The sequence below is a fragment of the Tachyglossus aculeatus genome, chromosome 19 (assembly GCF_015852505.1).
Source record: "Tachyglossus aculeatus isolate mTacAcu1 chromosome 19, mTacAcu1.pri, whole genome shotgun sequence".
Classification (NCBI taxonomy): Eukaryota; Metazoa; Chordata; class Mammalia; order Monotremata; family Tachyglossidae; genus Tachyglossus; species Tachyglossus aculeatus.
The window spans coordinates 15436926-15579245 of record NC_052084.1 but is presented as its reverse complement, the minus strand read 5'-3'; the positions used below and the strand labels follow the sequence as shown (position 1 = coordinate 15579245).

General features: G+C 50.8%; 4 protein-coding genes and 1 non-coding gene across 8 annotated transcripts; 2 read left to right on the top strand and 3 right to left on the bottom strand.

Annotated features, from left to right (window-relative positions):
* Positions 1-73878: 73878 nt before the first annotated feature.
* MRPS18A (mitochondrial ribosomal protein S18A) lies at positions 73879-92452 on the top strand. 3 transcript variants are annotated; one of them, XM_038761364.1, is made up of 7 exons: positions 73898-73977; positions 77856-77979; positions 85376-85407; positions 86006-86113; positions 88821-88944; positions 89146-89215; positions 92109-92452. In XM_038761364.1, coding segments are annotated over exons 2-7 (480 nt in total). In that variant the 5' UTR covers positions 73898-73977; positions 77856-77978; the 3' UTR covers positions 92254-92452. The 3 variants fall into 3 exon arrangements, with proteins under 3 accessions (XP_038617291.1, XP_038617292.1, XP_038617293.1); XM_038761365.1 differs by having other exon boundaries at positions 77856-77983; XM_038761363.1 differs by lacking the exon at positions 77856-77979 and having other exon boundaries at positions 73879-73977.
* Positions 92453-94161: 1709 nt separating this feature from the next.
* On the bottom strand, positions 94162-110340 carry RSPH9 (radial spoke head component 9). 2 transcript variants are annotated; one of them, XM_038761157.1, is made up of 5 exons: positions 110093-110340; positions 103296-103461; positions 101154-101283; positions 97947-98093; positions 94162-94391 (listed from the first exon to the last, which is right to left on the bottom strand). In XM_038761157.1, exons 1-5 carry the CDS (start codon positions 110317-110319, stop codon positions 94231-94233), a joined length of 831 nt encoding a protein of 276 aa, XP_038617085.1. In that variant the 5' UTR covers positions 110320-110340; the 3' UTR covers positions 94162-94230. The 2 variants fall into 2 exon arrangements, with proteins under 2 accessions (XP_038617085.1, XP_038617084.1); XM_038761156.1 differs by having other exon boundaries at positions 97947-98043.
* Positions 110341-117823: 7483 nt separating this feature from the next.
* On the bottom strand, positions 117824-129402 carry LOC119940641 (MAD2L1 binding protein). The gene is made up of 7 exons (XM_038760860.1): positions 129338-129402; positions 129101-129191; positions 127889-127901; positions 126904-127068; positions 123388-123587; positions 120206-120466; positions 117824-118702 (listed from the first exon to the last, which is right to left on the bottom strand). Exons 1-7 carry the CDS (start codon positions 129400-129402, stop codon positions 118190-118192), a joined length of 1308 nt encoding a protein of 435 aa, XP_038616788.1. The 3' UTR covers positions 117824-118189.
* TRNAY-GUA lies at positions 118998-119086 on the bottom strand. Its single transcript is given in 2 exon segments — positions 118998-119033; positions 119050-119086. It is a non-coding gene; the product is annotated as a tRNA-Tyr (tRNA).
* A 3531-nt stretch (positions 129403-132933) lies between the features above and the next one.
* On the top strand, positions 132934-142061 carry GTPBP2 (GTP binding protein 2). The gene is made up of 12 exons (XM_038760785.1): positions 132934-133004; positions 137362-137388; positions 137739-137923; positions 138142-138250; positions 138413-138610; positions 138874-139048; positions 139171-139390; positions 139643-139778; positions 139877-139935; positions 140260-140431; positions 140517-140681; positions 141185-142061. The coding sequence occupies exons 3-12, from the start codon at positions 137790-137792 to the stop codon at positions 141359-141361; spliced, it is 1545 nt and encodes a 514-aa protein (XP_038616713.1). The 5' UTR covers positions 132934-133004; positions 137362-137388; positions 137739-137789; the 3' UTR covers positions 141362-142061.
* The last annotated feature ends 259 nt before the right edge of the window (positions 142062-142320 follow it).

The following is a 142320-nucleotide window of genomic DNA, read 5'->3' as shown; positions in this document are numbered from 1 at the left end:
ACAAAGTTAAGCACTATACAAATACATTTATTATTATTATTACCCTTAGCACTATTATTATAATTATTTATGGCATCGGTTAAGCATCTAAGCATTGGGATAATCATGTCAGACATAGTCCCTGTCCCACCTGGGGCTCACAGCCTAAGTAGGAGGGAGAACAGACATTGAATCCCCATTTTACAGATGAGGAAATTGAGGCACAGATAAGTAACTTGCCAGGCCCGTGCTTTTTCCACTACACCATGCTGCCTCTCGGCCTCCGCCTCACCCGCTTCGTGCTCCAGTGAGACTCTCTGGTCCCCAACAAACCCGCCCCCCAATTTTCTTGCTTCCCGACACCCACCGAGCTCCGGTCTTTCCGGTTTACACCCCGGAGCCCCTACTTTTTCCTTTCCTTCCATGCCGGTCAAAGTCACCTTTTCAGGTGTCCACGGACACATTTCGGGTGGCTCTCAGATGCCACCTCCGGCCCAAGGTCCCAAGGAGGAAGGAGAAATGGGGATCCCAAGCCCTCTTACAGGTGAGGGAACTGAGCAACTTCTAGACTGTGAGCCCACTGTTGGGTAGGGACCGTCTCTATCTATTGCCGACTTGGACTTCCCAAGTGCTCAGTAAGCGCTCAATAAATACTACTGAATGAATGAATGAACCCAGAGAAGATAAGTAACTTGCCAAAGGTTACCCCGAGGGTGAGCGGCGGAGCTGGGATTAGACTGTGAGGCCACTGTTGGGTAGGGACTGTCTCTATGTGTTGCCAATTTGTACTTCCCAAGCTCTTAGTACAGTGCTCTGCACATAGTAAGCGCTCAATAAATACGATTGATTGATTGATTGATTGATTGATTAGAACCCAGGTCCCCTCGCTTCCAGGCCGGGGCTCTTTCCACTAGGCCACACCGTCTCAATCCTAGAGCCTTCTAGACTGTTGGGTAGGGACCGTCTCTATATGTTGCCAACTTGTGCTTCCCAAGCGCTTAGTACAGTGCTCTGCACACAGTAAGCGCTCAATAAATACGATTGAGTGATTGATTGATTGATTGATTGATTGATTAGAGCCCCTCGCCCCCTCCAAATCTTCACTGGGAGGATGGATCTCAAGGAAGGCAGCGTCACTGGGAACCGGGCCAGTTGGATGGAGGCTGGTTCTGTTCCCAGTATGGCACCACCGCGTAACCTCTTGCCCCTCCCTGAGCAGATCCGGACCTCCGGAGATTGTTCTCCGACCGCCCCTGGATTCTCTCCCTTTATCATCCTCATCAATCGTATTTCTTGAGCGCTTACTGTGTGCAGAGCACTGTGCTAAGCGCTTGGGAAGTCCAAGTTGGCAACATCTAGAGACAGTCCCTACCCAACAGTGGGCTCACAGTCTAAAAGGGGGAGACAGAGAACAAAACCAAACATACTAACAAAATAAAATAAATTGAATAGATGTGTACAAGTAAAATAAATAAATAAATGAGTAACAAATATCATCATCATCATCAATCGTATTTATTGAGTGCTTACTGTGTGCAGAGCACTGTACTAAGCGCTTGGGAAGTACAAGTTGGCAACATACAGAGACAGTCCCTACCCAACAGTGGGCTCACAGTCTGAAAGGGGGAGACAGAGAACAAAACCAAACATACTAACAAAATAAAATAAATAGAATAGATATGTACAAGTAAAATAAATAAATAAATAGAGTAACAAATATGTACAAACATATATACATATATACAGGTGCAGTGGGGAAGGGAAGGAGGTAAGACGGCGGGGATGGAGAGGGGGACGAGGGGGAGAGGAAGGAAGGGGCTCAGTCTGGGAAGTCCTCCTGGAGGAGGTGAGCTCTCAGTAGGGCCTTGAAGGGAGGAAGGGAGCTAGCTTGGCGGATGGGCAGAGGGAGGGGATTCCAGGCCCGGGGGATGACGTGGGCCGGGGGTCGATGGCGGGACAGGCGAGAATGAGGTACGGTGAGGATATTAGCGGCAGAGGAGCGGAGGGTACGGGCTGGGCTGGAGAAGGAGAGAAGGGACGTGAGGTAGGAGGGGGCGAGGGGATGGACAGCCTTGAAGCCCAGGGTGAGGAGTTTCTGCCTGATGCGCAGATTGATTGGTAGCCACCGGAGATTTTTGAGGAATCTCCAGCCTTTATCCAGCCTCTCTGGACCCACAACCCCTACCCGGGTCCAGGAGTGAGAACGTAAGGCACGATCGAGTCGGTGGCCCGCGGCCCACCCAACGCAGCCTTCCGTCTCTGCGAGTGGCAACAGGATGCTTGGAAGAACCATACGAGGGGGTGGCCCTTCCCTGCCTTGGCCATAGCGGCAAACGGACCACCCAACACCCCAAACTGGCCCCTCCGCTCCCCAAATTTCCTCTTCAGCAACTGATTACGGGACCGGATGCCGGACCACGAATTTACCCCTGCCTTTCTCGGGCCTGCCGAGCCCATCACCCCCATCGTTGAGCCATAATTGTCTGATGCTCCCCTCGGGATGTGACCTTGCCCTCTCCCGGGACACCCACATCAGGTGGGGCCAATTACAGAGGTCATGGGTTTTGATCCAGGCTCCGCCACGTGTCTGCGGAGTGACCTTGGATGAGTCACTTCATTTCTCTTTCTAGACTGTGAGCCCGCTGTTGGGTAGGGACCGTCTCTATATGTTGCCAACTTGGACTTCCCAAGCGCTTGGTACAGTGCTCTGAACACAGTAAGCGCTCAATAAATGCGATTGATTGATTGATTCTCTGAGCCTCAGTGACCTCATCTGTAAAATGGGGATTAGGAGTGTGAGCCCGATGTGGGACAGGGGACTGTGTCCAACCCAATGATTTTGTACCTACCCCAGTGCTTAGAACAGTGCTTGGCATATAGCAAGTGCTCAACAAGTACCAAAATGATTATTATTATTTAGTGTTCCCGTCCCCAGCACTCCCCCTCACTGGGGTCCCACTTCCAGCTGGGATTCATTCATTCAATCGGATTTACTGAGCGCTTACTGTGTGCAGAGTACTTCCCAAGCGCTTAGTCCAGTGCTCTGCACACAGTAAGCACTCAATAAATACGATTGATTGATTGATTGATTGCAGAGCACCGGACTAAGCGCTTGGGACAGCCAAGTTGGCAACATACAGAGAAGGTCCCTACCCAACGGCGGGCTCACGGTCTAGAAGACTTCACTTCTCTGCGCCTCAGTGACCTCATCTGTAGAATGGGGATGAAGACTGTGAGCCCCTAGTGGGACCACTTGATCACCTTGTAACCTCCCCAGCGCTTAGAGCAGTGCTTTGCATGTAGTAAGCGCTTAATAATGCCATTATTATTATTTTTATTATTATTTTGCCCTCTTCCCACCCCTCCCTGCTCTCAGCTCGTCTTCCCCCGTCTCCGTCTCTCTGCTTCTTTCCCTCTTTCTGGCTCTTGACCGTAGCCGATCCTCTCTTCTCCGTCTCCTCCTATCCCCCTTCCTTTTAGACCGTGAGCCCACTGTTGGGTAGGGACTGTCTCTATATGTTGCCAACTTGGACTTCCCAAGCGCTTAGTACAGTGCTCTGCACACAGTAAGCGCTCAATAAATTTGATTGATTGATTGATTCCTTGACTTTCTGCCTCTCCTCTATGTGACCCCTGCCCCTACTCTCCCCTCCGGCCCCCAATTCCCTTTCCTTTCCCGGAATATTTGCCTGAGACATTCCTGGCTCTTTCCATCCATCTCCGCTTTAGGCCAATCCCACTTATTGAGCGCCCCCCTGTGCCTGGCCCTGGACTTGGAATTCCTACAATAGGAATACGATTCGTTCACTGGTATTTATTGAGCGCCCACCGGGAGCGCTTACCATTTTGCTGGGAACTGGTTTGGCCCTTACCCGCCAGGATGGATGGGTTATATTCAGCTCAGCGTGGGCAGGGAACGTATCCACCGTTCATTCCTCCTTTCAGGCATATTTATTGAGCGCTTACTGTGTGCAGAGCACTGTACTAAGCGCTGGGGAAGTCCAAGTTGGCAACAGATAGGGACGGTCCCTACCCAACAACGGGCTCACGGTCTAGATATGTGCGTGTGTTGCTGTGTGTGTGTACCCGTGTGCGTGAGGACTTGGGCTCCCAGGAAGCTGGGGGCCACGCCTAGTGACCCTGTATATATGTTTGTACATATTTATTACTCTATTTATTTTACTTGTACATATTTATTCTATTTATTTTACTTTGTCAATGTGTTTTGCTTTGTTGTCCGTCTCCCCCTTCTAGACTGTGAGCCCGCTGTTGGCTAGGGACCGTCTCTGTATGTTGCCGACTTGTACTTCCCCAGCGCTTAGTACAGCGCTCTGCACACAGTAAGCGCTCAATAAATACGATTGAATGAATGAATGAAAGTGAGCGCGCCCGTCACTTACGGAGTTAGGCTCGGACAGCTTGTTTTCAGTCACCCAAATTCTTGGACATAATAATAATAATAATGGCATTTATTAAGCGCTTTCTATGAGCGAAGCACTGTGCTAAGTGCTGGGGAGGTTACAAGGCGATCAAGTTGTCCCACGGGGGGCTCACGGTCTTAATCCCCATTTTACAGATGAGGTAACTGAGGTACAGAGAAGTGAAGCGACTTGCCCAAAGTCACACAGCTGACAGCGGGGTTCGAACCCGTGACCTCTGACTCCAAAGCCCGGGCTCTTTTCCACTGAGCCACGCTGCTTCTCTCGTCAGCCGGGGGACTTGGGGCAAGCCACTTCGCTTCTCTGGGCCTCCGTGACCTCATCTGTCAAATGGGGATTAAGACGGTGAGCCCCCCGTGGGACAACCTTATCTTGTATCTACCCCAGCGCTTAGAACAGTGCTTGGCACATAGTAAGTGCTTAATAGATGCCATCCTTATTATTCCAGGCTCTAGAATGGGGCCTAGTGACCTGAGGGAAGAGTGTTGAATGCCTTTTAGACTGTGAGCCCACTGTTGGGTAGGGACTGTCTCTATATGTTGCCAACTTGTACTTCCCAAGCGCTTAGTACAGTGCTCTGCACACAGTAAGCGCTCAATAAATACGATTGATGATGATGATGAGAGCATCTGTGGGCACTGCCTGTAGATTGGGGGATGTACCTTGAAATACCCAACCCCGGAAGCCCCTACCTCTACCCCTTTCTCTTCCTCCGTTTCCTCCGTTTCCCTTCTTAATAATAATAATAATAATAATAATAATAATAATGGCATTTGTTAAGCGCTTACTATGTGCAAAGCACTCGTGGGTGCTGAGAGCTCATGTGAGGGACAAGAATGTTTGATTTGGGAGATACCAAATTCAAAGGCTGCAGGTCCGGATCTCAGTCATACCCAGCTGGCTCACTTCCACCCATTTCCGGGGTCCAGTTGGGCCGAAATTGCAACGGAGAGGAATCAGATTAGATACTGGAGAGCACTTTTGGACGGAAACTGTGGGAGCCTCCTCTTTGGGGAGGGAACCGCGGGGAAGCCCACTTGGCAGGGAAGGGTTTCAGGGCAATCCTGCCTGGAGGCAGAAAGTTGGATGAGATGGCTTCCATCATCATCATCATCAATCGTATTTATTGAGCGCTTACTATGTGCAGAGCACTGTACTAAGCGCATGGGAAGTACAAATTGGCAACATATAGAGACAGTCCCTACCCAGCAGTGGGCTCACAGTCTAAAAGGGGGAGACAGAGAACAAAACCAAACATACTAACAAAATAAAATAAATAAAATAGATGTGTACAGGTAAAATAAATAGAGTAATAAATAAGTACAAACATATATCCATATATACAGGTGCTGTGGGGAAGGGAAGGAGGTAAGATGCGGGGGATGGAGAGGGGGATGAGGGGGAGAGGAAGGAAGGGGCTCAGTCTGGGAAGGCCTCCTGGAGGAGGTGAGCTCTCAGCAGGGCCTTGAAGGGAGGAAGAGAGCTACAGGGAACGGATAGCCATTCCTATGGGATGTCCCCAGGTCACCGTGGGAGGGTCTCGGGAGCCTGGCTCTGAAGAGAGGGAAGGAATTTGGTGTGTTGGTTCGGAGGGCAGGGCCGGAGGAGCGAAGGCGCTGGGAGCCGAAAGGAACGAGAAAGCCGTCGAGTGCTCAGCAAGTGTTTGAGGAACACGAAGACAGACATTCCCCGGGAAGGGAATGGGACAGGGTGGGGGAAAGGGGAGGGACTGGAGAATCAGGCCACTGGCTGGGCCCAGGGCAGGGCGGCCCAAGCATCCCGGGCCCGCTTCACGGAGGAACGGGCCCCAGATTTCTCAGGCTCTGGCGCCAGGGTTGGTTTCGTCGGCTGCTTCCAGCGGGAGCCGGGAGGCATTGTTTGGGAAACCGCGTTGGCCACCCATGAAGAAAGTTTTCCGGTCCACCCTCCCCTGCAATCTCCAGGCGGTGGCCGGGAACCCATCCCTCTGGCCTTTTCACCCCTGGCCACCAGCCGCCTCACCCGGCTTGCCCGGTGCTTTTTCTAGGGTGAGTTGCCCTGAGTAGCCAGAGAAGCAGCGTGGCTCAGTGGAAAGAGCCCGGGCTTTGGAGTCAGAGGTCATGAGTTCAAACCCCGGCTCCGCCAATTGTCAGCTGTGTGACTTTGGGCAAGTCACTTCACTGCCCCAGTTACGTCAACCCATTGCCCACCCTTAGCACTTGTGCATTTTATTCCAACCCTCGGCTCTTACGTTCAGTCGTATGTTTGTTCAAATGTTCAGTTGTTCATTCAGCTATTTCACCCTGATTCATTCATTCACTCATCCAGCGGTATTTATTGAGCGCTTACTGTGTGCTGATGTATTTGTCCTCGTTCTTCCTCCCCTGGTAAGTGATTTTTGTCAGTCTGGCCCCTCCGTTAGAGTGTAAAGTCCTCGAGGTCAGGGAACGGATGTCTGGTCAGTCTAATCCGACGCTCAGTTCAGTGCCGGACTCGTAGTAAGTGCTTAACAAATACCAGAACTTTTATCGTGAATGTTCCCAAAGGTTAGTTAAGTGCTCTGCTGTCCGTAAATGCTCAATCGATTGACGGCATTCCCGTCCTTCCATCCACCCTCGCTCTCCCAGAGTCTTTTACGGGTCCAGCCAAGTTGCGTTGCCTTGGCAGGGCTCAACGCCGGTAGCTAGAGGCAGATGAGAGTGGAAGAGTAGTCTCCCGGCAACTTCCAACTTCCAAACCCCTCCTGTTCCCCACCCCTTTCCCGGTTTTCTGGGCCCGGGAAATGTTCCGAAAGCAACGTCAGCTTGGGGAGCGAGGAGCCCAAGTGGGTGTGGTCCGATAATGTTCCGCTGCAGACACCTGGAGGGACTCAGTCATCATCATCATCATCAATCGTATTTATTGAGCGCTTCCTGTGTGCAGAGCACTGTACTAAGCGCTTGGGAAGTCCAAGTTGGCAACATATAGAGACAGTCCCTACCCAACAGTGGGCTCACAGTCTAAAAGGGGGAGACAGAGAACAAAACCAAACATACTAACAAAATAAAATAAATAGAATAGATATGTACAAGTAAAATAAATAAATAAATAAATAGAGTAATAAATAAATAGAGTCCCTCTAAATAAATAATAGAGTCCCTCCAACCCAGGTGCCCGATTCTCCGACCCCAGGGCATCTGGACCAGCTCCGGACCGTCAGTGGGGATCCGGTCCCATTCCAGTCAACCCAGCCAAGGTCAAAGGTCCGAGTCCAGTCCTTCTGGACTGGAAGCTCGTTGTGGGCAGGGAACGCGGGTCACAGCCGGGTGGCCGGGAACGCGCCGACGGGTAGAGTACCCAAAAATGCTTAGCTGTTGACGACTTCCAAGACAATTGCAAATCTAAAATGTCCATTTTACTTCTCGAGGTGCCCGGGCAGTGAATGGCCCAGTCCAGAGGTGCAGGGGCTGAGGCCTGGGAAAGTTGAGTTCAGCCTTCCCTTCCCCCAAAAGGTTCCCATCTTTTCCCGCCACCGTCCCATCCCCGGCAGAAGGGCCTCTCAGCTCCTCCAGGGAAATTTAACCACATTCTTTGGGCTGCTGTCCCAGAAGGGCTTTGAACTCGGTCTGTTTGATATGGGAAATCAGCTAATCCATTGGCCCTTGTGACTCCCCTGTGAAATTGAACCAAAGAGGGATAGAAAGGCTTCTTCCCTGAATGCAACTCTCTCCCTCTGCCCAGATGCAGGGAAACAAGCCGAGAGGTTCCAGGAAGCCAACTGGGGCTCCTGGAGGTCATTTTGACCAGGCCCCTGCCTTTAAAACTCCCAAGCGCTTAGTACAGTGCTCTGCACACAGTAAGCGCTCACTAAATACGATTGATTGATTGATTGATTGGCAGTGATCCATCCAGTTAGGAAGTCCCCCCCCCCTTAAGTCTAACATGAGGTGTAGCAATAATAATAATAATAATGGCATTTATTAAGCGCTTACTGTGTGCAAAGCTCTGTTCTAAACCCTGGGGAGGTTACAAGGTGATCAGGTTGTCCCACGGGGGGCTCGCAGTCTTCATCCCTGTTTTTACAGATGCGGGAACTGAGGCCCAGAGAAGTGAAGTGACTTGCCCAAAGACACACAGCTGACAAGTGGCAGAGCCGGGATTTGAACCCGTGACCTCTGACTCCAAAGCCCGGACTCTTTCCACTGAGCCATGCTGCTTCTCTGCCACGTTCTGCCCCTCCTTCTGGGCCCAGCCACCCCTGACCTAAAGAACAGAAAGGGACAGTAGTGTGGCCTAGTGGATAGAGCATGGACCTGGGTTCTAATCCCCACTCTGCCACTTAATAATAATTATAATGATGGCATTTATTAAGCGCTTACTATGTGCAAAGCACTGTTCTAAGCACTGGGGAGTTTACAAGGTGATCAGGTTGTCCCACGTGGGGCTCACAGTCTTAATCCCCATTTTACAGATGAGGGAACGGAGGCACAGAGAGGTGAAGTGACTTGCCTAAAGTCACACAGCTGACAATTGGAGGAGCCGGGATTTGAACCCCTGACCTCCGACTCCAAAGCCCGGGCTCTTTCCACTGAGCCACACTGCTTCCCCTTGTCTGCTGTGTGACCTCAGGTAAGTCACTTAACGTCTCCGGGCCTCAGCGGCTTCACCTGCAAAGCGGGAATTAAGATTGTGAGCCCAAGGTGGGACTTGGACTGTGTCCAACATCATCATCATCATCATCATCAATCATATTTATTGAGCGCTTACTGTGTGCAGAGCACTGTACTAAGCGCTTGGGAAGTACAAGTTGGCAACATCTAGAGACAGTCCCTACCCAACGGTGGGCTCACAGTCTAAAAGGGGGAGACAGAGAACAAAACCAAACATAGTAACTAAATAAAATAAATAGAATAGATATGTACAAGTAAAATAAATAGAGTAATAAATATGTACAAACATACATACATATATACGGTGCTGTGGGGAAGGGAAGGAGGTAAGATGGGGGCATGGAGATCATCATCATCATCAATTGTATTTATTGAGCGCTTACTGTGTGCAAAGCACTGTACTAAGCGCTTGGGAAGTCCAAGTTGGCAACATATAGAGACGGTCCCTACCCAACAGTGGGCTCACAGTCTAAAAAGGGGAGACAGAGAACAAAACCAAACATACTAACAAAATAAAATAAATAGAATAGATATGTACAAGTCAAATAAATAGAGTAATAAATATGTACAAACATACATACATATATACAGGTGCTGTGGGGAAGGGAAGGAGGTAAGATGGGGGGATGGAGATGATGTGATGAGCCTGTGTCTCCCCCAGCGCTTAGTACAGCGACTGGCACCTAGTGAGCGCTTGAAAAAAGGAGGGAAACGCCGTCCTTAATCCTCTTCTTTAATGCAAAACCTGCAGCCACTGGGATATCGCCAGTCCGGAGCATTAGCCGGCGGTCTAAGGTTCCCAGGAAGGAGGAATCCAAGCCTGTGGGTGAGGGAGAGAGTGAGGAAACTTTCATCCCTCTGACAGCCCACCTCGCCGACTGATAACCTCCAGGAGAGCGAGCGGCTCCTTTACTCTTTGCAAACACAACCCTGCGGCCTATAAAAACATAAAGATACGGAGGGCCAGAGGAAGCCCCCTGGACCGCCCTTTCCCCTCTGTGGGAGGGGGAGACGACTGGGGCTTAGGGTCCGAGGCAGAAGCCACAAAAAAGCAACCCCTGGGATGGGCAGTGCCACGAATCGGCGCTTCGAAAATGCTCTGCACACAGTAAGCGCTGAATAAATACCATTACCAAAAAAAAAAATTAGCCCAAACGCGGGGCTGAAGCGATCAGTCAGCAGGCTGAGAGGAAGTTAGGCCCGCTGTTGGGCAGGGACCGTCTCTAGATGTTGCCAACTTGGACTTCCCAAGCGCTTAGTCCAGTGCTCCGCACGCGGTTAGCGCTCAATAAATACGATTGAATGACCGAAAACGAAATGGTACCAACGGGGATTTTGTGGGTCTGTGGATTTTGCCATTCTCCCCTTCCAGGACTTTATGCGTTTGGCCATCCCGCACTACCCGGGACTCTGTATGTTGCCAACTTGTACTCCCCAAGCGCTTAGTACAGTGCTCTGCACACAGGAAGCGCTCAATAAATACGATTGATTGATTGATTGTATGTTTGTGTGTTTTGCCATTCGGCCCTTTCCAGGACTTTGTGTAACTGCGTGTTTTGCCTTAATGGCATCATCCAGGACTCGGCGTGTTTGCGTATTTGGCCCAGCGGCGCCGTCCGGGGCTTGGAGTTTACTTGTGAATCCGCAGCGTGGTAGCATTTAATACAGGAAAATAAGAACGAGTAGCCGGAGTGTGGCACGTTCTGCTAGGGAAGGACGGAACGCTAATAGAGGGATTTGTTTGAAAAAATATGTCGGTTGTGGTGTCGTACCATGTGACGTCTAGACTATGAGCCCGCTGTTGGGTAGGGACCATCTCTATATGTTGCCAGCTTGGACTTCCCAAGCGCTTAGTACAGTGCTCTGCACACAGTAAGCGCTCAATAAATACGATTGAATGAATGTGACAAACCATTAATTCCCTAACTCACCCACAGATTCCCCTTGAATCAAGGGTGACTCGACAGCCATTTTCCCCTAACACAAAGTTCTTCAGGAGCGTCACAACCCTGAGAATAACAATAATAATAATAATAATAATGGCATTTATTAGGCGCTTACTATGTGCAAAGCCCTGTTCTAAGCACTGGGGAGGCTCCAAGGTGATCAGGTTGTCCCACAGGGGGTTCACGGTTTTAATCCCCATTTTACAGGTAAGGTAACTGAGGCACAGAGAAGTGACGGCAGAATTGATGGACTAGGAAGCAGGCAGGGGAATAGCCATTTAGCTTCACTTCACTTTAGTCCAGTGCTCTGCACACAGTAAGCGCTCAATAAATATGATTGATTGATTGATTGATTGATTGATTTTCCCCCAAGCCCAATGGGTTTGGGTTGTCTCCTCCAGAAGAGCCAGAGTTGAGGTCACACCAACCTGGACTGGGTTTCTTTGAAGAGACCCTCTGGGGTCCCTCCGGAGGCATGATCTTGTACTTCCCAAGCGCTTAGTACAGTGCTCCGCACACAGTAAGCGCTCAACAAATACGATTGAATGAATGAATGAATGAATGAATGAATGAATGAGCTGATCCCAAGGGATCCTGGTGATTGAGAACCAAACCTTCCCGTGAGACACGGACCCCCGGGGGGGCGGGAGAGACCTTGGTCCTGATGGTATTCCCAAACCTTCCACCCCCACCCTCAGTTTTCTCATCTGGAAAATGGGGATTAAAGCTGGGAGCTCCATGTGGGACATGAACTGTGTCCAACCTGATTAACTTGTATCTACCTCAGTGCTTAGTACAGTGCCTGGCTAGACTGTGAGCCCACTGTTGGGTAGGGACAGTCTGTATATGTTGCCAACTTGTACTTCCCAAGCGCTTAGTACAGTGCTCTGCACACAGTAAGCGCTCAATAAATACGATTGATTGATTGATTGGCACATAGTAAGTGCTTAACAGATACTATGGAGAAGCAGCATGGCTCAGTGAGAAGAGCCCGGGCTTGGGAGTCAGAGGTCACGGGTTCTAATCCTGGCTCTGCCACTTGTCAACTGCGTGACTTTGGACCAGTCACTTCACTTCTCTGGGCCTCAGTTCCCTCATCTGGAAAATGGGGATTAAAGCTGGGATCTCCCTGTGGGACATGAACTCTGTCCAATCTGATTAGCTTGTATCTACCTCAGTGCTTAGTACAGTGCCTGGCACATAGTAAGTGCTTAACAGATACTATGGAGAAGCAGCGTGGCTCAGTGAGAAGAGCCCGGGCTTGGGAGTCAGTGGTCACGGGTTCTAATCCCGGCTCCGCCACTTGTCAACTGTGTGACTTTGGGCAAGTCACTTCACTTCTCTGGGCCTCAGCTCCCTCATCTGGAAAATGGGGATTAAAGCTGGGAGCTCCGTGTGGGACATGAACTCTGTCCAACCTGATTAGCTTGTATCTACCTCAGTGCTTAGTACAGTGCCTGGCACATAGTAAGTGCTCAACAGATACTATGGAGAAGCAGCGTGGCTCAGTGAGAAGAGCCCGGGCTTGGGAGCCAGAGGTCACGGGTTCTAATCCCGGCTCCGCCACTTGTCAACTGTGTGACTTTGGGCAAGTCACTTCACTTCTCTGGGCCTCAGTTCCCTCATCTGTAAAATGGGGATTAAAAGTGTGAGCCCCATGTGGGACAACCTGACTACCTTCTACCACCCCCCCCAGCGCTTAGAACAGTGCTTGGCACATAGTAAGCGCTTAACAAATGACATCACTATTATTATTATAGAGAAAAAAAGGATCCCAGAATCCTTTTCAGCTGCCGCCACGTGTCCCCCAGGGGTGGAAGGAGGGGCGGGGGTGGTCTAGTTGCCGTTCCATAGGCCTTGGGGACCTCCTTCCCTCTGTCACCGAAGAACGGGGGTCTTCTGGGACTGATTCATTCATTCAATCGTATTTATTGAGCGCTTCCTGTGTGCAGAGCACTGTACTAAGCGCTTGGGAAGCCCAAGTCGGCAACAGATAGAGACGGTCCCTACCCAACAACGGGCTCACAGTCTAGAAGGGGGAGACAGACAACGAAACAAGACATGGAGACGGGTGTTAAAATCGTCAGAACAAATGGAATTAAAGCTCTATGCACATCATTGACAAAATAAATAGAATAGTAAATATGTACAAGTAAAATAAATAGAGTAATAAATCTGTAGAAATATATATAGAGGTTCTGTGGGGAGGGGAAGGAGGTAGGGCCGGGGGGACGGGGAGGAGGAGAGGAAAAGGGGGGCTCAGTGTGGGAAGGCCTCCTGGAGGAGGTGAGCTCTCAGTAGGGCTTTGAAGGGAGGAAGAGAGCTAGCTTGGCGGATGTGCGGAGGGAGGGCATTGCCAACTTGTACTTCCCAAGCGCTTAGTACAGTGCTCTGCACACAGTAAGCACTCAATAAATACGATTGATTAAGATTAAGATTCCGGGCCAGTGGAAGGACGTGGGCTGGGAGTCAACGGATTCAGATGATGATGGTGGTATCTGTTAAGCGCTTACTCTTTGCAAAGCACTGTTCTAAGCGCTGGGGGGATACAAGGTGATCCGGTTGTCCCACATGGGGCTCACAGTCTTAACCCCCGTTTTCCAGATGAGGGAACTGAGGCCCAGAGAAGTGAAGCGACTTGCCCAAAGTCACCCAGCTGACAGTCGGCGGAGCCGGGATTTGAGCCCCTGACCTCGGACTCCAAAGCCCGGGCTCTTCCCACTGAGCCACGCCGCTTCTCAGGTCCCAAGGGAGCGCCCCCGGCCCGCCCCCCATCACAAGAACTCTTAGCCAAGACTAGTAGTCCATTCCCACAGAATCAGTCCGAGGGCTTGGGGAGCTCGTCAACTCCTGCCCTCCTCCCATCCCCCAGCACACCTAAGCCTCACTCCAATGAGCTGGTCTACATTCCTTCATTAGCTAATGACCTCTGAGTCCTCTCCAGTCCCCTTTCTTTATCCGCAGCCTAAGAGCTCTGGCCCCTGGACTTTGTGCTTCTCATTAAAGACCCATTGGAGAGCCCCGGCCCCGGCAAATGACCATTAATTTGATTAATTGCCAATGGTCCCTCTCCCGGCCCCATGTGGGAGTGGACAGTTCAGCCTCTCCTTTTCACCCAGAAAGCTTTTTTCTCTCCGCCTTAATCCCCTCAAAGCTGCTGACGGTGCTCACGTGGTCCCGGGCCCGGGGACCGAGGGCCGATGGGGGCGAAGGGGAAGGGGGAGAACCCCCTTACCACCCCCGTCCCCCTAACTTCTGCCGCGGCCTCCCCCTCCCACAAACACTCAAGGCTTTCACCAGCTCAGGAGAGGCCGGGGCGGCGGGCGGGCGGGCGGGAAGTGCTTCTTAGCCATTGAAATTGGTCCCTTGGACCGTGGGTGAGGGGCTTCCCACCTCTCCAGAAGGATTCCCGGCCCTTTCCCGCCCCCTCAAGCCGGCTCCTCTGTCTTGGCTCCGCTGCGGGCTGGAAGGGGGGAATGCAGGAAGGAAGGGGAAGGCCTGGTCCTCGACTCTGAGGAGCTGACAATCTGACGAGAGAGACAGAACAGACACCCCCCGAGTCCCCACAGGCAAGCAGACCCAAAGTGTCGGGGACGGAGGCAGAGAGCGTGACAGGCACAAACTCCTACAACCAAGGGAAACACAAACACACAATTATGCAGAGATAGGGGGCCGGGAGCGACTGGAGTCAGGTGGGATTAGTTAGGGAAGCCTTCCTGGATGAAGGAGACTTTCAGTGCCACGTTGCGGGCATATACTGCTTATTATGTGCCAGACACTGTACTAAACTCTGGGGTAGATGCAAGCTCATCAGGTTAGACACAGTCCGTGCCCCACATGGGGCTCACGGGCTTCCCCCGTTTTACAAATGAGGTAACCGAGGCACATAGAAGTTAAGTGACTTGCCCGAAGTCACACAGCCGACAGTTGGCTCCGACTCCAAAGCCTGCGCTCTATCAGCTGGACCGTGCTACTTCTAAGAAGGATGCCCTTTCCTGCCCTCCCCTCCAGCTTCCTTTCCGATGTTTGTCTCCCTGCCTCGGGTCCGAAGGCCTTTCCCAACCCTCCGAGATGGGTACAGAGGAGTTTGGGGGGAGAAATACAGATTCCTCCAGCCAGCAGACGAGGTCTCCTCCTGGGCCGGAAAGCCCAGGAAAGCCCCCACCAAGAGAGGTCACCCAAATCGGTCTTCATCCTTGTCAAAAAAGTTCTTCCTTGGGTCTTCAGTGCCCTACTGAACTCACATCTCCTCCTCCGGGAAGACGTCCCTGACTAAATTCTCATCACCGTGAGCCCACTGTTGGGTAGGGAGCGTCTCTGTATGTTGCCAACTTGGACTTCCCAAGCGCTTAGTACAGTGCTCTGCACACAGTAAGCGCTCAATAAATACGACTGAATGAATCCCCCCACCTGGGTCCCCCCTCTACTGTATCACTCCAACATCTGAGTCTTCAAATGAAGTCAGAGGACGCGGTTTCTAACCCCGGCTCCGGCCCAGGTCTGCTGCGGCACCTTTACTTCACTTCTCCGTGGGCAGAGAAGCAGCGTGGCTCAGTGGAAAGAGCGTGGGCTTTGGAGTCGGAGGTCATGGGTTCGAATTCCGGCTCCGCCACTTGTCAGCTGTGTGACTTTGGGCAAGTCACTTCACTCCTCTGGGCCTCGGTTACCTCATCTGTAAAATGGGGATTACGACTGTGAGCCCCCCGTGGGACAACCTGATTACCTTGTATCCCCCCCAGCGCTTAGAACAGTGCTTGGCACGTAGTAAGCGCTTAATAAATGCCATCATTATTATTATTATTATTACTCACTCACCCCACCCCTCTCTCCCCATGGCACTTCTGAACGGATCTTTCTCCTCTGATGCTTCCCCTCCCTGTAACTTTAATATTTGTCACTCCTGCTAGACTGAAGCTCCTCGAGGATAGGGATCACATCTACTTTATTGTTCTGTCCCACGTGGGCACAGTGCTCCGTACAGAGTGAGCCCTCAGTTAATAATCATTGATTGATTGATTGGGTGTGCTGAAATCCGCCTCGCTGCCAAGGTGGTCACTGATGCGGTGTTAGGCTGGACAGTCCAGTTCTGTCTCTCTCTCTCTCTCTCCTCAGCCTGTCATCAGTTCAGGTCTCAGGACAGACTAGGGGTGGACCCGACTGGCCCGGGTGGCTCGGCCCAGGAAGTTTCTCCCAGGGTCAGGGGCGGGTCTGACTGATTTTTGCCTCAGGGACCCAGAAAAGGCACTTTCCCGTGGGGCTTCGCTCTCCTTGGCAGCCGTCACACTTTCATTCTGGGTGGAGTCGCCTCATCTGCTCTCCCTCCACTCAAGCCAAAAGCAAAGATGAGAGAGTTCAGGGCTGATCCAGGGCTCTGACCTTCCTATTCCCTGGCTCCTTCTTCCTCAATCCATCAACCAACTAATCAATCAGTGGTATTTATTGAGCGTCGGCCTCCTGTCCCGCCTGCCCCTCCCGTTGACTCTTTCCCTTTGATTTTATTGGCTGAACAGAGCCGGAGAGGAGCCAACCTAGAGCTCCTCCAAATCTTCCCTGTGTCTCAGAGACTGTCTCAGAGTCTCTGATCCTGGGTCTCTGCATCCTCTTTGAGTCTCTGAATCTCTGTATCTCTAACTCTCCGTGTCTGTCTCTGGGTCTGTGAAACTCTGACTTTGTCTCTGAGCCTCTGTGTCTTTGACTCTGTGTACGTTGGTCTCTGATCCTCTGTGTGTTTGACTCTGTGTCTCTGAGTCTCTAAGTCTCTGAATCTCTGACTCTCTGAGTCTCTGTATCTTTAACTATGTGTATGTTGACTCTGTGTGCATTGGTCTCTGATCCTCTGTGTGTGTCTCTGAGTCTCTAAGTCTCTGAATCTCTGACTCTCTGAGTCTCTGTATCTTTAACTATGTGTACGTTGACTCTGTGTGCGTTGGTCTCTGATCCTCTGTGTGTTTGACTCTGGGTCTCTGGGTCTCTAAGTCTCTGAATCTCCGACTCTCTTAGTCTCTGTATCGTTAACTATGTGTACGTTGATTCTGTGTGCATTGGTCTCTGATCCTCTGTGTGTGTTGCTGGGTCTCTACGTCTCTGAATCTCTGACTCTCTGAGTCTCTGTATCTTTAACTACGTGTATGTTGACTCCGTGTCCGATCCCGGACCCCAAAACTCATGCGACTCTTCGTGTGTTGCGCTGGACACGAAGCAGTGTAATGGCGACGTGCACCGCGTCGTGCAGACGTCCGTCCGAACCCGTCCGAAGCCGCGGCATCTCTTTGGGGGATCCGTGGGCCAGGACGGGGAGGGTTCCGATGTCCGGGGGCCGGCTGGCCGGAGAGCCGTCATCTCGGATCTTTTCAGACCTGAGCGTTTCCATCATCATCATCATCATCAATCGTATTTATTGAACGCTTACTGTGTGCAGTTTCCAGAGAGCTGGGACGAGCGAGGCCCGAAGTCCGGCCTCAGACGGCCGCGGGGGCCATCCCCACCCATCAGTATGCTCACCATACTGACCCGAGCCCACTTCCTTCACGTCAGAAGGGGTTTATGGATGTAAACTGTGAACTTCTGTGGCGTCGAAGCAGGGCCGTTTGCTCCGGAGGACTCACTAAGGACATGTGGACTCACTCTTGACCGCTGGACGGGGACTGGTTCGGATGACCTCCACTCAGAGGGCTGGGCAAACCTCCATGAGGCAAGGTGGGGCTGCCCCAGGGGGAGACTTGGGGTTGGGGCTCCTAGAGATTGGCGCCGGCTTCTGTGATGTCACTGTCGAGGGGAGGTGGTTTCCAACCACTCTGGACCCCTTCAGCAAAGTGGAGTCACCCTGCAAAATAAAATAGAGTAAATATGTGCAAACAAAATAAATAAAGAGTAATAAATACGTACAAACATATATACATGCATATGGCTGCCCACAATGAACCCACAGTCTAGAAGGGGGGGACATTAATATAAATAGGTAGATAAATGAGTAAGTCAAGAAGGGGGAGACAGACAACAAGACAAACATACTAACAAAATAAAATAAATAGAATAAATCTGTACAAACAAAATAAATAAAGAGTAATAAATACGTACAAACATATGTACATGCATATGGCTGCCCACAATGAACTCACAGTCTAGAAGGGGGGGACATTAATATAAATAGGTAGATAAATGAGTAAGTCAAGAAGGGGGAGACAGACAAGACAAAACATACTAACAAAATAAAATAAATAGAATAAATCTGTACAAACAAAATAAATAAAGAGTTAATAAATACGTACAAACATATATACATATATACATGCATATGGCTGCCCACAATGAACTCACAGTCTAGAAGGGGGGGACATTAATATAAATAGGTAGATAGATGAGTAAGTCAAGAAGGGGGAGACAGATAACAAGACAAAACATACTAACAAAATAAAATAAATAGAATAAATCTGTACAAACAAAATAAATAAAGAGTAATAAATACGTACAAACATATATACATGCATATGGCTGCCCACAATGAACTCACAGTCTAGAAGGGGGGGACATTAATATAAATAGGTAGATAAATGAGTAAGTCAAGAAGGGGGAGACAGACAACAAGACAAAACATACAAAATAAAATAAATAGAATAAATCTGTACAAACAAAATAAATAAAGAGTAATAAATACGTACAAACATATATACATGCATATGGCTGCCCACAATGAACTCACAGTCTAGAAGGGGGGGACATTAATATAAATAGGTAGATAAATGAGTAAGTCAAGAAGGGGGAGACAGACAACAAGACAAAACATACTACCAAAATAAAATAAATAGAATAAATCTGTACAAACAAAATAAATAAAGAGTAATAAATACGTACAAACATATATACATATAGTACAGTGCTCTGCACATAGTAAGTGCTCAATAAATACGATTGATGATGATGATGATGATGATATACATGCATATGGCTGCCCACAATGAACTCACAGTCTAGAAGGGGGGACATTAATGTAAATAGGTAGATAAATGAGTAAGTCAAGAAGGGGGAGACAGACAACAAGACAAAACATACTAACAAGATAAAATAAATAGAATAAATCTATACAAACAAAATAAATAAAGAGTAATAAATACGTACAAACATATATACATGCATATGGCTGCCCACAATGAACTCACAGTCTAGAAGGGGGGACATTAATATAAATAGGTAGATAAATGAGTAAGTCAAGAAGGTGGAGACAGACAACAAGACAAAACATACTAACAAAATAAAATAGAATAAATCTGTACAAACAAAATAAATAAAGAGTAATAAATATGTACAAACATATATATACATGCATATGGCTGCCCACAATGAACTCACAGTCTAGAAGGGGGGACATTAAGATAAATAGGTAGGTAAATGTCAATTACAAATATACATATCCGTGCTGTGGGGATGGGAGGAAGGATGAAGGAGGAAATCAGAGTGACGCAGAAGGGAGTGGGAGAAGAGGAAAGGAGGGCTTAGTCGGGGAAGACTTCCTGGAGATGTGACAGTTATTACCAAAGTTATTATAAATATGATTATTATTTTTAGGGGAGGGGGGAGCTGAGACCGGTGGTGTTCCCAGATCCAGGCCTGCCCCCGCCACACTGCCTGGTCGCCTTCGTCGGCTGGGCCGCATCCCTCCGGTCGGCCCCCTTCCCGGCCCCCGGTCCCGGCCCGGCCACCGCTGCCAAGGGCTAAATGAGAAACACCAGGCCAAAGGGCCCGGGGCAGGCCTGGCCTGGGTGGTTCCCGGTCCCACCCGCCAGCTGGACAGCACGTGCTTGGGGCCGGGGCCAGCGCAGCGATGGGGACTCAAGGGGCCGGGAGGGACTCGGTGGTACCTCACTCCCTGCCCGCTGCCTTTCTCTGGTCTCGGCCCCCAAACGGCCTCGGAGCATCCCAGGAGGGTCTTGGCCCCTGCTCGTGAGGGAGTCAGGGCTGCTCACGGCTACCTGCCGGGAGTGTGGGACGGGGGGCTTGCCTTTGAATGAGTGCGTGAGTATAATAATAATAATAATAATGACGGCATTTCTTCATTCATTCATTCATTCATTCAATCGTATTTAGTGAGCGCTTCCTGTGTGTGGAGCACCGGACTAAGCTCTTGGGAAATACGGCAACATCTGGAGACGGTCCCCTACCCAACAGCGGGTTCACAGTCTGGAAGGGGGAGACAGACAACAAAACGTATTAACAAAAGCAAATGAATAGAATAAACAGGTACAAATAAAATAAGTAAATAAAGAGTAATATAAATAAATAAATAGGGTAATACACATGGTAAGAGCCCGCTGCGGGACAAGGCCTGCGTCCAACCCGATCTCCTTGGGAGCCACCCTGGCGTTCATTCATTCATTCAATCGTATTTATGGAGCGCTTACAACGGGCAAAGCATTCATTCAGTTCAGTCGAGCGGATGGATTGAGCGCTTACTGTGGGCAGAGCACTGTAAGAAGTGCTTGGGAAGTCCACGTTGGCAACATAAATAGGCGGTCCCTACCCAACAGCGGGCTCACAGTCTAGTGGCTTCCCACTGTGACCATCGCCAGCCCCACCCAAAGCTCCCCACCCCCAACATGCTCTGTACATGCAAGGCTACAGGGATTTAAACAACAGCAGTGCAAATCTTTGAGACATTTTGCGGGTTCCGGATGTGACGGGGGCTCCCGATGCACCCTGAAGCCCCTATGGGCCTCTCACCGCCATACGCAGAGAAGCAGCGTGGCTCAGAGGAAAAGAGCGCGGGCTTTGGAGTCAGAGGTCATGGATTCAAATCCCGGCTCCGCCAATTGTCAGCTGTGTGACTTTGGGCAGGTCACTTCACTTCTCTGGGCCTCAGTTACCTTATCTGTAAAATGGGGGTGAAGACTGTGAGCCCCCCGTGGGACAACCTGATTACCTTGTAACCTCCCCAGCGCTTAGAACAGTGCTTTGCACACAGTAAGCGCTTAATAAATGCCATTATTATTATTATCCTTGTAACCTCCCCAGCGCTTAGAACAGTGCTTTGCATACAGTAAGCGCTTAATAAATGCCATCATTATTATACTTGTTGGACTCTGTACTTTTACACTGTCTTACATTTCATCTTTCCTACTGCCTACCACCAAACCATTCCCCACCTGACATTTAGAAAGCACTGTTCTAAGCGCCGGGGAGGTTACAAGGTGATCAGGTTGTCCCACGGGGGGCTCGCAGTCTTCATCCCCATTTTACAGATGAGGGAACTGAGGCCCAGAGAAGTGAAGACTGTGAGCCCACTGTTGGGTAGGGACCGTCTCTATATGTTGCCCACTTGGACTTCCCAAGCGCTTAGTCCGGTGCTCTGCACAGTAAGCGCTCAATAAATACGATTGATTGATTGAAGTGACTTGCCCAAAGTCACCCAGCTGACAAGTGGTGGAGCCGGGATTTGAACCCCTGACCTCTGACTCCAAAGCCCGGGCTCTTTGATGTTTGTGTACCCACCTTGCCTCCCTCTCCATCCACCACCTGTGCCGTCGCCACCCACCCGCTCCCAGTCGCCATCCCCCCCGAAACAGCAGCCACAACGAACACAATCCCTGGCTTTGGCAACCGGGCACAGCAGTATTCCCGTTAGCATTTATTGTGCCCGTCGACGTTGGCTGGGATTACGGGTCTGTCGTTTGCACTGTACGGTGAGCGGGCTTCCCTCCCGCTTCTGCGAAGGTCCCAGAGCCGAGGCTGGGACCCTCCTGGTGATTCCCCCTCCCCTCTCCCTGAGGGGACCTTCCCCGCAGCAGGTGGGAGAGGAGCCCCCTCGGATCTTGCAGGGGTGATAAGTCTGCATTCCCGGGAGCTAATTGGCTTTGTCGCTCTGCTGGGCAACTCCGGCCTGGATCTGCTTCCCCCGAAACCCCCTCTCCACAGCCCCCCACCTCCGTGGCCCGAACCTGGGCAGCCACTGATTGGAGGCCTTCCCCGAAACGTCCTCTCCAAAGCCCCCCACCACCAAGGCAGGACACGATCCAAAAGAGGATCCCACCCTGTGGACCCCGAGGATCACAATCACGGGCTGGTCACCACCCCCAGCCAACCTGTCTCCTCCATCCTTAAAGCAAAGCTTGGAAGTTGTTCCTGGATCTAACCTAAATCCCTTCTACTGCAGCGGGAATCTGTTTCCTCCCGTCCCATGTTCCGCAGTGACTGGAAAACAGCTGGTCCCCTCTGCCAACCTGGGGCAAATCGCTTCACTCCTCTGTTTCCTCCCCTGTAATATCATCATCATCATCAATCGTATTTATTGAGCGCTTACTGTGTGCAGAGCACTGTACTAAGTGCTTGGGAAGTCCAAGTTGGCAACATATAGAGACAGTCCCTACCCAACAGTGGGCTCACAGTCTAAAAGGGGGAGACAGAGAACAAAACCAAACATACTAACAAAATAATATGGGGATGAAATCACTGTTCTCCCTCCCCCTTGGATTGTGAGCGCTGTGTGGGACAAGGATCAGGTCTGACCTGATTGTGTTGTATCTACCCCAGCGCTTAGTACAGTTCTGGATCAGTAGTAAGTGCTTAATAGATGCCACAATTAATTAGCGAATGTATACTGCCGTAGAAAGGAGGAAGAGGGAATGGGGATGAAAGTTGGAGCAAAGGTAAGGAACGTGATTGTGAAATGAAGGAGAACAGGGAAAACTGACTCGGGTGGGAGGCAAATGGGGTGGATTCTCGGGAGGGAAAGATGAGCCCATATCATGTGGCCCTTACATTCCCAGTGGCCAAGCCCATAATAATTATGGTACTTATTAAGCGCTTACTATGTTCTAAGCGCCGGGATAGATACAAATGAATCAGGTTGGACACAGTCCCTGTCCCACACGGGGCTCACACTCTTATCCCTCATTTTACAGTTGAGGTAACTAAGGCCCAAAGAAGTGAAGCGGTCTGCCCAAGGTCACACAGCAGACAGGTGGCGGAGGCAGGATTAGAACCCAGGTCCTTCTCAGTCCTAGGCCCACGCTCTATTCGCTAAGCCACGCTGTCCACGGCAACGTCCTTCCCTCTCCTTCCCCAGGACTGAAGTTTCCTCCCCCCCCGGCTCCCGCGCCATCCTGCTGCTGGGCACCCTTCCCCTTGCCCCGGACTCAGAGGAGGGTGTTGGGCTCCCACTTCTCGTAGCCGGGGGCCCGGGTCAAAGGCTGGGCCCCACAAGAGTTCTCTGAGGCAGCCAAGGCCTAGATAGGTCAGGGGAGAGATCGGCGGCCCATTCCTCCCATCCCATCAGAGAAGCAGCGTGGCTCAGTGGAAAGAGCCCGGGCTTTGGAGTCAGAGGTCATGGGTTCAAATCCCGGCTCCGCCAACTGTCAGCTGTATGACTTTGGGCGAGTCACTTAACTTCTCTGGGCCTCAGTTACCTCATCTGGAAAATGGGGATGAAGACTGTGAGCCCCCCGTGGGACAACCTGATCACCTTGTATCCTCCCCAGCGCTTAGAACAGTGCTTTGCACATAGTAAGGGCTTAATAAATGCCATTATTATTATTATTATTATCCCTCCGGGCTCCTCAGGGACATTCGCGGGTGGGGGCAGGATGCTGAGCCTGGTGTCCTGCGGCCAGGTAGCCTCCACATCAGCCTCAGCTCAGCTCCTCCCATCCCCTCATCGCCCCTCGGCGAGAGGGGCTGCCGCCTTCACCATCCTCCTGCTTCCCCCTCCTCTAGCTTCCTCGGGCACCCTTCACCAGCCTGCCATCCTCCTCCTCCTCACACCCATCCAGCCTCTAGCTGCATCATCATCATCATCAATTGTATTTATTGAGCGCTTACTGTGTGCAGAGCACTGTACTAAGCACTTGGGAAGTACAACTTGGCAATGTATAGAGACAGTCCCTACCCAACAGTGGGCTCACAGTCTAGAAGAGATGGGAAAGGAGGAGGGAAGGAGATGGGGAAGGAGGAGGGAAGGAGAAGGGAAGGAGAAGGGAAGGAGAAGGGAAAGGAGGAGGGAAGGAGATGGGAAGGAGATGGGGAAGGAGGGAAGGAGATGGGAAAGGAGGGAGGAAGGAAGGATAAAGTAAAGCAAGCAGGAGTCCGGAGCGGCCCGTCTCCAGTCCGGAGCGGCCCGTCTCCAGGCTGCATCCCTCGCCCTTTTCCTCCTCCTCCTCACACCCGTCCAGCCAGAGGCTGCATCCCTCTCCCTTTTCCTCCTCCTCCTCTTCCCCTTCCTGCCCCTCACACCCTTCCTCCCAGGGGCTGCCAGCCCTCCCCACTTCTCATAATTGGTGTCAGCTGCCCCTAGAGCTGCCTCGTAAATCCCGCCGGCATTCCGGGGGAGTCTCCGGCCCCGTTAATTGCCTGAGTTCTCTAGCTGTCATTCCCAACAGAAAATTAAAAAAGCAGCGTGACCCCTGTCCGGGCCAGGCAACCCGCCCAGCTCCTCGCCTCCCGGCCTTGCTCTCTCATCACGTCGCTCCCGGGGCCTAGGCCGGGGCAGAGGGTGATGGGGGGTAGGAAGGGTGGCCTTCCTCTCGGTGCCAGCCTCATCCTCGGAGCAAATCTGATCCCACCTCGAGGGCTTGGCCCCATCGGCCCCATCCAAAGCAGCCTGGTTCCGGGCCTGGCAGCTAAGGGAGATGGCCAAACCGGTGAGGAGAAGCAAAGACTTAACCCCCATCTTGGAGCGGTGGGGTTCGGACACCTGGTCCAAGTCATTCCCATGGCGGGACGGGGCCAGAGAAAAGGGGCTGGCATTCCAGCACGAGGGATCCGACTGGAATTCTGGAAAGCGCTCCCAGCCGGTTGTACTGTGCCTCCTTCTCTGAGGAACTGAGAGAGGAGCAATTATAATTAATAATAATAATTATGGTGTTTGATGATAATGAGGGCATCTGTTAAGCTCTTACTATGTGCTAACAGCTTTGGGGGGGAGATGCAAGGTGATCAGGTTGTCCCACGGGGGGGCTCGCAATCTTAATCCCCATATTCCAGATGAGGGAACTAAGGCCCAGAGAAGTGAACCCACTGTTGGGTAGGGACTGTCTCTATATGTTGCCAACTTGTACTTCCCAAGCGCTTAGTACAGTGCTCTGCACACAGTGAATAATAATAATAATGGCATTTGTTAAGCGCTTATTAGCACTGTTCTAAGCGTGGATGAGTGAAGGGTGGAATCCCTGGACTCCTGCCCTTCCCAGATTCCCCGTTTGGGACTCAGTCCTTTCACCTTCAGCCGGAGCAGTGAGCAGCTGGGATGCAGGCCCTAAAGGCGACCATCCTGAAACCCTTGGTCGTGCCGGGGGGCGGAAAGGGAGAGGGAAGGGGCAGCGTTCAGGCTTCCTCCAAGCCAAAGCAATCTCCCAAAGGTCCCCTTCCCTCCCTCGCGGCCCCACTTCCCCAGTTCCTCCTTGGGACCGACTCCTCACAAAGCTGAGATTAAGCCCTAATCGCTGGCCTTTCTTCTGGCCACTTACAATGTGCCATTCAACCTTCCCCGTCGCTTAGCTTAGCAGGTCACCACACGGCCCCCTCCTTGCTTTTTCCCCCAAGAAACCGCCTGAAATCCCGAATGGAAAATAAACAAGGCAACGAGGTCTCCTCCTGGCCATCCCGCCACCCCAGAGGACCCAGGGGGCCCGGGTGGAGAAGAGGGAAGGGGGAGGCCCACAGTGTCACCCCCTCCTTGCTGCCTCGATCCCGCAACAGATGTCAGAGGGTGAAAGACCGCCGAATTAGGGTGGAGAAGCAGGCCACGGCTCTCTGGGCATTCTGCTCACTTGTGGGTATAATAATGATAACAATAATAGTATTTGTTGAGCATCTGAGCCCTTGGGAGAGCACAATATAGCAATAAACAGACGTTCCCTGCCCACAGTGAGCTTACAGACTTAATCCTCAGTTTACAATTGAGGAAACCGAGACACAGAGAAGTGACTTGCCCAAAGTCACTCGTTGGGATCCAAGTCTAAGGTCTGGGCTATGCTCCTCTGCTAGACTGTTAGTGCCTCACGGGAAGGGATCATGCCTGCCAGCTGCGCTTTGCACTGAGAACAATGCTCTGCACGCAGTAAGTGCTCAATAATCAGTGTTCTAGACTGTGAGCCCACTGTTGGGTAGGGACCGTCTCTAGATGTTGCCAACTTGGACTTCCCAAGCGCTTAGTACAGTGCTCTGCACACAGTAAGCGCTCAATAAATGCGATTGAGTGAAAGAAAGAATGAACGACTACAGCCCTGGGAGTTTCTGAAGGCCTATGTCTTCGGACAGCCAACAGCGGAGGTGGTTTGTACGTGATGTTGGGAGGCCGAGGATTTTATCTCCAAATACCCAGCAAGCCCCAGGCCTCCAGCCCTTGTCCTCGTCCCCCAACTCCCCAAGTCCCTGCTGCCGCTGCCCCCTCATTCTTTTTTTATGGTATTCGTTAAGCGCTTACTATGTGCCCGGCACTGTACTATGCGCTGAGGTAGATACAAGCGAATTAGGTTGTCCCTCATGGGGCTCACGGTCTTAATCCCCACAGGTCACAGGTGTGGAGAAGTGACGTGACTTGCCCAGGTTCTTGCGGTAGGTAAGTGGCGGAGACGGGGTGAGGGGGTAGGTCCTTCTGACTCCCACTCCCAGGCTCTATCCGGGAAGCAGTGAAAAGAGCCCGGGCTTAGGAGTCTGAGGTCATGGGTTCAAATGCCGGCTCCACCAATTGTCAGCTGGGTGACTTTGGGCAAGTCGCTTCACTTCTCTGGGCTTCAGTGACCTCATCTGTAAAACGGGGATGAAGACCGCGAGCCCCACGTGGGACAACCTGATCACCTTGTAACCTCCCCAGCTCATAGAGCAGTGCTTTGCACATAGTAAGCGCTTAATAAATGCCGTCATTATTATTATTATTATTATCCACTAGGCCGTGCTGCTTCTCATTACCCCCGGCTCCTGCTACTGCCCAGTGGACTGGTCCAGCGTGGGGAACAGCTGGTTGGGCTTTGCCACGGGCTACCGGGCCAGCCTCAATCCCAGGCCTTCTCCTCCTCCTCCTTCTTCAGCCTCCCCGCCAGTTGGCCCCACCAATTGTCAGCTGGGTGACTTTGGGCAAGTCGCTTCACTTCTCTGGGCTTCAGTGACCTCATCTGTAAAACGGGGATGAAGACCGCGAGCCCCACGTGGGACAACCTGATCACCTTGTAACCTCCCCAGCTCATAGAGCAGTGCTTTGCACATAGTAAGCGCTTAATAAATGCCGTCATTATTATTATTATTATTATCCACTAGGCCGTGCTGCTTCTCATTACCCCCGGCTCCTGCTACTGCCCAGTGGACTGGTCCAGCGTGGGAACAGCTGGTTGGGCTTTGCCACGGGCTACCGGGCCAGCCTCAATCCCAGGCCTTCTCCTCCTCCTCCTTCTTCAGCCTCCCCGCCAGTTGGCCCCACCAATTGTCAGCTGGGTGACTTTGGGCAAGTCGCTTCACTTCTCTGGGCTTCAGTGACCTCATCTGTAAAACGGGGATGAAGACCGCGAGCCCCACGTGGGACAACCTGATCACCTTGTAACCTCCCCAGCTCATAGAGCAGTGCTTTGCACATAGTAAGCGCTTAATAAATGCCGTCATTATTATTATTATTATTATCCACTAGGCCGTGCTGCTTCTCATTACCCCCGGCTCCTGCTACTGCCCAGTGGACTGGTCCAGCGTGGGAACAGCTGGTTGGGCTTTGCCACGGGCTACCGGGCCAGCCTCAATCCCAGGCCTTCTCCTCCTCCTCCTTCTTCAGCCTCCCCGCCAGTTGGCCCGGGACCCCGGGGACAGGCTGAGAGGGACTGAGCCACATCTGTTTGGTGTCAGCTGTCTGTCCTGCCTAAACACCCTGTCCCAGGAACACCAGGGAGAGGCCGGGGCGGGGGCCGGTTGCTGAGTCGGAATATTCTTCAGGTGGCCTCCCTTCTGCCCTCTAACCCCTCGCCACGTGCCTGGAGGAGCCCCCGGATCACTGACTGTTTTGGAAACCCGCTGGCCTCCCCCCCACACATATGGCCGCTTGAGTCCGGCAGGAAACGGGCCTCCCCGTCTTTCCTCCAGGCCTGCCCCTTTCCCGCTCCAGGACAGCTCCCGCTCCCCTCCCCTGCGCACCTTCCCCCAGCACCGGCTCCCGGCCTGCATCCAAACCCGGAATTGACCACAGGGCACTCGGACTCCCAGGTCAAGCGGGGAGCGAGTTTCCACGGGACGAGGGAGGGAATGAGGCTCCCGGGGAGTTTGGCGTCTGACTCGACCTCCCCAAAGGGCCGTGGATCGCAGGCATCCGGCAGCCTCTGCTCTGGATTCTGACCATGGGAATCCTGCCGGGCGACTTTGGACAACTCGCCTCACGTCTCTGCCTCTCGGCAGCAAAACGGACACTCGTCGCTTGTTCTCTCTCCCCCTTAGACTGTATCTGGCCCAATTATCTCAGACCTATCCCAGCACTTAGTCCAGTGCTTGGTACACAGTAAGCACTTATCAAGTACCGCAATTATTAGTAGTATTATTTCCTCAACGCAAATCCCTCTTGAGTGCGCCGGGACCCTTGGACATCTCCAACCCAAGTTGGGAGCGGGAATGACGGGCAGGAAGGAGCAGACTCTGGAGCCTGGGAGAGGGAAGAGCAAGGGGGTGGCTGTCAATATTTGAACCCCAACTGTGTGGGCCCCACCCCATATGCTGGGGAGTGTGGAGAGAGAGGGTCAATGGAAGGAGGACACAGCCCCCACTACCCCCCCACCAGTTACTGACAGTCTTCCAGCCTTTCAGCTACCCACCCCGAGGCGCTGCCCACCGTATTAGCCCCTCCACAAACCCTGCTACTGATGGAAGTTGGGAAGCAACATAGTCCAGTAGGTGCAGCCTGAGGGACTGGTGGAAGCCATCCTCCTTGGTGGAGCTGAGGGCCTCCGGCCGAGGGTGGCTGGAAAGGAGCAATGTGGCCTTGGGTAACTCACTTCACTTCTTTGGGCCCCGGTACCCTCATCTGTAAAATGGGGATTTAGACCGTGAGTGTGGGACAAGGACTGTGTCCAATCTGACACGCTTAGAACAGTGCTGGACACATAGTAAGTGCTTAAAGTTATGAAGGAGGAGGAGGTGGAGAGCCAGGAGAAGGCACCGTCAGGGAGGGATGCACAGGGGGGTGACTTGCGGCTTCTGAGCAGGGCAATGTCATCAGATATACGGTGCGGGGGGACACTCATTCCTGCGTCCGTGGCCGGGACCCTGCTGAGCCAAGCTCCCCCGGCCTCCGTGTGACGTCCGTCCGGGGTCAGCTGGGGCCTGAAGCCACTTCCAGAGGCATGCAGTAAGCGCTCAATAAATACGATTGAATGAATGTGGTCTCCCCTCCCTCCACCGTCCACCCCCACCAATCCTCGGTTTGCGGTTCTTCTCTGCCGCCCCCCGTCCCGTCCAGGGCTCTCCCTCGCCCACCACCAATCCCGTAGATGAGTTCCAGCCGCTAACTCTTCACCGAAGGCATATAATAATAATAATAATGACATTTATTAAGCGCTTGCTATGTGCAAAGCACTGTTCTAAGCGCTGGGGAGGTTACAAGGTGATCAGGTTGTCCCACGCGGGGGCTCACAGTCAATCCCCGTTTTACAGATGAGGTAACTGAGGCGCAGAGAAGTTAACTGACTTGCCCAAAGTCGCACAGCTGACGGTTGGCGGAGCCGGGATTTGAACCCATGACCACCGACTCCAAAGCCCGGGCTCTTTCCACTGAGCCACGCTGCTTCTCAGATCTAAAAGTCGCTACAGTCAATCAGTCACTCGTATTTATCGACCACTTACTGTGTACGGAGCACGGTACTAAGCGCTTGGGAGAGTACAGTGTAACAGTAAACAGGCACATTCCCCACCCACAACGGGCTTATAGTCTAGAGGGGGAGACGGATATTAATATAAATCAGTCAATCAATCGTATTTATTGAGCGCTGACTGTGTGCAGAGCACTGTACTAAGCGCTTGGGAAGTCCAAGTTGGCAACATATAGAGACAGTCCCTACCCAACAGTGGGCTCACAGTCTAGAAGGGGGAGACAGAGAACAAAACCAAACATATTAACAAAATAAAATAAATAGAATAGATATGTACAAGTAAAATAAATAAATAGAGTAATAAATCTGTACAAACATATATACATATATACAGGTGCTGTGGGGAAGGGAAGGAGGTAAGACGGGGGAGATGGAGAGGGGAATGACAGATATGGATGTGTGTTGTGGGGCTGGGAGGGGGGATCAATCAATCAATCAATCAGTCGTATTTATTGAGCGCTTACTGTGTGTAGAGCACTGTACTAAGCGCTTGGGAAGTACAAGTTGGCAGCATATGGAGACAGTCCCTACCCAACAGTGGGCTCACAGTCTAAAAGGATGAATGATGAATAAAGGGAGCAAATCAGGGTGACCCAGAAGGGAGTGGCTCAGTGGAAAGAGCCCGGGCTTTGGAGTCAGAGGTCATGGGTTCAAATCCCGGCTCTCCCCCTTGCCAGCTGGGTGACTTTGGGCGAGTCACTTCGCTTCTCTGGGCCTCGGTGACCTCATCTGTAAAATGAGGATTAAGACTGTGAGCCCCCCGTGGGACAACCTGATCACCTTGTAACCTCCCCAGTGCTTAGAACAGTGCTTTGCACGTAGTAAGCGCTTAATAAATGCCATCATCAGCATCAAGGGAGTGGGAGAAGAGGAAAGGAGGGCTTAGTCAGGGAAGGCCTCTTGGGGGAGATGGGCCCTCAATAAGGCCGGGAAGGTGGGGAGAGCGTAATTTTCCGGAGGATATGAGGAGGGGGAGAGGGTTCCAGGGCAGAGGCGGGACGTGGGCGAGAGGTGGACGGCGGGATAGACGAAATTAAGGTATAGTGAGCAGGCTGGCACTAGAGAAGCGAGGTGTGCGGCCTGCCTTCTCGTAGAGGAGTACGTCGTCACTTCTCTCTACCCTACACTACTGCCAACTCTAAAATAAATAAATAAATAGAGTAATAAATACGTACAAACATATATACATATATATATACAGGTGCTGTGGGGAAGGGAAGGAGGTAAGGCGGGGGGGATGGAGAGGGGTTTAGTTTTGTTGTCTGTCTCCCCCTTCTAGACTGTGAGGCTGCTGTTGGGTAGGGACTGTCTCTAGATGTTGCCAACTTGGACTTCCCAAGCGCTTAGTACAGTGCTCTGCACACAGTAAGTGCTCAATAAATGTGATTGATGATGATGATGGGCCCTGAGGACAGGCGAGGGGCTCTTTGCAAGGTTACTTATGTTCCCCCTCCTCCCCATCTCCACCCCCCCACCCACCTTACCTCCTTCCCTTCCCCACAGCACCTGTATATATGTTTGTACGGATTTATTACTCTATTTATTTATGTATTTTACTTGTACACATCTCTTCTATTTATTTTATTTTGTTAATATGTTTGGTTTTGTTGTCTGTCTCCCCCTTCTAGACCGTGAGCCCGCTGTTGGGTACGGACCGTCTCTATACGTTGCCAACTTGCACTTCCTAAGCGCTTAATACAGTGCTCTGCACATGGTAAGCGCTCAATAAATACGATTGATTGATTGAGTGATTGATTGATTGATTCTCTTCCTCTGTATCTTGCTCCCGATCACAACTAATGATAATAATTTCTAGACTGTGAGCCCACTGTTGGGTAGGGACCGTCTCTATAACGTTAGCAACTTGCACTTCCCAAGCGCTTAGCACAGTGCTCTGCACACGGTAAGCGCTCAATAAATATGATTGATTGATTGATTGATTGATTCTCTTCCTCTGTATCTTGCTCCCGATCACAACTAATGATAATAATTTCTAGACTGTGAGCCTGCTGTTGAGTAGGGACCATCTCTATATGTTGCCAACTTGGACTTCCCAAGCGCTTAGTACAATGCTCTGCACATGGTAAGTGCTCAATAAATACGATTGATTGATTGATTGATTGATTGATTCTCTTCCTCTGTATCTTGCTCCCGATCACAACTAATGATAAAAATTTCTAGACTGTGAGCCCGCTGTTGGGTAGGGACCGTCTCTATACGTTGCCAACTTGCACTTCCCAAGCGCTTAGTACAGTGCTCTGCACACAGTAAGCACTCAATAAATATGATTGAATGAATGAATAACAATATGCTGAGAAGCAACGTGACCTAATGCTGGGACTCAGAGGATCTGGATTCTAATCCCCACTCTGCCAGCTGCTTCCCGTGTGACGCTGGGCAAGCCATTTAACTCTTCTGGGTCTCTGTTGCCTCATCTGTAAAATGGAGATTTTACAGATGAAATCATCCTCCCTCCAATTTAGACTGTGAGCCTCATGTCCAACCCGATAAACTTAACCTCTCTGGGCCTCAGTTTCCTCAACTGCAGAATTCATTCATTCATTCATTCAATCGTATTGATTGAGCGCTTACTGTGTGCAGAGCACTGTACTAAGCGCTTGGGAAGTCCAAGTTGGCAACATATGGAGACGGTCCCTACCCAACAGTGGGCTCACGGTCTAGAAGGGGGATTCAGCACCTGTTCTTCCTCCTACTTAGACGGTGAGCCCCTGATGGGACAGGGACTACGTCCGATCTGATTGATTTGTATCTCCCCCGGCCCTTCGAGCAGTCCCTGGCACGTAATAAGCACTTAACAAATACCATGAAAATAATAATGATGATAATAATAATGATAGTATTTGTAAAGAGCCAAGCCCTAGGGTAGATAAAAGATAATCAGGTGGGAAACAGTCCCTGGACCACAGGGGACTCCAAGACCCACGGTCTTTCCACTAGACACGCTCTTTCCCTTAGCAATTTAATGTGCGACGGTGTACGCGTATGTGCCCAAGTAATAATAATCATCATCAATCATCATCATCAATCGTATTTATTGAGCGCTTACTGTGTGCAGAGCACTGTACTAAGCGCTTGGGAAGTCCAAGTTGGCAACATATAGAGACGGTCCCTACCCAACAGTGGGCTCACAGTCTAAAAGGGGGAGTAATAATAATCATCATCAATCATCATCATCAATCATATTTATTGAGCGCTTACTGTGTGCAGAGCACTGTACTAAGCGCTTGGGAAGTCCAAGTTGGCAACATCTAGAGACAGTCCCTACCCAACAGTGGGCTCACAGTCTAGAGGGGGGAGACAAGAGAACAAAACGAAACATACTAACAAAATAAAATAAATAGAATAGATATGTACAAGTAAAATAAATAAATAGAATAACAAATATGTACAAACGTATATACATATATACAGGTGCAGTGGGGAAGGGAAGGAGGTAAGATGGGGGGATGGAAGGGGCTCAGTCTGGGAAGGCCTAATGATTCATTCATTCATTCAGTCGTATTTACTGAGCGCTTACTGTGTGCAGATACCGAGTGCTTGGGAGGGACAAGTCGGCAACAGAATGAGGGTACTTGTTAAGCGCTTACTATACCAGTGCTCTGCACTCAGTAAGCGCTCAATAAATACGATTGATTGATTGATTGATTGATTGATTGATACGCCAAGCCGTAAAGTGCTAAGGAACATGGTCCCTGGGGACTGGCCAGAGGTCATCGAGTCCAGCCCCCTGCCTCTTGGCAGAACGGTCACTAACCCCGACTGACCATCAAGGGTCTTTCCTGTTCTTTCCCGTCCTAGAAAGTATTCCAGACTCCCAATATCTCCCCCGCCCCCGGCCCTCAGGAGGCCCAGGCCATCGCTTAACCTCCCTCACTCTTGCCGCGGCTTCAATCCATTCCTCTTGTCTCGGCGATGGAAAACAGCTGGGCTGCGGACACTCGGAGCGTGCTATTGGATCAGCGTTCCTCAGTGTAGGGACACTGGGAAAAATGAACAGGGGCTGGGGGATTTCTGCGCATTTCGCGATTGTGCAAACGACAGCCGTGACCCGGTCAGTGATCCGCCCGTGTTGTTTGATTATGAAGAATACGGAAATCTTAGGCAAATGAGGGCCTGCTACAGGAGTCAACAGCCCCGGACACTTTTAGAGAGAGCCTGGACTGCCTCAGTTTCCCCGTCAGGGGTGAGCTCAGTGCCCCGCGTGCCCCCTCAGAGACCTTGGCCCTTCCTTCCCAGCAGAGCGCTTTCTGCTCCACTCTTCTCCCGGGAAAGATGGCTGGACTCCAGGCCTGGAGGGAAATTTCTAATTCCAGGGACTTTCTCCTTCTGCCCAGAAATCCATCCTCCTCCTCTTCTTCCTCTTTCCGGATCTAAGCTCCCTCCTCCCTCTTCCCGCCAGCTCGCCCATCTTCCCTCCAGTGTCTTCCAGCGCCGGCCTCTTGTCTGCTTTCTGGAGGTTTTTTCCATCGCTCCTCAGAAGATGTCCCGGAGCCAGGCTGGCTGGGGAAGGGGAAGCAACGTGGCTCAGTGGAAAGAGCCCGGGCTTGGGAGCCAGAGATCATGGGTTCTAATCCCGGCTCCGCCACTTGTCGGCTGTGTGACTTCAGGCAAGTCACTTAACATCTCTGAGTCTCAGTGACCTCGTCTGCAAAATGGGGATGAAGACTGTGAGCCCCCCGTGGGACAACCTGATCACCCTGTATCCCCCCCGAGCGCTTAGAGCAGTGCTTCGCACATAGTAAGTGCTTAATTAACATCTCTGAGCCTCAGTGACCTCGTCTGTAAAATGGGGATGAAGACTGTGAGCCCCCCGTGGGACAACCTGATCACCCTGTATCCCCCCCCAGCGCTTAGAGCAGTGCTTCGCACATAGTAAGTGCTTAATTAACATCTCTGAGCCTCAGTGACCTCGTCTGTAAAATGGGGATGAAGACTGTGAGCCCCCCGTGGGACAACCTGATCACTCTGTATCCCCCCCAGTGCTTAGAGCAGTGCTTCGCTCATAGTAAGTTTTTAATTAACATCTCTGAGCCTCAGTGACCTCGTCTGCAAAATGGGGATGAAGACTGTGAGCCCCCCGTGGGACAACCTGATCACCCTGTATCCCCCCCAGCGCTTAGAGCAGTGCTTCGCACATAGTAAGTGCTTAATTAACATCTCTGAGCCTCAGTGACCTCGTCTGTAAAATGGGGATGAAGACTGTGAGCCCCCCGTGGGACAACCTGATCACCCTGTATCCCCCCCAGCGCTTAGAGCAGTGCTTCGCACATAGTAAGTGCTTAATTAACATCTCTGAGCCTCAGTGACCTCGTCTGTAAAATGGGGATGAAGACTGTGAGCCGCCCGTGGGACAACCTGATCACCCTGTATCCCAGCGCTTAGAACAGTGCTTTGCACATAGTAAGTGCTTAACAAACGCCATTATCATTAGTTTGCTCCAAATAGTTCCCTGGTCTTGGAGTCATTCTCATCACACCAGTCCTGTCATTTATTATTATTATTATTACTATTATTATTATCTTAATAGTATTGTTAAGGGCTTACTCTGTGTCAAGCACAGTTCTAAACGCTGGAGTAGATACGACAATCATTTTGGACACAGTCCCTGTCCACTAGGCTCACTGTCTACATCGGAGGGAGGACGATTCGATCCCCTTTTTAAAGATAATTAATTGAATTCGTTGAGCAGCTACTATATGTCAAAAGCACTGTTTTAAAACACTGGGGTAGATACAACTTAATCAGGCTGGACACAGTCTCTGTCCCCCATGAGGCTTGGAAGCGTCCCTAGTGATAAAAGCTGCCTGCTAGAAAATAGTACTTAGAGACACCCAATCTTTCATAAAAGAAACAATGGAGAAGAGGAATTGCCTAGTGGAAATATAGGATTGGGAGTCAAGAGACTGTTTTTCATCCCAGGTCTGCCATTTACCTGCTGTGTGACTTCGGAAAAGCCACTTACTTTCCAGAGAGTGATAGCATTTATTGAGCATCCACTGGGTACAGTGCACTCCGCTGAAGAAAACTACCAACCCGGGCCTCAAGGTCCTTATATTCAAATGGGAAAGATAATAAATAGAACAGTGCATTGCACATAGTAAGCGCTTAATAAATGCCATCATTAGAATAAATCAATGGCATTTATTGAGTGCTTACCATGTGCAGAGCACTGTGCTAAGCCCATGGGAGAGTATCGCGCATCGGAGTCGGTAGACACTTTTCCTGCCTATATCACACTTACAGTCTAGAAGGGGAGACAGGCACGAATATAAATCAATTAATCACAGATAAGTGTAGTGGGGCTGGGGGCAGGGTGATTACCAAGTGTCCAAAGGGTACAGATCCAGAGATAGACGTGAAAATATTTACACAGATATATATATCTATATATATCTATATATAGATATATATATATATTTAGACTGTGAGCCCACTGTTGGGTATGGACTGTCTCTATATGTTGCCAATTTGTACTTCCCAAGCGCTTAGTACAGTGCTCTGCACATAGTAAGCACTCAATAAATACGATTGATGATGAGATATATATATATATATATATAGATAGATAGATAGATAGATAGATAGATAGATAGATAGATAGATACACCATTCATACGTAACCATATATACGGAAGTGCTGAGGACGGAAATTAGCACACAGAGCTAGAGAAAGCTGATGGTTTTACGAAGCTTAAGGTGCTGGGAATTAATCGGGGAAGGGTGTTGATTCGAATACGGGGAGAGCTGGGTGTCTGTCGGATCTGGGGAAGGAAGGAATTCCAAGCCCGGGGAACGACGGGAGCGAAGGGACAGAAACAGGAGCGTGAAGACAGAGGTACAGGCCGAAGGCTGGCTGGGGAGGAGCGGAGAGAGCCGGTTGGGAAGTGGAGAACTAGGAGAGCAGATGTGTAAGATTGGGGGAGTTGGTGGAGAGCCTCAAAACCAATTACAGGGGGCTTTATTCCAAGCATGGGCACCCGTACTATTTAAAGCTAAGGAGGAACTTTATTTTTAAAAGGAATCATGTGGCAATTTTGGAACCGCGCATATGTTTGGCGCTTGGGTGAATTTAAAAATTAAATAACTTCCAGGGGAAGGTAGGGTAAATGTTGATGAGAGTGCTCAAGAGACGTGAGAAGGCCCGGGGAAGTTGACCACAGGCTACAAAGTTGAATTTAAGGAAGATGACATTTGGGAAACGCATGCTCAGAGGAATACGCTGATAGCTTTACAGGGAAAAGTTAACAGAGGAGCACAACAAACGAAAAGGACAAAAATAATCCTCCGAAGTAACCCCGCTCCTCTCGATGCCTCCAGCCCATTCTTCTCCACCAGTGATGCTGCCCCTACCCCTTCTCCATCCTCTGTGCCCCCAGCTTCCTTCCCACTCCACCCCCACTCCAGGCCTCATCCCCAGTTATCCTTCAAGGAAAAATCCAAAACAGCCCAACCGGTCAATTAGGGTCAGGCGATTAGCCCACCTTTTTATCTCCTGAAAGGAGGAATTAGGGACTCTAATAACCTCTAAAAGCACTTAAGAGTTTAGAGGGGTACCTAGCCAGAGTCCTCATTGAAGGAACTGAAGGAGTTTAGCGGTCTGTAAGACCAAGAAGCAGCGTGGCTCAGTGGAAAGAGCCTGGGCTTTGGAGTCAAAGGCCATGGGTTCAAGTCCCGGCTCCGCCAACTGTCAGCTGGGTGACTTTGGGCGGGTCACTTAGCTTCTCTGGGCCTCAGTTACCTCATCTGGAAAAAAGGGGATTAAGACTGTGAGCCCCCCGTGGGACAACCTGATCACCTTGGAACCTCCCCAGCGCTTAGAACAGCGCTTTGCACACAGTAAGCGCTTAAGAAATGCCATTATTGTGATTACCAAGGAGATTTGTCCTTGGAAGAGAAGTTCCCTTTCCAGGCTCCTGGGAGATCCGGTTCGTACAACGTGTGTGCCTCCTCCGGCCCCCTGTCCGTGCTTTTATCTGCGTGGTCAGCGGGCAAACCACGGGAAGCAGCATTCATTCATTCAGTTTTATTTACTGAGCGTTTACTGTGTGCAGAACACTGTACTAAGCGCTTGGGAAGTCCAAGTTGGCAACATCTAGAGACGGTCCCTACCCAACAGCGGGCTCACAGTCTAGAAGGGGGAGACAGACAACAAAACAAAACAAAAAACAAATGGCCTAGTGGATAGAACACAGGCCTGGGAGAGAGGAGGACCCGTGTTCTAATCCCGGCTCCGCCACTTGTCTGCTGTGTGACCTTGGACAAGTCACTTCACTTCTCCGCGCCTCGCTTCCCTCATCTGTAGAAAGGGGATAAAGACCGCGAGCCCCTCCTTTATGAGGGGCTCATAAGGGGCTCCTTTTAGACTGTGAGCCCACTGTTGGGTAGGGACTGTCTCTATATGTTGCCAATTTGTACTTCCCAACCGCTTAGTACAGTGCTGTGCACATAGTAAGCGCTCAATGAATACGATTGATGATGATGATGATGAGGGACGTGGACTGTGTCCAATCCGATTAGCTTGTAACCACCCCAGCGTTTTGAACAGTGCCTAACAAATACCATATTTTTTAAAAAAATGGGCTTAGGTGACAGTCTGGATACGGGGGGAGCAGAGAGAAAGAGAGAGAGGAGTCACAGATGGCTTCAAGTTGTGAGCGCCGGGAACGGGGAAGATGGAGAGATGGAGTGGGTGGGAAAAGAAGGGCTAAGTGACATATTTAGGTTTACGTGACAGAAGACATCCAGGTGGAGTTGTCTTGGAGATAACGAGAAGCACAGATCGGGGAGCGAGGAAGAGATGGCCTAATTGCGTATGATTTCCATGCAATTTGCATGCGCCCACCACGCCTGAGATAAGGCAGCAAAATCGGGTTTCAGATGAACCTGGTAATCTTGCCCCCGGTTCCTTCTAGACTGTGAGCCCGTTGGTGGGTAGGGACCGTCTCTGTACGTTGCCAGTTTGTACTTCCCGAGCGCTTAGTCCAGTGCTGTGCACACAGTAAGCGCTCCCTCTGCCCATCCGCCAAGCTAGCTCTCTTCCTCCCTTCAAGGCCCTACTGAGAGCTCACCTCCTCCAGGAGGCCTTCCCTGACTGAGCCCCTTCCTTCCTCTCCCCCTCGTCCCCCTCTCCATCCCCCCATCTTACCTCCTTCCCTTCCCCACAGCACCTGTATAGATGTATCTATGTTTGTACATATTTATTACTCTATTTATTTATCTTATTTGTACATATCTATTCTATTTATTTTATTTTGTTAGTATGTTTGGTTTTGTTCTCTGTCTCCCTCTTCTAGACTGTGAGCCCACTGTTGGGTAGGGACTGTCTCTATATGTTGCCAGCTTGTACTTCCCAAGCGCTTAGTCCAGTGCTCTGCACACAGTAAGCGCTCAATAAATACGATTGATTGATTGATTGATTATTTGTTCATATTTATTCTATTTATTTTATTTTGTTAATATGTTTTGTCCTGCTGTCTGTCTCCCCCTTCTAGACTGTGAATATGTTTGTACGTATTTATTACTCTATTTATTTATTTATCTTGTACATATCTATTCTATTTATTTTATTTTGTTAGTATGTTTGGTTTTGTTCTCTGTCTCCCCCTTCCAGACTGTGAGCCCACTGTTGGGTAGGGACTGTCTCTATGTGTTGCCGACTTGGACTTCCCAAGCGCTTAGTACAGTGCTCTGCACACAGTAAGCGCTCAATAAATATGATTGATTGATTGATAAATATGATTGAATGAATGAATGAGGTTTCCTTTCTGCAGTGCTAGCTCCCTCGGCCCCCTCTCCCACTACTCAGAGGGAGACGGGAAGACCCAAGGAGCCGGGGAAAAGGGGAAAGCGGACAGTCGGCTCCACCACCTGTCCGCTGTGTGACTTTGGGCAAGTCACTTAACTTCTCTGTGCCTCAGTAACCTCATCTGGAAAATGGGGATTAAGACTGTGAGCCCCCTGTGGAACAACCTGATCACCTTGTAACCTCTCCAGCGCTTAGTAAGCACTTAATAAATGCCATTATTATTATTATTATTATTATTAATAGAGTAACATCTTCTAGACTGTAAGCCCACTTTTGGGTAGGGACCGTCTCTATACATTGCCAACTTGTACTTCCCAAGCGCTTAGTCCAGTGCTCTGCACACAGTAAGCGCTCAATAAGTACGATTGAATGAATGAATGTTCTTCCTTTCCCGGATTAAACCCTCTTTTCCCCGGCTCCCTCTCCCTTCCGGGTCGTCTGTCCCCTTGGATCTGTGGCCTTTGGGCGTTTGGTAGTCGCCTCAACCCCACAGCACAAATTGGGTCTTATAAATTATTCATTTATATGAGTGTCTGTCTCCCAATCTAGACTGTAAGCTCATGGTGGGTAGGGAAAAAGTGACAGCTAACTCTGTTGTGTTGTAACTTCCCGAGCGCTTAGTACAGTGCTGTGTGCATAGTAGGTGCTCAATGGATGCCATTGATTGATTGGTTGGGGTAGGGACCCCACGGTTGGGTAGGGACCGTCCCTATATGTTGCCAACTTGTACTTCCCAAGCGCTTAGTACAGTGCTCTGCACACAGTAAGCGCTCAATAAATACGGTTGATTGATTGATTGATTGGAGACCAGGATTTTGGTCCCCTTTGATTCATTCAATCGTATTTATTGAGCGCTTACTGTGTGCAGAGCTCTGTACTAAGCTCTTGGGAAGTACAAGTTGGCCACATATAGAGACGGTCCCTACCCAACAACGGGCTCAAGAAAGACAATACATCAGTGTTTATTTATTGAGTGTTTATTTATTGAGTGTTTATTTATTGAGTGTTTATTTATTGAGTGTTTAAGCGCTTTGGAGCTAAGAGGTCCTACCCCACAGGGCCGACAAGAGCTAGGGGCATCGGAGGGGAGAGACGGTGGCTCGGAGCCTCCAGGTTCCCATTCCCACCGCTCGGCAGCGTGCGGACGTTCGGGAGAAAATTCCTGAAGGGATTTAGGAGCTGGAATTTCCAGGCGTCGGTGCGGAAGCTGAGAACGGGTCAGGTGAGCGGGTTTAGTCAGGGGGCGGGCATGGTGGCCGGCCTCTGGTGAAGTGGAAAAGTTTATCCCGTTGTTTCCTCCGAGCCCGGGGCAGCTGCTGACTCCGATCAATCAATCAATCAATCAATCGTATTTATTGAGCGCTTCCTGTGTGCAGAGCACCGGACTAAGCGCTTGGGAAGTCCAAGTTGGCAACATCTAGAGACGGTCCCTATCCAACAGCGGGCTCACAGTCTAGAAGGGGGAGACAGAGGACAAAACCAAACATATTAACAAAATAAAATCAATAGAATAGACATGTACAAGCTGCTGACTCCAATCAATCAATCAATCAATCAATCGTATTTATTGAGCGCTTACTGTGTGCAGAGCACCGGACTAAGCGCTTGGGAAGTCCAAGTTGGCAACATCTAGAGACGGTCCCTACCCAGCAGCGGGCTCACAGTCTAGAAGGGGGAGACAGACGATAAAACCAAACGTATTAACAGAATAAAATAAATAGAATAGATATGTACAAGTAAAATAAATAAAGAGTAATAAATATGTACAATCATATATACATCTATACAGGTGCTGTGGGGAAGGGAAGGAGGCAAGACGGGGGGGATGGAGAGGGCTCAGTCTGGGAAGGCCTCCAATGTGACTGCTGTTGTCATCATCATCAATCATCAATCGTATTTATTGAGCGCTTACTGTGTGCAGAGCACTGTACTAAGCGCTTGGGAAGTCCAAGTTGGCAACATCTAGAGACAGTCCCTACCCAACAGTGGGCTCACAGTCTAAAAGGGGGAGACAGAGAACAAAACCAAACATACTAACAAAATAAAATAAATAGAATAGATATGTACAAGTAAAATAAATAAATAAATAGAGTAATAAATATGTACAAACATATATACATCTATACAGGTGCTGTGGGGAAGGGAAGGAGGTAAGATGGGGGGATGGAAAGGGGGACGAGGGGGAGAGAGATGCTGCTGTTGTTGACTGCCGCCGTTGTCGATCCCGACTGCTGTTGGTGTTGAGCCGCCCCGCCATGTCATCATCATCATCAATCGTATTTATTGAGCGCTTACTGTGTGCAGAGCACTGTACTAAGTGCTTGGGAAGTACAAGTTGGCAACATATAGAGACGGTCCCTACCCAACAAAGGGTAGAAAGTCCTGGCATTTCCTCTTCTGGCCCTCCCGAGTCTCGGCTGGCTGAGGAACAGGAATCTCCCACAGATGCCCGGGGCCGGGAAAGTCGGAGGCCCCCAGGCCCGGTCAGGAAGACTTGGAATGGTGGGTGGGAAATGGCAACGGGAAGACACAGTCACCTCTTTCTAGCTTCCAGTGGGACCTGGAAACGTGGTGCTGAGCAATATCAGTCGTATTTTATCGAGCGCTTACTTGGTGCAGGGCACTGTACGAAGCACCTGGGCCAGTAGAACGGTGTTTTGCACATAGTAGGTGCTTAATCAATCAATCAATCGTATTTATTGAGCGCTTACTGTGTGCAGAGCACTGGACTAAGCGCTTGGGAAGTCCAAGTTGGCAACATATACAGTCAATCAATCAATCGATCGTATTTATTGAGCGCTTACTGTGTGCAGAGCACTGGACTAAGCGCTTGGGAAGTCCAAGTTGGCAACGTATAGAGACAGTCCCTACCCAACAGTGGGCTCGCAGTCTAAAAGGGGGAGACGGAGAACAAAACCAAACATACTAACAAAATAAAATAAATAGAATAGATATGTACAAGTAAAATAAATAAATAAATAAATAGAGTAATAAATATGTACAAACATATATACATACAGTCGTATTTATCGAGCGCTTACTTGGTGCAGGGCACTGTACTAAGCACCTGGGACAGTAGAACGGTGTTGTTCACATAGTAAGCGCTTAATCAATCAATCAATCGTATTTATTGAGCGCTTACTGTGTGCAGAGCACTGGACTAAGCACTTGGGAAGTCCAAGTTGGCAACCTACAGAGACGGTCCCTACCCAACAGTGGGCTCGCGGTCTAAAAGGGGGAGACGGAGAACAAAACCAAACATACTAACAAAATAAAATAAATAGAATAGATATGTACAAGTAAAATAAATAAATAAATAGAGTAATAAATATGTACAAACATATATACATATATACAGGACAAATACCTGTATATACAATAACAAATACCATCATCATTCATTCAGTCTCTATCTCTATTACTGTATTACTCAGCGTTAGAACAGTGCTGTGCACACAGTAAGCGCTTAATAAATGCTATCATTATTACTCTATTATTCATTACTCCATTTATTTATTTTACTTGTGCATATCTATTCTATTTATTTTATTTTGTTAATATGTTTGGTTTTGTTCCCTTGTCTCCCCCTTCTAGACTGGGAGCCCGCTGTTGGGTGGGTACCGTCTCTGTATGTTGCCGATTTGTACTTCCCAAGCGCTTAGTCCAGTGCTCTGCACTCAGTAAGTGCTCAATAAATACGACATTGATTGATTGATTCAGTCATATTTATTGAGCGCTTACTGTGTGCAGAGCACTGTACTAAGTGCGTGAGAAGTCCAAGTTGGCAACATATAGAGACGGTCCCTACCCAAAGACGGGCTCACTGCAAAATAACAGAGTTGGTACTGTAGTCCAGTGCTCTGCACACAGTAAGCGCTCAAGAAATACGATTGAATGAATGAATGAATGAATGAATGACCAAACATTTACCGGCCCCTAAAGTTTTCTGTCTAGCCCCAGGAGGAAAGCCCAATAATCCCTTGATTTTCGCTCACGCGGCTTCATTTCCCTGTATGCTCTAGCATCCGTGATCTCATTCATTCTTGCATCCGTGAGCGGTGAAGAGGAAAAGGGGTGGGTGGCCGAAGTGATTTAAAGGCTCCCTAAAGAACATCCCAAACAAGGAAGCAAAGGAGGAGGACACTTGGGAGGAAATAGGGATAATGGAATGACCTTGGGTGCGGCAGGCTGATAGAAATAAATTCATCTTGCGGAACAGTAATAGTAGTAGCCGTAGTAATACTAGACTATGAGCCCATTGTGGGGTAGGGACCGTCTCTATATGTTGCCAACTTGGACTTCCCAAGCGCTTAGTACAGTGCTCTGCATGCAGTAAGCGCTCAATAAATGCGATTGAATAATAGTAGGAGCCGTAGTTGTAACATTAGAAGTAGTAGCAATAGCAGCAGTAGCCGCGTGGCTCAGTGGAAAGAGCCCGGGCTTTGGAGCCAGAGGTCGTGGGTTCTAATCCCGGCTCCGGAACTTGTCAGCTGGGTGACTTTGAGCAGGTCACTTCACTTCTCTGGGCCTCAGTTCCCTCATCTGTAAACTGGGGATTAATAATAATAATAATGGCATTTAATAAGCACCTGCTATGTGCCAAGCCCTGTTCTAAGCACTGGGGAGGTTACAAGGTGATCAGGTTGTCCCACGGGGGGCTCAATCAATCAATCAATCAATCGTATTTATTGAGCGCTTACTGTGTGCAGAGCACTGTACTAAGCGGTTGGGAAGTACAAGTGTTGTTCTGCTTAGGTGGCCTTAGTCCTGGGGAAGGGCTGGTAGTGGCTCAAATGAAGTTGGCCCTCTGACAGCCAGGCCGCTGCCACCCCCTGAGACTGTGAGCCCCACATGGGACGGGGACTGCGTTCCAACCCAATTTGCTTCTACCCACCCCAGTGCTTAGTACAGTGCCTAACGCATAGGAAGCGCTTAATAAATTACCACAAGTGGCAGCTACTAAATCACCTCAGCTGGACGGGGCATTCGGGCCGGATGTGAATGGAAGCCCCTGGCACGGTTGGAAATTCGTCGTTCCGGGAGGGCCGAAACTTCCCTTCGCGAACGGCACCGGGCCACCGGTGTCATGGAAGGGTGTTGCTGCCACTGAGGGAGGAGGAGGAGGAAGAGAGGGAGGAGAAGAGGAAGGAGGAGGAAAAAGAAAACATCCACCCAGCTGCCATCCTGCTGCATCATCACCGCAGTTTCGTGGTCCCTTCCATCGCCTCATCGAAAAAAATGTGATTTCAGTAAGGTCCGTCGCCTGCTCTTCGGTTGGTGAGAAAATTGGGGTGAGCGGCCCGCCTAATTCCCGACTTCGGGTCACCGTGGGCAAGGAGGACAGGGGCATGGTGGTTTCAACCTTTAGAGAGAGAGAGAAGGTGTCGAGAAACAGGTGTGGCGCTCCGGGCTTCCCAGGAGACTGGGAATCTGGACGCCTGGCTTGGGAGCTCAACCCCTCCCTAGGTGGCTGTTTCATCTAGGACGCAGGCCCTGCCCCGCCACCTCTTCTCCTGAAAAGGGTGTGTTAGAAAAGCAGCGGGGCTCAGTGGAAAGAGCCGGGGCCTTCGGATTCAGAGGTCATGGGTTCAAATCCCGCCTCCGCCACTTGTCAGCTGGGGGACTGCGGGCGAGCCACTTCATTCATTCAATCGTATTTATTGAGCGCTCACTGGGTGTAGGGCCACTTAACTAAGCACTTCACTTCTCTGGGCCTCCGTGACACTTCACTTCTCTGGGCCTCAGTGACCTCATCTGTCAAATGGGGATGAAGACTGTGAGCCCCCCACCCCCGGGGACAACCTGATCACCTTGTAACCTCCCCAGCGCTTAGAACAGCCGGCGCTTTGCACATAGTAAGCGCTTAATACATGCCATCTTTATTCCAGCGCTTAGAACAGTGCTTTGCACATAGTAAGTGCTTAACAAATGCCATTATTATTGCTTTGCACATAGTAAGCGCTTAATACATGCCATCATTATTCCAGCGCTTAGAACGGTGCTTTGCACATAGTAAGCACTTAATAAATGCCATTATTATTGCTTTGCACATAGTAAGCGCTTAATACATGCCATCATTATTCCAGCGCTTAGAGCAGTGCTTTGCACATAGTAAGCGCTTAATACATGCCATCATTATTCCAGCGCTTAGAACAGTGCTTTGCACATAGTAAGTGCTTAACAAATGCCATTATTATTATTATTATTATTATTATTATTATTATTATTATTAATGGCCAGGCTGAGCTTGGAGCCTCCAAGAAGACAGGAAGTGGGGCTCTGCCCAGGCCCCGGGGCACAGTAACACAGTTTGGATCTGGGCTGCCTAGGGATAATAATAATAATTGTGGTATTTGTTAAGCGCTTACTATGTGCCAAGCGTTGTTCTAAGTCCTGGGGTAGATACAAGATAATCGGGCTGGATTCAGTCCCTGTCCCTCGCGGGGCTTACAGTCTTAATCCTCATGATGAGGTAACTGAAGCACAGAGAAGTGAAGTGACTTGCTCAAGGTCACACAACAGACATTTGCCGTCCGTCTCCCCCTTCTAGCCTGTGAGCCCGTTGTTGGGTAGGGACCGTCTCTACTTGCTACCGGCTTGTACTTCCCAAGCGCTTAGTCCAGTGCTGTGCACACAGTAAGCGCCCAATAAATACGATTGAATGAATATGGCAGAGGCGGGATTAGAACCCAGATCCTCTGACTCCCAGATAATGTGCCGCCGTGTTGCTCCTCTGTCCCCGGGCCATTTATTAAGTAAGCGCTTAATAAATGCCATCATTATTATTATTATTATTATGTGCAATGCACTGTTCTTAGCACTGGGGAGATTACAAGGTGATCAGGTTGTCCCACGGGGGGCTCACAGTCTTAATCCCCATTTTACAGATGAGGTAACTGAGGCCCAGAGAATAATGATAATAATAATGATGATGGCATTTGTTAAGCGCTTACTATGTGCAAAGCACTGTTCTAAGCGCTGGGGAGGATACAAGGTGATCAGGTTGTCCCACGGGGGGCTCACAGTCTTCATCCCCATGTTACAGATGAGGTAACTGAGGCCCAGAGAATAATGATAATGATAATGATGATGGCATTTGTTAAGCGCTTACTATGTGCAAAGCACTGTTCTAAGCGCTGGGGAGGATACAAGGTGATCAGGTTGTCCCACGGGGGGCTCACAGTCTTCATCCCCATGTTACAGATGAGGTAACTGAGGCCCAGAGAATAATGATAATGATAATGATGATGGCATTTGTTAAGCGCTTACTATGTGCAAAGCACTGTTCTAAGCGCTGGGGAGGATACAAGGTGATCAGGTTGTCCCACGGGGGGCTCACAGTCTTCATCCCCATGTTACAGATGAGGTAACTGAGGCCCAGAGAATAATGATAATAATAATGATGATGGCATTTGTTAAGCGCTTACTATGTGCAAAGTACTGTTCTAAGCGCTGGGGAGGATACAAGGTGATCAGGTTGTCCCACGGGGGGCTCACAGTCTTCATCCCCATGTTACAGATGAGGTAACTGAGGCCCAGAGAATAATGATAATAATAATGATGATGGCATTTGTTAAGCGCTTACTATGTGCAAAGTACTGTTCTAAGCGCTGGGGAGGATACAAGGTGATCAGGTTGTCCCACGGGGGGCTCACAGTCTTCATCCCCATGTTACAGATGAGGTAACTGAGGCCCAGAGAAGCTAAGTGACTTGGCCAAAGTCACACAGCTGACAATTGGCGGAGCGGGATTTGAACCCCTGACCTCTGACTCCAAAGCCGCCACGCTGCAACCTCCTCGCCGGCCTCCCTGCCTCCAGCCTCGCCCCTCTCCAATCCAAAGGGCAGGAATCACGCTACTGTACTTTCCCAAGCGTTAAATACAGTGCTCGGCCCACAACAAGCATTCAGTAAACATTATTGATTGATTGGAGCCCAAACAGTGTCACCTCTCTTGTGTAATCTGTGTTTAAAATGCTCTTTGGCCCTTCTCCTGCCCCCGAGTTGGCCGGTGTCCCCCTCTCCATACTTAGCAGCTTCATCCAACCCGGAATCTTTCCCCTTTCCCTCTCTTTCCCAACACTCGGCCTCTCCATTCTTTCCCCTAGAACATTCTTCTAGCCGAGAGAGTTGGGGAAGTTAGTTGTGGAATGTACTAAGCGCTCACTACGTACCGAGCCCCGTGCAAAGGGATGGGGCAGATGCGAAATCATCAGGTGGGACCCAAATACGATTGAAGGAATGAATTTATTTTCTTTGGACATCCATCAATCGATCAGTCGTATTGATTGAGTGCTTACCGTGTGCAGAGCACTGTACTAAGCGCTTGGGAAGTCCAAGTCGGCAACGTATAGAGACAGTCCCTACCCAACAGCGGGCTCACAGTCCAGAAATATTTATTCTATTTATTTTATTTTGTTAATGTGTTCTGTTTTGTCATCTGTCTCCCCCTTCTAGACTGTGAGCCCGCTGTCGGGGAGGGACCGTCTCTAGATGTTGCCGACTTGGACTTCCCAAGCGCTTAGAACAGTGCTTTGCACATAGTAAGCGCTTAATACATGCCATCATTATTATTATTATTATTATATAGTAACACACAACCCCCCAAATCTAAAACAAAACAAGACCTCTGGGGGGGCTCAGTCTACTCACCTAGGACATGGAGAGAATATATCTGCTTCTTCTACCTCTGCAACTATAAACCACGTGTGGGAAAGGGATTCATTCATTCATTCAGTCGTATTTATTGAGCGCTTACTGTGTGCAGAGCACTGTACTAAGCACTTGGGAAGTCCAAGTTGGCAACATATAGAGATGGTCCCTATGAAACAGTCTAGAAATATTTATTCTATTCATTTTATTTTGTTAATATGTTCTGTTTTGTCATCTGTCTCCCCCTTCTAGACTGCGAGCCCGCTGTCGGGGAGGGACCGTCTCTATGTCCCACGGGGGGGGCTCACAGTTTTAATCCCCACTTTACAGAGGAGGTAACTGAGGCTCAGGGAAGTTAAGTGACTTGCACATCACACAGCTGACAATCGGCGGAGTTGGGATTTGAACCCATGACCTCTGCCTCCAAAGCCCGGGCTCTTTCCACTGAGCCACGCCGCTTTCCTCCCCGAAGCCCCAGGGCGGGGGTTAAACCTCGGGGCCCTCGTATCATGTATCATATGTATCATATTTATTTCTCTTTCTCTCTTTATCTCTCTCCATATGTATTTATATGTATCCTATTTATCTCTCTTTATCTCTCTCCATATATATATGTCATCTTTCTTATTCTATATAATATTTCTCTCTATATATTACATTTCTTTCACTCCCTCCCTCTCTCTTTCATCTACTGTTCTAAGTTCAGGACTTTTCCCCTCCTCTCCATTGGCCGTGGCTGGTCGTCACCCAGTCTCAGGGTGGGACTCGACTTATTACTCCATTTGTTTCCGTAGCATCCCCGAAAGCAGGCAAAGGCATCCTGTCCATCATATAGAGGGGGAAACTGAGGTCTAATAATCATAATAACTATGGTGTTTTAAGCGCGTACCACGTTCCGAGCCCCGTACTAAGCTCCGGATACAAGACTAATCAGGTGGGACACAGTCCCTGTCATTCCTTCATTCATTCAGTTGTATTTGTTGAGCGCTTACTGTGTGCAGAGCAATCAATCAATCAATCAATCAATCGTATTTATTGAGCGCTTACTGTGTGCAGAGCACTGTACTAAGCTCTTGGGAAGTCCAAGTTGGCAACATATAGAGGCAGTCCCTACCCAACAGTGGGCTCACAGTCTAGAAGGGGGAGACAGAGAACAAAACCAAACATACTAACAAAATAAAATAAATAGAATAGATATGTACAAGTAAAATAAATAAATAGAGTAATAAATATGTACAAACATATATACATGTATACAGGTACAGTATATACAGTACAGTACAGTACATGAAGACTGTGAGCCCACTGTGGGACAACCTGGTCACCTTGTAACCTCCCCAGCGCTTAGAACAGTGCTTTGCACATAGTAAGCGCTTAATAAATGCCATTATTATTATTATTATTTGGAGTCAGAGGTCATGGGTACTGTACTAAGCACTTAGGAAGCGCTAGAGAAGCAGCGTGGCTCAGTAGGAAAGAGCCCGGGTTTTGGAGTCAGAGGTCAGGGGTTCAAATCCCAGCTCCGCCAGCTGTCAGCTGGGTGACTTTGGGCAAGTCACTTCACTTCTCTGGGCCTCAGTGACCTCCTCTGTAAAATGGGGATTAAGACTGCGAGCCCCCCGAGGGACAACCTGATCACCTTGTAACCTCCCCAGCGCTTAGGACACTGCTTTGCACGTAGTAAGCGCTTAATAAATGCCATCATTATTATTATTATTGGGAAGTAGCAGCGTGGCTCAGTGGAAAGAGCCCGGGCTTTGGAGTCAGAGGTCATGGGTTCGAATCCCGGCTCCGCCAACGTGTCTGCTGTGTGACCTGGGGCAAGTCACTTTAACTTCTCGGAGCCTCAGTTCCCTCATCTGTAAAATGGGGACGATGACTGTGAGCCTCACGCGGAACAACCTGTTCACCTTGTATCCCCCCAGTGCTTAGAACAGTGCTTTGCACATAGTAAGCTCTTAATAAATGCCATCATTATTATTATTATTGGGAAGTAGCAGCATCGCTCAGTGGAAAGAGCCCGGGCTTTGGAGTCAGAGGTCATGGGTTCAAATCCCGGCTCCGCCAACGTGTCTGCTGTGTGACCTGGGGCAAGTCACTTTAACTTCTCGGAGCCTCAGTTCCCTCATCTGTAAAATGGGGATGATGACTGTGAGCCTCACGCGGGACAACCTGATCACCTTGTATCCCCCCAGCGCTTAGAACAGCGCTTTGCACATAGTAAGCGCTTAACAAATGCCATTATTATTATTATTAAGTACAAGTCGGCAACATGTGTCCCATAGGGCTCTCACAATCCAAGTAGGAGGGAGTACAGGAATCGAACCCCCATTTGACAGGTGAGGAGACAGAGGTACAGAGACGTTAAGTGACTTGCCAAGGTCACACAGCGGGCAAGAGCCGGGGGGATCAGAACCTCTGCTTAGGTGGGTTGGCTCAGGGCGTCCAGCAAGTCGTCAGCCGAGCCGATACTGGAACCAAGTGGCCAGGGCCCCTGTCGCCGGGCTCTGTCAGAAGAACTGGCCTTGAGGGGCCTCTCAGCGGGACCTCCAGAGCCGCAAATAAGGGTGCTCCACAGAGGTTGGCTATGACCGAGGCCCTCTTGAGCATTCTTTGGCCGCCTCCACGTCTACATTCCTCAGCTCGCCTGGCTGGGCGAGTCAACACCCGTCTCCCCCATCCCAGATTGAATTATCTCCGAAAAGACACGACGAGGGCCCTGAGGCCGCCCTGGGGCTTCGGGGCGGAAAGCGGCGTGGCTCAGTGGAAAGAGCCCGGGCTTTGGAGGCAGAGGTCATGGGTTCAAATCCCAACTCCACTGATTGTCAGCTGTGTGATGTGTGACTTTGGGCAAGTCACTTAGAGCTCACCTCCTCCAGGAGGCCTTCCCAGACTGAGCCCCTTCTTTCCTCTCCCCCTCGTCCCCCTCTCCATCCCCCCATCTTACCTCCTTCCCTTCCCCACAGCACCTGTATATATGGTTGTACATATTTATTACTCTATTTATTTATTTATTTATTTATTTATTTTACTTGTACATTTCTATCCTATTTATTTTATTTTGTTGGTATGTTTGGTTCTGTTCTCTGTCTCCCCCTTTTAGACTGTGAGCCCACTGTTGGGTAGGGACTGTCTCTATGTGTTGCCAATTTGTACTTCCCAAGCGCTTAGTACAGTGCTCTGCACATAGTAAGCGCTCAATAAATACGATTGATTGATTGATTGATTGATTAACTTCCCTGAGCCTCAGTTACCTCATCTGTAAAGTGGGGATTAAAACTGTGAGCTCCCCCCCATGGGACAACCTGATCACCTTCTAACCTCCCCGGCGCTTAGAACAGCGCTCTGCACGTAGTAAGTGCTTAACAAATACCATTATTATTATTAAAAATAATAGAGGAGCAGCGTGGCTCAGTGGGAAGAGCCCGGGCTTTGCAGAGGGCATGGGTTCAAATCCCAACTCCGCCGATTGTCAGCTGTGTGATGTGCAAGTCACTTAACTTCCCTGAGCCTCAGTTACCTCATCTGTAAAGTGGGGATTAAAACTGTGAGCCCCCACCGTGGGACAACCTGATCACCTTGTAACCTCCCCGGCGCTTAGAACAGTGCTTTGCACATAGTAAGTGCTTAACAAATACCATTATTATTATTAAAAATAATAGAGGAGCAGCGTGGCTCAGTGGGAAGAGCCCGGGCTTTGGAGTCAGAGGTCGTGAGTCCAAATCCCGCCTCCACCACTTGTCAGCCGTGTGACCTTGGGCAAGTCACTTAACTTCTCCGGGCCTCAGTTACCTCATCTGTAAAATGGGGAATGACTGTGAGCCCTCCATGGGACAACCTGATCACCTTGTATCCCCCAGTGCTTAGAACAGTGCTTTGCATATAATAAGCGCGTACTAAATGCCATCATCATTATTAAAGGAGGGAGGAAAGGGGGCAGGGGAAGAGGCTGAAGCAGTGCTTAGTACAGTGCTTTGCACATAGTAAGCGCTTAATAAATGCCATCATTATTATTATTATTATTATTATTATTATTATTATTATTATTATTATTATTATCATCCATTCGTCCCCCGGAGCCCAGCCCTGCCTGGCTTCGATCCTCTGAAGCTGAGGAGTCAGAAGGGGGCATTCCCTGCCCCAGACCCCCCGGGCCAAACCCACCTACCGCCATTCCCACCCTCAGAGCCTTCTCCCTCTTCCCGTTGTTCAATCAATCAGTCAATCAATCAATCGTATTTATTGAGCGCTTACTATGTGCAGAGCACTGTACTAAGCGCTTGGGAAGTACAAGTCGGCAACACACAGAGACAGTCCCTGCCCAACAGCGGGCTCACAGTCTAGAAAGGGGAGACAGAGGACAAAACCGAACATACTAACAAAATAAAATAAATAGAATAGATACATACAAGTAAAATAAATAAATAAATAGAGTAATAAATATGTACAAACATATATGCATATATCCAGGTGCTGTGGGGAAGGGAAGGAGGTAAGATGGGGGGGATGGACAGGGGGATGAGGGAGAGAGGAAGGAAGGGGCTCAGTCTGGGAAGGCCTCCTGGAGGAGGTGAGCTCTCAGTAGGGCCAGGAGGGTGGGGAGAGGGGAAGATTGTCCCCTTCTCCAGCGGCTTCGACCCCCATTCCCCTTCCAGCCCTTATTGCAGTCCCTGCCCCAGACCCCCCGGGCCAAACCCACCTAACCACCATTCCCACCCTCAGAGCCTTCTCCCTCTCCCTGTTGTTCAATCAATCAATCAATCAATCAATCGTATTTATTGAGCACTGTACTAAGCGCTTGGGAAGTACAAGTCGGCAACACACAGAGACAGTCCCTGCCCAACAGCGGGCTCACAGTCTAGAAGGGGGAGACAGAGGACAAAACCAAACATCCTAACAAAATAAAATAAATAGAATAGATATGTACAAGTAAGATAAATAGAGTAATAAATATGTACAAACATGTATACATATATACAGGTGATGTGGGGAAGGGAAGGATGGAGAGGGGGATGAGGGGGAGAGGAAGGAAGGGGCTCAGTCTGGGAAGGCCTCCTGGAGGAGGTGAGCTCTCAGTAGGGCCAGGAGGGTGGGGAGAGGGAAGATTGTCCCTTTCTCCAGCGGCTTTGACCCCCATTCCCCTTCCAGCCCTTATTGCTTAAAGTCCAGAGCCTTTACTAAGAACCACTTGATTCTGCTTACTTTCCCTCCTCTTCCCCGGCCCTCAGCTTGCCCAACGCAGATACCTTGTGTGCGAGGCCCCTCTGCTGGTAAGGGCCGGGCGAAGTGAGGGTCCCTCAGTGATGGGGAGAAGGTCTCCAATCAATCAATCAATCAATCAATCGTATTTATTGAGCGCTTACTATGTGCAGAGCACTGGACTAAGCGCTTGAGAAGTCCAAATTGGCAACATCTAGAGACAGTCCCTACCCAACAGTGGGCTCACAGTCTAAAAGGGGGAGACAGAGAACAAGACCAAACATACTAACAAAATAAAATAAATAGAATAGATATGTACAAATTAAATAGAGTAATAAATATGTACAACCATATATACATCTATACAGGTGCTGTGGGGAAGGGAAGGAGGTAAGATGGGGGGGATGGAGAGGGGGACGAGGGGGAGAGGAAGGAAGGGGCTCAGTCTGGGAAGGCCTCCTGGAGGAGGTGAGCTCTCAGCAGGGACTTGAAGGGAGGAAGAGAGCTAGCTCCAACCCCCCATCCTCAGGCCACCCTGCTAACGGACTCACCCAAAGCCCGGGCTCTTGGGTTGCTCACCCGTCTTTGGCGAAGCAGGATTCTCCAAGCCCTGCTATACCCTACCCCGCTGAAATGGAGAGCAGAGGAAGGGGAGGGCAGCTCATCTCTCTCCTCATTTCCTGCCATCAGTCGGCTGCATCACCTCCCTCCCTCACAGTCAGCACCCCCTGACTCGAACCCACCCCCAGAAGGTCCCCTTCTTTTTTTTTTTTAATGGTATCTGTTAAGCAGCGTACGCTGTAGGTGCAAGATAATCAGGTTGGACCTGTGTCCAACCCACACGTGGCTCACGGTCTTCATCCCCTTTTTACAGATGAGGCAACTGAGGCGCAGGGAAGAGAAGTGACTTGCCCAAGGATGGAGTCCAGATTAGAATCCAGGTCCTTCTGATTCCCAGGCCCCTGCTCTATCCACTAGTCCACGCTGCTTCCTTCTCACCTTCCCCCTTCTAGTCTGTGAGCCCACTGTTGGGTAGGGACCGGCTCTATATGTTGCCAACTCGTACTTCCCAAGCGCCTAGTACAGGGCTCGTGACCCCGTGGAAAGAGCCCGGGCTTTGGAGTCGGAGGTCGTGGGTTCGAATCCCGGCTCCACCGCAAGTCTGCCGTGTGACCTTGGGCAAGTCACTTCACTTCTCGGAGCCTCAGCGACCTCATCTGTAAAAATGGGGATGAAGACTGTGAGCCCCACGTGGGACAACTTGATCGCATTGTAGAACAGTGCTTTGCACATAGTAAGCGCTTAACAAATGCCATCATCATCATCATCATCACACAGTAAGCACTCCATAAATACGATTGATTGATTGATTGATTGATTGATTGATTGATTGATTTACGCCACCAAAACCCAGGCCTGGATCAGTTCCTCCCGACTCTCCAGTCGACTTCCTCCGCTCCTGCTCTCGCGCTGCCGAGGCGTGTCGGTAGAAAGCCGGAGTCCAGTCCGACTTCTCGCTCTTCAAATCCCCCTGCTCTGCCTTCATTCAGCTTCCCCCTCAGGCCCGGCAAAGCCGCCGTCATTTCAGCCGTGAACAGGTCCTGCGTGAAGGAAAAAAAAAAACAACCCTCTCTTTGCAAGCTTATTGCGGTCAGGGAATGGTCTGTTATATTGTTATATTGTCCGCTCAATAAATACCATTCCTACCTACTTGCTTTTTATACTCAGTGCCACGTGGTAGGCGGGGATGAGAGAAAGCGAGTGCCACTGGGCAATCGCTAGCTCTGTTAGCCCATATCAATCAATCAGTGATATTTATTGAGCTCTCACTGTGTGCAGTGCACTGTACTAAACATTTATATATATCCTGTATATATGTATATATGCACATATTTATTACTCTATTTATTTATTTATTTTACTTGTACATATCTATTCTATTTATTTTGTTTTGTTATTATGTTTGGTTTTGTTCCAATAAATACCATGCCTACCTACTTGCTTTTTATACTCAGTGCTACCTGGTAGGCGGGGATGAGAGAAAGCGAGTGCCACTGTGCAATCGCTAGCTCTGTTAGCCCATATCAATCAATCAGTGATATTTATTGAGCGCTCACTGTGTGCAGTGCACTGTACTAAACATTTATATATATGTATATCCTGTATATATGTACATATGTTTGTACATATTTATTACTCTATTTATTTATTTATTTTACTTGTACATATCTATTCTATTTATTTTGTTTTGTTAGTATGTTCGCTCACTGTGTGCAGTGCACTGTACTAAACATTTATATATATATATATATCCTGTATATATGTATATATGTTTGTACATATTTATTACTCTATTTATTTATTTATTTTACTTGTACATATCTATTCTATTCATTTTGTTTTGTTAGTATGTTTGGTTTTGTTCTGTGTCTCCCCCTTTTAGACTGTGAGCCCACTGTTGGGTGGGGACTGTCTCTATATGTTGCCAACTTGTACTTCCCAAGCGCTTAGTACAGCGCTCTGCACACAGTAAGTGCTCAATAAATACGATTGATTGATTGATTGATTGATTGATCGATTGATTTGGGAGAATCCAATACCACAGAGTTGGTAGACACAGTCTCCCATCCACAAAGAGTCTAGCTGGGGAAACAAACATTGAAATATTAATAATAATAATCAGTCAGTCAATCGTATTTATTGAGTGCTTACTGTGTGCAGAGCACTGTACTAAGCGCTTGGGAAGTACAAGTGGGCAACATAGAGAGACAGTCCCTACCCAACAGTGGGCTCACAGTATCTGTTAGGTCTTTCCTGTGTGCAAAGAACTTAATCAAAAATGCTGGGGTACATATAAGTGAGCCCGTTGTTGGGTAGGGACCGTCTCCATATGTTGCCAACTTGTACTTCCCAAGCGCTTAGTACAGTGCCCTGCATACAGTAAGCACTCAATAAATACGATTGAATGAATGAATGAATAAGATGAATTGCGGGTATGTACTTAACGGCTGTAGGGCTCAAGGTGGGTGGATATCAATAATAATAATGATGGCATTTGTTAATAATAATAATAATAATGATGGCATTTATTAAGCACTTTCTATGTGCAAAGCACTGTTCTAAGCGCTGGTGGCGATACAAGGTGCTCACGTTGTCCCACGTGGGGCTCACAGTCTTAATCCCCATTTTAAAGATGAGGGAACTGAGGCTCAGGGAAGTGAAGTGACTTGCCCAAGATCACACAGCAGACACGTGGGGGAGCCGGGATTGGAACCCATGACCTCTGATTCCCAAGCCCGGGCTCTTTCCACTGAGCCAGGCGGCTTCTCTTATCAATATCAAGTGCTTAAAGGGCAGAGGCGATGCAGAACCACAGGCGTAGGCGATACAGAAGGGAGAGGGAGTAGGGGAGATGAACGCTTAGTCAGGAAAGGGGGAGGGAATTCCAGGCCAGAGGGAAGAAATCTCAGGATCCACAGTGCTCAGCGCTTAGAACAGTGCTTTGCACATAGTAAGCGCTTAATAAATGCCATCATCATTATTATTATTATTATTATTAAGCACTTACTATGTATGGAGCACCATACTAAGCACTTGGGAGAGCGCAGTATAACAGAGTTGGTAGAAACATTCCCTCCCCACGTGAACTTATGAGAGGAGGAGACAGAGGTTAATAGAAATAATTAAATTACAGATATGTACATAAGTGCCCGGGGCTGAAGGAGGGGTGTATAAGGGGTACAAATCATAGGGGTGATGCAGAAGGGAGTGGGAGAAGAGGAAATAAAGCCGTAGTCAGGGAAGACCTCTTGGAGGAGATGGGCCCTCGGTAAGGCTTTGAAGGTTGGGGAGAGTGATCCTCTTTTGGAGGGAGGGAAGGAGGGAATTCCAGGCCAGAGGCAGGTGGCGAAATAGATAATAATAATGATGATGGTATTTACTAAGCGCTTACTATGTGCAAAGCACTGTTGTAAGCGCTGGATTCGGCTGTCCCACGGGGGGCTCACAGTCTTAATCCCCATTTTCCAGATGAGGGAACTGAGGCCCATTCATTCATTCAATTTATTGAGCACTTACTGTGTGCAGAGCACTGTACTAAGCGCTTGGGAAGTACAAGTTGGCAACATCCCTACCCAACAGTGGGCTCACAACTAGATGTATCCACTTTGGTGTGATGAAGGACTATTACCCAGCTCTACTGGAAATATAGAGAGGAAAAAAACAACTATGAAAAGACAGTACATGAGTTTATGTTTGTTAATGGCGAGACCACCAATGCCTATTTTAAATGAAGGATACCTCTAAAATAGTTTCAATGGAAAAATGATTCTTTAAAATGCTGAGGTCTGCTTTTCACCTGTCTGTTGTGTGACCTTGGGCAAGTCACTACACTTCTCTGAGCCTCAATCAATCAATCCATCGTATTTATTGAGACGGTCCCTACCCAACAACGGGCTCACAGTCTAGGAGTTGTTATGTGCTTACTATGTGCCAAGCCCTGTTCTAAGCGCAGGGGTAGATCATCATCATCATCATCATCAATCGTATTTATTGAGCGCTTACTGTGTGCAGAGCACTGTACTAAGCGCTTGGGAAGTACAAGTTGGCAACATATAGAGACAGTCCCTACCCAACAGTGGGCTCACAGTCTAAAAGGGGGAGACAGAGAACAAAACCAAACATACTAACAAAATAAAATAAATAGAATAGATATGTACAAGCAAAATAAATAAATAGAGTAACAAATATGTACAAACATATATACATATATACAGGTGCTGTGGGGAGGGAAGGAGGTAAGATGGGGGCGGGGGTAGATGCAACCTAATCAGGTTGGACACAGCCCCTGTCCCAAATAGGGCTCACAATCCCAATCCCCATTTTACGGATGAGGTAACTGAGGCCTCTCCTTTCTACGAGGTCATTTGTTTATCCTCAAATGCTGAAAGAAAACGCTGTCAGGTAACGACCCAGTTGTTATAGCACAAAAAGACTTCATCCTTTGGCAGGGAATGCAGGGAAAGGACAAGTTGTTTTCAAGCAGAGTTGTTTGTTTGTCCCAATCTCCGGATCCCTCTGTCCTGGAATCCTTTCCCTTCCCTTCTCTTCCCCGATCTTGGCCTCCAGCTGATTCTTTCTTCCCTCGTGCCGCTGTTCTCCCTCCTCCCGGCTCCCGCCTTCAGCTCTTCCTTCTCCCACTTTGAACTAGTGAAAAGCTAATATGTTCAAGGTGCCTTGTTTTTCTTCTTTTCGCGATATCTTTTAAGCATTTCGTAAGAGCCGGGCGCTATACTAAGTGCCGGAGTAGATGCGAGCTAGTCAGGTTAGACGTAGTCCCTGTCCCGCATGGGGCTCCCAGTCTTGGGCCCCATTTTACAGATGAGGTCAGAGGGAAATTAAGTGACTTGCCCAAGGTCACACAGCAGACGAGGAGTGGAGCCGGGGGGTCCTTCTGACTCCCAATCCCGTAATCTATCCGTTAGGCCGCTCCGCTTCGTGGTTCAGTGACTCCTCTTCTAGACCGTGAGCCCGCTGTCGGGTAGGGACCGTCTCTAGATGTTGCCAACTTGGACTTCCCAAGCGCTTAGTACAGTGCTCTGCACACAGGAAGCGCCGAATCAATCAATCAATCAATCAATCGTATTTATTGAGCGCTTCCTGTGTGCAGAGCACTGGACTAAGCGCTTGGAAAGTACAAGCTGGCAACATATAATCAATCAATCAATCGCATTTATTGAGCGCTTACTGTGTGCAGACGGACAACAAAACAAGACATATTAACGAAATAAAATAAATAGAATAAATATGTGCAAATAAAGCAGAGACCATCCCTAAGCACGCTGAGTATCGCTGTGGGCCCGGCGGGGCGTCAATCAATCAATCAATCCTATTTGTGGAGCGCTTCCTGTGTGCAGATCACTGGACTAAGCGCTTGGGAAGTACAAGCTGGCAACATATAATCAATCAGTCAATCGCATTTATTGAGCGCTTACTGTGTGCAGACGGACAACAAACAAGACATATTAACAAAATAAAATAAATAGAATAAATACATGCAAATAAAACAGAGACCAGCCCTAAGCACGCTGGGTAATGCTGTGGGCCCGGCGGGGCATCAATCAATCAATCAATCGTATTTATGGAGCGCTTCCTGTGTGCAGAGCACTGGACTAAGCGCCTGGGAAGTACAAGCTGGCAACATATAATCAATCAATCAATCGCATTTATTGAGCACTTACTGTGTGCAGACGGACAATAAAACAAGACATATTAACAAAATAAAATAAATAGAATAAATATGTGCAAATAAAACAGAGACGATCCCTAAGCACGCTGGGTATCGCTGTGGGCCCGGCAGGGCGTCAATCAATCAATGGTATTTATTGAGCGCTTCCTGTGTGCAGAGCACTGGACTAAGCGCTTGGGAAGTACAAGCTGGCAACATATAATCAATCAATCGCATTTATCGAGCGCTTACTGTGTGCGGACGGACAACAAAACAAGACATATTAACGAAATAAAATAAATAGAATAAATATGTGCAAATAAAACAGAGACCATCCCTAAGCACGCTGGGTAACGCTGTGGGCCCGGCGGGGCGTCAATCAATCATTCAATCGTATTTATTGAGCGCTTACTGTGTGCAGAGCACTGTACTAAGCGCTTGGGAAGTACAAATTGGCAACATATAGAGACAGTCCCTACCCAACAGTGGGCTCACAGTCTAAAAGGGGGAGACAGAGAACAAAACCGAACATACTAACAAAATAGAATAGAATAGAACATATTCATTCATTCAGTTGTATTTATTGAGCGCTTATGTACACTGTACTGAGAGCTTGGGAGGGTGCAATGCAACAATAAACAGAAACATTCCCCGCCCACAACGAACTGGACTCTTCCAAATGCTTAGTTCAGTGCTCTGCACACAGTAAGCATTCAATAAATACCATTGATGATGATAAGGATACAATGCTCTGCACCCAGTTAGGCATTCAATAAATACGATTGATTTCGTGATTATCCCGGCGACAGCATAACAGAACGATGGGAAATTCCTTCAACCTTTCCCGGAGAAAGGCTTGACAATCAACAGGAAAATGTCTTCTGCTGTTCCACCTGCCCCAGTCAACTCGTCCATCCCCCTGCTTCCAGGCAGGACTTCTTATGTACACTTATGTACACTGTACTGAGAGCTTGGGAGGGTGCAATACAACAATAAACAGAAACATTCCCTGCCGACAACGAGCTGGACTCTTCCAGGTGCTTAGTTCAGTGCTCTGCACACAGTAAGCATTCAATAAATACCATTGATGATGATAAGGATACACTGCTCTGCACCCAGTAAGCATTCAATAAATACGATTGATTTATTATCCCGCCGACAGCATAACAGAACGATGGGAAATTCCTTCAACCTTTCCCGGAGAAAGGCTTGACAATCAACAGGAAAATTTCTTCTGATGTTCCACCTGCCCCAGTCAACTCGTCCATCCCCCTGCTTCCAGGCAGGACTTCTTATGTACACTTATGTGCACTGTACTAAGAGCTTGGGAGAGTGCAATACAACAATAAACAGAAACATTCCCCGCCCACAACGAGCTGGACTCTTCCAAGTGCTTAGTTCAGTGCTCTGCACACAGTAAGCATTCAATAAATACCATTGATGATGATAATGATACAATGCTCTGCACCCAGTTAGGCATTCAATAAATACGATTGATTTAGTGATTATCCCGGCGACAGCATAACAGAACGATGGGAAATTCCTTCAACCTTTCCCGGAGAAAGGCTTGATAATCAACAGGAAAATTTCTTCCGATGTTCCACCTGCCCCAGTCAACTCGTCCATCCCCCTGCTTCCAGGCAGGACTTCTTATGTACACTTATGTGCACTGTACTAAGAGCTTGGGAGAGTGCAATACAACAATAAACAGAAACATTCCCCGCCCACAACGAGCTGGACTCTTCCAAGTGCTTAGTTCAGTGCTCTGCACACAGTAAGCATTCAATAAATACCATTGATGATGATAATGATACAATGCTCTGCACACAGGCATTCAATAAATACGATTGATTTATTGATTATCCCGCCGACAGCATAACAGAACGATGGGGAATTCCTTCAACCTTTCCCGGAGAAAGGCTTGACAATCAACAGGAAAATTTCTTCTGCTGTTCCACCTGCCCCAGTCAACTCGTCCATCCCCCTGCTTCCAGGCAGGACTTCTTATAAGGCATATCCAAAATAAATGGGAGTCCATCCCGTTTATAATGACCTTTAGCTAAGAAAGGAAAAGCAATCTGCCCTCTCTCCCTGCTTACGTTTCCTACCGATGACTCTGTGAGGGGTTAGCCGGGAGAAATTCACCTCCCTTCCTCCCCTCTGCTAAAATTCCAGCCAAGTTTATTTCTCTGCTTCTGGGATCAAGGGTACCCTGAGGAATAAACTGATTTGTGCAGCCCCGCTGCGGGGGGTCAGAGTAAACCGGGAGGAAAAGACGAATGGGCTTTGCGTTTCCAAATTCAGAGCTCTCCCGGAGCAGGCGCGCACATCCCGACCTGGCGCTCACAACATGTTGCATTCCTCGGTATTAATATCCTTGGAAATCAATCATTTTAGCCGGTCGGAACTGGGCTTCGCCAAGGGACCGCAGCGAGCAACATCGGAGCCGCCCGGAGGAGAGAAGTGTTGGGAAAATGCTCAGCTTGTTGGTTTCACGCTTAGTACAGTGCTCTGCACACAGTAAGTGCTCAATACATACAATTGATTGATTGATTGATTGATTGATTGATTGATTTCAGGGGCCACACATTCCACACATGGGAAGCCGCGTGGCTCAGTGGAAAGAGCCCGGGCTTTGGAGTCAGAGGTCATGGGTTCAAATCCCAGCTCCGCCATACGTCTGCTGTGTGACCTTGGGCAAGTCACTTAACTTCTCTGAGCCTCAGTTACCTTATCTGTAAAATGGGGATTAAGAATGTGAGCCCCACATGGGACATTACTCTATTTATTTATTTTACTTGTACATATCTATTCTATTTTATTTTGTTAGTATGTTTGGTTTTGTTCTCTGTCTCCCCATTTTAGACTGTGAGCCCACTGTTGGGTAGGGACCGTCCCTATATGTTGCCAACTTGTACGTCCCAAGCGCTTAGTACAGTGCTCTGCACACAGTAAGCACTCAATAAATACGATTGATGATGATGACAACCTGATCACCTTGTATCCCCACAGTGCTTAGAACAGTGCTTTGCACATAGTAAGCACTTAACAAATACCATTATTATTATTATTATTATTATTATTATTATTATTATTATTATTCCTGAGCCTAGCGAGGAGGTCTTTCAATTTGGCAGAGTGGGATCAAGTGACTATTGAGGTAGTGCGGTCTAGTGGGCAGAGCAACGAGCCTGAGAGTCGTAAGGACCTGGGTTCTAATCCCGGCTCCTCCATTTGTCTGCTGTGTGACCTTGGGCAACTCATTTCCTTCCTCTGTAAAGTGGAAATTAAGATCGTGACCCCGCGTGGGACAGGGACTGTGTGCAACCTGATAAGCTTGTATCTAGTACAAGCTTGTATCTATTAAGCGCTTAGTCCAGTGCTCTGCACACAGTAAGCGCTCAATAAATACGATTGACTGATTGAGAGTACGGTGCCTGACACGTTTTAATCCCGGCTGGGTCGTGGGTTCTACTCCCGGCTCCGCCACTTGTCTGCTGTGTGACTTTGGGCAAGCCACTTCACTTCTCTGTGCCTCAGTTACCTCATCTGTAAAATGGGGATGAAGACTGGGAGCCCCACGTGGGACAAACCGATCTCCTTGTGTCTATCCCGGCACTTAGAACGGCGCTTGGCACATAGTAAGTGCTTAACGAATACCATCATTATTATCACCGTGGTACAGAGGTATTATCTGGTTCTGTTGGATTCTTAACACCTGGCTGACACAACCTGATCAATTATATCTACCCCAGTGCTTATAACAGTGCTTGGCACATAGTTAACACTCAACAACTACCATTATTATTATTATTATTATGCCCGGAGATGATGATGGAGGAGCAGAGGAATTCTTTTATATCACCCTCACCTCTCCACTCCCAACCTTTTTTCGCTCCTTTTCCCCTGACTGGCTCTATATGTTGCCAAGCGCTTAGTCCAATGCGCTGCACACAGTAAGTGCTCAATCAATACGATTGATTGACTGATTGATTTTTTTCTATCCATCCCCTTTCCCGAAGCCTCACCCGTCTCCCAACTTTTGTCCACCCAGCTGTCCCGTGCAGTTCCCAAGCACGTTTTGAAGAAGAAGGTAAACCCAAGAAGACGATTTCTCCCCCCAAACCCCCCGTAGAAGCTGCAGACGAGCCCGGGTCTCCCGGCGGCTCTTTACGCTCCACGGACCAGGGTGCCGAGAATGGAAGCAGCCACGAGGAACTGCTGGTGATCACATTCAGTCGTATTTATTGAGCGCTTACTGTGTGCGGAGCGCTTTGGAAGTCCAAGTTGGCAACCTAAAGAGACGGTCCCTACCCAACATCATCATCATCATCATCCTCAATCGTATTTATTGAGCGCTTACTATGTGCAGAGCACTGTACTAAGCGCTTGGGAAATTGGCAACATATAGAGACAATCCCTACCCAACAGCGGGCTCACAGTCCAGAAGAGGAGACGGGAGGCGACACGGGCTTCCAGATGTGCTGGGCTGCCCTTTCCCTGTGCCCCCATTCCCGTCGGCCTCCCTCGGGAAGCTGAGGCTCCGCGTTACTGCCAAGGGCCACGCAGAGGGGAGGGCCCTGGATAAGGCGAGGCAGAGGTCAGGGAAGGGGGGAGGTCAGTGAAGGGTGAGGTGGGGCAAGAGAGGGCCCGTGGCAGGGCACTGGAAGTCTTGGCCGATCCAATGACCCCGGAATATTTGCTTTCCTGTTGTTCTCGCCACTTCCCCCCAACTCCTGCCTCCCAGCTGGCTGACCCCAGCAGTCACACTTCTAACGGCCTCCCCAGTTCGGGAACTAAGAGCGCTAAACAGGCGTTAATGATACTGTGCAGTCTTCCCCTCCAGGTCTGGTTTCATTTTACACATATACACACACACCTCCTATTTTTCTGGATGGGAAATCGAAGTCCAGCCAGAGGGAAAGGCTGGCCTGAGGTTGCAAACGCAGTGAATGAGACTCAACCGGGAGCCAGGAAAGCAGGAGGCCGTCGGTGTCCCGTTCCCATGACCGCATCTGCCTTTGCTCCCCTCTGAGTTCTCCTTTAGTTTCCCAGAACCTTCTGCTCTGAAGGTGTTGCCCCAAGGTGATGATGGGTTCAGATCCCGGCTCCGCCCATTGTCAGCTGTGTGACTTTGGGCAAGTCACTTAACTTCTCTGGAATGCCCTCCCTCTGCCCATCCGCCAAGCTAGCTCTCTTCCTCCCTTCAAGGCCCTACTGAGAGCTCACCTCCTCCAGGAGGCCTTCCCACACTCAGCCCCTTCCTTCCTCTCCCCCTCGTCCCGCTCTCCATCCCCCATCTTACCTCCTTCCCTTCCCCACAGCACCTGTATACATGTATATATGTTTGTACATATTTATTACTCTATTTATTTATTTATTTATTTTACTTGTACATATCTATTCTATTTATTTTATTTTGTTGGTATGTTTGGTTTTGTTCTCTGTCTCCCCCTTCTAGACTGTGAGCCCACTGTTGGGTAGGGACTGTCTCTAGATGTTGCCAACTTGTACTTCCCAAGCGCTTAGTACAGTGCTCTGCACACAGTAAGTGCTCAATAAATATGATTGATTGATTCTCTATACCTCAGTTACCGCATCTGTAAAATGGGGGTAAAGACTGTAAGCCCTCTGCGGGACAACCTGATCACCCTTGTAATCTCCCCAGCGCTTGGAACAGAGCTTTGCACATAGTAAGTGCTTAACAAATGATAATAATAATAGTGGTATTTATTAAGCGCTTACTACATGCAAAGCACATCATAATGGCATTTGTTAAGTGCTTACTATGTGCAAAGCACTGTTCTAAGCGCTGGGGAGGATACAAAGTAATCAGATTGTCCCACGTGGGGCTGATCCCCATTTTACAGAAGAGGTAACTGAGGCACAGAGAAGTGAAGTGACTTGCCCAAAGTCACACAGCTGACAAGTGGCGAAGCTGGGATTTGAACCCACAACCTCTGACTCCAAAGCCCAGACCGTTTCCACTGGGCCACGAAGGTGTTGCTCTTTCTGCACTGGAAGGAGGGACGAGTGAGTCAGTAACTACTCAATCAGTGAATCGATGGTATTTATTGAGTGTTGCGTGCAGAGCACTGCGCTAAGCGCTTGGGAGAACAGAATACAATAGAGTTGGTAATAATAATAATAATAAGGATGGCATTTATTAAGCGCTTACTATGTGCAGAGCACTGCTCTAAGCGCTGGGGAGGTTACAAGGTGATCAGGTTGTCCCACAGAGGGCTCACAGTCTTTATCTCCATTTTACAGATGAGGTAACTGAGGCACAGAGAAACTAAGTGACTTGCTCAAAGTCACACAGCTGACAGTTGGCGAAGCCGGTATTTGAACCCACGACCTCTGACTCCAAAGCCCGGGCTCTTTCCGCTGGGCCACGACGGTGTTGCTCTTTGTGCACTGGAAGGAGGAACGAGTGAGTCAGTAACTACTCAATCAGTGAATCGATGGTATTTATTGAGTGTTGCGTTCAGAGCACTGCGCTAAGCGCTTGGGAAAACAGAATACAATAGAGTTGGTAGTCACGTTCCTGGCCTGCAAGGAGCTTACGGTCTAGAGTTGCAATCTACAACCTCCTCAGCCCTGCAGTTTTATGTCATCCTCCCCACGGCCCAGTTAGACTGTAAGCTCTTCAAGAACTGCCAAAACATCTTGTTCTTCTTGGAATCCTTCAGCGCTTCTTGTACCGGGCTTTGCCAATGACTGTCAAAGAGGCAGAGAGGGGGACGGAAGAGAGGAAATGGTGGAGAAAGACGGGAAAAAGCTGCAACAATCAATCAATCAATCAATCAATCGTATTTATTGAGCGCTTACTGTGTGCAGAGCACTGTACTAAGCGCTTGGGAAGTCCAAGTTGGCAACATATAGAGACAGTCCCTACCCAACAGTGGGCTCGCAGTCTAAAAGGAAGGGGGATAGGAGGAGACAGAGAAGAGAGGATCGGCTACGGTCAAGAGCCAGAAAGAGGGAAAGAAGCAGAGAGACGGAGACGGGGGAAGATGAGCTGAGAGCAGGGAGGGGTGGGAAGAGGACAAAATAATAATAATAATAATGGCATTTATTAAGCCCTTACTACATGCAAAGCACTGTTCTAAGAGTCGAGCGAACTACAGTTCAGCCACAGCATCGGACGAAAACCCCCAGAGCAATAAGGCTGGATTTGGGGGGAAAGACCTTAAATTACACAATCATCTCTGAAACATTCAGTCAATGGGAAACAGAGGGTTACATTCTCGACGTTCCCAAGTTTTCCGGATTTTTTGGCAAGCGCTCCAGCGAGGTAATTTAAATAGACGCGGGGAAGGATGGCAGCAGGAGTCTGCCTCCGACTCCAAGGTCACCATCCTGCTGGTCCGTGTGGCGTAGAGCGGACACTAGCCTGTGGCCTCTTTGGCCCTAAATGGGTTTGTTATCGATAGTTCTTGCCTGCATTTCTCCTGCCCCGGCAACCCCTTGTTTGTTTCACCCCCTTCCCCAGCGGAAAGAGTCGAGGGACTGTGCGTTTCTCTCCATAAACCACTAACGCCGCAATCTACTCCTTCCCCCAGTTTCCGGAAGTCTTCGTCACTCCTTTTTTTTTTTAATGGTCTTTGTTAATCAATCAATCAATCACTCGTATTTATTGAGCGCTTACTGTGTGCAGAGCACTGGACTAAGCGCTTGGGAAGTCCAAGTTGGCAACATCTAGAGGCGGTCCCTACCCAACAGTGGGCTCACAGTCTAGAAGGGGGGAGACAGAGAACAAAACCAAACAGATTAACAAAATAAAATAAATAGAATAGATATGTACGAGTAAAATAAATAAATAAATAAATAGAGTAATAAATATGTACAAACATATATACATATATAGAGGTGCTGTGGGGAAGGGAAGGAGGTAAGACGGGGGGATGGAGAGCGGGACAAGGGGGAGAGGAGACAGTTAAGCGCTTACTATGTGCCAGGCACTGTACTGTTAAGCGCTGGAGTAGATGCAAGATAATCAGGTCAGACCCAATCCCTGTCCCATACAGGGCCTACAGGCTATAATCCCCATTTTACAGATGAAGTCATTCATTCATTCATTCAATCGTATTTATTGAGCACTTACTGTGTGCAGAGCACTGGACTAAGTGCTTGGGAAGTACAAGTTGGCAACATATAGAGACGGTCCCTACCCAACATTCATTCACACTGAGGCCCAGAGAAGTGATTTGCCCAAGGTCACATAGCAAAAAAGTGGTGAAGCTGGGATTAGAACCCGCTTTTGACTTCTGGTAACGTATTCTTTGGTTTCTTTAGCTTCTGCTACTGTTACTCACAGCTTCCTCCTTCTCCATTTATTTGAGAATGGGCTGACTTGGACTCCCCCATTAGCCTTTAAGCTCCTTGATAGCCAAGATTGTATTTCTTACTAAATTGTACTCTCCCTAGAGTTTGTCCCAAGTGATTTGCCCACGTTCACACAGCAGAAAAGTGGCGAAGCTGGGATTAGAACCCGCTTTTGACTTCTGGTAACATATTCTTTGGGTTCTTTAGCTTCTGCTACTGTTACTCACAGCTTCCTCCTTCTCCAATTATTTGAGAATGGGCTGACTTGGACTCCCCCATTAGACTTTAAGCTCCTTGATAGCCAGGATTGTATTTCTTACTAAATTGTACTCTCCCTAGAGTTTGTCCCAAGTGATTTGCCCAAGTTCACATAGCAAAAAAGTGGCGAAACTGAGATTAGAACCTGCTTTTGACTTCTGGTAACATATTCTTTGGGTTCTTTAGCTTCTGCTACTGTTACTCACAGCTTCCTCCTTCTCCATTTATTTGAGAATGGGCTGACTTGGACTCCCCCATTGGACTTTAAACTCCTTGACAGCCAGGATTGTATTTCTTACTAAATTGTACTCTCCCTAGAGTTTGTCCCAAGTGATTTGCCCACGTTCACATAGCAAAAACGTGGCGAACTGAGATTAGAACCTGCTTTTGACTTCTGGTGACATATTCTTTGGGTTCTTTGGCTTCTGCTACTGTTACTCACAGCTTCCTCCTTCTCCAATTATTTGAGAATGGGCTGACTTGGACTCCCCCATTAGACTTTAAGCTCTTTGATAGCCAGGATTGTATTTCTTACTAAATTGTACTCTCCCTAGAGTTTGTCCCAAGTGATTTGCCCAAGTTTACATAGCAAAAAAGTGGCGAGGCTGAGATTAGAACCCGCTTTTGACTTCTGGTAACATATTCTTTGGGTTCTTTAGCTTCTGCTAGTTACTCACAGCCTCCTCCTTCTCCAATTATTTGAGAATGGGCTGACTTGGACTCTACTAGAGTCTACCAGTACCTAATAGGTGCTCCATAAAATACTACCGACGGTTGGATGGGGACCAAGAGGAAAACCGTCGAGATAGTAAGCGGTACCACCAGAACGCCAATCCGCTATTGTCATTTTAAACTTCCAGCGTTCGCAGGGAACTTGGAAGGCGAACATGATGGCCCTGGAGCGAGTTGGCGGTTGCCACGGCAACGTGCTGTAGGTTCTGCAGGTTTCTGCGAAAAACTTTTTTTGCATTTCCTTGTGACGCTGCCGTGGTTATGTAACTTATGCTACGTAATGTACCCTGTTGCTTCCGGGTCAGCGAAGGAGTGTCCAGTGGTCTCCGGGGCCGACAGTAGCCACCCTAGTCAACGGTCCCGAGGCTGGGCAAGTGGGAGAAAAAGACGGGAGTGGCAATAAAATGTCAGAAAGGGCCAGATAACAGAGTGATGAAGAGAGAGAAACATCCTCCGAGATCCGGGCTAAGGCTCCCCCATGCTTGACTCAAGTCTTAAGCGCTTAGTCCAGTGCTCTGCACACAGTAAGCGCTCAATAAATGCGACTGAATGAATGAATGAAGTCTAGGGTGGTCACTGACAACGTGTGAGTATAATAATGATAATAACGGTATTTGTTAAGCGCTTACTATATGCAAAGCACTGTTCTAAGCGCTGGGGGGATACAAGGTGATCAGGTTGTCCCACATAGGGCTCACAGTTTTCACCCCCATTTTCCAGATGAGGGAACTGAGGCCAGAGAAGTGAAGCGGCTTGCCCAAAGTCACCCAGCTGACAATTGGCGGAGCCGGGATTTGAACCCATGACCTCTGACTCCAAAGCCCGGGCTTTTTCCACTGAACCACGCTGCTTCACAGATGCCCCGCGACAACCAGCGTGGCGAATGCAGCATGGCCTACTTGATAGACCACACTGAGAGTCAGGAGGACTCCCAGTAAGTTCTAAACCCAGCTCCACCTCTTGTCTGTTGTGGGACCTTGGGCAAATCACTTCACTTCTCTGGGCCTCAGTTCCCTCATCTGTAAAATAGGGATTAAGACTGTGAGCCCCCCCATGGAACAACCTGATTACCTTGTATCCCCCCCCCCCCCAATGCTTAGAACAGTGATTGGCACTCAGTAAGCACTTAACAAATACTAACATTATTATTATTATTATTGTTATTATTTTATAATGTGTGCCTCAGTTCCCTCATCTGTAAAATGGGGATGAAAACTGTGAGCCCACCGTGGGACAACCTGATCACCTTGAATTCCCCCACCAGTGCTTAGAACAGTGATTGGCACACAGTAAGTGCTTAACAAATACTAACATTATTATTATTATTATTATTTTATAAGGTGTGCCTCAGTTCCCTCATCTGTAAAATGGGGATGAAGACTGTGAGCCCCCCGTGGGACAACCTGATCACCTTGTATTCCCCCCCCCGCCCAACCCTAGCTCTTAGAACAGTGATTGGCACACAGTAAGTGCTTAACAAATACTAGCATCTTTATTATTATTATTATTATTATTATTATTATTATTATTATTATTATTGTTGTTGTTGTACAAGGTGTGCCTCAGTTCCCTCATCTGTAAAATGGGGATGAAGACTGAACCCCCCATGGGACAACCCGATGACCTTGTACTAACATTATTGTTAGTATTTTATATTAATAATATTTATGTTATTATATAAATATATATTATATATAATATATATATATTTATATTAATAATAGTATTATTGTTTTATAAGGTGTGCCTCAGTTCCCTCATCTGTAAAATGGGGATGAAGACTGTGAGCCCCCCGTGGGACAACCTGATCACCTTGTATTCCCTCCTCCCCCTGCCCTGGCTCTTAGAACAGTGATTGGCACACAGTAAGTGCTTAACAAATACTAGCATCTTTATTATTATTATTATTGTACAAGGTGTGCCCGTTCCCTCATCTGTAAAATGGGGATGAAGACTGTGAGCCCCCGTGGGACAACCTGATCACCTTGTATCCCCCCCCCCACCAGCACTTAGAACAGTGATTGGCACACAGTAAGTGCTTAACACTGAATATTATTATTAATAATAATATTAGTATTATTAGTAATAGTACTAGTAGTATTAGTAATAGTATTAGCATTACTATGTGCTTTACACATAGTAAGCGCCTAATAAATGCCATTATTATTATTATTATTATTTTATAAGGTGTGCCACAGTTCCCTCATCTGTAAAATGGGGATGAAGCCTGTGAGCCCCACGTGGAACAAGCTGATCACCTTGTATTCCCCCCCCCCCCCAGCACCCCCGGTGCTTATAATAGTGCTTGGCAGATAGTAAGTGCTTAAGAAATACCAACATGATTATTAGTAATAATAATAATAATAATAATAATGGCATTTATTAAGCGCTTACTATGTGCAAAGCACTGTTCTAAGCACTGGGGAGGTTACAAGGTGATCAGCTTGTCCCACAGGGGGTTCACAGTCTTCATCCGCATTTTAGAGATGAGGGAACTGAGGCACAGAGAAGTGAAGTAACCTGCCCAAAGTCACCCAGCTGACAATTGGCGGAGCTGGGATTTGAACCCATGACCTCGGACTCCAAAGCCCGTGTTCTTTCCACTGAGCCACGCTGCTTCTCTGCTTCTACTACAATGATAATAATAATAATAATAATAATAATGGCAGTTGTTAAGCGCTTACTCTGTGCAAAGCACTGTTCTAAGCACTGGGGGGATACAAGGTGATCAGGTTGTCCCGCGTGGGGCTCACAGTCATCATCCCCATTTTACAAATGAGGGAACTGAGGCTCCGAGAAGTGAAGTGACTTGCCTAAGGTCACACAGCAGACATGTGGCGGAGCCGGGATTCGAACCCACGGCCCTGACTCCAAAGCCCGGGCTCTTTCCACTGAGCCACGCTGCTTCACTATAGTGCTTGGCAGATAGTAAGCGCTTAACAAATACCAACATGATTATTAGTAGTAGTAGTAGGATTAAATCCCAGCTCCCAACTTGTCAGCTGGGTGACTTTGGGCAAGTCACTTCACTTCTCTGGGCCTCAGTTCCCTCATCTGCCAAATGGGGATGAAGCCTGGGAGCCCCCCGGGGGACAACCTGATCGCCTTGTAACCTCCCCAGTGCTTAGTATCGATCAATCAATCAATCGATCGATCAATCGTATTTATTGAGTGCTTACTGTGTGCAGGGCACTGTACTAAGCGCTTGGGAAGTCCAAGTTGGCAACACATAGAGACAGTCATCATCATCATCAATCGTATTTATTGAGCGCTTACTGTGTGCAGAGCACTGTACTAAGCGCTTGGGAAGTACAAGTTGGCAACATATAGAGACAGTCCCAACCCAACAGTGGGCTCACAGTCTAAAATAATAATAATAATAATGCTGGTATTGGTTAAGCGCTTACTATGTGCAAAGCGCTGTTCTAAGCGCCGGGGGGAATACAAGGAGATGAGGTTGTCCCATGTGGGGCTTACAGTCTTAATCCCCATTCTACAGATGAGGGAACTGAGGCCCAGAGAAGTGAAGTGACTTGCCCTAGGTCACACAGCAGACATGTGGGGGAGGCGGGATTCGAACCCATGACCTCAAACTCCCAAGCCCGCGCTCTCTCAATCAATCAATCAATTGTATTTATTGAGTGCTTACTGTGTGCTGAGCACTGTACTAAGCGCTTGGGAAGTCCAAGTTGGCAACATATAGAGACAGTCCCTACCTATACTTGTCTCCGCTGAGCCGAGACAAGTCTAGTGCTTTGCACCTAGTAAGCGCTCAGTAAATGCCTTCATTAGTAGTGTTTGGTAGTAGTAGTGTGGCTCAGTGGAAAGAGCCCGGGCTTTGGAGTCCGAGGTCACGGGTTCAAATCCCGGCTCCGCCACTTGTCAGCTGTGTGACTTTGGGCAAGTCACTTCACTTCTCTGGGCCTCAGTTCCCTCATCTGGAAAATGGGGGTGAAAACTGTGAGTCCCCCATGGGGCAACCTGATCACCCTGTAACCTCCCCAGCGCTTAGAACAGTACTTTGCACATAGTAAGCGCTTAATAAATGCTAGTAGTAGTAGTAGTAGTAGTAGTAGTAGTAGTAGTAGTAGTAGTAGTAGTAGTAGTAGTAGTAGTATTTTCTGAGGTAACGTGGGTTGGGAAGCAGCGTGGCTCAGTGGGAAAGAGCCTGGGCTTTGGAGTCAGAGGTCATGGGTTCAAGTCCCGGCTCCGCCACTTGTCAGCTGTGGGACTTTGGGCAAGTCACTTCACTTCTCTGGGCCTCAGTTCCCTCATCCGTAAAATGGGGATGAAGACTGTGAGCCCCACGTGGGACAACCTGATCACCTTGTATTCCCCCCAGCGCTTAGAACAGTGCTTTGCACATAGTAAGCACTTAATAAATGCCATTAGTAGTAGTAGTAGTAGTAGTAGTAGTAGTAGTAGTAGTAGTAGTAGTAGTAGTATTTTCTGAGGTAACGTGGGTTGGGAAGCAGCGTGGCTCAGTGGGAAAGAGCCCAGGCTTTGGAGTCAGAGGTCATGGGTTCAAGTCCCAGCTCCGCCACTTGTCAGCTGTGTGACTTTGGGCAAGTCACTTCACTTCTCTGGGCCTCAGTTCCCTCATCTGTAAACTGGGGATGAAGACTGTGAGCCCCACGTGGGACAACCTAATCACCTTGTATTCCCCCCAGCGCTTAGAACAGTGCTTTGCACATAGTAAGCAATTAATAAATGTTATTATAATTATTATTATTATTATTATTATTATTATTATTATTGGGAGGGCCGGCAAGATGGCGGCCGCGCGACTTCCGGTGGGCGCCTCAAGGCAGGGAAGGGGGGACCGGAAGTGAAGGGGAAGGCGGAGCTGCAAGATGGCGGCGGTGGCCTTGGGCCTGCTTTGGGGTTGGGGTCGACTGCTGCGGCGCTCCCTGCTGGGCCCGGCCCCGGCCCGCGGCCTGAGGGAAGGTGAGTGACGGGCCGGACCGGGGAGACACACAGACCACCGGCCACCGCCCCGGGGACCGGCCTGACCCCCTCACCAACATGGCGACGGTGATGCCAATCATCATGGTATGTGTCAAGCGCTTACTATGTGCCAAGCACTGTTCTAAGCGCTGGGGACGATACCAGGTGGTCAGGTTGGCCCGCGGGGGGCTCACAGTCTTCATCCCCACTTTAATAATGGTAGTAATAATGATGGGATTTGTTAAGCACTTATTCTGTGCCAAGCACTAAGCGCTGGGGAGGATACCAGGTGGTCAGGTTGGCCCACGTGGGGCTCACAGTCTTCATCCCCACTTTAATAATAGTAATGGTGGTATATGCTAAGCGCTTACTATGTGCCAAGCACTGTTGTAAGCTCTGGGGAGGATACCAGGTGGTCAGGTTGGCCCACGTGGGGCTCACAGTCTTCATCCCCACTTTAATAATAATAATAATAATAATAATAATAATGGTATTTGTTAAGCGCTTACTCTGTGGAAAGCCCTGTACTAAGCGCTGGGGAGGATGTAAGGTGGTCAGATTGGCCCACGTGGGGCTCACAGTCTTCATCCCCACTTTAGTAATAATAATAAAGATGGTATTTGTTAAGCACTTACTATGTGCCAAGCACTGTTGTAAGCGCTGGGGAGGATACCAGGTGATCAGGTTGGCCCACGGGGGGCTCACAGTCTTCATCCCCACTTTAATGATAATAATGATGGTATTTGTTCAGCACTTATTGAGTGCCAAGCGCGGGGGAGGATACCAGGTGGTCAGGTTGGCCCGCATGGGACTCACAGTCATCATCCCTACTTTAGTAATAATAATAATGATGGTATTTGTTAAGCACTTACTATGTGCCAAGCACTGTTGTAAGCGCTGGGGAGGATACCAGGTGGTCAGGTTGGCCCACGGGGGGGTCACAGTCTTCATCCCCACTTTAATAATAATAGTAATAATGATGGTATTTGTTAAGCGCTTACTCTGTGCCAAGCACTGTTCTAAGCGCTGGGGACGATACCAGGTGGTCAGGTTGGCCCATGGGGGGCCCACAGTCTTCATCCCCACTTTTATAATAATAATGATGGTATTTGTTCAGCAATTATTCAGTGCCAAGCATGGGGGAGGATACCAGGTGGTCAGGTTGGCCCACGTGGGGCTCACAGTCTTCATCTCCACTTTAATAATAATAATGATGGTATTTGTTAAGCGCTTACTATGTGCCAAGCACTGTTCTAAGCGCTGGGGAGGATACCAGGTGGTCAGGTTGGCCCACCGGGGGCTCACAGTCTTCATCCCCACTTTAATAATAATAGTAATAATGATGGTATTTGTTAAGCACTTATTCTGTGCTAAGCGCGGGGGAGGATACCAGGTGGTCAGGTTGGCCCACGTGGGGCTCACAGTCATCATCCCCACTTTAGTAATAATAATAATGATGGTATTTGTTCAGCACTTACTATGTGCCAAGCACTGTTGTAAGCGCTGGGGAGGATGCCAGGTGATCAGGTTGGCCCACGTGGGGCTCACAGGCTTCATCCCCACTTTAATACTAATAATGATGGTATTTGTTCAGCACTTATTGAGTGCCAAGCGCTGGGGAGGATACCAGGTGGTCAGGTTGGCCCACGTGGGGCTCACAGGCTTCATCCCCACTTTAATAATAATAACGATGGTATTTGTTTAGCACTTACTGTGTGCCAAGTACTGTTCTAAGTGCTGGGGAGGATACCAGGTGGTCAGGTTGGCCCACGTGGGGCTCACAGTCTTCATCCCCACTTTAATAATAATAATGATGATGATGGTATTTGTTAAGCGCTTACTCGGTGGAAAACACTGTTCTAAGCGCTGGGGAGGATGTAAGGTGGTCAGGTTGGCCCACGGGGGGCTCAAAGTCTTCATCCCCACTTTAATAATAATAATGATGGTATTTGTTCAGCACTTACTCAGTGCCAAGCGCGGGGGTGGATACCAGGTGGTCAGGTTGGCCCACGTGGAGCTCAGTCTTCATCCCCACTTTAATAATAATAGTAATAATGATGGTATTTGTTAAGCACTTTCTCTGTGCAAAGCACTGTTCTAAGCGCTGGGGAGGCTACCAGGAGGTCAGGTTGGCCCACGTGGGGCTCACAGTCTTAATCCTCACTTTAATGATAATAATGATGGTATTTGTTCAGCACTTATTCTGTGCCAAGCACTGAGCGCTGGGGAGGATACCAGGTGGTCAGGTTGGCCCACGTGGGGCTCATAGTCTTAATCCCCACTTTAATATTAATAATGGTGGTATTTGTTCATTCAATCGTATTTATTGAGCGCTTACTGTGCGCAGAGCACTGGACTAAGCACTTGGGAAGTCCAAGTTGGCAACATATAGAGACGGTCCCTACCCAACAGTGGGCTCACAGTCTAGAAGGGGGAGACAGACAACAAAACATATTAACAAAATAAATAGAATAAATATGTACAAATAAGTGCTTACTCTGTGGAAAGCCCTGTTCTAAGCGCTGGGGAGGATACCAGGTGGTCAGGTTGGCCCACGGGGGGCCCACAGTCTTCATCCCCACTTTAATAATAATAATAATGATGGTATTTGTTAAGCGCTTACTCTGTGGAAAGCACTGTTCTAAGCGCTGGGGACGATACCAGGTGGTCAGGTTGTCCCACGTGGGGCTCACAGTCTTCATCCCCACTTTAATAATAATAATAACGATGGTATTTGTTAAGCGCTTACTCTGTGGAAAGCACTGTTCCAAGCACTGGGGAGGATACCAGGTGGTCAGATTGGCCCACGTGGGGCTCAGTCTTCATCCCCACTTTAATAATAATAATGATGGTATTTGTTAAGTGCTTACTATGTGCCAAGCACTGTTCTAAGCACTGGGGAGGATACCAGGTGGTCAGGTTGGCCTACATGGGGCTCACAGTCTTCATCCCCACTTTAATAATGATAATGATGGTATTTGTTCAGCACTTATTCTGTGCCAAGCACTGAGCGCAGAGGAGTATACCACGTGGTCAGGTTGGCCCACGTGGGGCTCACAGTCTTAATACCCACTTTAATATTAATAATGGTGGTATTTGTTAAGCGCTTACTGTGTGCCAAGTACTGTTCTAAGCGCTGGGGAGGATACCAGGTGGTCAGGTTGGTCCACGTGGGGCTCACAGTCTTAATCCCCACTTTAATAATAATAATGGTGGTATTTGTTAAGTGCTTACTCTGTGCCAAGCACTGTTCTAAGCACTGGGGAGGATACCAGGTGATCAGGTTGTCCCACGTGGGGCTCACAGTCTTAATCCCCACTTTAATATTGATAATAATGATGGTGTTAAGCTTTTACTATGTGCCAAGCACTGTTCTAAGCGCTGGGGAGGATACCAGGTGGTCAGGTTGGCCCACGTGGGGCTCACAGTCTTCATCCCCACTTTAATAATAATAATGATGGTATTTGTTAAGCGCTTACTCTGTGCCAAGCACTAAGCGCTGGGGAGGATACCAGGTGGTCAGGTTGGCCCACGTGGGGCTCACAGTCTTAATCCCCACTTGAATAATAATAATAATGATGGTATTTGTTCATTCATTCATTCAGTCGTATTTAGTGAGCGCTTCTTGTGTGCGGAGCACTGGACTAAGCGCTTGGGAAGTACAAGTTGGCAACATAGAGAGACGGTCCCTACCCAACAGCGGGCTCGCAGTCGAGATTAGAGCCCACGCTGTCCGACTCTCAAGCCCGGGCTCTTGCCACCGAGCCACGCTGCTTCTCCGTGGTTGGCACAGAGTGCCTGGCCAACGTGCCAGCCATGCTTGGCACGTCGTACGCGCTTCACAAATACGACAATTATTACTGCCTTGTGTCTACCAGAATGATTCCTGATGGAGAGCGGAGCGTTGGGGGAGAGATGTGACCCTGGTGTCGCTGTGGGTCGGAAAAGACTCGGCGACACAAGACAAGACACCCCAGCGCTTAGAACAGAGCTTGGCACACAGTAAGTGCGTAACCAGTACCCTCATCATTATTATTGTATACAATCAATCAATCAATCGTATTTATTGAGTGCTTACTGTGTGCAGAGCACTGTACTAAGCGCTTGGGAAGTACAAGTTGGCAACATACACTAATCAGGTTGGACGCAATCCCTGCCCCTCATGGGGCTCACCCCCTTAATCCCCATTTTACAGAGGGGGGAACTGAGGCCAAGAGAAGTTCATGCATTCAGTCGTATTTATTGAGCGCTCACTGTGTGCCAAGCACTATACTAAGTGCTCGGTGGAAGCAGCGTGGCTCCGTGGAAAGAGCCCGGGCTTGGGAATCAGAGGTCGTGGGTTCTAATCCCGGCTCCGCCGCTTGTCAGCTGTGTGACTTTGGGCAAGCCGCTTCACTTCTCTGGGCCTCAGTTGCCTCATCTGTAAAATGGAGATTAAGACTGCGAGCCCCACGTGGGACGACCCGATTACCTTATATCTACCCCAGCGCTTAAAACAGTGCCGGGCATGTAGTTAGCGCTTAACAAATACGATTATTACATTCCTGCCCACAACAGGCTCACAGTCTAGAGGGGGAGACAAACATTAATGTAAGTAAATAAATAAATAGATAATAGATATAGGTAATCCAGCAGATAAGTGGTGGAGGCAGGAATAGAACCCAGGTACTTCTGACTCCCATTCATTCAATCGTATTTATTGAGCGCTTACTGTGTGCAGAGCACTGTACTAAGCGCTTGGGAAGTACAAGTTGGCAACATATAGAGACGGCCCCTACCCAACAACGGGCTCACTGTCTGTGCTCTAGGCCACGCCCCTTCAAATCAATCAATCAATCAATCGTATTTATTGAGCGCTTACTGTGTGCAGAGCACTGTACTGAGCGCTTGGGAAGTACAAGTTAACTTATATCTCTGGAAATATTAAACAACAGTGTAGCCACGTGTCTCTTGAAAAATCCTTCGAATGCACTCTTGTCTGGAGAGGAGGAAATAAGTGGACGCCATTCCCTAGCCTCCCTCCTCTTGTGTTTAAATCCCTAAAAACTTTTCTTCCCCGAGACAGCGGGGCACTCGGAAATCCTCATTCCGCTCTGTTGAAGAAGCTAAAGTATATCTGAAAAATAAATAATACTAATAGTGGTATTCGTTAAGCACTGACTGTGTGTGTCATACACTGTTCTAAGCACTGGAGATCGTCAGGACTGACAGAATCCCAATCCCAAAAAAGGGCTCACAGTAGGAGGAAGGATGGATAGCGAATCCCCGTTTTCCAGAGAAGGAAACAGGCACAGAGAAGTTAAGTGACTTGCCCAAGGTCACACAGTTGGCAAGTGACAGAGCCCGGATCGGAACCCAGGTCCTCCGACTCCCACATCTTCGCTCTTCCCAGTAGGCCATGCCGCTTCTCAGACGTCAAGCACCTTTTTTTTATAGTGATACTTGTTAAGCGCTGACCGGGTGCCGAGCACTATACTAAACGCCGAGGTAGATACAAGACAGCTCCCGTGGGGTAACACAGTCGTAATCCCCGTTTTACAGACGAGGGAACTGAGGCACAGAGGAGTCCACGCGGCTCAGTGGAAAGAGCCCGGGCTTTGGAGTCGGAGGTCATGGGTTCAAATCCCAGCTCCGCCAGTTGTCAGCTGGGTGACTTTGGGCAAGTCACTTCACTTCTCTGTGCCTGTTACCTCATCTGGAAAATGGGGATTAAGACCGTGAGCCCCCCGCCGTGGGACAGCCTGATCACCTTGCAACCTCCCCAGCGCTTAGAACAGTGCTGTGCACAGAGTAAGTGCTTAATAAATGCCGTCGTTATTAAGTGAAGAGACTTGCCCAGAGGACAAGTGGTGGAGCCAGGATTCGAACCCAGGCCCCCTGACTCCCACGGCGCATGCTGTTTTCACTGGGCGGATGGGCCGCCCTCCAAGCTCCAACTCGCGTCTCCTGTCCTACGTTTGGTCCAAGAGCCAGGGCTAATCCGTCCCCTGGGTTAATTACACTTTCAATCAATCAATCAGTCGTATTTATTGAGAGCTTACTGTGTGCAGAGCACTGTACTAAGCGCTTGGGAAGTACAAGTTGGCAACATATAGAGACAGCCCTGCTGGGAGCCCCCGTTTTCTTCTCTCTCTCGCTCCCATGTCACCCTGCCTTGCCCCCTTTATCCGTGCCCCCTCCCAGCCCCTCAGCATTTATGTCCAGAGTTATCATTTAATCGTTTATATCAGTGTCCTTCTCCGCGGTTAGACCGTAAGCTCGTTGCGGAAGGAAGCGCACACAGGAAGCGCCCAATAAGTAGGTTGACTGACTGACCAGAAGGAAGTGCACACAGGAAGCGCCCAATAAGTAGATTGACTGACCAACCGCCCGCTTCAACCACCCAACAAGCCCTAGCTGGGCGCGGAGGCAGGGAGACTGTAATAATCAATCAATCAATCGTATTTATTGAGCGCTTACTGTGCGCAGAGCACTGTACTAAGCGCTTGGGAAGTGCAAGTTGAAAGCAGGGCTCCCGGTTGCGCTTTTTTTGGGGGGGTCAGACGGTTTCCACCTGAGCCCCGTCACTCCCATTCATTCATTCAATTGTATTTATTGAGCGCTTACTGTGTGCAGGGCACTGTACTAAGCACTCAGGAAGTAAATATGTATATATGTTTGTACGTATTTATTACTCTATTTTATTTGTACATATTGATTCTATTTATTTTATTTTGTTAATATGTTTTGTACAGTCTTCCCAATCGCCCCGTGGGTTTTCCCCCCACCTCTCTGGCTTCCCGTCTTTTCCCCCCGTCTCCTTCCCCAGCCAGAAGACATAGCTTGCTTTCTTTCTTCTTAATTTTTTAAATAATGGTATTGTAAAGTGCTTAGCGTGTGCCAGGGACAGATACAAGATAATCAGGTCGGACACAGTCCGTGTTGCATATAATAATAATAATAATAATGATTATTATTATTATTATTATTGTGTTATTATATGTTATATGTTATTGTAACAGATACAAGATAATCAGGTCGGACATAGTCTGTGTTGCATATGATAATAATAATATATTATTGTTATATTATTAATCATATCTCTATAATTAAAGATATATTATATCTTATTATCTCTTTATATAATATAATTATATATTATATATTATATATTATAATATGTTATTATATAATAACGTATTATATGTGATATTATATAATTATAATATTATATCTTATTATATATCAGTATTATATCTCATCCCCCTCTCCATCCCCCCATCTTACCTCCTTCCCTTCCCCACAGCACCTGTATATATGTATATATGTTTGTACATATTTATTACTCTATTTATTTTACTTGTACATGTCTATTCTATTTATTGTATTTTGTTAGCATGTTTGGTTTTGTTCTCTGTCTCCCCCTTTTAGACTGTGAGCCCGCTGTTGGGTAGGGACTGTCTCTATATGTTGCCAACTTGGACTTCCCAAGCGCTTAGTACAGTGCTCTGCACACAGTAAGCGCTCAATAAATACGATTGATTGATTGATATCGATTATTATGCTAATAATTATAATAATTATTATTATTATATAATATGATTTATAGTTATTATTATTATTATATGCAACACGGGCTGTGTCCGACCTGCTTATCTTGTATCTGTCCCTGGCACACACTAAGCACTTAATATCATTATTTAAAAAATAAATAAGAAAAATAATAATAATAATGATGGCGTTTCTTAAGCGCTTATTGTGTGCAAAACACTGTACTAAGCGCTGGGGAGGTTACAAGGTGATCAGGTTGTCCAGACTAAGCCCTTATTTCCTCTTCTCCTACTCCCTTCTGTGTCGCCCCGGCGCTTGGATTTGCTCATTCAACCCCCCAGCACTCATCCCCTATCCGTAATGTATTTATATTCACGTCTGCTAATATTTATAATCTAATTGTATTCATTAATTATAATAATTATTTATATTAGCGTTTCCCCTTCTAGACCGCAAGAATGTGTCTGCCAACTCTGTTACATTGTCCTCTCCCAAGTGCTTAGTACAGTGCTCTGCACACAGTAAGCGTTCAGTAAATATTACTGGTTGATTGATCAGCCCCCATTTTACAGATGAGGTCACTGAGGCCCGGAGAAGGGAAGTGACTTGCCCAGGATCAGCCAGCAGACAAGTGGCGGGGCCGGGATTAGAACAGAGCTTGACACCTAACCAGTGTTTGTTTCATTCAGTCGTATTTATTGAGTGCCTACTGTGTGCCGAGCACGGTACTGAACGCTTGGGAAGTACAAGTGCGGAGAAGCAGCGTGGCTCGGTGGAAAGAGCCCGGGCTTTGGAGTCAGAGGTCATGGGTTCGAATCCCGGCTCTGCCAGTTGTCGGCTGTGTGACTTCGGGCAAGTCACTTCACTTCTCTGCGCCTCAGTTCCCTCATCTGTAAAATGGGGATTTAAGATGGCGAGCCCGTTGTGGGACAACCAGATCGCCTGGTAACCTCCCCAGCGCTTAGAACAGTGCTTTGCACATAGTAAGCGCTTAATCAATGCCCTCATTATTATTACAGATCGGCAACAGATATCAGCAACAACCACTCAGCACCTCCTCTCCCGTGCCCTCACTCCTCCTGGTTTGACGGTCTTCTCCGCCTGAAAAGGCGAGGGGGGTCACTGTGGCCACGGAGTCCGGGCTTTGATGTCCTCCCCAGGGGCAGCGGGATAATAATAATGATAGTATTTGTTAAGCGCTTACTACACTGCTCTAAGCACTGCGGGTTGGGTGTGAGGCCGTGCCGGTGGTGTTTGTCATTAGAGCTGTTTACTTCGTCGTCCAGGGTCTGCAGAGAGGAGGGGAGCGTATGTCCTTCCAGCTTCTGGTTCCCCCTGCGCGGCTCCGGCCGGGCGGGACCAGACACGAACCTTCCCAACTTCCCGCTTCCCGCCGCGGTTCTGGGAAACCGGATTCCCAGTATTCCCAACCCAGCTGCTGTCCGCTGACGGGGCCCCAGGCCTTTCCCCGGCCAAGTTTGCCTGACTTGCAGGTGTCGAGTTTGCACGGGCTGGGTGGGTCGGGGCGGAGGGAGGCCCGGTCCCTGGCGAGGCTGGGGCGGACCCCTCCTTACCAGCACGCTGAACTTTCACCTTTCCCACCAACTCTGGCCCAGAGGATTGAGCGCCAGCTTGGGCGTCAGAAGGACCTGGGTTCTAATCCCGGCCCCACCGCTTGCCCGCTGTGCAACCATGGGCGAGTCACTTCGCTTTTCTGGGCCTCATCTATCAAATGGGGATTACGAGCGGGAGCCCCACGTGGGACGGGGACCGCGTCCAATCCGACTTGCTTGTATTATAATAATAATAATAATGGCATTTATTAAGCGCTTACCACGTGCAAAGGACCGTTCTGCGTCCAATCCGACTTGCTTGTATAATAATAATGGCATTTATTAAGCGCTTACTATGTGCCAGGCAATGTTCTAAGCGCTGGGGAGATGACAAAGTGATCAGGTTGTCCCACGTGGGGCTCCCAATCTTCATCCCCATTTTCCAGATGTGGGAACTGAGGCCCGGAGAAGTGAAGTGACTTGCCCAAAGTCACACAGCTGACAAGTGGCGGAGCCGGCATTTGAACCCATGACCTCCGACTCCAAAGCCCGGGCTCTTCCCATTGAGCCACGCTGCTTCTCTAGATACAAGCTAATCAGGTTGGACACAGTCCCTGTCCCACACGGAGCTCACAGTCTCAGCCCCCATTTTAGTAAGGGAACTGAGGCCCAGAGAAGGGATGTGACTTGCCCAGGGTCTCACAGCGGACGAGTCGGGATTAGAATCCAGGTCCTTCCGACTGCCAGGCCTGTGGGGGAAGGGGGAATGGCCGGGGGACCGAACGGGGCTGGGAAGGGGCCACCTGCGGTACAGCCATCGTGTTCCCTCAAGTTTTCCCACGGGCCAGAAACGGCTCCCTTCCAAAGGAGGGGAAGCAGCTGGGAAGTTGAGGGACAACCCACACTGAGCCCCCTCCTTCCTCTCCCTCTCCATCCCCCCCGCCTTACCTCCTTCCCTTCCCCACAGCACCGGGATAGATGTTTGTACGGATTTATTACTCTATTTTACTTGTACATATCTATTGTATCGATTTCATTTTGTTAATATGTTTTGTTGTCTGTCTCCCCCTTCTAGACTGTGAGCCCGCTGTTGGGTAGGGACCGTCGCTAGATGTTGCCAACTTGGAGTTGCCAACTTGGACTTCCCAAGCGCTTAGGCCAGTGTTCTGCACACGGGAAGCGCCCAATAAATACGATTGATTGATTGATTGATTGACAGCCCATCTCCACCTGGCTGGCCAAGCGAGCCGGCCCGGGGCTGCCGGGGCATCCTGGCCCCCGCAGAGCCCAGGCCTGAACCCCTCCCCTCGCCCCCTCCCCTACTAGGCTGAACATCCTGCTTGCTATGGGCACCGGGTGACTGTCGGAGCAACTGTGTGGACGCCCAAATCGACCGGGGTGGAGTCCTGGGACCCCAGAGGTTCGGCTCAGAGGAGCCTAGGTGAGGGTGGGAGCGGGGGCTCTAAGTGGCCAGGCGTCCTCTTTATCTGAAGCTCGTGGTCTTCCGCTTGTTTTTCCCCTCACAAGCCGGCGAGGGATGAGGGGAGGGCTGCCGTGTCAGTCAGTCCTACTTACTGAACACTTCCCGTATGCAAAGCATTCATTCAGTCGTATTTATTGAGCGCTTACCGTGTGCAGAGCGCTTGGGAAGTCCAAGTTGGTGACATATAGAGACGGTCCCTACCCAACAGTGGGCTCACAGTCTAGAAGGGGGAGACAGACAACAAAACATATTAACAAAATGAAATCAATAGAATAGATATGTACAAGTAAAATAGAGTAATAAATCCGTAGAAACGTCTAGAAGCACTGTACTGATCACTCAGGAGAGTACGGTACAACAGTTTAATAGACACATTCCCTGCCCACCGCGAGCTTACGGTCTAGAGGAGGGGAAAGAGTCCCGGGCTCCGGCCCCGGCTAGCAGGTTGGACGGTTCCCCCTCCTTCGGCCACCGAATCCCACTTTCCCCACTGGAGGAGAGCGGAGAACGTGGAAGAGGGTTGGCGGGCCTTTCGGCGGGCTTATGGAAAGGGATCTATTTAGGGAGGAATGTGCCGAGACCCTTTAACCCCTGTGAGGAGGACAAGGCGCCACCCTGTTCCCCGGGGTCCCGCTCAGGAGACTTGGCAAAGCCAGGCCACCCCCGGCAGCTTTTTTTTATTTCAGGGTTTCCCTAGGTGGGCCCTCTGAGGGCCTGGGTCCCCGGACTCGGCCCACCCTACGCGCCGAACCCGAGGGAATCGGAAAACTCGCCCCGTTCCCTATTGAGTGGTTGACTTCTCTCTCTCTCCCCCGCCCCTCTGTCTCCGCAGTGGTGGAGTTTCAAGAAGGGAAGACGACTATAGTAAGTATCATTAGCGGGGGCGGCTGGTAACTCCTGGGCAGCCATTTCTCCGTCGGGAGGAAACCCTCACCGGCCCCCGGAAAAATCCCAGGGCCTCCGTCTTTCCCACGGCCGTCGTGGCTGGATTAATCGCGAATCTGCCCCGGGACCGGCCGTGTTACTTAGTCCCGGCCCGCGTTTATCTAGCTCCCCTGATCAAGGTGTGCGATGGGGCCAAGATACCGAACAGGCCTGGAGTCCCCATTTTCCATCCCCCCCGCAGCTGACAGCCCGATTCTGAAAATGGGCCCAGTGATGCCAGGGCACCGGACCCGAAGGAGCACGTCCCAAGTCCTAGGTTCGGTCAGTCATATGTACTGAGCACTTATCGTGTGCGGAGCACTGTACTGAGTGCTTGGGGGGGTACAGTATAATAAACAGACACATTCGCTGCCCACAGTGAGCTTAGAGTCTGGGGTGGTTGGGGGCTGGGAGGAGTTTCTGTCCAGTGATGCCCCGAATACTTCCACCCCGCGTTGCCTCCAGCCCGAGCCAGCGGGTATTGAATCTGGTACTGTATTAGACGGCCCGCTCACCGCTCTCCTTTACCGCTTCCCAGATTGAAGGCCGAATCACGGAGACGGCCAAGCCCATACCGGAACCCCCCAACCCCTCCGGCCAGTGCCCCATCTGCCGCTGGAACCTGAAGCACAAGTACAACTATGAGGTGAGCGCCACTCCCGGACGCCCGTCGGGCCGTGCCCGGGAGACTCTTGCCGCCTGCCGGCCTTTGGGTCCGGCCTCCTCGCTCTTGCCAAATCCACCGAGTCCCCGACAAAAGCTCGGAATGGTCGCCAGTACCAGACTGGGAATCCAGTCCCGAAAAGCAGCGAGGCTCGGTGGATAGGAGCCCGGACCCGGGACCCGGTTTCGTGGGCTCCTCACGGACGGGAACCAAACCTTCTACTTCCTCTGGGTTCTTTCAAGTGGTACTTAAGCGCTCAGTACGTTTCAGGCACTGTACTAAGTGCTGGGGAGGAGTTAAGCAAATTGGGCGCCCAACGAAGCGCCCCATCCGTTGCTCACAGTGCTCGTTAAACATCGACACGCGTTGCTGAGTATTAATGACGGGTGGGCCTCGCACCTCGCCATAGGTAGCAACGCGGCCCTCCCTTCCCCGACCTTCCGCCTCCCCCCTTTTCCAGGAAATGGACAGTCTGTTCCCAGGGTTTGTTTATCCAGCGGGAGAAATCCAATCCTCCGAGGGAAAGGCCGAGCTTGTTTTGCCTCTCGCCCCTTCCGCTCCGAGCGGCACGGGCAGGAGCCGCCCAAAGCCGTCGGCTCGCTTGGCAGCAGGCGCGGGTTTCGGGCGGGGGTGTGGGGAGGGGAAGGCCGCGGCTGGGACTTTTCAGCCCCGGATTAATTCAATCCAAGTTGTTTTCATCAAAAGCTGCAGATTAACGGCGGAGGGGGCGGAAATCGGGGGTCGGTGTCTCCCGGGAACCAGCCGGCGAGTGGAGCCAATCCTGCTCCGCAGCTTGGCTCTCACCCGTGTAGGGAACTGGTTCATTCCCTGGGACATGGACGGAGGGCCTGCAGCTGGGAGGTCGGGGGCTTCAGTTTTCACTCATTCATTCACTGTCATATTTATTGAGCACTCACTGTATGTGGAGCACTATACTCAGCGATTGAGAGAGTACACTTAAAAAATAAATAATAATGGCATCTGTTAAGCACTTACTATGTGCAAAGCACTGTTCTAAGCACTTGGGGATACAAGGTAATTGTTGTCCCATGTGGGGCTCACAGTCTTAATCCCCATTTTACAGATAATATAATAATGGCATTTATTAAGCACTTATGTGTAAAGCACTGTTCTAAGTGCTGGGGAGCTTACAAGGTGAGCAGGTTGTCCCAAGAGGGGGCACACAGTCTTAATCCCCATTTTACAGATAATATAATAATGGCATTTATTAAGCACTTATGTGTAAAGCACTGTTCTAAGTGCTGGGGAGCTTACAAGGTGAGCAGGTTGTCCCAAGGGGAGCGCACAGTCTTAATCCCCATTTTACAGATGATAATAATAATAATGGCATTTATTAATAGTAATAATAATGATGGCATTTATTAAGCGCTTACTATGTGCAAAGCACTGTTCTAAGCGCTGGGGAATTTACAAGGTGATCAGGTTGTCCCACGTGGGGCTCAGACTTAATCCCCATTTTACAGAGGAGGGTAACTGAGGCCCAGGGAAGTGAAGTGACTTGCCCAAAGTCACACAGCTGCCAAGTGGCAGAGCCAGGATTTGAACCGGTGACCTCTGACTTCAAAGCCCGGGCTCTTTCTGCTGAGCCACGCTGCTTTCCTGTTTTAAGCGCTTACTCCGTGCAAAGCACTGTTCTAAGCGCTGGGGAGCTTACAAGGTGAGCAGGTTGTCCCGGGGGGGTGCACAGTCTTAATCCCCATTTTCCAGATGAAGGAACTGAGGCACAGCAAAGTTAAGTGACTTGCCCAAAGTCACACAGCTGACAGTCGGCAGAGCTGGGATTTGAACCCCTGACCTCTGACTCCAAAGCCCGGGCTCTTTCCACTGAGCCACGATGAGGTAACTGAGGCTAGAGAAGTCAAGTGACTTGCCCAGGGTCCCACAGCAGACATGTGGCGGAGCCGGGATTCGGACCCGTGACATCTGACTCCCAAGCCCGGGCTCTTTCCACCGAGCCACGCTGCTTCTCACTAGGACAGTCAACAAATTCCCTGCCCACAACGAGCTTCCAGTCTTGAGAGCTTATAGTCCAACTCCTCGTCGGGCTCCCGTTCCCTGTCCCTCCTGAGTCGGCCCCGGAGACCCGGCCCGGCCATTCTTGGGATTGGGAAGGGTGATTGACGGCAGAGAGCCTAGGAGATGCCGGTTTCCTGTCCCGGACTGCGGGCAAGTGGCATTTTGACCACCGAGATTCGTCCCTCCAAAGGCAGGCGTGGTGCCCGCTGTCCGGGCAGAGCACGAGGCTTCTCTCTGGCCCGCCCGGCTGCGGGGAGGGGGCTGCAAAACCTTCCTCCCGCCAAGCTTTCGGGCATCGCTTCGTCCCGAGGCCAGAATCAGCCTCGAGGGTGGGCGCCCTTCTTGTCCGTGGCCTCGAAGTAGCACTGGTACCAGCAGCAGCGGGAAACTGAGGCTGGGAATCTCTTGTGGGACAGGGAGTACTGCTCAACCTGATGATCTTCTCTCTTCCCCAGCTCTTAGTACGGTGCCAGGCTCAAACACAAATACAAAGTAGTCCCAGGAGTGGTTGTAGCAGCAGCAGCATTCGCTGAGGGCCCTGCAACTGGGGAAGATCAGCGGGGGCCGGTGGGAGCCCGACGGCCCACTCCGGCCCCGGGAAGACGGTGGGTCGACTCCGATCTCACCTTCCCCCTCTCCCCTCCCTCCACAGGACGTCCTGCTGCTGAGTCAGTTCATCCGCCCTCACGGAGGGATGCTACCTCGGAAGATGACCGGCCTCTGTCAGGAGGAGCACCGCAAGATTGAGGAGTGCGTGAAGATGGCCCATCGGGCAGGTAGCCAGGGGTGCCGTTGGGGGCCGGGCCGGATCCCCTCCATCCTCCAGCGCCGCTACCCCTGAAGGCCCAAGCGCGGCTGGCCGGGAGAGCGGTTGGTTCCCCGTAAGGAGGGTGGGAGGTGGCTCAGGTGGTCTTGAGGCATGGCGGAGGGGCAAAGGGCCCTTCCCCCACTAACCCTTCCTTCCCTCCACCCTCCAGGTCTGCTGCCAAATCACAGGCCTAAGCTGCCCGAAGGGTTCGTACCCAAGAGCAAACCCCAACTCAATCGGTGAGTGAGCTAGGACGCCGTCCTGACGGATTTATTCCCGAGAGGTAGAAGCCGTAGCTATATTTAAGTGCTTACTATGTGCCAGGTACTGTTCTAGGAAGTGAAATGACTTGCCCATGGTCACATAGCAGACACGTGGCGGAGCGGGGATTAGAATCCAGATCCTTCTGATGCCCAGGCTGTAGCCACTAGGCCTCGCCGCCCCGAGCGGGAAGCATTTGCTAAAGCCGAGGCGGGGATCGGGTGACTGGTGCCAACCCAGCCGGGCACAGGCCGCCTCTCTCCTCCTCCTCCTCCTTCCCTCCCGCTCCCCGTCCCACCCCCACTCAGCTGCAGTTTACGTCAATCACCCTCCGTTCGCTCCCACGGGCCACGGATCCCGTGGCTCCCCTTCCTCGGGCCGGGCAGCGGGGGGTCGGGGGAAGCCAGGGCCCCCAGCTAGGCGAGGGGGCAGAGGGATGAGCCAAAGAAGACCTGTCACCTCTCGGGGTAGGATCGCGCCTCAGGAGCTGCTAATCCCCTGTTTATGACATCACCTCTGTTGCTATGGGGATGTCAAAGCAGTTTATGAACGTTTAACAAATATCCCTGCGCACTCCCAGCCCCGAGGTTACCAGAGGGCAGAGAGCAGCGGTGCCTGGGGAAGGAAGCCCGAGCCGTTGGGAGCCGGGGCTCCTGGGGAGCTGCAGAATGGGGGAAGGGGCCACGGCCTCTCGTGGGGCTATGGAAGCTGGCTGGATCCCTCCCCCAGATCCCGGGGATCCCGGCCCCCCAAGGAGGCTGTAGCCGGCCGCTGCCCGGTCGGGCCTGCCCCGGCAGGAGCCTGAAGGCATCCGAGCTGCGAGCCCTGGGGTCCGGCCCGGCAGAAAGGCGTCACTGCCCCGGGATTCCCCCGGCTCCCGGGAGTTTGTGGGGGTGTGGGGCGAGCACGCAGGAATGCAGGCCGGGTTCCCGGGAGCCATTGTCCCCGTACAGACCGCTCCGCCGTTGGTCCCTGGCCGACGCTCGCCTCTGGCCTTGATGCCGAGGCCTGGGCCTCCCACAGAGCCCCCAGTCTCGGGCAGGAGGAGGCTGCGGGTGGGTCAACCCTCTCTCCTCAAGGGCCGGCCCCCAAACCTGGCCTCCAAGGCCCGAGAAAAGGAGACGTTACCCCAGGTGGGCCGCTGCGGTCCACGGGGCGGCCACGGGAGAGGGCCGAGCCGAAGCCGACACCCTGGAGAGCCCGGGACGAAACAATCCTCAGACCCAGCAAGACCAGAGGTGACCAGACGTCACAAGGGTCAGTCTCTGAGCTCTGGCCTCATCTGCAGAGCTCCTGGACTCGACTAGAGCACAAATGGGGCTGGCTCGCTTCAGACCACCTGCCCACTTTTTCTCCGAGTCCCCAGTAAAGTGGACTAAACGCTAGAGCAGCAGCCTGACTTAGCGGATAGAGCAGGACCTAGGAGGCAGAAGGACCTGGGTTCAAATCCCGGCCCCGCCGCTTGTCTGCTGGGTGAACTTGGGCAACTCGCTTCTCTGGGCCTCAGTTACCTCATCTGTCAAATGGAGATGAAGACTGTGGGCCTTAAGATGTGGGACAGGGACTGCGTTCGACTCGGTTACCTCCGACCTACCCCCGCCATTAGTACAGTGCTTGGCCCATAGTAAGCACTTAAAAAATACCGCAATTATTGTTATTATTATTCCGTCTTTCCCTCTGATGCTGCCTCCGAGTGGGCCCCACTGGCCGAGAGAGGACTTCAGCAGGGCAGGCCTTCCTCTTCCTCCATCCATTGCCCCGCAGCTCTTCTACTGAGTCCCAGGGCTACTTTTCCAACAGGGAAAGTGGCCCTAGTTGGGAGAGGCAGCCCCTGCCGCCCTTGTCCAAAGAAAAGGCTATGTTAAATTTGCTTGCATCAAATAAGGTTAACTTATAAAGATAATAGAATCTGTCATCCCCTAGATTTCAATTAATTTGATTATGTTTTTAACATGCTTTGTTGACCGCTCACTCCGCAGAGCAGTTGTACATTGTTATTTAGACTGTGAGCCCACTGTTAGGTAGGGACTGTCTCTAGATGTTGCCAACTTGTACTTCCCAAGCACTTAGTCCAGTGCTCTGCACACAGTAAGCGCTCAGTAAATACGATTGATTGATTGATTGTCCTAAGGGGGGGTCCTAGGCCGCAGCAGATGGAGAGGGCAAGGCTCTCCTTGGCCGTCCGGCCCGGATCAGCCCGATCCAACTCGGGGGACTCCTCTGGCCCTGTGGAAGGGGCCATGGGGTCTAGAGCGAGGAAAGCTCGGTCGGGGGGAAAGGGGATTGCGTGGTTGGGCTGCGGCTCAGCCCCGGGGGAGGGGCGGGGAGAGGCCCGGCCTTTGCCCCCGCGGGGCCTTCGGGACAGATGACCGGGCCGGCCGGGCCCGGGGCCAAGTTCCATTTTGGATGGAGCCAGCCCCGGCCCTTCCCAGAAGGAGAGTGTGCAGGGACCCCCAGAGGAGGTCAAAGGGCTGAGCTCCACCCCCTCCGCTCCTGGGAACCGCTCCCCACCCCCTACCCCACCCGAAAGCTCTCATCATCCCTCCGCCCTGGAGCCGGGGGAGTGGGGTCCACCTCCACCGCGGCTCACGCAGCTGCCCTGGTGGCCCGAGCCAACTGAGGAAGGGAGGAAGGCTCGTGGCCAGCCACTTACCTCATCGGCCTCTCCCGGCGCGGCCACGACGAACCCACCGACGGCCACTTCCCTCTTTCCCCGGCCCGAGTGCGTACCGACGGCTCCAAAGGATCAAAGCAGAGGCCCACCCAGTCCCGGCTGGATTGCCCCCCAACTGGCCCCAGATTCCCAGCCGCCGGGGAAGCTGGAGCCGGGAGGTCTCCCGTCACAGTCCCGCCCTTCGTCCTGTCCTGTAGGTACCTGACCCGCTGGTCCAGCCGCTCCGTCAAGCCCATCTTCAAGAAGGGCCCCCGCTGGAACCGAGTGAAGATGGCCGTGGGTTCGCCCTTGCTCAGGGATAACGTCAACTACTCCGGGAAACCCCTGTTCTTCTACCAGTGACGCCCCCCGCCCCGCCTGCAACCTGGTCCAGGCCCCAGGGAGGAGGAAGATCCCACCCGGCGTGGCCGTGACGTAACTCGTTTGTCCTGGGTCGGGGGCCGGCAGCTGTCCGGGGAGGGTGAGCCGGCCGGCCCCGAGATTAGGGGACAGAAGTTTCACCCGAGGACTGTCATAAACCCCTCTCCTGTTCTCACTCCTCTGCCATGTGTGATCTCTCCCAGGGGTCAATCAATCAGTCGTATTCATTGAGCGCTTCCTGTGTGCAGAGCACTGTACTTAAGCGCTTGGGAAGTACAAGTTGGCAACATATAGAGACAGTCCCTACCCAACAGTGGGCTCACAGTGTGAAAGACTAAAAGGGTCCAGTCTAAAAGGGTCCAGTTTCAACCCCTTGGGCCGGGCTCAGGAGCCCCAGCTCGGGGATGAAACTTGGGATTTAACTCTCCCCTCTCTCGTCCTCTGTCCGTTCCCAGCAGGAGCGGAGGCCCGCGGAGCCACGCGACAGGTGCCCGCACCAGTGGTGGGGAGCGGGCCGGTGGGGTCTGCAGGCTCCGATCCGGGAGCGATGAGGGGGAAAGCAGGAGCCTTGCCACCCCCCACTTCTGCCCTAGACAATCCACAGGCCCCAAGTCCTCCTCAGCCGCGGCTCCGCCATGGGTGGGCAGGGCAGGGGCCGTGGATGGAACGGGCACAGGGGGGTCTGCTTGGTCCCTTATCCTCCCTGGGGTGCCAAGGGAGGGGAACCAGTTGCCCCACGCTGCTGGGTGGGCCCTCGACCTCCTCTTCCCCATGAGGCTGGGGCCCCTGCGGATTCCGAAAGGCCTAGCCTAGGGAAGGAAAAGTAGAGGGGCCCCCTTCCTGGGGACTTCTGACCCCGATCTGTACCTTCCCTGCACCCCCTCTCTCTTTCTCTTTGCCCACGGGTCAATCTGGTCCAGCCCGGGATGTGGTCACAGTAATGGGTATGACGTCACCTGCTTCTTCTTCAGGGACAGAAGGGCCTGGACAGAGGGGAGAGACTTTTTTTGACTTTCACCCTTAGGGCTCTTTAATAGACGACCCCTGGCCTTCTCCACGACCGGCGCCGCAGGCCGGTAGGAGCCCGGGGCCACCCACGGCCGAGCCCAACGTCGGCGTGACTCCTAAGGGGTCCCTGCCTGGTTCGAGGCAGGGCAGGAGGGCACAAAAAAGCAAGGTATCTTCCCCTCCCTAGCCATCCGAAAGAAAGCTAATTGGGAGAGCTACTGGAAAGAGCGGAGGCCCCCGTGGGCAGAAGGCCCAGCGCAAGGCACTTCCCTTCCGTGAGCCTGTAGTGTGAGGCAAAGTCAGTCAGTTGTATTGAGCGCTTACTGGGGGCACAGCACTATACTAAGCGCTTGGGAGTGTACACTATTAATAAGAACACCTGCTCTCCCCCCCTCATAGGTTGTGTACCCTTCAAAAGGGCAGGGTTTGTGTCCAGTTCCCACCTGCACTCTTGTTTCCCAGCGCTCAGCACACAGTAAGCGCTTAATAAATACTATCCCTACTTAGATGGGGAGCCCCCAAAGCATGGCATTTGTTAAGAGCTTGCTATGTGCCAAGCACTGTTCTAAGCACTGGGGGGGATACAAGGTGCTCAGGTTGTCCCACATGGGGCTCACAGTCTTAATCCCCATTTGACAGCTGAGGGAACGGAGGCACAGAGAAGTGAAGTGACTGGCCCAAAGTCACATAGCTGACAAGTGGTGGAGCGGGGATTTGAACCCATGACCTCTGACTCCAAAGCCCGGACTCTTTCCACTGAGCCACGCTGCTTCTCTAAGCAGGGCTGGTGTATCTACACTAGGCTGAGCAGAGTAAGCGTTTACTAAACGAGGTTATTATCGGCAGCCCAGGACGGGAGCCAAAAACATGCAGACGCGAGACTGAGAATTCACCTGGGTTTATAGAAGAAGACATCATCAGTCGTCATCTCTCGGCCTGCCCCAGCCCGGCTCACAGCATGAAGGGCAGATCCATATTTTTCTCTCCCGTGCCCACGTAGAAGTAGCCGTAGTTCTTGGTCTGGGGGACGTGGAAGAAGGTCAGGCCTGGCCAGAGCAGGCTCCGCAGCACCAGCAGCGAGTTGCCCCTTTCCATCTGGATGCTCCAGGAGCCTGGGGAAAGGGGCAGAAAACGGGGGGCTCGAACTCAACCCAGATGCCCAAGGTGGGGGCTGGGCTCAGCTGCGGACCGCATCTCACCCCCCCAGCCAGTCGGACCCTTGGGCCTCCCGAAGAACCTTGGCTGGTTGAGGAAAGGGACAAGGGCCCCCTTCTCCCTCCCGACTCCTCGCCGGGATTCCCCCAGGCCGGCTCCAAACCAAGCAAACAAATCGAGTTGGGCTCGGGGTGGGCCGCGCCGGAACCCCCATTCATCCCCTCCGCGGTGCTTCGGAGGCCGGGACGGGGCTTAGGCCCCGGAGCCGTAGCGGCTTGGCAGGAGGGGCCTTTCTCCTGGCTCCAGAAGCCAAGGAGTGAAGGGAGCCGCCGTGCGTGGGAGGAAAGAGCCTGGGAAAATCTTCCCTGGAAGACGATCTGGAGCTTCCCGGTCCCCGTGCGCCTTGCAACCGCCCTCCTGGCCCCCTCACCGGCCGGCCCAGCCAAAGGGGAAAAAAAAAAGCCCACCGCTTTGAAGGTTTCCACGTCCGGCCGCCCAGCCCTGAAATAAATACTGCCTTCATCGAGTGCCAGTGCTGCCTGGCGGTCCGCTTCCAGCCTCCCCCTGCCCTGGCCGGCGCTGCCTCGGGCCTCCGGGGACCGGACAGCTGTAGGACCCGTCTTTCCTCCACAGAGCATCAGTAAGAAACCCCCTTCCCCCCTCGACACATCTGCTTCCCCTCCCCACCCACGCCTGGCCCCTCCAAAAAGCGATTGAGGTGTTGCAAAGACGGCGTCCCTCCCCCGGCTACTTAAGAGCCGATTTGGTGTGAAGAAGCCTAGACGCGGGGAGCCGGGCTTTGCTCCCTTGTACCGAAAAGTTGAGCTTCCCGTAGCCCCCAAGGCCATCTGTCTCCACTCAACCACCCTCGGAGGGTACTGAATTTGTGGCAATTATTGACCCGATTATTGGTAATAATAATAATAATGGTGGCATTTGTTAAGCGCTTACTATGTGCAAAGCACTGTTCTAAGCGCTGGGGGGATATAACATGATCAGGTTGTCCCACGTGGGGCTCACAATCAATCCCCATTTTACAGATGAGGTAACTGAGGCTCAGAGAAGTGACTTGCCCAAGGTCACACAGCAGACATGTGGCGGAGCCGGGATCGAACCCATGACCTCTGACTCCTTTCCACTGAGCCACGCTGCTTCCATCCGGCCTCCAGCTTCTAGAGCAGGGCAGAAGGAGGGGATGAAAAGAAAGCCCGGGAGGACTGTGCCCTTCCAATGTCCCCCTGCTTTCCTCCGGGCGAGGACAAAGAAGCCCTGGCCACGGCCTCCTCCGTCCCTGGGGTCCACAGCCCTAAAACCGAAGCAGCGCGGCTCAGTGGAAAAGAGCCCGGGCTTTGGCGTCAGAGGTCGTGGGTTCAAATCGCGACCCCGCCAGTTGTCGGCCGGGTGACTTTGGGCAAGTCCCTTCTCTGTGCCTCAGTTCCCTCATCTGTAAAAGGGGGATGACGACCGTGAACCCCCACCGTGGGACAACCTGATCACCTGGTAACCTCCCCAGCGCTTAGAACAGTGCTTGGCACATAGTAAGCGCTTAATAAATGCCTTTATTATTATTATTATTATTATTATTATTACTACATGTGGGGCTCGGGGCCGCTGCCTTGTCCCAGGAAACTGGCCCCTTACTGACCCCTGCTGCCCAAGCCAGGTATGGCCGTCCTTCAGGCATCCAGCAGGTGGGTGGCTATGAACTGAGCGCCTACTATGTGAAGAGCACTGTACTAAGCCCTTGGGGGAGTCCCGTGCGACACAATTAGCGGACGTGATTTCCTTGCCCATAACGAGGTCACGGTCAGTAGTCCACTGCCTGCCCACCCAGTTCTGGATGGACACAGAGATCCTCCCCAGCGCTTAGAACAGCGCTTTGCACATAGTAAGCGCTTAACAAATGCCTATTATTATTATATTATTGACTTCACTTCTCTGGGCCTCAGTTCCCTCATCTGTAAAATGGGGATTGAGGCTGTGAGCCCCACGTGGGACAACCTGATGACTTTGTATCCCCCAAGCGCTTAGAACACATAGTGAGCGCTTAACAAATACCATCAGAGAAGCAGCGTGGCTCAGTGGAAAGAGCCCGGGCCTTGGAGTCAGAGGTCATGGGTTCGAATCCCAGCTCCGCCACATGCCTGCTGTGTGACCTTGGGCAAGTCGCTTCACTTCTCGGAGCCTCAGTTACCTCATCTGTAAAATGGGGATTAAGACTGTGAACCCCACATGGGACAACCTGATCACTTTGTATCCCCCCCAGCGCTTAGAACAGTGCTTTGCACATAGTAAGCGCTTAACAAATGCCAACATTATTATTATTATTATCATTATTATTATTCAGGGAAAAGGAGGGGGTGGTCCTGGGAGGGTCAGGTGACTATCTATTGAGCTCCGAATGACACTAGCGCTTAGAACGCTGCTTCACACATAGTAAGCGCTTAACAAATGCCATTATTATTACTAGGGGGGTCCAAAACCACCCAAACCCAGGAGCCTTGGGGCTGCTCCTGTCTTCCTCCCGCAGCCGCTCAGAGCCTGGGCTTTGCACAGCAAGGGTCACGGCGTTAAGCCAGAGACGGAGGAGGAGGAGTAAACGCAGAAGTAGCGGTAAAATAATAATGACGGCATTTATTAAGCGCTTACTATGTGCTAAGCGCTGGGGAGGTTACAAGGTGATCAGGTTGTCCCACGGGGGGTTCACAATCTTCATCCCCATTTTACAGATGAGGGAACTGAGGCCCAGAGAAGTTGACTTGTCCAAAGTCACACAGCTGACAGTTGGCGGAGCCGGGATCTATTCTAGCCCAGGCCTTGCACAGACAGAGGCCCTGCACCAAGCCACAGCAGTAGAAGTAGACGCTTAGAACAGTGCTTTGCACATAGTAAGCGCTTAATAAATGCCATCGTTATTATTATTGTTAGGTAGTATCTATTGTAGCCTACAATCCCCTCCAGTGTGGGACAGGGACGCTGTCCGGCCTGATTTTCTGGTATCTACCCCAGTGCTTAGGAAGGTACGGAGAAGCAGCGTGGCTCACTGGAAAGAGCCCGGGCTTTGGAGTCAGAGGTCATGGGTTCAAATCCCAGCTCCGCCAGCTGTCAGCTGTGTGGCTTTGGGCAAGTCACTTCACTTCTCTGCGCCTCAGTTCCCTCATCTGTAAAATGGGGATTGACTGTGAGCCCCCCGTGGGACAACCTGATCACCTTGTACCTCCCCAGCGCTTAGAACAGTGCTTTGCACATAGCAAGCGCTTAATAAATGCCATCATTATTATTATTTGGCATCATCATCATCATCAATCGTATTTATTGAGCGCTTACTGTGTGCAGAGCACTGTACTAAGCGCTTGGGAAGTACAAGTTGGCACATAGTAAGTGCTTAATAAATACTAATTAGTAGTGGTAGTGGTTGCAACCGAAGCTCCACCTGGGCAAGAGGGCTTCTCAGGCTCCAGGGCCCGGATTCCGAGTCGCCGCTAGCCCGAGGGCGGCTCCCGGCTCCTTACCTTTGGGAACGTCGTGTTCCAGGGAATCCAGGAAGTCGACGGCGGGGTCCAGGTCGGCCCTCTCGAGCAGAGTCTTGGTCTTCAGGTTGACGGGCTCCTTGAAGTGGAAGTAGGAGCTCAGCTTCTTGGCCTCCGACACGGACAGTCCTGTCGCCGTCGGGAGGGGAAGGGAAGCCGTCGGGCCCAGATCCAGGACCTCCTGTCCCCCCCGGGTATTTCTTATTCAGTCACTCCGTCCATTCCGTCACTCAGTCGAATTTACTGAGCGCTTCCTGCGTGCAAGCCACTGTACTAAGCGCTTGGGAGAGGCCTTCTTAGCCACTTCCAAGGCCAAGCGGTGTTCGGAGCGCTGGGGTAGATGCAGACTAATCGAGTTGGACCCAGCCAGTCCCTGTCCCACCTGGGGCTCCCAGGCTTAATCACCATTTTCCAGGGGAGGTCACTGAGGCCCAGAGAAGCAGAGTGACCCCCTGAGGTCACACAGCAAGCAAGTGGTGGACCAACCAATCAATCAATCGTATTTATTGAGCGCTTACTGTGTGCAGGGCACTGTACTAAGCGCTTGGGAAGTACAAGTTGGCAACACAGAGAGACAGTCCCTACCCAACAGTGGGCTCATAATAATGATGGCATTTATGAAGCACTTGGGGAAGCAGCGTGGCTCAGTGGAAGGAGCCCGGGCTTTGGAGCCAGAGGCCGTGGGTTCAAATCCCGGCTCCGCCGCTTGTCAGCTGGGTGACTTTGGGCAAGTCACTTCACTTCTCTGGGCCTCAGTTCCCTCATCTGGAAAATGGGGGTGAAGACTGTGAGCCCCTCATGGGACAACCTGATTACCTTATATCTACGCCAGCGCTTAGAACAGTGCTTTGCACATAGTAAGTGCTTAACAAATACCAAAATTATTATTATTACTATTATCAATCAATCGTATTTATTGAGCGCTTACTGTGTGCAGGGAAAGGACAGCGGTGGCTGTGGAAATACGACTGAATGAATTAATGAGGATGGACTTTTTGCCCAGATGGGGTAGGTGGGCCGAGGTCTCCCAATATAGGTTTGTACGTATTTATTACTCTATTTTACCTGTACACATCTATTCTATTTATTTTATTTTGTTAACATGTTTGGTTTTGTCGTCCGTCTCCCCCTTCTAGACTGTGAGCCCGCCGGTGGGTAGGGACCGGCTCTAGATGTGGCCAGCTTGGACTTCCCAAGCGCTTAGTCCAGTGCTCTGCACACAGTGAGCGCTCAATAAATACGACTGAATGAATCAATGGATGGAAACCGGCCCAAGGAGGAAGTCGGAAGTTTTTGCCCTAAGAACTTAAGTCACTTGAATTTTCGCACTTAACAGGTGGAAAGGGCTTGCCGTCACTGGCATCTCTGAGACTTCTAAGCTCACTAGCCTCTCCCGAGGGACAGGGCTCATAATAATAATAATAATGATTCATTCATTCATTCAATCGTATTTATTGAGCGCTTACTGTGTGCAGAGCACTGGACTGAGCGCTTGGGAAGTCCAAGTGGGCAACATCTAGAGATGGTCCCTACCCAACAGCGGGCTCACAGTCTAGAAGAATGTCGAGTCTGAATGTGGAGAGAGCTAGGATCTGCTGATGTGGGGAGGGAGGGAGGTCCCGGTGGGGGGAATAATGCCTCCAAACCCCAAGCAGTTCCCAGAAAATCAATCAATCGTATTTATTGAACGCTTACTATGTGCAGAGCACTGTACTAAGCGCTTGGGAAGTCCAAGCTGGCAACATACAGAGACAGTCCCTACCCAACAGCGGGCTCGCAGTCCAGAAAAGGCAAATCTGAAATGATTTACTTACTGCGTTATGTTTTTTTTTAAGGTATCTGTTAAGCACTTACTATGTGCCAGACACTATTATAACGTTGGGGTAGAATCAAGCCTACCAGGTTGGAAACTGTCCCTGTCCCACATAGGGCCCACAGCCTCAATCCCCATTTCACAGATGAGGTAACAGGGGCCCAGATCAATCAATCAATCGTATTTATTGAGCACTTACTGTGTGCAGAGCACTGTACTAAGCGCTTGGGAAGTACAAGTTGGCAACATATAGAGACAGTCCCTACCCAGCAGTGGGCTCACAGTCTAGAAGGGGGAGACAGAGAATAAAACCAAACATACTAACAAAATAAAATAAATAGAATAGATATGTACAAGTAAAATAAATCATCATCAATCGTATTTATTGAGCGCTTACTATGTGCAGAGCACTGTACTAAGCGCTTGTTGAATGATGGCATTTTTTAAGCTCTTACTATGTGCCAAGCACTGTTCTAAGCGCTGGGGGGGATACAAGGTGATCACGATGTCCCCCGTGGGGCTCACAGTCTTAATCCCCATTTTACAGATGAGGGAACTGAGGCTCAGAGAAGTGAAGTGACTTGCCCAAGGTCACACAGCAGACGTGGGGGAGGCGGCATTAGAACCCGTGACTTCTGACTCCCAAGCCCGTGCTCTTTCCCCTGAGCCACGAGTAGGGACCGTCTCTATGTGTTGCCGACTTGGACTTCCCAGGCGCTTAGTCCAGTGCTCTGCACACAGTAAGCGCTCAATAAATACAAATGAATGAATGAATGAATGAATGAATGAATGCCTAAGCACTTGGGAGCAGAAACACGCCCGACCCAGAATCCCACTAGCTCACCACTTAACTGGCCCCGTCGAGGCAAGGGGAAGGAGAGGAGGGTCGGGGGGTTTGGGGTGGAGGGCGGCTCAGTGGAAAGAGCCCGGGCTTTGGAGTCAGAGGTCATGGGTTCAAATCCCGGCTCCGCCAATTGTCAGCTGTGTGACTTTGGGCAAGTCACGTCACTTCTCTGGGCCTCAGTTACCTCATCTGGAAAATGGGGATTAAGACTGTGAGCCCCCCGTGGGACAACCTGATCACCTTATATCCTCCCCAGCGCTTAGAATAATGCTCTGCACATAGTAAGCGCTTAACAAATGCCATTATTATTATTATTATTATATTTATTGAGCGCTTACTGTGCGCAATCAATCAATCGTATTTATTGAGCGCTTACTGTGTGCAGAGCACTGGACTAAGCGCTTGGGAAGTCCAAGTTGGTAACATCTAGAGACGGTCCCTACCCAATAACGGGCTCACGACAGGCAACAGAACGACACATATTAAGAAAATAAAATAAAATAGACCAGACGGCAGCCGGGAAGGGACTTACCTTCAAAGCTTCTGTTGACGTGAACAGGCCCAAGGGGGGTCTTGACTAAGGCCCCGCGAGGGACGATGGCCACGGCCTTGTCAATCTGGTCGATGGTGGCCACCAACCGAGCCTCCTCTTTGATCTGGATCTAGAGAGGTGGGCAAGGGAACGCAGCCTGGATTCACAAACAACCCCCTCCACCTTCAGCCAGCCAGTCCATCGTATTTATTGAGCGCCTACTGTGTGTGGCGAGCTGTCCTGAGAGCTTGGGAGAAAATCTTTTAGTCTTTTAGACTGTGAGCCCACCTTTTAGACTGTGAGCCCACTGTTGGGTAGGGACTGTCTCTATATGTTGCCAATTTGTACTTCCCAAGCGCTTAGTACAGTGCTCTGCACATAGTAAGCACTCAATAAATACGATTGATGATGATGATGATGATATAACCACAAACAGGCAAATTTCCTGCCCACAGCGAGCTTCAAGGCCTTCCTAAAATCCAGTCCTGCCGGGCTGGGTCTTCCCACTCCCCCAGTTTTTCCAGCTGGGTCTTTCATTCATTCAGTCGTATTTATTGAGCGCTGACTGTGTGCAGAGCACTGTACTAGGCGCTTGGGAAGTCCAAGTTGGCAACTTATAGAGGCGGTCCCTACCCAACGGTGGGCTCACAGTCTAGAAGGGGGAGACAGACAACAAAACAAAACATATTAACCAAATAAATAGAATAAATCTGTACAAATAGAGTAATAAATACGTACAAACATATATGCAGGTGCTGTGGGGAGGCTTCTAGACTGTGAGCCCACTGTTGGGTAGGGACCGTCTCTATATGTTCCCAACTTGTACTTCCCAAGCGCTTAGTACAGTGCTGTGCACACAGTAAGCGCTCAATAAATATGATTGAATGAATGAGGTAAGGCGGGGAGGGATGAGGAGGGGGCTCAGTGTGGGAAGGCCTCCTGGAGGAGGTGAGCTCTCAGGAGGGCTTTGAAGGGTCTTTGATATTCTCTGCTTCTTTTTTTTTTGTTCTAATGGTATTAAGCACTATGGGCTGGGCATCGTACTAAGCGCTGGAAAGATACAAGCTAGCCCAGTTGGACGTAGTCCCTGTCCCACATGGGGCTCCCAATCTCCATCTTACATATGGAATAACTGAGGCACGGAAAAGTTGGATGACTTGTCCGGGTAAGCGCTGGAAAGATACAAGCCAGTCCAGTTGGACGTAGTCCCTGTCCCACACGGGGCTCCCAATCTCCATTTTACATATGGAGTAACTGAGGCACGGAAAAGTTGGGTGACTTGTCCGGGTAAGCGCTGGAAAGATACAAGCTAGTCCACTTGGATGTAGTCCTTGTCCCACACGGGGCTCCCAATCTCCGTTATACATATGGAGTAACTGAGGCACGGAAAAGTTGGATTACTTGTCCAGGTAAGCGTTGGAAAGATACAAGCCAGTCCAGTTGGACGTAGTCCCTGTCCCACATGGGGCTCACAATTTCCATTTTACATATGCAGTAACTGAGGCACGGAAAAGTTAGATGACTTGTCCAGGTAAGTGCTGGAAAGATACAAGCTAGTCCAGTTGGACGTAGTCCCTGTCCCACAAGGGGCTCCCAATGTGGGACAGGGACTATGTATATATGATTGTACATATTTATTACTCTATTTTACTTGTACATATCTATTGTATTGATTTTACTTTGTTAATATGTTTGGTTTGGTTCTCTGTCTCCCCCTTCTAGACTGTGAGCCCACTGTTGGGTAGGGACCGTCTCTCTATGTTGCCAACTTGGACTTCCCAAGCGTTTAGTACAGTGCTCTGCACACAGGAAGCGCTCAATAAATACGATTGATGATTGATTGATTTTACATATGGAGTAACTGAGGCACGGAAAAGTTAGGTGACTTGTCCAGGTTCCCACAACCTCCGGCTCTCCGGCCTGTGCTGTATCCACTAGGCCCCGCTGCTTCTTGCCCTCTAAACTCCTTGTAGAAACGTCCCGCTCCGTTGGCCTCTCCCAAGCGCTTAGAACAGTGCTCTGCACACTTTAAGCGCTGAGGGACGGGGGTCCGGTCCCCCCTCGAGGGCAGGGGTCCCTCCGGCCCTCTCGAGGGCACATAGACTAAACGTCCCCCCCGGCGGGTGCCCGAGGGTCACCTACCACGACTTCCTCCTCATATGTCTTGTCCCCCTCTTCCACCTTCTGCACCTCGGTGTGGTCGTATTCGTGCGAGGGGTCCCCCATGAAACGCCCCTTCACCACGGACGTCTGAGTCACAACTTTCTCCGTGGCTGGTGGCAGGAGGCACCACTCCATGCAGTTCAAACTGGCAACAACACACACAGACACACACAAACACGCAAGAGAGTGATATCGAAACAATCGCATGTACTGAGCGCTTACTGTTTTTTGCAAAGCACTGGGCTGAGTGATTGGGAGAGTTCAAACTGGCAACAACACACACACAAGCACACAGGAGTGATATCAAAACAATCATATTTACTGAGCACTTACTGTGTGCAGAGCACTGGGCTGAGTGATTGGGAGAGTTCAAACTGGCAACAACACACAGACACACACAAACACGCAAGAGAGTGATATCGAAACAATCGCATGTACTGAGCGCTTCCTGTGTGCAGAGCACTGGGCTGAGTGATTGGGAGAGTTCAAACTGGCAACAACACACAAGCACACAGGAGTGATATCCAAACAATCGTATTTACTGAGCGCTTACTGTGTGCACAGCACTGGGCTGAGTGATTGGGAGAGTTCAAACTGGCAACAACAACACACACAGACACACACAAGCACGCAGGAGTGATATCAAAACAGTCGTATTTACTGAGCGCTTACTGTGTGCAGAGCACTGGGCTGAGTGATTGGGAGAGTTCAAACTGGCAACAACAACACACACACAAGCACGCAGGAGTGATGTCAAAACAATCGCATTTACTGAGCGCTCACTGTGTGCAGAGCACTGGGCTGAGTGACTGGGAGACTGCAACAGAACGATAGGAATTGGCAGACGCGTCCCCCCGCCCACCGTGAGCCTACAGTCTAGAGGGGGAGATGTGGCAATCTGAATACATAAATTTATAGATATTGTAAATTGCTTAATATTATAATTAAATCTATGATTCATAGATCTAAATCTGTATAACTTACGTATGATAATTATTTAATATTATAATTAAATCTATAATTTATAGATTTAAATCTGTATGATTTACATATAAGAATTATTTGATATTATAATTAAATCTATAATTTATAGGTATAAATCTGTATAATTTACATATAAGAATTACTTGATATTATAATTAAATCTAATTTATAGATATACATCTGTATAATTTATATGTATAAATTATGTAATATTGTAATTAAATCTATAATTTAGATATATAAATCTGTATTGTTTATATATAAAAATTATTTAATATTATAACTAAATCTCTTATAGATATAGATATGTGTGATTTATATATAAATTATTTAATATGATTAAATCTATAATTCATAGATATAAATCTGTATAATTTGTATATATGAATTAGTTAATGTTATAATTAAATCTATAATTTATAGATATAAATCTCTATAATTTATATGTGTGATTATTTAATATTATAATTGAATCTATAATTTACAGATATAAATCTATATAAATCTAAATATATAATTTATAGATATAAATCTATATAAGTTATTTAATATCACAATTAAATCTACAATTTATAGGTCTAAATCTGTATAATTTATATATGTAATTATTTAATATAATTGAATCCATAATTTATAGATATAAATCTATGATATAAGTCTAAATATATAATTTATAGATATAAATCTATATAATTAATATATAAATTATTTGATATAATTACATCTATGATTTATAGGTACAGATCTATACAATGAATATATATAAATTATTTAATATTATAGTTACATCTATCATTTATAGGCATAAATCTATATAATATAAATCTAAATATGTAATTTATAGATATAATAATAATAACGATGGCATTTATTAAGTGCTTACTATGTGCAGATCACTGTTCTGGGCGCTGGGGAGGTTACAAGGTGATCAGGTTGTCCCACGGGGGGCTGACGGTCTTAATCGCTTAGAGCAGCGCTTTGCACATAGTAAGCGCTTAATAAATGCCATTATTATTATTATTATCAATCAATCAATCGTATTTATTGAGTGCTTGCTGTGTGCAGAACACTGTACTAAGCACTTGGGAAGTACAAGTTGGCAACATCTAGAGACGTTCCCTACCCAACAGTGGGCTCACAGTCTAGAAGGGGGAGACAGACAACATATTTTACAGATGAGGGAACTGAGGCCCAGAGAAGTGAAGTGACTTGCCCAAAGTCACACGGCTGACAAGCGGCAGAGCCGGGATTTGAACCCAGGACCTCTGACTCCAAAGCCCGGGCTCTTTCCACTGAGCCACGCTGCTTCCCTAGAGCGCTTCTACTGAGTGCTTACTGTGTGGACATAAGCAGCATGGCTTAGTGGTGAGAGCCCCGCCTTGGGAGTCAAGAGGTCGTGGGTTCTAATCCTGCCTCCGCCACTTGTCAACTGGGTGACTTTGGGCCAGTCGCTTCACTAGGCCTCAGTTCCCTCATCTGTCAAATGGGGACAAAGACTGTGAGCCCCACGTGGGACAACCTGATCACCTTGTATCTGCCCCAGCGCTTAGAACAGTGCTTCATTCATTCATTCATTCAATTGGATTTATTGAGCGCTTCCTGTGTGCAGAGCACTGGACTAAGCGCTTGGGAAGGCCAAGTTGGCAACAGATAGAGGCGGTCCCTACCCAACAGCGGGCTCACAGTCTAGAAGGGGGAGGCAGGGAACAAAACAAAACATATTAACAAAATAAAATAAGTAGAATAAATATGTACAAGTAAAATAAATAAATAGAGTAATAAATACGTACAAACATTCTAGCTTGTGAGCCCGCTGTTGGGTAGGGACCGTCTCTATATGTTGCCAACCTGGACTTCCCAAGCGCTTAGTACAGTGCTCTGCACACAGTAAGCGCTCAATAAATACGATTGAATGAATGTATACAAATATACAGGTGCGGGGGGGAGAGGAAGGAGGGGGCTCAGTCTGGGCTTGGCACATAGTAAGTGCCTCACAAATACCATCATTGTTATCATAAGTGCCGCGGGGCTGAAGGAGGGGTGAAGCAGCAGCGTGGCTCAGTGGAAAGAGCCCGGGCTTTGGAGTCAGAGGTCATGGGTTCAAATTCTGCTCCGCCACTTGTCAGCTGTGTGACTTTGGACAAGTCACTTCACTTCTCTGGGCCTCAGTTACCTCATCTGGAAAATGGGGATTAAGACCGTGAGCCCCCCCACCCCGCCATGGGACAACCTGATCACCTTGTAACCTCCCCAGCGCTTAGAACAGTGCTTTGCACATAGTAAGTGCTTAATACCATCATTATTATTATTATCCCAGCGCTTAGAACAGTGCTTTGCACATAGTAAGCGCTTAACAAATATCATCGTTATTCTTATTATTATTACTCCAGCGCTTAGAACAGTGCTTGGCACATAGTAAGCGCTTAACAAATGCCATCATTATTATTATTATTATTATTATTATTACTCCAGCGCTTAGAACAGTGCTTTGCACATAGTAACCGCTTAACAAATACCATCATTACTATTATTACTCCAGCGCTTAGAACAGTGCTTGGCACATAGTAAGCGCTTAATAAATACCATCGTTATTATTATTACTCCAGCGCTTAGAACAGTGCTTGGCACGTAGTAAGCGCTTAACAAATACCATCGTTATTATTATTACTCCAGAGCTTAGAACAGTGCTTGGCGCATAGTAAGCGCTTAACAAATACCATCGTTATTATTTTTACTCCAGCGCTTAGAACAGTGCTTGGCACATAGTAAGCGCTTAACAAATACCATAGTTATTATTATTATTATTACCCCAGCGCTTAGAACAGTGCTTGGCACATAGTAAGCGCTTAACAAATACCATCGTTATTATTATTACTCCAGAGCTTAGAACAGTGCTTGGCACATAGTAAGCGCTTAACAAATACCATCATTATTATTATTACTCCAGCGCTTAGAACAGTGTTTGGCACATAGCGCTTAATAAATACCATCGTTATTATTATTACTCCAGCGCTTAGAACAGTACTTGGCACATAGTAAGCGCTTAACAAATGTCATCATTATTATTATTACTCCAGCGCTTAGAACAGTACTTGGCACATAGTAAGCGCTTAACAAATACCATCGTTATTATTATTACCCCAGCGCTTAGAACAGTGCTTGGCACATAGTAAGCGCTTAACAAACACCATCGTTATTATTATTACTCCAGCGCTTAAAACAGCGCTCGGCACATACTAAGCGCCTCACAAATACCATCATTGTTATTCTAAGTGCCGTGGGGCTGAGGGAGGAGTGAAGAAAGGAGTGGGAGAAGAGGAAATGAGGCCTTAGGGAAAGCCTCTGGAGGAGGTACGCCTTCAATAAGGCTTTGAAGGGTTTCTAGCAATCAAACAAAATGAAAAAATCAAATCAAAATGTATTGAGTACTTACTATTGACTGGACTAAGCGCATGAGTTTACCGTCTAGAAGGGGAGACTGTAATGGAGGTCTGGCCCTCTTACCTCACCCACCTGCAAGCCCTACTAAATATCACGCCCTCCGGGCCTAGATTCTCCCCTCATCAATTAAGCCCGTGTATTCTTCTACTTCGCCCCTCATCAATTAAGCCCGTGTATTCTTCTACTTCTCCTCTCATCAATTAAGCACGTGTATTCTTCTGCTTCTCCCCTCATCAATTAAGCACGTGTATTCTTCTACTTCTCCCCTCATCAAACACGTGTATTCTTCTACTTCTCCCCTCATCAATTAAGCCCGTGTATTCTTCTACTTCTCCCCTAATCAATTAAGCCCGTGTATTCTTCTACTTCTCCCCTCATCAATTAAGCCCGTGTATTCTTCTACTTCTCCCCTCATCAATTAAGCCCGTGTATTCTTCTACTTCTCCCCATCAATTAAGCACGTATATTCTTCTACTTCTCCCATCATCAATTAAGCACGTGTATTCTTCTACTTCTCCCCTCATCAATTAAGCACGTATTCTTCTACTTCTCCGCTCATCAATTAAGCACGTATATTCTTCTACTTCTCCCCTCATCAATTAAGCACGTATTCTTCTACTTCTCCCCTCATCAATTAAGCACGTATTCTTCTACTTCCCCCACCTGTAATGCATTTTAGTATTTCTCTCCCCCCCCCACCCCCCAGCTGGATTTCAGAGCTCTTCGGAGGCAGGCTGACCCTTCTTTACTCTCCCCAGTAGCTGTGCCTGGCACATAGTAGGCGCTTAATGAAGACCACTATCATTATTAACAACTTGTAATTAAAATAATAAAGATAAAGATAGCATTTATTAAGCGCTTACTATGTGCAAAGCACGTAATAATAATAATGATAACATTTATTAAGCGCTTACTCTTCGGAGGCAGGCTGACCCTTCTTTACTCTCCCCAGTAGCTTAGCACAGTGCCTGGCACATAGTAGACGCTTAACGAAGACCACGATCATTATTAACAACTTGTAACTAAAATAATAATGATAAAGATAGCATTTATTAAGCGCATACTATGTGCAAAGCACGTAATAATAATAATGATAACATTTATTAAGCGCTTACTATGCGCAAAACACTTAATAATAATGATAATAACATTTATTAAGCACTTACTATGCGCAAGGCACTTAATAATGATAATGATAGCATTTATTAAGTGCTTACTATGCGCAAAGCACTTAATAATAATGATAATGATAGCATTTATTAAGCGCTTATTATGTGCAAAGCACTTAATAATAATGATGATAATGAGGAAACCACGTGGGGTCCTGCGTCTCAATCCCCATTTTCCTGACGAGGGAACTGAGGCCCAGAGAAGTTAAGTGACTGGCCTAAGGTCACACAGCAGACCACGGGGGGGGGGGGGGGGGGGGCGGGACTAGAACCCATGACCAGATTCTGACTCCAAAGCCAGTGCCCGGCCATTCTGCCATACCTCGGCGCTGAGAATAATAATAATAACTTTGGTATTTGTTATGCGCTTACTATGTGCCAAGCACTGTTCTAAGCGCTGGGGTGATCAGGTTGTCCCCCGTGGGGCTCACAGTCTTCATCCCCATTTTCCAGATGAGGGAACTGAGGCCCGGAGAAGTTAAGGGGCTTGCCCAAAGTCACCCAGCTGATAAATGGCAGAGGCGGGATTAGAACCCATGACCTCTGACTCCCAAGCCTGCGCTCTTTCCACTGAACCACACTGCTTCAGAATAATAATAATAATAATAATAATAATAATAATAATAATGGCATTTATTAAGTGCTTACTATGTGCCAAGCACTGTTCTAAACGCTGGGGGAGATACAAGGTAATCAGGTTGTCCCAAATGGGGCTCACAGTCTTCATCCCCATTTTCCAGATGAGGGAACTGAGGCCTAGAGAAGTGAAGTGACTTGCCCAAAGTCACCCAGTTGATAAGTGGCAGAGGCGGGATTAGAACCCATGCCCTCTGACTCCCAAGCCTGCGCTCTTTCCACTGAACCACGCTGCTTCAGAATAATAATAATAATAATAATAATGGCATTTATTAAGTGCTTACTATGTGCCAAGCACTGTTCTAAGCGCTGGGGGAGATACAAGGTGATCAGGTTGTCCCACGGGGGGCTCACGGTCTTCACCCCCATTTTCATGCATTCATTCATGAAGTGAAGTGGCTCGCCCCAAGTCACCCAGCTGACAGTTGGCGGGGCAGGGATTTGAACCCCTGACCCGTGACTCCAAAGCCCGTGAAGGACCGTCTCCCGGGCAGGAGGAGGAAGAGGGGTCGCCCCCGCCCCGTCCCGCCCCGCCCCGCCCGGCACCTGTAGAGAGTCTTGCGTTCCCCGAGCTGGTCCGGGCCGAGGCCCTGGGCGATGTAGTAGTCGGCGGTGAGGCCGAGGATGCGGCCCCAGAAGAGGACGCGCTGGTAGCGGTAGTCGCGGCGGAGGAGCAGCAGGGAGGTGAGCAGCGCTGCCCTCCGCTCGGGGCTCAGCCCCAGCCCGCTGCCCGACGCCAGCTCCAGCGACAGCAGCAGCGCCTCGGCGTCCATCGCGGCCCCGTGGCAGCCGGCCCCGTGGCAACCGTCCCCGTGGCAACCGTCCCCGTGGCAACCGCCCCGCCAACGGCCGCGCCGCATCCCCGGTTGCCCCGGCAACGCCCGGCCCTCCCCACGGGCCGCGGCCCCCGCCCACACGGGCTTGGGAGCCCCGAGGACCTGGCTTCCTTCGCTCTTTCCTATTTCTTGGGCGCTTACTACTGGGCCCAATAAAGACGATTGATTGAATGAATGAATGAATGAAGGAATGAATGACTAAACGCTTGGGCAGCGCAATTTGGCAACACCTAGAGACGGCCCCTGCCCAACCAGGGGCTCCCTCCCCGCCCATTCATTCATTCAATCGCATTTATTGAGCGCTTACTGGATGCAGAGCACTGGACTAAGCGCTTGGGACGTCCAAGTTGGCAACATCTAGAGACGGTCCCTACCCAACAGTGGGCTCACAGTCTAGGAGACCAGTCAATCAATCGTATTTATTGAGCGCTTACTGTGTGCAGAGCACTGTACTAAGCGCTTGGGAAGTCCAAGTTGGCAACATATAGAGACGGTCCCTACCCAACAGTGGGTTCACAGTCTACAAGATGCCTGTCTAGGGACCGTCTGTATGTGTTGCCGACTTGGACTTCCCAAGCGCTTAGTACAGTGCTCTGCACACAGTAATTGCTCAATAAATACGACAATGAATTAATTAACGTCTGTCTCCCCATCTAGGCTGGGAGCCCACTGTTGGGGAGGGATTGTCTCTCTCTGTTGCAGAACTGTAGTCTCCAAGCACTTAGTCCAGTGCTCTGCACACAGTAAGCGATCAATAAATACGATTGAATGAATGAATGAATGAATGAACGTCTGTCTCCCCATCTAGGCTGGGAGCCCGCTGTTGGGGAGGGATTGTCTCTCTCTGTTGCCGAACTGTACTCTCCGAACGCTTAGTCCAGTGCTCTGCACACAGTAAGCACGTCTGCTGTGTGACCTTGGGCAAATCACTTAACTTCTCCAAGCCTCAGTGACCTCATCCGTAAAATGGGGATTAAGACTGGTAGCCCCACGTGGGACAACCTGATCACCTTGTATCCCCCCAGAGCTTAGAACAGTGCTTTGCACAGAGTAAGAGCTTAACAAATGCCATTATTATTAAGCACTCAATAAATAGGATTCAATGGATGAAAGTCACTGCACCTCTCTGGGCCTCAGTTCCCTCGTCTGGAAAATGGGGTGGGGCGGGGCTGTGTCCATGCCGATTGGCTTCTTACCTCTAGCACTTAACAAATGCAAAGGCAGAGAAGATAATAATGAGTGATATTTGTTAAACACTCACTAAACAAATACTATTATTATTATATAATTACAATAATCTTCTTTTAGCCTTTGTTTTTCTGGGCTGGAGACCTCTGGTCGGCTAATTTGACTTTACCCTGCGCCATTCTGTCCTTCCTAAAATGTGGCAACTTTACTAAACAAAAACCACTATTATTATTATTATTATTTTCTCTTAGCCTTTGTTTTTCTGGGCTGGAGAGCCCTGTTCACCTAATTTGCACTTTACCCTGCACCATCATGTCCTTCCTAAGGTAGGGCAACTAAAACTCGTCAGTGTTTGGAGCACTTACCCATAATTCAGAGTTGCAAAATGAGGCCTTGTTTTTCTATCCTTTCCCTAAATTTGGTTGCTGCCATCATCAACAATGACTCCGAATCATCAACAAAGTCCCCTTCCTGATTGTAAGGAAGGACTCCGACAGCGTGCCTCAGTGGAAAGAGCCCGGGCTTTGGAGTCAGAGGTCATGGGTTCAAATCCCGGCTCCGCCAATTGTCAGCTGGGTGACTTTGGGCAAGTCACGTCACTTCTCTGGGCCTCAGTCTCCTCATCTGTATAATGGGGATTAAGACTGTGAGCCCCCCTGTGGGACAACCTGATTGCCTTGTAACCTCTCCAGTGCTTAGAACAGTGCTCTGCACATAGTAAGCGCTTAATAAATGCCATCATTATTATTATTATCCATACATAGTTGGGATTATCGGTCCCTAAAACCCGTGACTTTGCACGTGCTTACATTCCTTCGTTCACCGGCCCAGCCCCTCAGTGTGCCCTGTTGGGTAGGGACTGTCTACATGTTGCCAACTTGTAGTTCCCAAGCGCTTAGTACAGTGCTCTGCACACAGTAAGTGCTCAATAAATACGATTGATTGATTGATAGTGGAAAGAGCTTGGGCCTGGAAGTTAAATGGACCTCTATTCTAATCCCAGCTCCACCGCACACCCGCTGTTGTGACCTTAAGCAAGTCACTTCACTTCTCTGGGCCCCGGTTACCTCATCTGTAAAATGGGGATCAAAGACTGTGAAGCCCCACGTGGGACAGGGACTTTATCCAACCTGATCAGCTCCTATCTACCCTTCCTTTGCTCTTCCCACCGGCTCCCCGCCCCCACAGCACTTATGCGTATATCTATAATCCTATTTATTTAGATTGATGCCTGTTTACTTGTTTTGATGTGTATAGATCTATAATTCTACTTATTTAACATTGATGCCTGTTTACTTATTTTGATGTCCGTCTCCCCCTTCTAGACTGTAAGCCCGGTGTGGGCAGGGACCGTCTCTCTTTATTGCTGTATTGTACTTTCCGAGCGCTTAGTAGGGTGCTCTGCACGCAGTAAGCGCTCAGTGAATACGATTGAATGAATGACTATCCCAGGTAACACAGTGTCTGGCACATAGCACTTAAATAACATAAAATAATCAATCAATCAATCGTATTTATTGAGCGCTTACTGTGTGCAGAGCACTGTACTAAGCGTTTGGGAAGTCCAAGTTGGCAACATATAGAGACGGTCCCTACCCAACAGTGGGCTCACAGTCTAGAAGGGGGAGACAGAGAACAAAACCAAACATACTAACAAAATAAAATAAATAGAATAGATATGTACAAGTAAAATAGAGTAATAAATATGTACCAACATATATACATATATACAGGTGCTGTGGGGAAGGGAAGGAGGTAAGATGGAGGGGATGGAGAGGGGGACGAGGAAGAGAGGAAGGAAGGGGCTCAGTCTGGGAAGGCCTCCTGGAGGAGGTGAGCTCTCATTAGGGCCTTGAATAAATAATAAAAATGATGGCATTTATCAAGCGCTTACTATGTGCAAAGCACTGTACTAAGTGCTGAAAAGATGAGATTTACTACCAGTCTCTCCCCTTCAGCAGTGCATTTTGAAGACTAAAGAGATTTCACTGCTCATTCAGATCACTTAAAACCTAACGGGATTCTAGCATAGTTCTCTGAGCAGATCCCCTATCCACACTTCACCCTGAAATGGCTATTCACTCCTCTCTTTTCTTTCCTTTGAGCCCATCTTCCATCCATGATAGTTTCCCCTCCAACCCTACAGTAGCTTTAGAAAAAACTAACCTTTTGGGCTGTCTACTGGTTCCCCCCTATCCATATTTATTTACCCCTTTATAGGGGTTCAGAAAAACAGTGAGGTACATCCCCTTACAGAAACCACCTTACCTTTCTCTCAACAGACTGTGTCCCCTTAAGAGCTTAATGACCCTGAACGTAATTATAGATTCTACCAATTTGCCTGGCCTAGAATCGAGATTCCCCAGACCACCCTCTGCTACCCTTCTTATAAATGAGTTACATTAGCAGTTTGCCCATGCCTTGGTTCTGAGATGGCACAACAATGGGTTCTGCAGGCTCAAAACTGGCCCCTCTGTGTTCCTTCTCCTTCAGAGCTTCGGAGTGGACGCCATCTGGGTCTAAGGATTCTCCCTAGTTTGTCAATTTTAACCTAAAACATGTTGTGTGGTCTCCACAATTAGAACCAGTACTTGGGCCTGTTTGCTCAAAAAAAAAAATCCCAATTAGATGGCAATCTCCATCTACTATCCATCTCTCTAATATCTTCTTCAGTAAACGCTGCACGAAATAATTCGTTTCATCGAGTACATCTTTAAGGCTGCCAATGCCAAGAACGCCAAGCTAGCTTTCTGCTTTCGGAACACTTGAATCACCTCTTCAAACTCCCTTTTGGCCTATTTAATTTCCCATTTGTCCTCGTCCCGTCGCTCTTTTTAGGCTTCCCTGCTAGAAGACCTTTTTTTTAAAGACTGCTTCCTCCCTCTGATGAACTTTAACTCTTCCGGTTAATCCTGCAGAGTTTCTGTTTGGTCACCTGGCCCTTTGTTCTGTAGAACATGCTTTACTTGGGGCAGCCTCCGGATTTTTAGTAGGTCAGTTTTTTTTAAGGCCATTCTTTTCAGCTTTTTTCTCCGGCCTACCCGTTTTTCACCGCGACCTTCTCCGCCGGGGGCTTCCAGTCCTGTCCTGTGAGGCTGGGTAGATAGGGGAGAGCAAGAATACGGCCTAGCTGGAGACCGTTTAAGCCTGATTTATTCAAGCTTCAAAGCCGAAATAAAGAATCGAGGCAATAATCGGTGCTGACTTCTGCTCTGGCTGGACAATTTCGCTCTCTGTCGGCTTTCGTTTTGGGACCCCGGCCTTAACCATCAGCCCTTTTTAAATGAACAATTCCATCAGCCCCCTATCTGGGCACCTTGGTCCATCCCGCCTCTCCAGAGCCCAGGCCCCAGGGTGAGATGAATAATAGTAATAATAATGGCATTTGTTAAGCGCTTACTATGTGAAAAGCGCTGTTCTAAGCGCTGGGGGGATATAAGGTGATCAGGTTGTCCCACGTGGGGCTCACAGTCTTAATCCCCATTCTACAGGAGGTAACAAGCCCAGAGAAGTGAAGTGACTTGCCCCAAGTCACCCAGCTGACGATTGGCGGAGCCGGGATAACCACCAGCTCTTTTTAAATGAACAATTTCATCAGCCCCCAATCCGGGCACCTTGGTCCATCCCGCCTCTCCAGAGCCCAGGCTCCAGGGTGAGATGAATAATAGTAATAATAATGATGGCATTTGTTACGTGCTTACTACGTGCAAAGCGCTGTTCTAAGCGCTGGGGGGATATAAGGTGATCAGGTTGTCCCACGTGGGGCTCACAGTCTTAATCCCCATTTTACAGATGAGGTAACAAGCCCAGAGAAGTGAAGTGACTTGCCCAAAGTCACCCAGCTGACAGTTGGCGGAGCCGGGATTAGAACCCATGACCTCTGACTCCCAAGCCCGGGCTCTTTCCACTGAGCCACGCTGCTTCTCTGTGTGAAGTGTGAGAGGGGAGGATCCAGTCAGGCAGTTGGGGTGGCACAGATTCGCCCCGACCCCGGACGGGTGGGATGGGCAGCCAAGAGGCACATCACACCAAGAACCCCCAAATTCTCACCCGGCTCCCCGGGAACGGGATGGGCAGCACGGGGAGCCAGCTGGCCAAACAAGCTCTCCCAGTTTGTCTTTTTAAATGCTATCTGTTAAGCGCTCACTATGTGCCGAGCACTTTTCGAAGCTCTGGAGTAGATACAAGATAATTGGGTTAGACACAGTCCCCGTCCCACACGGGGCTCACAGTCTCAATCCCCGTTATACCGATGAAGTATCTGAGGCCCGGAGGAGCGAAGTGACTTGTCCAAGGTCACGGCGGCAGCCTGGTGATGGAGCTGGGATGAGAATCCAGGTCTTTCTGATTCCCAGGCCCGGGCTCACGCTGCTTTTAGGCTTTCATTTTCAAAGCTGACCCAATTGACGGGGAAAACCGCCACCACGCTTGCCGGATAAGATCTAAAAACGTTCAGTGCACAATCCATTCACCGCTCCACACAAGTAAGGATGGTTCCTCGCTGGCCGATACCACATACGGGGCCTCTTGGTGCCTTGATCTTCGTGAAGCTTCGGCTCAAGGAAAGTTACCTCTTCCAATTAATGCCCCGCTCCCCAGCTGGTCTGTCCGCTGTAGGAATCTCCCCCGAAAAAGGGAAAAATCTCCGAGCACTTGAGAGATTCGAGAAACCATAAAACAGAGGACCACTTTACAGCTAAGAGGAGCGTACCCCTGCCCAAATTATTATTATTACTGTACTTGCTAAGCGCTCACTATGCGTCCACCACTGTTCTCAGCCCTGGGGTAGATATAAGTTAACCGGGTCAGACGCAGTCCCTGTCCCATATGAGGGTCACAGTCTAAGGAGGGAGAACAGGCATATGAATCCCCGTTTTACAGATGAGGAAGCCGAGGCACAGGGTTAAGTGCCTCACCCAGCGGAGGAGCGGCGGAGCCAGGATTGGAACCCAGGTCCTCTGATTCCCAGGCCCGTGTTCTTTCCACCAGGCCACGCTGCTGCTCATGGACCAGCGATGAAGAGTCGGGGAAAAAAGCGGGAGGGCGGGTGCTTTGATGATCCCAATCACCAAGCCCTGGGAATCCAAACCCTCTGCTGTCTTTTCCCTCTCCGGGCTGGCTTTCCCGGGGGGGGGTGGGGGGACAACTTGGGAGACACTGTTCTCTCTGCAGCAGTGAGAACGAGATAGGAGAGAAAACCAAGTCACGGTAAGCAGAGTAAGCCCATATCTGTTACCCAGAAGGCTGACTCAGAGGCTCAAACCACTCATGTCTGGTATCTTGTCACACCCTCCCTAGTATAAACAGCCTTGGAACCCTACCAACTCTGTTATTTTGTACGCTTCCAAGCGTTTAGTACACTGCTCCGCACTCAGTAAGCGCACAATAAATACAACTGAAATTTTCCTGTTTCCCCTTGCTCTCCTCTTTCTCTCCCACCCAGAAGTCGGGTCATCCAAACACCCCCTGGGCCCCGAGTCTGCATCTCCCTGGGGGTGGGTCTAGACTCTAAGCTCATTGTGGGCAGGGAATGAGTCTCTTATATTATTATGTTGTATTCTCCCAAGCACTTGGGACAGTGCTCTGCACACAGTATACGCTCAATAAATACAACTAACTCTGAGAAGCAGTGTGGCCTGCTAGATAGAGCCCGGGCCTGCAGTCAGAAGGACCTGGGTTCTAATCCTGGCCCCACCACTTGCCTGTTGAGTGACCTTAGGTAAGTCACTTAATTTCTCTGCACATAGTAAGCGCTCAATAAATACAATTGATTGATTGATTCTCTGTGCCTCAGTTCCCTCATTTGTAGAATGGGGATTAAGACTGTGTGCCCATGTGGGACAGGGACCGTGTCCAACCTGATTAGCTTGTATTTACCCCAGAGATTAGTACATGCCTGGCGCAAAGTGTTTAAGAAATATCATAAAAAACCCCGCTGGGCTGACAGAGGAACAGCCAGGGTCCAAATATCAAAGGCTTGGCGATTTCATTTCTCCACAAATAAGTCCCAATTCCACGTCAACTTTGAAACCACAAACCTGGAGGTAGCTACCCGAGTCCAGATTCAGGACTCCGGGGCGGGCCTGGACCCAGAAAGGCTCTAGCCGTGTATCCTGGATTTCTGTGGGAAGGAAAAATACGCCCATCGCCCCAAATCGGATCCATCCCAGCTTTTGCCAAACTACCCTCTCCCTGCAGTTCCCCCCCTCGTGACTTCTGCCGCCTCGAAACCGACAGGAACCTTTCAGGGCAGCGGATTACAGCAGTTTCCGGGGCAATTTAATACACTCATTTTCGTTATTACGCCAAACACGCTCACACAGTCCGACCCGCGTCCAGACGCCCATTTCATCGGCGGGGAGCAAGCGTCCGGGACCGAGGTGACGGAGACGGGAAATCCGTCCCCACCTAGCAGAGGCGGGCGAGGCCAACCTCATCCGGGCGGGCCACCCTGTGTCCCACCTGGAGAAACCGAGGCCGCGAAGGAGACGCGAGAACGGCCTTCGGTCACGTGGCTCTCGCTATCCGGAGGAACTCCGAGAGGGAGGGAAGGCCGCTCGGTGGTTGAGATTCCCGAGGAAGGGCCGGAGGAGGCCGAGGACCCGACGTCGGGAGCCCCTCACTCCCGGAAGCCCCTCAGCGTCACGGGGGCCTGAAACCAGACGTAGTCGTCCCAGGCCCGGTCTGGGCCGGCCGCCCCCTCGGAGGACAGCGTCAGAGTCAGCTTGTGGCCCCGGGTGGGCACGCGGTAGTTGAGCTTGGGGCAGAGCCAATCCTCCCCGCACTCTCGGTGCCCCTGGGCCATGACGACGGTGCTCATGGCGGGCGCGGCCTGCAGCTCGCTGAAGGCGTCGGCCAGGAAGAGGGCCCGGAAGAGGCGGCGCAGGCAGGCCGGGGTGCTCAGGCTGCCCTCCCGGCCGCCCCAGCTCAGCCGGGCCAGGTCCAGCTCGTAGAACTCCTTGGGATTCAGGGCGCTGCCCCCCAGCAGGATGAGCACCCGGGGCACCGGCGTCCGGGAAAAGAACCTCTCCAGGTGGCTCATGAGTCCCTCCAGTTCGGCCAGGGCCTGCTGGCACTTCCTGCTGCTCGGCTCTGTGGCGGCCCGGGCTTTCCGCCGCGCCACATCTTCCGCCTGCGGGGAAGCAGCCAGACCTGTCTCTGAAGGGCCGGGGGGGGGGAGGGCGGACGGATGACGCCCACCCCCCCGCCCCTCCCGCTTGTTTTCCTGCAATAGCTACCTGTCCCTGCTTTCTCCCCGTCAAATCATTCATTCAATCGTATTTATCATCATCATAATCAATCGTATTTATCGAGCGCTTACTGTGCGCAGAGCACCGGACTAAGCGCTTGGGAAGTCCAAGTTGGCAACATATAGAGACGGTCCCTACCCAACAGTGGGCTCACAGTCTAGAGAAAAAAAATCGGACTCCTTCGAGCCAGAATCGAACCAGCGACCTAAGGATGCCTAAGTATAAACCACTACAGTCCTCCGCTCTACCGGCTGAGCTATCGAAATCGATCCCACAGCCAAAACAGTCTCCCTCGGAGACCGTCTAGGCAGATCTCCTCCCTCCCCCCCGATCATCCCAGGGGGGCACCCCTTAGTAGAGGTTTATATTAAACTGTTGACCACCACACCCTGGGACTCCTTCCTCTTATTTTTAATGGTATGTGTTAAACGCTTACTCTGTGCCAGGCACCATACTGAGCCCTGGGGTAGATACGAGCTAATCACACGGCGTACGAGCGGGGAGCTGGGATGAGAACCCACGTCCTTCTGACTTCAAGGCCTGTGGTCTATCCACTAGACCACGCTGCTTCTCTCGTTTCACCCCAGCCCACGCGCTCGGCTACGGCCTGGTGACCCTGCTGCTTGGGCGCTTACTGTGTGCAGAGCACTGTACTAAGAGCGTGGAAGAGCACGATATAAATACAACAGAGTTGGTAGATGTTCCCTAGAGCTTACAGTCTAGAGGGGGAGACAGACATTAATATACATAAATTAGGCATACGGACTTAATATACATAAATTAGGCATACCTAATTTAATATACATAAATTAGGCATAAGTGCTGTGGGGCTGAGGGAGGGGTGAATAAAGGCAGCGAACCAGGGCCACACAAAAGGGAGTGGGAGAAGATAATAATAATAATAATATTGGTATTTGTTAAGCGCTTACTATGTTCTAAGCGCTGGGGTAGATGCAAGGTAATCAAATTGTCCCACATGGGGCTTACAGTCTTCAGCCCCATTTTACAGAGGAGGGAACTGAGGCCCAGAGAAGTGAAGCGACATGCCCAAGGTCACACGGCAGACATGTGGTGGAGCCGGGATTTGAACCCATGCCCTCCGACTCCAAAGCCCGTGCTCTTTCCACTGAGCCACGCTGCTCTACCCATTAGGCCGCGCTGCTTCTCAGGATGATGAAATGAAGATGAAATGGGGGCTTAGGGAAGGCCTGTTTGAGTGCACTCTCCCAAGCGCTCAGTACAGTACTCTGTCCACAGTAAGCACTCAATCAATACAGTTGATTGAAAGGGTTCTGGGAGGAGATGTGCCTTCAATCAGGCTTTGAAGGTGGGGAGAGTAATCGTCCGTGGAAGGAGGCCGTGCCGGGACGCGGGCGGCGTCTTACCTGAGGAGGGGGCTTGCGGTAAAAGAGGGCGAGCTGCTCGTAGGGCAGGGGCAGCTGCTGCCGCTGGTACATGATATGCTTCAGGAGCTCGCAGACAAAGCGGCAGCAGCCTTCCCGGCTGACGGGGCCCGGGAACACCACCGGCACCATGGAATCCCCCGGGCTGGGGCGCTCGGCGGTCCTCACGGACTCCTTGGCCGAGGGGGCCCGAGGAGGCTTCGTCCCGGGAGAGCTGAGCAGCTCTTCCTCCTCCTCGCGCAGGGGGGCTGAGGGAAGGAAGGAAAGGGGGGGGTCACATTTGCCGTTACAGCCACCGATACGTTCTGCACCCATTCTTCCTCAATGGTATTTACTGAGCACCTCCTGGGTGCACAGCATTCATTCATTCAATCGTATTTATTGAGCGCCTACTGTGTGCAGAGCACTATACTAAGTGCTTGGGAAGTCCAAGTTGGCAACACATAGAGACGGTCCCTACCCACCAACGGGCTCACGGTCTTGAAGCACTGTACTGTACTAAGCGCTTGGGAGGGTGTGATAGAACAGAGTTGGGAGGCACACAGTCCTCCCCAGATCCCTGCACGTGGTAACCGCTCAATAAATGCGATTGAATGAATAATAATGTTGGCATTTGTTAAGCGCTTACTATGTGCAAAGCACTGTTCTAAGCGCTTGGGGGGGCTACAAAGTGATCAGGTTGTCCCACATGGGGCTCACAGTCTTAATCCCCATTTTACAGATGAGGTAACTGAGAGTTAGAGAAGTGAAGTGACTTGCCCAAGGTCACACAGCAGACATATGGCAAAGCCGGGATTCGAACCCATGACCTCTGACTCCAAAGCCTGGGCTCTTTCCACTGAGCCATGCTGCTTCTCATAATGAGAAGCGTAATGAGAATGAATGAATCCTTCCCCGAGCTCTAGGAGGAGAGTGTCCAGCCTCTTCTCCCCCACCCAACACCAAATCATCCTTGGGAGAGGGGGGGGGGTGGCCTAGTGGATAGAGCACCGGCCTGGGAACCAGAAGGATCTGGGTTCCAATCCCGACCCCGCCACTTGTCTGCTGGCTGAACTCGGGCAAGTCACTTTGCTTCCCTGGGCCTCAGTTCCCTCATCTGTAAAATGGGGGTTAATATTGTGAGCCCCATCTGGGACAGGGACTGTCTCCAACCTGACTGGTTTATATCCACCCAAGCGCTTAGTACTGCGCCTGGCATATAATAAGCGCTTAGTAAATACCATTAAAGAAATGCAAGGAGAAGGAAATGCAAGAGAAGCAGCGTGGCTCAGTGGAAAGAGCCCAGGCTTTGGAGTCAGAGGTCATGGGTTCAGATCCTGGCTCTGCCAATTGTTAGCTGGGTGACCTTGGGCAAGTCACTTCACTGGGCCTCAGTTACCTCATCTGTCATTCATCCATTCATTCAATCGTATTTATTGAGCGCTTACTGTGTGCAGAGCACTATACTAAGCACTTGGGAAGGCCAAGTTGGCAAAATATGGAGACGGGCTGTCAAATGGGGATAAAGACTGTAAGCCCCCCGTGGGACAACCTGATCACCTTGTAACCTCCCCAGCGCTTAGAACAGTGCTTTGCACAGAGTAAGCCCTTCATAAATTCATTCATTCATTCAATCAATCAATCGTATTTATTGAGCGCTTCCTGTGTGCAGAGCACTGGACTAAGCGCTTGGGAAGTACAAGTTGGCAACATATAGAGACGGGCTGTCAAATAGGGATAAAGACTGTGAGCCCCCTGTGGGACAACCTGATCACCTTGTAACCTCCCCGGTGTTTAGAACAGTGCTTTGCACAGAGTAAGCACTTCATAAATTCATTCATTCATTCAATCGTATTTATTGAGTGCTTACTGTGTGCAGAGCACTGGACTAAGCGCTTGGGAAGTCCAAGTTGGCAACATACAGAGACGGTCCCTACCCAACAGTGGGCGAGGGGGAGAGGAAGGAAGGGGCTCAGTGTGGGAAGGCCTCCTGGAGGAGGTGAGCTCTCAGTAGGGCCTTGAAGGGAGGAAGACAGCTAGCTTGGTGGATGGGCAGAGGGAACAAAACCAAACATATTAACAGAATAAAATAAATAGAATAGATATGTACAAGTAAAATAAATAGAGTAATAACTATGCACAAACATATATACATATATACAGGTGCTGTGGGGAAGGGAAGGAGGTAAGACGGGGGGGATGGAGAGGGGGATGAGGGGGAGAACCTGATCACCTTCTCTCCCCCACCCCAGCGCTTAGAACGGTGCTCGGCACATAGTAAGTGCTTAACAAATGCCATTATTATTATTATTCTCCGTGCCTCAGGTCCCTTATCTGTCAAACGGGGATGAAGGCTGGGAGCCCCATGTGGGCCAACCTGATGCTATCATGATTATTATTAACAAAATAAACAGAAGAGAAGCAGCGTGGCTCAGTGGAAAGAGCCCGGGCTTTGGAGTCAGAGGCCAGGGGTTCGAATCCCGGCTCCGCCACAAGTCTGCTGTGTGACCTTGGGCAAATCACTTCACTTCTCTGAACCTCAGTTCCCTCATCTGTAAAAATGGGGATTAAGACTGTGAGCCCCCCGTGGGACAACTTGATCACATTGTATCCCCCCCCCCCAGCGCTTAGAACAGTGCTTTGCACATAGTAAGCGCTTAACAAATGCCATAAAAAAAGAAGAGTAAATATGTCCAAGCGCTCAGTACAGTTCCCCCTTTTGGACTGTGAGCCCACTGTTGGGTAGGGGCTGTCTCCAAATGTTGCCAACTTGGACTTCCCAAGCGCTTAGCCCAGTGCTCTGCACATAGTAATGGTGGCTCAGTGGCAAGAGCCCGGGCTTTGGAGTCAGAGGTCACGGGTTCGAATCCCGGCTCCGCCTTGTGTCTGCTGTGTGACCTTGGGCAAGTCACTTGACTTCTCTGGGCCTCAGTTCCCTCATCTGTAAAATGGGGATAAAGACTGTGAGCCCCATGTGGGACAACTTGATCACCTTGTATCCCCCCCCCAGCGCTTAGAACAGTGCTCTGCACGTAGTAAGCGCTTAATAAATGCCATAATTATGATTATTATTATAGTAAGCGCTCAATAAATACGATTGATGATGATGATGATGATACAGTGCTGGTGGGACTGAATGAAAGGGGGGAGGGAAGAGGGGTGGGGGTCCTCAGGGGGGCAATCACCGTGCTGCAGGCCCAGCTCCTCCATGGCGGCCCCTTCGTCCCGCCGCCTTCTTCTTCGAATGGGCCTCCCCGCGGGGCAGCATGGGAAATCACCACTTCCGCTTCCGGTCGGGCCGCCATCTTTGTGCGGGGCAGCCCCGCCTCAGCCAGGCCTTGGGGCTTGAGGGGCGTCGACTGAGGGCCCAGTCCTGTGCTAAACGCTTGGTGGAGGGGGGGGGGGTACACGACAACATTCTTTCATTCAATGACTGCATAATTTATAAATAAATAAATTCATTCATTCAGTGGTATTTAGTGAGCGCTCACTGTGTGCAGAGCACTGGGCTAAGCGTCCAAGTTGGCAACCCATAGCGACGGTCCCTACCCAACAATCAATCCATCAGTCGTATTTATTGAGCGCTTACTGTGTGCAGAGCACTGTACTGAGCTCTTGGGAAGTCCAAGTTGGCAACATATAGAGACAGTCAGAGTAAATATGTCCAAGCGCTCAGTACAGCTCCCCCTTTTAGACTGGGAGCCCACTGTTGGGTAGGGACTGTCTCTAGATGTTGCCAATCTGTACTTCCCAAGCGCTTAGTACAGTGCTCTGCACACAGTAAGCGCTCAATAAATACGATTGAATGAATGGATTTATTGAGCGCTTACTGTGTGCAGAGCACTGGACTAAGCGCTTGGGAAGTCCAAGTTGGCAACAGATAGAGACGGTCCCTACCCGACGGCGGGCTCACAGTCACAGTCTACCTCCCTGTCTTACCTCCTTTTCTTCCCCAAAGCACCTGTATACATGTATATGTGTTTGTATGGATTTATTACTCTATTTATTTTGCTTGTACATATTCTATTTATTTTATTTTGTTAATATGTTTTGTTTTGTTCTCTGTCTCCCCCTTCTAGACTGTGAGCCCACTGTTGGGTAGGGACCGTCTCTATTTGCTGCCAACTTGGACTTCCCAAGCGCTTAGTCCAGTGCGCTGCACACAGGAAGCGCTCAATAAATACGACTGAATGAATGAATGAATGAAATGAATGAATAAAAGGGGCAGACTAAGAAACAAAACATGTAGACGGATGTCAAAATAGAACAAGTAGAATCAAAGCTATACGCACCACTTGTCTGCTGTGTGACCTTGGGCAAATCGCTTGACTTCTCTAGGCCTCAGTTCCCTCATCTGGAAAATGGGGATGAAGACTGATTACTGATTACAACCTGATTACCTTGTATCTCCCCCAGTACTTAGGACAGTGCTTGGCACATACTGCTTAACAAATACTAAAATTATTATTAAATAGAATGAGGGAATATTGAGCAATTACCATGTGCAGAGCACTGGACTAAGCGCTTGGAAAGGCCAACTGGGCAACAGATAGAGACACTCCTTACCCAACAACAGGCTCACAGGCTAGAAGAGTTGGCAGACACGTTCGCTGCCCACAACGACGACAGTGATGACGATGATGGCATTTGTTAAGCGCTTACTATGTGCCAAGCACTGTTCTCAGCGCTGGTGACGCTGAGCCATCCGCCCTGCCTGTTTATTTGTTTCGATGCCCGTCTTCCTCCTCCTAGACTGTGAGCCTGTTGTGAGCTGGGATTGTCCCTGTTGCTGAATTGTACTTTCCAAGCGCTTAGTACAGTGCTCTGCACACAGTAAGCACTCAATAAACACGATTAATGAATGAATACGTGAAAATTGTTCACACACCCATCACTCACCCCCTCCTCAGGGGGCTCACACTTCCTGTCCCCTTATTGGCCTTCGGTTCCTAGGCCTCTGTACTAAAACTCCTTCTTTAAATCTGAAACTTACCCTGTGCCTCAGTTTCCTCATCTGGAAAATGGGGATGAAGACTGTGAGCCCCACGTGGGACAACCTGATTACCTTGTATCTTCCCCAGCGCTTACAGCAGTGCTTGGCACATAGTAAGCGCTTAATAAATACCATTAAAAAAACAAATACCAATAATAATAATAATACCCTACTGAAAGCTCACATCCGGGAGGCCTTCCCAGATTAGGCCTCTCCTTGTCCTCTGCTCCTCCTCCCCTTCCCAACGCCCCGACTCTCTCCCTCTGCTCTACCCCCCTCCCTGCCCCAAAGCACTTGTGTACGTATGTACATATTTATTATTCTATTTCTTTTATTAATGGTATGTATATTTCTATAATTCTATTTATTCATATTGATGCTATTGATGGATGTTTACTTGTGACCATTTTGCTTTGTTGTCTGTCTCCCACCATCTAGACTGTGAGCCCACTGTTGGGTAGGGATTGTCTCTGTTGCTGAATTGTACTTTCCAAGCGCTTAGTGCAGTGCTCTACACATAGTAAGCGCTCAATAAATATGATTGAATGAATGCTGTCTTCTTCCAAGCGCCCGACACAGCACTACGCAGAATGTATAAGCTCTTGATAAATACCAATGATTGGTTGAAACCTATCTGTTTTTATGGTATTTGTTAAGTGCTTACTGTGTGCCTGGCACTGTGCTAAGCACTGGGGTAGATACAAAACGATCAGCTTGGACACAACCGTGCCCGACACAGGGCTCAAAGTCTTAAATCCCCGTTTTACAGATAAGGGAACTGAGGCACAGAGAAGTGAAGTGCCCAAGATCAACCGGCAGACAAGTGGAGGAACCGGAATTCGAACCCAGGCCCATACTCTATCCAATCAATCAGTCGTATTTATTGAGCGCTTACTGTGTGCAGAGCGCTGTACTAAGCGCTTGGGAAGGACAAGTTGGCAACATATAGAGACTGCTTCTCAATTTCTTATCTTCACTTTCCTTGCCCGGATTCCACCCCTGGCACCTGACCTCACCCCTTGGGGCTGCCCACTCACACTGTGAGTTCATTATGAGAAGCAGCTGCGGCTTAGTGGAAAGATCATGGGCTTTGGAGCCAGAGGTCATGGGTTCGAATCCCAGCTCTGCCACTTAGCTGTGTGACTTTGGGCAAGTCACTTCACTTCTCTGGGCCTCAGTTCCCTCATCTGTAAAATGGGGACTAAGACTGTGAGCCCCACGTGGGACAACCTGATCACCTTGGATCTTCCCCAGCGCTTAGAACAGTGCTTTGCACATAGTAAGCACTTAACAAATACCATTATTATTATTATGGGCAGGGAATGTGCCTGCTGCTATATTGGACTCTCCCAAGCGCTCAGTACAGTGCTTTGCACACAGTAAGCGCTCAATAAATACGACTGAATGAATGAATACTGGCATCTCTTCAGGGACCTAACCCGATCAGGGTCTCTGGGGGCAGTTGGAGTAGTTTTAATCCGCATTCCCACTGGGCAATAATCCCACAGGGAGCAGGGAAGAGTGGTGCACGTCGGAGAGCGGTGTGCCGGGTTGGAGGATGGAATGAGTAATGTTATCGGGACAGGGCAGCTGTGAGGCCGTTATCAGGCCAGTGCACACTTGGGGGTGGGCTGGTTTGGGGGAGCAGGGGCCTTGTTTGGACGCCCTTAAGAAGTACACCTGCCACGGCCCTGAGAGCCCTTCCCACATGAGCTGTTGATGCTGAAACTCTTAATGTCCAGCGTTTCTTTTTTTTTTGGCTTTGCAAATCTTGGACGGCTATCTCGCCCCGGGTTGGGGCCAAAAGGCCGATCGATGTAACGGCCCAGAGTCTTCGTCCGGAGCCCGACTTCAGCTATGGCCTCCCAGGCTCCTTCAGAACCCCAGAGAGGCGAGCCCGAGGTAAGCTGTCATCGCCCAATGGGGGATACAAACGTGGATGCGGAGTGGTGGCCGAATAAAAATAATAACGATAGTGACGGCATTTGTAAAGCACCGTTCTAAGCGCCGGGGAGGTAACAAGGTGATCAGGTTGTCCCCCAGGGTGCTCACAGTCTCAATTCCCATTTTACAGATGGGGGAACTGAGGCCCAGAGAAGTTAAGTGACTTGCCCGAAGTCACACACGGTGCCCATCATCATCATCATCATCATCATCAATCGTATTTATTGAGCGCTTACTATGTGCAGGGCACCGTACTAAGTGCTTGGGAAGTACAAATTGGCAACATCTAGAGACAGTCCCTACCCAACAGTGGGCTCACAGTCTAAAAGGGGGAGACAGAGAACAAAACCAAAGATACTAACAAAATAAAATAAATAGAATAGATATGGACAAATAAATTAAATAAATAAATAAATAGAGTTGGGGGTAAAGTGATTGGCCCTGACTCGGGGCCGAAGTGAGTCAACTGCCGAGCTGGGAATAGAACCCAGGCGTCCCGACTCTTAAATCGACGCATTAGCTACTATCAATCAATCAATCAATCGTATTTATTGAGCGCTTACTGTGTGCAGAGCGCTGTACTGAGCGCTTGGGAAGTACAAGATGGCAACATCTAGAGACAGTCCCTACCCAACAGTGGGCTCACAGTCTAAAAGGGGGAGACAGAGAACGAAACCAAACATACTAACAAAATAAAATAAATAGAATAGATATGTACTAGATCGGCCCCCCTCAAGTGGTGTGCTTACCTTCGGTGCAGGCCTGAAGGGAAAATACAAACCTGTAATAGGGAGCCAAAAAAAAAAAAAAAAAGAAAAAAGGGCAGGACTGACACGGTGCCAAACTTCTCTTTCTTTCTATTTTTGGTCTCTTCCCTCCAGCGGACCGCCCTGCCTTAAGAGAGGCAGCGTGGCTCAGTGGAAAGAGCCCGGGTTTGGGAGTCAGAGGTCGTGGGTTCTAGTCATTCATTCAGTCAGTCATTCAATCGTACTTATTGAGCGCTTACTGTGTGCAGAGCACTGGACTAAGTGCTTGGGAAGTCCAAGTCGGCAACATCTAGAGACGGTCTCTACCCAACAGTGGGCTCACAGTCTAGAAGGGGGGGACAGAGAACAAAAGCAGTGCTCTGCACACAGTAAGTGCTCAATAAATACGATTGAATGAATGAATGAATCCCCCCGCCTTACCTCCTTCCCCTTCCCACACACTGCACCTGTATATATGTATATATGTTTGTACAGATTTATTACTCTATTTTACTTGTACATATTTATTCTATTTATTTTATTTTGTTAATATGTTTTGTTTTGTTGCCTGTCTCCCCCTTCTAGACTGTGAGCCCGCTGTTGGGTAGGAACCAAATCTATATGTTGCAAACTTGGACTTCCCAAGCGCTTAGTACAGTGCTCTGCACACAGTAAGCGCTCAATACGATTGAATGAATGAATGAACAAAACAAAACATATTAACAAAATAAAATAAATAGAATAAATATGTACAAATAAAATAGAGTAATAAATACATACAAACTTTATTTTATATATTATGTATATATTAGAGTAATAAATACATACAAACATATATACAGGTGCTGTGGGGAGGGGAAGGAGGTAAGGCGGGGGGGATGGAGAGGGGGAGGAGGGGGAGAGGAAGGAGGTTCTAATCCCGCCTCCGCCACTTGTCAGCTGTGTGACTTGGGGCGAGTCACTTCTCTGTGCCTCAGTGACCTCATCTGGAAAATGGGGGTCAAGACCGTGAGCCCCAAGTGGGACAACCTGATCACCCTGTATCTATCCCAGCGCTCAGAACAGTGCCTGGCGCATAGTAAGCGCTTAACAAATACCATCATTACTATTACCGATGCAACCGGGGTCTCGGCTCCGCCCGGCCTTTGAAAACAAACCTCAGAGGCCGGCCTCATTGGCTTCGTTTCCAAACCCAAGAATGGGTGAATAAACTACCTGCGGCTGCTGGGGCTGGCAGTCTTCGTTAGCCCTGGTGAGGTTTATGGGCCTGGTGGCTCGTGTCGCTTGGCCTCGGTGCCTCCGGCGTCTGAAAACCAGCCGATCGTGCCCTGGGTGGATAATGAGGCAGCAGGAGTGACATCGTCCTCACAATAGCCATCATAATTAGGGCCCCCGCCCGCCCTCATTCCGGCTCCTGACTCACTCCAAGGACACGCGGCCTAAAAGGCCCACAGGCCCGGCTTGGAATAGTTGCCAAGGGGCGGCGGGCAGTATTCCGGGCCATCCGGGATGAGCATGTCCGAGGGCCCGGCGGTTGGATCCCAGGAGCCTTGGTTCCCGGGGCTGGGCCTCGTTGGGGTTTGCGCTGCAGGATCATCATCATCATCATCATCATCAATCGCGGGATGTCTGGATCCATCGTTATAATAATAACGATGGTATTTGTTGAGCGCTTACCATGTGCAAAGCACTGTTCTAAGCGCTAGATTCAAGAGAGGCCCTTGTTCCCCACGGGCATCCCTGTAGGGGATGGCCACGACCCCCTGGGGCCGAGATCCCGCCGTTGGGTAGGGACCGTCTCTATATAATAATAATAATGACGGCATTTATTAAGCGCTTACTATGTGCCAAGCACTGTTCTAAGCGCTGGGGAGGTTACAAGGTGATCTGGTTGTCCCACAGGGGGCTCACAGTCTTAATCCCCATTTTACAGATGAGGGAACTGAGGCCCAAAGAAGTGAAGGGACTTGCCCGAAGTCACACAGCTGACAATTGGCGGAGCTGGGATTTGAACCCGTGAACTCTGACCCCAAAGCCCGGGCTCTTTCCATTGAGCCATGCTGCTTCTACAGGCTTCTATATGTTGCCAACTTGGACTTCTCAAGCGCTTAGTACAGTGCTCTGCACACAGTAAGCGCTCAATAAATACGATTGAATGAATGAATAGTAAGCTCTTAATAAATGCCATCATTATTATTATCCCCATTTTGCCGATTGAGGGAACTGAGGCCCAGAGAAGTGAAGTGACTCGCCCAAAGTCACACAGCTGACAAGGGGCAGGGGCGGGATTACGCCTGAATGAAGGAACAGTGGTGAGTCCAGTGCTGGGCGCTCAATAAATAGGATTGAACGAGTAGAGAAGCAGCGTGGCTCAGTGGGTTCGAACCCCGGCTCTGCCACGTCTGCTATGTGACTTTGGGCAAGTCACTTGACTTCTCTGTGCCTCAGTTACCTCATCTGTAAAATGGGGGTGAAGACTGTGAGCCCCACGTGGGACAACCTGATGACCTTGTATCTATCCCAGCGCTTAGAACAGTGCTTGGTACATAGTAAGTTCTTAACCAATGCCATCATTATTATTCTTCTAGACTGTAAGCCCACTGTTGGGTAGGGACTGTCTCTATATGTTGCCAACTTGTACTTCCCAAGTGCTTAGTACAGTGCTCTGCAATCAATCAATCGTATTTATTGAGCGCTTACTGTGTGCAGAGCACTGTACTATACTGCACACAGTAAGCGCTCAATAAATACGATTGAATGAATGAATCTCCAATCTTGTAACCTCCCCAGCGCTTAGAACAGTGCTTTGTGCCTAGTAAGCGCTTAATAAATGCCATCATCATTATGATTATCCCCATTTTGCCCATGAGGGAACTGAGGCCCAGAGAAGTGAAGTAACTCGCCCGAAGTCACACAGCTGGCAAGGGCGGGATTGGATTATGACTCAATGAAGGAACAGTGGTGAGTCCAGCGCTGGGCGCTCAATAAATAGGATAGAACGAATGAATCTCCAACCTTGTAACCTCCCCAGCGCTTAGAACAGTGCTTTGCGCCTAGTAAGCGCTTAATAAATGCCATCATCATTAGGATTATCCCCATTTTGCAGATGAGGGAACTGAGGCCCAGACAAGTGAAGTGACTTGCCTAAAGTCACACAGCTGACAAGGGGCAGGGCAGGGATTACGACTGAATGAAGGAACGGTGGCCAGTACAGCGCTGGGCGCTCAATAAATAGGACTGAACGAATGAATCGCCTCAGGGATGGAAGCCGAGCTACAAATCCCTCGAGAGGGCGGGGGGGGTGGGGGGGGGACGCGCGGGGGCTGCCGGGAGTTGTAGTCCGCGTCTCTGGGGCGGGGCGGAGCGGAGCGGGCGCGGGGACTCCATTTCCCGTCGTGCCTTGCGGGTCCAGCGCTGGGCGCTCGATAAATAGGATAGAACGAATGAATCTCCTCAGGGATCGAAGCCGAACTACAAATCCCTCGGGGGGGGGGGGAGGGGGGGGACGCGCGTGGGCTGCCGGGAGTTGTAGTAGGCTTCGCTGGGGCGGGGTGGAGCGGGCGCGGGGACTCCATTTCCCGTCGTGCCTTGCGGGTCCAGCGCTAGGCGCTCAATCAATCAATCGTATTTATTGAGCGCTTACTGTGTACAGGGCACTGCACTAAGCGCTTGGGAAGTCCAAGTTGGCAACATCTAGAGACGGTCCCTACCCAACAGTGGGCTCACAGTCTAAAAAGGGGGAGACAGAGAACAAAGCCAAACATACTAACAAAATAAAATAAATGGAATAGATATGTACAAGTAAAATAATAAATAAATAGAGTAATAAATAGGATTGAACGAATGAATCTCCTCAGGGATCGAATCCGAGCTACAAATCCCTGGCGGGTGGGGGGGGGGGGGGGACGCGCGGGGGCTGCCGGGAGTTGTAGTCGGAGTCGCTGGAGCGGAGCGGGGACTCCATTTCCCGTCGTGCCTTGCGGGTCCAGCGCTGGGTGCTCGATCAATAGGATTGAACGAATGAATCTCCTCAGGGATCGAAGCCGAGCTACAAATCCCTCGTTGGGGGAGGGGGGGGACGCGCGGGGGATGCCGGGAGTTGTAGTCGGAGTCGCTGGAGCGGAGCGGGGACTCCATTTCCCGTCGTGCCTTGCGGGTACAGCGCTGGGTGCTCGATCAATAGGATTGAACGAATGAATCTCCTCAGGGATCGAAGCCGAGCTACAAATCCCTGGCGGGGGGGGACGGGGGGGGGACGCGCGGGGGCTGCCGGGAGTTGTAGTCGGAGTCGCTGGAGCGGAGCGGGGACTCCATTTCCCGTCGTGCCTTGCGGGTCCAGCGCTAGGAATGAATCTCCTCAGGGATCGAAGCCGAGCTACAAATCCCTCGTGAGGAGGGGGGGGACGCGCGGGGGATGCCGGGAGTTGTAGTCAGAGTCGCTGGAGCGGAGCGGGGACTCCATTTCCCGTCGTGCCTTGCGGGTCCAGCGCTAGGAATGAATCTCCTCAGGGATCGAAGCCGAGAGCTACAAATCCCTCGGGGGGAGGGGGGGGGGGGACGCGCGGGGGCTGCCGGGAGTTGTAGTCGGAGTCGCTGGAGCGGAGCGGGGACTCCATTTCCCGTCGTGCCTTGCGGGTCCAGCGCTAGGAATGAATCTCCTCAGGGATCGAAGCCGAGCTACAAATCCCTAAAGGGGGGAGGGGGGGGGACGCGCGGGGGCTGCCGGGAGTTGTAGTCGGCGTGTCTGGGGCGGGGCGGGGCGGAGCGGGCGCGGGGACTCCATTTCCCGTCGTGCCTCGCGGCTGTTTCTGACGCGCGGGGGCTGGGAATGGGGGCGGGGTCTCCCCCGAGGCGGCGGCGGCGGCGGCGGCGGCGGCGATGGACCCGCGGGTGTCGGAGCTGTTCGGGGGCTGCTGCCGGGCGGCGGCGGCGGCGGCGGCGGGGGGGGGGGAGCGGGGCGGGGGCCGCGCTGAAGGTCCGGGCCTCGGGGCCGGGGGGGGGCGCCCCCGCCCCCGCCGCCGCCCCCGCCGCCGGCGGCCCCGCCCCCCCGAAGGGGAAGAAGAAGGGCGGGAGGAGCCGCGGGGCCAGGCCCAACAACCCGCCCTACCTGCCGCCTGAGGTAAGGAGACGACACCCCTCCCACCCCCCCACACACCCCATCCCCTGGCCTGGGCACTTACTTCCCAAGCGCTTAGTACAGTGCCCTGCACACAGTAAGCGCTCAGTAAATACGATTGATTGATTAGGAGGGCACGGCCGGGCCCCTGAGGGCGGGCAGGCTGTCATCCCCCCATCCCCTGGCCTGGGGGCACCTAGGAGGAAACAGCTGGTCTCCTGAGGGAGGGCAGACTGCCATCCCCCCATCCCCTGGCCTGGGCACTTAGGAGGGCACATCTGGTCCCCTGAGGGCGGGCAGGCTGTCATCCCCCCCATCCCCTGGCCTGGGCACTGGAGGACACAGCTGGTCCCCTGAGGGCGGGCAGGCTGTCACCCCCATATCCCTTGTCCTGGCACCTAGGAGAGCACATCCGGTCCCCTGAGGGAGGGCATTCCCCCCCCCCCCCCCCAATCCCCCGGCCTGGGCACCTAGGAGGGCACAGCCGGTCCCCTGAGGGAGGGCAGGCTGTCATCCCCCCATCCCCTGGCCTGGGCACTTACTTCCCAAGCGCTTAGTCCAGTGCTCTGCACACAGTAAGCGCTCAATAAATACAATTGATTGATTAGGAGGACACAGCCGGTCCCCTGAGGGCGGGCAGGCTGTCATCCCCCCATCCCCTGGCCTGGGGGCACCTAGGAGGAAACAGCTGGTCTCCTGAGGGATGTTAGACTGCCATCCCCCCATCCCCTGGCCTGGGCACTTAGGAGGGCACAGCCGGTCCCCTGAGGGAGGGCAGGCTGTCATTCCCCCCCCCACCCCCCAATCCCCTGGCCTGGGGCACTTACTTCCCAAGCGCTTAGTCCAGTGCTCCACACACAGTAAGCGCTCAATAAATACGATTGATTGATTAGGAGGACACAGCCGGTCCCCTGAGGGAGGGCAGCCTGCCATCCCCCCCATCCCCTCGTCTGGGCACTTACTTCCCAAGCGCTTAGTCCAGTGCTCTGCACACAGTAAGCGCTCAATAAATACGATTGATTGATTGATTAGGAGGACACAGCCGGTCCCTTGAGGGAGGGCAGCCTGCCATCCCCCCACCCCCCGGCCTGGGCACCTAGGAGGGCACATCTGGTCCCCTAAGGGAGGGCAGACTGCCACCCCCCCATCCCCTGGCCTTGGGCACTTAGGAGGACGCAGCTGGTCCCCTGAGGGATGTTAGACTGCCATCCCCCCATCCCCTGGCCTGGGCACTTAGGAGGGCACAGCCGGTCCCCTGAGGGAGGGCAGACTGTCATCCCCCCATCCCTTGGCCTGGGCACCTAGGAGGAAGCAGCTGGTCCCCTGAGGGATGTTAGACTGCCATCCCCCCATCCCCTGGCCTGGGCACTTACTTCCCAAGCGCTTAGTCCAGTGCTCTGCACACAGTAAGCGCTCAATAAATACGATTGATTGATTAGGAGGACACAGCTGGTCCCCTGAGGGATGTTAGACTGCTATCCCCCCATCCCCAGGCCTGGGCACTTAGGAGGACACAGCCGGTCCCCTGAGGGAGGTTAGGCTGTCATCCCCCCCATCCCCAGGCCTGGGCACCTAGGAGGACACAGCTGGTCCCCTGAGGGATGTTAGACTGCCATCCCCCCATCCCCTGGCCTGGGCACCTAGGAGGATACAGCCGGTCCCTTGAGGGCGGGCAGACTGCCACCCCCCCATCACTTGCTTGAGCACCTAGGAAGGCACATCGGGTCCCCTGAGGGCGGGCAGACTGTCATCCCCCCATCCTTTAGCCTGAGCACCTAGGAGGGCACATCTGGTCCCCTGAGGGAAGGCACACTGCCATCCCCCCATCCCTTGGCCACCTAGGAGGGCACATCCGGTCCCCTGAGGGAGGGCAGACTGCCGCCCCACCCCCCCCATCCCTTGTCCTGCCACCTAGGAGGTAACATTTGGTCCCCTGAGGGAGGGCAGGCTGCCATCCCCCTTCCCTTGGCCTGGGCAGCAGGACGGGCACAGCCGGCCCCGGGGGAGAGGGGCAGACCCCCCCCCCCCCGGCCCCAGCCCTGGGCACCTAGGAGGGCACAGCAGTCCCCTGAGGGAGGGGCAGACTGCCATCTCTCCCACTGCCCCGGCATGGGCAGCAGGATGGGCACAATCGGCCCCTGGGGGAGAGACAGAACCCCCCCCCCCCCTCAGATCTGGGCACCTAGGAGGGCCCAACCGGCCCCCTGAGGGAGGGCAGACTGCCATCCCCCCATCCCTTGGCCTGGACAGCAGGATGGGCACATAGGGCCCTGGGGGCAGGGGCAGACCAACACACACACACACCACGCCCTTGGACTGGGCAGCGGGCCTGGCATGGCCAGTCCCCAGGGGGTACGTGCTGACACCCCCAGCCCGGGGAGAGCAGAGCCCAGACTGCCCAAGTCGGGGGAACCCCCAGCCTCCGCCCTGGGCCTGGGGTCGTGGAGGGGGGCTACCCCACTCTCAGGCCCCGGGGGGATGTCTGGACGGAAGGACAGGACGGATGGATGGATGGATGGATGGATGGATGGATGGACGGACAGAGGGGCAGAGGATGGATCACCATCCCTGAGCCAAGGGTGAACCCGACAAGGGGCAAAGCCCACCAGGCCCCTTCCATCCCTCCCCTCCCTATTGGAAGCTCCTTTTGGGCCAACAGAAGTGTCTGCCAAGGCTGTTAGAGCATCTTCTCACAAGTGCTTAGTACAGCGCTCTGCATGTAGAAAGACCCTAATCAATACCATTGATTCCCTCTGGACTGTAAGTTCCCTGTGGGTAGGGGACGTGTCTACCTACTCTGTTCCATTGTACCCTCTCGAGCACTTAGCATGGTGGTCTGCGTGCAGTAAGAGCTCAGTATATACAATTGATTAACCTTGCCTCCCCCCCGCCACACCACCTTGCCCGGGGATGTGACGTGGCCCAGGGAAAAGACGAGGGGAGTCCAGAGATCTTCATTCCGTTCCCATTTTTACCACTTGCCTGCTGGGTGACTTTGGGCTGGTCATTTAACCTCTCTGTGCTTCATTTTGCTCATCTGTAAAACGGGAGTGAAACACCATTCACCCTCCCTCATAGTTTTTTCAGTCCCATCTGGGCCCAGGACTGTGGCCAACCTGATTATCGTGCCCCAGTGCTTAGCACACTGGTTGTTGGCACATAGTAAGCACCTAACAGATGCCACAAACTGGTTAACGTTATTATGACGTGTAGCTGGTACTCCTCCCTGACGTTTTGGAGCTGAGGGTACCGAAAGATGGAACAGAGAAGAAGTGTGGCCTAGTGGAAAGAGCTCGGGCCCGAGAGCCAGAAGACCTGGATTCTAATCCCATCTCCGCCCCGTGTCTGCTGTGTGACTTGGGGCACGTCACTTAACTTCTCTGTGCCCCAGTTCCCTCATCTGCAAAATGGGGATTAAGACTCCGACCCCATGACGTGGACCGTGTCCAGCCTGATTTTCTTGTGTCTACCCGAGCACTTAGTACAGTGTCTGGCACCTAGTAACTGCTTAATAAATACCTTTTAAAAAAAAAAAAAAACAGGAGGGATGAGGGGTAGTGTCTCTTTTAGTCCGTATTGATCCCAGAAGTGATGGGAACCCTCTAGGCCTTCTGTAACGAGAGATCTGCAGTCCTAGAGCGGAGAATCCCCTATCCTGGGGAAACCCAGTATGGAGGGGAGGACAACTTTCTGTAGCTGAGAATGACGGTCTAGCGGGTGTAGCAGGGCCGGCCCCTGGGAGCGAGGCCCTGTCTGGTGGTTCGTCTCGGAAGTTGTGATTTTTTTCCATCTTCTCCCCTTGTCACCTCCTGGAGAAGAGTCACCCGTACTAACCTCCCCCGAGACTGATCCTCAATCGACCCAGCCCGGGAGGGAGAGAGGGCAGACTGGGACCAGTGCTTGTACTGGCCAGTTGATGTTTAAGGCGGGGCTCGAGGGCCTCTTACTGCCCTCTGACTCCTCGTGACATCAGCGGGGATGGACCGGGAGGAAGGTCACGAGGTCTGATGGAAACGGGAACTAATCCACGAGGCGAGGGTCGAGTGTCTGGGGATCCAGGCCCCAAGACCCCCCTGCCAGGCTGCAAGAGATGCGCCTTGGGCGCCTGTGACAGATGGGGAAGGCGTTGTCCCCGACTCTTCCGAGGAATTCCTCAAAGAAGTCTTGGGATTCCCTTGGGAGAAGACCAGACAGACCCTGGAAGGTTGCCGTCGGTTGGGACCTGGCCAGCCGTGGGTGGTCATGATGCCAAGGATTCAGGCTTCATATGCCTGCCTGGCGTGGCATTGTGGAGGAGGAGGAAGTGGGGGGCCGGGGCTGCCGCTTTGCCATAACCTCCGGATTCTGTGTCTCCAAACAGGCAGAAGATGGAAACATTGAGTACAAGGTGAGCAGCGGTGGGGTTATCCGGTTGGGGAGGGAGGGTTTTTATTTTTTTCCTGGGTGAAGGTAAGGATGGGACCCTGTCCACATGTTTTGTTGTCTGTCTCCCCCTTCTAGACCGTGAGCCCGTTGTTGGGTAGGGACCGTCTCTATATGTTGCCAACTTGGACTTCCCCAGCGCTCGGTACGGTGCTCTGCACACAGTAAGCGCTCACTAGATACGATCGAATGAGTGACCCCGGAGGCAGTGAGGCCAGGGACGGAGCCCCTTTGGGAGTACTAGATTGCCCGATAGCGGGGAAGCGCGTTTACTCGGGGTAATCTCTTCTCCCCCTACCCCGGCGCTCCTCGCAGCTGAAGCTGGTGAACCCGTCCCAGTACCGTTTCGAGCACCTCGTGACGCAGATGAAATGGCGACTGCAGGAAGGTCGGGGCGAGGCTGTGTATCAGATCGGCGTGGAAGACAACGGGCTCCTGGTGGGGCTGGCCGAGGAGGAGATGCGGGCCTCTCTCAAGACCCTGCACCGGATGGCAGAGAAGTACGCCGCCCGCACGTCCCTGCCCCGCGTCCTTCCCGGTGCCCCCTTCCTCGGCCAGCCGGAGAGCTGAAAGGGGACTGTGGAAGGACCCCTCTGGGCCAGGTTTGGGGACGAGTCGGGTGGCGGGGACGGAGGGGTTCCCGCTTCGAGCCCGGGTGGGTTTAAGGGGCTTTGAGCCGGGTGGCCGGGGTCCCGGCTCCACCTTGCCGTGCCTGCAGGGTCGGGGCGGACATCACGGTCCTGCGGGAGCGAGAAGTGGATTACGACAGTGACGTTCCCCGGAAGATCACGGAAGTTCTGGTGCGCAAGGTTCCCGACAACCAGCAGGTGAGGTCCTTCTCGGGCCCTCCGTCCACCTCTCCGGAGCCTTTCCCCGCCCCCGGGATGCGGTGGGTGGGGTGAAATAACCGGGAAGGCGGTCCCTCGGTCTCCTGCCTCGGGCCCGGACCCGCCGGGGAAGACTCACCCCCGCGTGTCTCCCCGCCACAGTTCCTGGACCTGCGGGTAGCGGTGCTGGGCAACGTGGACTCGGGGAAGTCGACCTTGCTGGGGGTCCTGACCCAGGGGGAACTGGACAACGGGAGGGGCCGGGCCCGGCTCAACCTCTTCCGCCACCTGCACGAGATCCAGTCCGGACGCACCTCGAGCATCAGCTTTGAGATCCTGGGCTTTAACAGCAGAGGAGAGGTGCGGGGACGGCGGCGGCGGCGGCGGCGAGAGCTGGGCGGGCACGGGGGCCGGAATTGGGAAGCGGCGAGGGGAGCTGTGGTGGGATAGGGAAGAGGCCGGCTTCCTGGGGCGTGAGGAGCGGATGTGAGCTGCTGAGGGCAGGGCGAAGGGGGCGGCGGCGGCGGGGGAGCTGGGGCGGGGTCAGTGGCACCAACCTGGGGTCCAGGAGAGGAGAAGTAGGGTGGGCCGGGTGGCTGAGGGGGGCCGGGGACCCGCCTCAGGTGGTGAACTACAGCGACTCGAGGACGGCGGAGGAGATCTGCGAGAGCAGCTCCAAGATGATCACCTTCATCGACCTGGCGGGCCACCACAAGTACTTGCGCACCACCATCTTCGGCCTGACCTCCTACTGCCCCGACTGCGCCCTGCTCCTGGTGAGCGCCAACACCGGCATCGGTACGTGCCCGCCCGCCGGCCCCCCGGGGAGCCCCCCCCCGCCGCCCGTCCCGCCGGCCCCCCGCCACGGGGCCCGGACGAGCGCTTCTGCCACTCCCTCCCCCCCCGTCCTTCCGTTACAGCGGGCACCACGCGGGAGCACCTGGGGTTGGCCCTGGCCCTGAAGCTTCCGTTCTTCATCGTCGTCAGCAAGGTGGACCTGTGCTCCAAGGCCACGGTGGAGCGAACGGTGCGCCAACTCGAGCGGGTCCTCAAGCAGCCCGGCTGCAACAAGCTCCCCTTGCTGGTCACCTCGGACGACGACGCCGTCACCGCCGCCCAGCAGTTCGCCCAGTCCCCCAAGTAAGGCCCTCCGCCAGGCTCCCAGCCGGGAGGGTCCAGAGCAGCCCTGGCCCCCAAGGCCGGTTCCGGCGGGCCGATTCGCTCCTTCGGAGTGGGATTCCGGGCCCTGGGAATGACAGCTGAAGCGGCGAGCACGAGCCTGTGGCTCGGAAAGTTTCTGAGGGGACGGGGACGCCGGAGAAGGGGGCCCCAATCCCCCCCGCTCCCTGGGGGCTGCCGTTTCCGACCGGCGTGCGTCTCTTCCCCTTCCAGCGTGACCCCCATCTTCACGCTGTCCAGCGTGTCCGGCGAGAGCCTGGACCTCCTCAAAGTCTTTCTTAACATCCTGCCACCGCTCACCAACAGCAAGGAGCAGGAGGAACTCATGCAGCAGCTGACGGAGTTCCAGGTATCGGCCGGCCGGCCGGCTCCGGCACCTCGCGGCCCCCAGATGACCGTGGGCTCTGCTGGACTTCCAGCTGACGCCCTTCCCCTGGTCTCACTCAGGTGGACGAGATCTACACCGTGCCAGAGGTGGGGACGGTCGTGGGCGGGACGTTATCCAGGTGAGCGACGAGGGAGGGAGGAGGAGGAGAGCGTGAAATCATCCCCTCGCCCCTCCCACCCCTTGGCCTTCGACCGGGGAGGGAGAGGCGTGCTTTAGAAGGAGGGTGAGGCTGGGCCCACCTGTGCATCTTCAGGGGGTACCAGGCCCATCGGATCCCCTACCGACTCGGGTCGGCGGACGGGGGCTGCCGGGAGGGGAGCCTGGGGTCCGGATAGCAAGAAATGGGGGTCGGGGGACGGGCCGGGTTCTGGGGCTGGGGGCCTCGGGGAGGAAGAGGCGGCGGAGACCCCCGGCTGAGGCTGCGTCTTCCCCCGGGCCTCAGCGGGATCTGTCGAGAGGGCGATCCGCTGGTGGTGGGCCCCACGGACGACGGGCGCTTCCTGGAGCTGAGAGTGTGTAGCATACAGCGCAACCGCTCGGCCTGCCGGGTCCTACGGGCGGGCCAGGCCGCCACCCTGGCTCTCGGCGACTTCGACCGCTCCCTGCTCCGCAAGGTGAGCCGGCGGGGGGAGGCCGTTGGGCCGGACGGGGCGGCTTCTCGCGGCCGGGGGGCTGACCCCGGCCCGGTTGGCTCGGCAGGGCATGGTGATGGTCAGCCCGGAGATGAACCCCACCATCTGCTCGGTGTTCGAGGCGGAGATCGTGCTGCTGTTTCACGCCACCACCTTCCGGCAGGGGTTCCAGGTGACCGTGCACGTGGGCAACGTGCGCCAGACGGCCGTGGTGGAGAACATCCACGCCAAGGTGAGAGGCCCCGGCCCCCCCCGCGACGCCCTTTCCAGGCCAACTCGGTATCCTTCTCCCGCCCCAGCAAGGAGGGAGATGTGTTTTCGTTCATTCGGTCGCATTTGTCGAGCGCTAACCGCGGGCAGGGCACTGTACCGAGCGCTTGGGAAGTACAAATCGATGTGTTTTGAGCACCTTTTGGGAGCTGGCGGGCTCGCGGAGATCGGGGGAGGTGTGGGGGGGGGCGAGGCCGGGACTGACCGACGACCTGTTTGTACATATTTATTACTCCATTTATTTATTTATTTTACTTGCACATATCTATCCTATTTTATTTTGTTAGTATGTTTGGTTTTGTTCTCTGTCTCCCCCTTTTAGACTGTGAGCCCGCTGTTGGGTAGGGACTGTCTCTATACGTTGCCAATTTGTACTTCCCGAGCGCTTAGTCCAGTGCTCTGCACACAGTAAGCGCTCAATAAATACGATTGATGATGATGATGATGACCTCACCTCCGCCCCAGGACAAACTGCGGACGGGCGAGAAGGGGGTGGTGCGTTTCCGCTTCCTGAAGCACCCCGAGTACCTGAAGGTGGGAGCCAAGCTGCTGTTCCGCGAGGGCGTCACCAAGGGCATCGGCCACGTCACCTACCTCCAGGCCATCGCGGCGGGTGAGGCCTCGGCCCGCCGGGGCTTCTGACCGGGCCCCCGCAATACAGTAGCGGCCGCGGCTGGCGGCCGCCCCCGCTGCGGCTCTGTGCGATTGCCCTCTCTCCGCCCGGCACGGGTGCCTAGCTGGGGGTGGCGAGGGGGTTGTGCCAGCTAGGCCTGGTACGGGGGGAAGCAGGGAGCCCTGGGTCGTTTCCATCACCGAGGTCTCACCCTGCTGTGCCCTTCGTGGGGAAGCAGGGAATCCGGGCCGCGGCGGGGGGGATCTCGGCTCTGTCACGATCACCCCAGGAGAGCTACCCTGCCCCGACTCGGGTCAAAAGACCATCTCCGTTCCCCTCCACCCTCCCCGACGCCTCCTTTCAGGTGACCCTTCCACCCTCGCTCCCCCAGGCCCCACTGGTGCTATTTCCTTCTCCGACCCGGGCACGGGGCTGCCGGGCCGCAGGCCCGGAGTGCCGGGGTGGAAGCTGCGTGGCAGTTTCTCTCCTCCCTCTTTGTTCCTCTTCCCCTCCCTCCATCCCACAAGAGGGACGGATGGATCGCAGCCAAGGATGCACCGCCGTCCTCCGCCCGCCCGTTTGTAGTGATCCTCGCCGGCCGGGACGAGGGGCAGCAAGGAGATCCCCGCCCTGGGCCTCTCTCCTTACCGTTTGTTAATAGATCCTGAGTTCCTGTGGACTAAGCGGCTGTTGGTTGAAGTTTCTCTGCACATATATATATATATAAATATAATATACATATTGTACAGAATAAAGTTGTTTTATTGAAAAAGGTGAGTTGGGGGCTTGATTCCGCCACCAGTTTGGGCCTTGTCTGTCCGGGGACCACCCTCTCCCTCTCATTCATTGTCGTATTTATTGAGCACTTACTGTGTGCAGAGCGCTGTGCTAAGCGCTTGGGAAGTACAAGGTAGCAACATCTAGAGACGGTCTCTCCCGTTGTGGCCTAGTGCCTCTGGTCTCGAGCTAGGGACGCCAAGCGAAAGGG

Bases quoted from the DNA above. Each gene is read 5' to 3' on its own strand.
- MRPS18A (XM_038761363.1), top strand. From the start codon at position 73,884: ATGGCGGCGGTGGCCTTGGGCCTGCTTTGGGGTTGGGGTCGACTGCTG. The intron at 73,978-85,375 runs GTGAGTGACGGG...CTGTCTCCGCAG, and splicing joins GGCCCGCGGCCTGAGGGAAG to TGGTGGAGTTTCAAGAAGGG. The intron at 86,114-88,820 runs GTGAGCGCCACT...CTCCCTCCACAG, and splicing joins AGCACAAGTACAACTATGAG to GACGTCCTGCTGCTGAGTCA.
- RSPH9 (XM_038761156.1), bottom strand. From the start codon at position 110,319: ATGGACGCCGAGGCGCTGCTGCTGTCGCTGGAGCTGGCGTCGGGCAGC. The intron at 103,462-110,092 runs GTGCCGGGCGGG...TGTTGTTGCCAG, and splicing joins GAACGCAAGACTCTCTACAG to TTTGAACTGCATGGAGTGGT. The intron at 98,044-101,153 runs GTAAGTCCCTTC...TTCCACTTCAAG, and splicing joins CGTCAACAGAAGCTTTGAAG to GAGCCCGTCAACCTGAAGAC.
- LOC119940641 (XM_038760860.1), bottom strand. From the start codon at position 129,402: ATGCTCATCCCGGATGGCCCGGAATACTGCCCGCCGCCCCTTGGCAAC. The intron at 129,192-129,337 runs GTGGGCCTTTTA...GCTGGTTTTCAG, and splicing joins AACTATTCCAAGCCGGGCCT to ACGCCGGAGGCACCGAGGCC. The intron at 123,588-126,903 runs GTGGGAAGGGCT...CCCTCCACCAAG, and splicing joins TTTCAGCATCAACAGCTCAT to CGTTTAGCACAGGACTGGGC.
- GTPBP2 (XM_038760785.1), top strand. From the start codon at position 137,790: ATGAAATGGCGACTGCAGGAAGGTCGGGGCGAGGCTGTGTATCAGATC. The intron at 138,251-138,412 runs GTGAGGTCCTTC...TCCCCGCCACAG, and splicing joins AGGTTCCCGACAACCAGCAG to TTCCTGGACCTGCGGGTAGC. The intron at 139,936-140,259 runs GTGAGCGACGAG...CCCGGGCCTCAG, and splicing joins GTGGGCGGGACGTTATCCAG to CGGGATCTGTCGAGAGGGCG.